This window comes from Phoxinus phoxinus (genome assembly GCF_949152265.1).
Source record: "Phoxinus phoxinus genome assembly, chromosome: 8".
NCBI lineage: Eukaryota > Metazoa > Chordata > Actinopteri > Cypriniformes > Leuciscidae > Phoxinus > Phoxinus phoxinus.
Genome location: NC_136883.1, coordinates 29,661,072 through 29,782,545, shown reverse-complemented (window position 1 = coordinate 29,782,545; position 121,474 = coordinate 29,661,072). Strand labels below are relative to the sequence as shown.

Sequence of the window (121,474 nt, the reverse complement as noted above, 5' to 3'; positions counted from 1 at the left end):
CAATACACTGTAAAAAATATATTGTTGGTTTAATTTAAACGTTAGGAACCTAGCTAGCTTAAAAGTTGGAGTTAATACAATGAAAGAGATTGGTTTAATCAACAGAAAATCAAAATATTATGTAATCTGAACCACATTAATTATATAAGTTGATCTGACAAAGCCTATAATAAATAAGAAACAAATATAATTAAAAATGATTAAAAAAATAAAAGACAAATAAAATAAAAATGTAACTACATCATTCGCCCTTGTTACGCCTAAATAAATATGTTGCTGTAAAAGGTTTTTTAAAAAAAGTAGACTAGATATTATTCAAACGCATGACATTGTCAAAGGGTACTCTCTTGCAATTTCTAACCGTGGTAGTGATATAAATGTGGTCATAGTAATGGAAAGTATGAAACATTTAACGGTATGTGGTTATTTTCTGGGATTTCCACAACCTCAGTGTAAACCAAACCATAGACTGTAAAAAAATAGGAGTAAACCTTTCTCTCACGCACACGCACAAAGGAAGAGAAGGGAGTATGCTGCCCTCACTTCGGAAATGTCCTACTTCCCACTTCTGAAGTCGTGATTACGACCTCATCGCATTCAAATCTTGTCTTGAAAGTTCATGTGTACAATTTTAAACTTGGAGACTAGTATTTACGATTATTCCGATAGCAAGAGAAGAAATATAGGAAGAAACTGGTTCCGGTTTAAGACAATATTGTATTTAAACAGAATTTGTCTTCTTTTTTTTATCAACCCGATGGCTTACCATGGCTGCCTGTTTTTACCAAAATATCATGGTTAGATAATTATGGGAGCTCCTTAGAACAGTTTAAAAAAGCTTTCAGAATTTTTCGGTCACTTTGTTTGTTTTAGACATGGTCAAAACCGGTGACTGCAGAAAAATATGGTTACCATGGTAAATATATGAGATTTCAAAATCCGTGGATGCAAGCTTACAGTTGCTCCACAGTCCGTTTCTGTCTGTGCTCCTTTACTCGATAAATGGGTTGTTTATAAAATATAAAAAATACATTAAATAAAAACAAAATAATAAAATAAAATAACATAAAACTAAGAAATATATAAAAGAGAAATACTGAAGAAATGTTTTTTTAAACGTTTCTACCAAATCTCTTTTTGAGGTCGATCTTTCCTCTCAGGCATGTATTCGGACAACACTTCTATGCGCCACAGAACTAGGAGGCCCTCTGTCGTTTCAGCGCCGTTTGAAATAACGAGCGACCAGGCCAATGAAAAATATAAGTTTATCATCTGATTGAAATCTACAACATCCTGGTTGCTATTTCGGTAAATATGTTTCATACAATTCCCGAATAACCCATATTGCTTAATCGTACTAAAATCTGTGTTCGTAAATTATAGTTATAACCTTTATTTTCACAAAGTTTGTTAGCCGACTGGCTAATGCTGAATGGACTGACTAACGCTTGCAATTTCAAGTGCCGTTAGCAGTAAATTATTATGTGTTACATACATTTAGCTAATTTTTTTTTTTATGCATGTTGTAACTCGACGAACGATCTAAAGTGAAATTCTGAAACGTGCTTTCATAATGCAGTTTTCAGTTTTTTTTTTACATAAATATAATTTGACTTGGTTCTACTAATCTTATAAATGTTTACCCTAAATTTAGTTTGAATGCCGCCATGTACAATTTCCGCACACCAGCATAGTTATATCAAGCAAAAGACCACAACTGGAACGTATTTGTAGTTATACAGTGCTTTGAGCGTGACGTTTCTGTGCGTTTAGATGGGAAACCCCATTTTATTGCTTTGTATTGGAACCAGTCGTTTTGCTGTCCTCACCTTTCATTTCTTTGTTTACTTTGGCACTTATACAATCTCTTTGGGATTTGCTTGCAGGTGCTGGTTTAGCTCTTTGTCCTGAGCCTCAGGTCCAGTGACAGCAGCCATGTTTCTGTACAACCTGACCCTGCAGAGGGCAACTGGCATCTCCCATGCTATCCATGGCAACTTCTCAGGTACATCACTGAACAACAACACTGAGTCATGGGTAATTTCTTAAAGTCCCCCTGTATTCAATCATTTATCCCTTAAAACTCTTTTGATCAACAAAATTACATTTTTCCTTTTCCTTCATGCCTTAAAATAGATTGAATGTAACTCTACACCTTGCCTCATTTAGTATTAGCGGTTCTATGAATATGCAAAGTTGCCACGCCCCCACTCACTCACACCAGCTCAGAGATCCATTCTTTGAACATCACGTTGACGTGATTGGTTACAAGGTAGTTTGTGATGTCAGAAACACCAGAAATTGTGGCCCCGTTTACACATACATGGTTATTTTGAAAAACGGAGACATTTCCCTTTGTTTACATGCAAATGGAGAATTCTCCTCTAAAAACGATTCTTTCTAAAAACTCCGGCCTGAGTGGAGATTTTGGAAAACTTCGTTTGCATGTAAACTGAGAAAAACAGAGTTTGAGGCAGCCGACGTCACAGTATGTGACTATTTTCGGGATTCTAATTTTCTAACAATTTTCTAATCTTGTTACACTGCCACCTACAGGTTTGGCATGCTCTAGATGGCATATACACGGGTTTGTGTAACGAACAATTTTCTGAAAACTGACTAGTGTGCACTGTTATTTTTGAAAACGTAGAGGGGTGAAATGTCCATTTATGAAAAAAGCTGTCCACGTGTAAATGTAGCCTGAGACTGTCTTTGGTTCACTGCAGTTTTAAAGAGAAAATACTCAGCAATGGTGCTGACTTGTGAATTTGCAAATGGTTTGTCTAAAAGCATATTAAAAACACCATGTATATATAAAACATTAAAAGCTTGATTTTCACCACAGGGGGACTTTAAAAGCAATGTGCTTTACTTATATTTTGTTGGAGAAATTGTTATTGTTCTATCAAATTTGAGATTGAAGTGTTTTCTTCTCTATTATGATGTATATCTGAGTAAAACGACTTCTCAAACAAGAAAAAATGTAGGGCGGGGCTTGATTTTGTTAATCGGAAACTGTTTTGGACTGTTGTGAGTGACAGGTTGTGCCGCCCTTGCGCCATTAAACATGTCATTAGAGATGTCATTGCAAGTTGGAGGGGGAAGTTATTTTGATTAAAGATTATGAGGGCACACGAATTTTTAAATAATGATGTGATTGTAGAAATTAGGGGTGTGCCGGTTTCAGAATTGGTGATGACGGTTATGATGTGAGTCAAATGTGACGGTTCGTAACATAACCGTCGTTTTTTTTTTTAAAATCCTTAAAAAAAAAAAGCAATGAACATGCTTTGTTTTAAATAAATCACACACACTAAACAAATCCTTTTAAAAACGTAGGCTGCTTAAATTATATAAGAGCTGCATAAAAATGAATGAGTAGGCCTAAATTACAAATGATAAAATCTACATACCTTTATCAAAGAAAAAAAAAAGTCGAACAACGATTGTTGTGATAGTACCTTAATTAAACTAACTAAATACAGGAAACAAAAAAAGTGCAATGACATTTTAAATTCCTAATCTTTTTCGACTTCAAAGTTCCGTGACAGGAACACCAACATGTTCACTTTACTCGGTTTTAGTGACGATCTGACGTAGCTATGTTACCCGCAGTGCTAAACACTCGCTCTGATGCTGTGCTTGTAGCACAAATACACATGTATTTACGTGCCAATTTTGCTAAGAGCGGATAGCGTGTGTCTCCCCACCATGCTAGTGGATTAGCCGTAGAGTCAATTGGTTCTTCTTGGAGATAGCGGGTTAACTCCGTGTCAGCGCGCGCTCTGATCGGTAAAGGGGCAGATATTTCAGACCTCCGTTTATTAGGGAGATCTCCAAGATTTCTCAAAGCCGCACCCGTCTAGAAAGGATGTAGCAAAGATATTTAATGCTAATGCATGAGGCATAGGCATAGTTTCATTCATTTACGATGAGATGCGCTCTAGTTCACAACGCAATGCAAGTGAACGCGGCGCGCCGGCGCCTCAATGTCACGGTTATTATATTGTCTGCTATATTATTAAATACATGCAATTGGTTGATGAAACATTTATTAAAATTAAGGTACAATTTGTACAAAACGAAATTCGCTTTAAGGAAAGGCTTACAAAGCAAAACTTATATGAAGTGGTAAAAATCATTTCTGACGATTTACAAAACAAAACTTCATTAAGTGGTAAAAACCATGTCTCCCGATGTATTGCGCATATTATGATCCTATCTAAATGATCCTTTTTTTTTTTTTTTTTATGTTTGTAAAAAATATTTTAATAACACGGTTTTGGCGGTTATAGAGTTCTAATGACGGTGTTTAACTATAACCGTCGGTCTCACGGTTATATACTAACCGTCACACCCCTAGTAGAAATCCTTTTATAATAAATACTGCAAATCCCATTTGAAAAACAAGAATTGTCAATTGGTGACTAAGCATGAAATTTAAATCCTAAGTGGTGTTTCTCTTTCACTAGGAACTAAGCAGCAGGAGATTGTTGTTTCCCGTGGGAAAATCCTGGAACTGCTGCGTCCTGATGCCAACACAGGGAAGGTCCACACGCTGCTTACTATGGAGGTGTTTGGTGTCATCCGATCCCTCATGGCCTTCAGGCTTACGGGTGGAACTAAAGGTGAGCAACTTGGTTCTAATTGTTGTTTTGCATAGTTCATATGTAGAAATTTTAATTTACATGAATCTCATTATGTAATTTTAGACTATGTTGTGGTGGGGAGTGACTCTGGCCGTATTGTGATCCTGGAGTACCATCCCTCCAAGAACATGTTTGAAAAGATACACCAGGAGACGTTTGGCAAGAGTGGCTGCAGACGTATCGTGCCAGGGCAGTTCCTCGCTGTGGACCCAAAAGGCAGAGCTGTTATGATAGGTATAACTACAGAGGCTCTGTGTAGTACAGGCTACAAGGTTGTATCAGTTTGAGATGCAGTAGGAAAGCCAATTATCAAAATATTCATTGAATAGCAAATGCAATAAAGCAGAATTTTCATCTGTAACCCATTTTATTAACTCCACTTTTTCCTCTCCCAGGTGCCACAGAAAAGCAGAAGTTGGTATACATCCTGAACAGAGATGCAGCCGCCCGTCTTACCATCTCTTCCCCTCTAGAGGCCCATAAGGCTAATACACTTGTCTACCATGTGGTTGGTGTAGACGTGGGCTTTGAGAACCCCATGTTTGCCTGCCTGGAGATGGACTATGAGGTCAGAGTCCTTCTTGAAAAATCATCTAGTGCAGGGGATCTCAACTCTGGCCCTTGAGATCCACTTTCCTGCAGTTTTCGCTCCAACCTTGACTGACTCACCTGCCTGTATCTATCTAGTAATTATAAAAACATTGATTAGCTTGTTCGGGTGTGTTTGAAAAATCACGCTAAAAATCTGCGTGAAAGTGGACCTTGAGGGCCAGAGTTGAGAACCCATTCTCGTTCATTGGTTCTCGACCAGAGGGCTGGAGCTTGAGCAAACCGCCCATGGGGGACTGCAGGATGACTTTAAAAAAAAAAAAGTTGTTAAAATAATATATTGAAATTATCTGAACTTAATCTAAATTAAAATGTTTATACAGATCAAATCAAGATGATTAACTTCTAGAAGCACAAAATGAATTTTGGTTATTTTAATATATCAGTATTCACAGTTTCTAATAATAAACTTTTTTTTTTTTTAAAGCAGTCTTGTCATAATCACTGCAGAAATATCTTGTAGTCTATATGGGTCCTTCAAATATTGTTGGACAACAGGTCAAAAAGGTGTATTTGCATATAGCCAATGTTAATGCTACTTAATTTGATATTAATCTTTCATGGTTTTTCAAATACCAGTGATGTATGTCTCTAACCCATAGTGGTAAATGGTTTTGCAGGAGGCAGATAATGATCCCACCGGAGAAGCTGCGGCAAACACACAGCAGACTCTGACCTTTTATGAGTTGGACTTGGGCCTCAACCATGTCGTGCGCAAGTACAGCGAGGCACTGGAAGAACACGGCAACTTCCTCATCACAGGTTCGGACCTTTCAGAATGTTAAGATTTACTTGTTGGATAAGAATTCCCAAAATGTGTTGCAATTCCTTTAACAGAACACTTATCTAACACTTGTTTCAAACATGATGCAATAGCTTTATCTAACACTTGTCACAACCTGATTTTAAGTGATTAGTTTCTTTCAAAAACAATTAAGCAATAGTGAAATACTTTTAGAAAAGATGTATTAAATTGATCAAAACAATTTATAATTTTACAAAAGATTTCAAATAAATGCTATTCTTTTGAACTTTCTATCAATCAAAGAATCCTGGAAAACACATTTCCACAGAAATATTAAGCAGTTTATTAAATGCAGTATATTAAGCAAATAAAACGGTTTTCAACCTTATTAATCGGATAATACTAAAATGTTTTAAGCACCAAATCAGCCTTTTTTTATGATTTCTGAATGATGGAAATTATTTGAAATTGTAATATTTCACTATTTGTGTTTTTACTGAATTTGATCAGTTTAAGAGGCTTCTTTCAAAAAATATTTTAATTTTTTACGTTAGTTTAGATTAAAATAGTTCTGTTCTCCAGTGTGTCAGAAATGATGAATATCTTCATGTCTCTTCTCTGACTGTTTGGTGAAGAGATTGTTATGATATCTGATCTTCATGGACTCATGGGAAGTTTTGCTTTCAGAGGAGAAAAATCTAGCCTAGTGTCTGAGTTTGTGTTAATCTGACCATTTCCCCTGTCTGCTGTAGTTCCTGGAGGTTCGGATGGTCCCAGCGGTGTGCTCATTTGCTCTGAGAACTATATCACCTACAAAAACTTTGGTGACCAGCCGGATATCCGTTGCCCAATCCCACGCAGGAGGGTGAGTTTGTGTTGTCTGCCCCTTTGCATCCCTCCGTTTGGGCACAATACACTAAACATCAACTTGAGGTGTCTAAATCGCAGCTTGACAGCTATTCGTATTGAAATGATGAGCTTTCATGTCTCTTCTCTGACTATTGAACTGGAGACTCATAAAGACCTCTGATCATAATTTGTTTTTGGACCTCATATGGTTATTTAGTTCTCAGTCATTGTGTTTGCAGAATAGATTGAACACAGATGTGACCACAGCGCCTTTCTCTTTCTCTGCATCTTTTAGAATGACCTGGATGATCCTGAGAGAGGCATGATCTTTGTCTGTTCTGCCACCCACAAGACCAAATCAATGTTTTTCTTTCTAGCCCAAACAGAACAGGGCGACATCTTTAAGGTTACTCTGGAAACTGATGAGGAGATGGTGAGCACACAGAGCTAATGACCCTGACTGTCATCTGTTTCTTTACTTCATGGACTAGAGATTTTTCAAGCAAGTGAAAATGTAATTGCTCTCAAATACTTGTTGTGTTCCATTCAAAATGGAAAGTCAGAGATTCTAATTTCCTACTTTGAAAAGTGCAATAAAATGCCACTTAAAGGTGGACTTAAAAATGTTCAACCCAGGCTTTGAAGAAATATGGGTATTTGACATCACCTGAACACACAGTTATTGCTAAACATTTACTTTTAAGCAAATATTACTCAGTGAACAGTCAGTGTTCCTACATTATATAGTCATTAAATCCTTTAAACAAATGTTTGCATTGCAGAGAAAGGTGTGTAAACAAAGTAAAAAAGAAAAACCTGCTTAAAATTGCACACCTGCAATACAAATCCTATATCTGACTGAATGAAACTCGCAAGTAACTGGAGTAAAGTGAATTCTTTATGTAATATGCTGTAATTGAGTTTCCACTGAACTTGAGAGAGATCTGGTCTGAGAATACACACACGAGAGGTTGAAATGCTTGAAAGTTATATGCTATGTATTTGGATTACATAGTCTGTTCATATTTTAGGTGACCGAGATCAGGATGAAGTATTTTGATACCATTCCAGTGGCCACAGCCATGTGTGTTTTGAAGACTGGCTTCTTGTTTGTTTCTTCAGAGTTTGGAAACCAGTAAGTCACCTTTATATCTTGCACATTTTATCACTCACCTAACAATAACTAGGACTGCACGATTTAAACAATAAAAATCAAACCGAAATTGCGATTATGAAATCACAAAGGCTGCAATTGTTAATTAAATAAATATATGCACAGCATGATCAATAAATGTTACTCCATCTTTGAACAGGGTTCCTGCGGGGTCTTAAAAAGTCATACCCTCGTTCATTTTCATAAACGCTGGCCGCAGAAAGTTTTTAAAAAGTATCAAGTCGTAGCCTACAAAGCGAAGCTCTAGAGCAGGGGTCTCCAACACGGCGCTCGCAAGCTACTAAAAACTTCTTTACTAAAACTTCTTTGTCGTTGTGGAGAGCGCAGTGCATGGTTGCATAGCAACGACAGACACTATATAGTTATAACATTTGAAAAATCTCTCTCTCTCTTTCTCAGTCTTACCAATTTAAACATTCAACTGATTTTAAACTATTCAGTACTTGCGCGCTCTCTGACAGATGGTTTTCTCTGCACACATTATGTAAGCTTGTGTGTAAAATGGTCAAACTTCTGGTCTTGGCGTATCCTGTTAAACGCAGTCGGTTATGTCTTAAATAAGCATAAGCAGTTGATGTGTGACATCAGCAGTGTCTGTCATTAATGTTGATAAAGGAATCAGGATTAATAGCTTATTCATTTAATTTATACCAGACTAAAAACTGTTATTTTACTTTTGATTACTATTCAGTTTCTGTAGTATTTCTGAATACTAGTGTTAGACCTACCCAAAAACATTCTCTTCATTTCATTTTTATCTTTATTCTGTTATTTATTTGTGCTACTTTTGAAAATGTAATTCAAAGATTGAAATCAAGCTTCCTTGTGTTGTGTAAACTTGAGCAAAAAAATACTCTAGTAAAAACACAAATACAATGAGTGAGCAAACATTTAGGTGAGATGAATGAAATTAAAAATATATATATTATGTAGTCACCCCAAGCTTTTGAACGGAATTGTAGATTAAAATAGTTATGTTCTCCAGTGTGTCAGAAATGATGAATATCTTCATGTCTCTTCTCTGACTGTTTGATGATGAGATTGTTTTGATATCTGATCTGTGCACTAGCTCTTAAAGTGACAGCAACCGTGTCGGTCATTAATGTTGATAAAACAACAAAATATAGCTTTAATTGCAAGGAATCAGTATTAATAGCCTATATACAGTTGTGGTCAAAATTAAATGTGTTTTGGAGAAAAATATTTATTTCATAATGTGATTTTTACCCCCCACTTTTAATTATTTTACTTCAATGAAAGGTTAGAATTTTGCAATTTTTTTGGAATGAAAGATCAAAAGGATAAACAATGCAGATTCATTTTTTTACAGCCATTTTTTTATCATATTTACTAGGGGTGCCATTAATTCGGGCCACAACTGTATATGTGTGTCTGTGTATGTGTATATATATTACACATTTAATTTCAGTTGGGAAAAAAAACACATTTTAAATCACAATTGTAACAAAACATAAAAAACTATTTTTTTTTTCTTCTTCTTTTTTTCAAAATCATGCAGCCCTAATAATAACTGAATACTTCTGATTTGGTGGCATTTTCACCAAGTTTTAGTGCAATAACTAGGTTATAGAAGCTTGTAACAAGAGGGTGGAATGTGTGTGAGCAGTAGTTTTCAGTAACCTGAAACTTATGTGGTTTAAATGTAGCCATACTTCTAATTTTTTTTGTTTAACCTGAAACTTTTCAATGATCTGCACTGTTGGACAGATTGTTCTTTGGATGTCTGAATCTAAAACATTTTGTTTGTTAGCTACCTGTATCAGATTGCCCACTTGGGTGATGACGACGAGGAACCGGAGTTTTCTTCTGCTATGCCTCTGGAGGAAGGAGACACATTCTTTTTCCAACCACGTCCCCTTAAGAACCTTGTGCTAGTGGACGAGCAAGAAAATCTTTCCCCCATCATGTCCTGCCAGGTGTGTGAAAGCGATACATTTGAAATCTGATGTTCATTCTCAAGCTGGGAATTACTGATGGGAAGTGGGATTTTAAGTTGGCAAGAGAACAGATGTTTGGGAATGAATGAGTTCTTGGATGACTGTGCAGTATTGAACTGCTTATTTTCTAGTTACCAAATTGCAAAGTGTTTAGTCATACATCAGTATGGGTAATTGAGCATACCCCTTGTCTTTTATTACATCAGTTCTTGTCATGTAATGATAGAAACTGATGTCGCTGTAGGAAGTGTTGAACCCACTTTTTTTTATTAAATTTTTTTTTTATTAATTAATTTATTGTTCTGCAGATTGCTGATTTGGCTAATGAAGATACCCCGCAGCTGTATGTGGCATGTGGCAGAGGACCCCGATCTACACTGAGAGTTTTGAGACATGGACTGGAGGTTTGTGATAATTTCTGTGGCAGCTTTCACAACATGGTTACAAAATGGAAATTTGACACTGACTGCATCAAAGAAAACCTACGCAATTAATGCGGTTTTAACAGATCAGAATCTAGGTTTTTCCAGAGACTATTAATGTTTCAATGTGTTAAAGCGCATGTTTTTTTTTCTTTAGGTGTCAGAAATGGCTGTTTCTGAACTGCCTGGTAACCCCAATGCTGTGTGGACTGTTAGGAGACATGTAGAAGGTAAAAGATCAGCTCATGTAGAGTATAGGTCGACCGATAGAGGATTTTACCGATATTTAGGTTTGACCGTATGTGCCGATAACCGATGAATCAATTAATTGATATTTTTTTAAATAGATACTGGATATTAAAAAAACATAACGCTCCAAGTAAAACAGTGCCGAACTGAAATGTGCTATATAACATAAATATGAATATATTAAAATGAGAAGTTCTACAGAAAATAATTGAAACATTAAAATATTACAGGTTTCTTTAGTTATAACCTAGAAACATAAGTAAATTTCATAGGTAACAGTTTGCAAGTCCCATTTGTTAACAAGGATGTATTAGCTAACTTTCATGAACTATATGCAATATAAATTATTTTACAGCATGTATTAATATTTGAGCAAGGCAATTGTACCTTGATCATTCATGTTAGTTCATAGTACATTAACTAAGGTTAACAGATAAAATTAAAATGTATTCGTAAATGTTGAAATTAACAAACTAACAATGAACAGCGCTCATACTGTGTAATGACCATTCTCAGCCGCTCCAGCAATAGACGCAACCCAGAAAAATGATCGGTATGGATTTTTGCCGATAACGATTGTTCCACCAATCAACTATAGGTGCCAATATATCGGCAAAACCGATGAATCGGTCGATCTCTAATGTAGAGTGTGTGCTTGTTCATGAACTATGCAAACTTGTTTGAAAATTATTTTCTGCAAATGTTTCTGAGAAAAAAAATGGAATGCATTTAAACCCTTTAACATTTTGACTGTCTACAACAAGAAATGTAGTTGTGCCATATTGGCTTTTCAGAGTCCTGCAGGACCACATAATGATTTCTGGATGCTCAGTTCTTTTTGTAAGATTTAAAGGGCTTACATGCATAGACGATTACATTCTAGATTCTCCCCTTGAAGCATAGTCAATGAAAAGTTCTTACAAGTCAGAGCATGCTGAAAAACTAATCTGTTTTCCACTGGATCAACATACAAGGACATTTGCTTGGCATGCACGTGCAAGTTGGGGCTTCAGGAACTGTCACTTTTCTGCCAGCTATTTCTCTGAAATCATGTGATTTGCTATTAGATTTCTTTGGCTTGTGCGTGCAGCCTGTTCTCTGCAAGGTTTATATTGTGGTCGGTGTGTTTGAGGGAATCAGTTTCATTTTGACTCTGCACTTTTCTTACCTCTTAAGACTAATGTTTTCATTCTCAATAGGGCCTTATTCACTGCGTGTTCATTTACCATTACAAAAAGAGATGGTTCAAATAAAAATGAAAATTGTCATTTGCTCACACATGAATGAATGACTTATGGGTTTGGAGTGACATGTTTTTTTGACATGTTGTAGTATTGGTTTGCATTTATGGTTGCAAATTAGCCCATATGTGGCAAAGTTTCCAACCAAAGAATTGTTTGAACATTGTGGGTTTCCTGTTCACAGATGAGTTTGATGCCTACATCATTGTGTCTTTCGTTAACGCCACCCTGGTGCTTTCCATTGGCGAGACTGTGGAAGAAGTCACAGACTCTGGCTTCTTGGGCACAACACCCACCCTGTCCTGCTCGTTGCTTGGGGAAGATGCACTTGTGCAAGTGAGTGATGTCTCCCTGACCTACATGCCTGAACAATATACCACTGAACCTTTTCTGTTTGCTTGTTAAATTACACTCTGATCTCTGTGTTTTTGCCCAACAAGTAGATAAAACCATTATGCTTATAAAATGTTCCATTATTTTCTCGTTTGATTGGGTTTTGTTTCATTTGCTGGGTAAAGGTCTATCCCGATGGGATCCGTCACATCCGTGCGGATAAGAGAGTGAATGAATGGAAGACTCCAGGGAAGAAGACAATCGTCCGATGTGCTGTCAATCAGAGGCAGGTGGTCATTGCTTTGACCGGAGGAGAACTGGTCTACTTTGAGATGGACCCGGTATGTTGGTGGTCATTTATTGGTCTTGCGTTATCACCTGATTTTTCATCTTGTGTTTGATTGTCTTTACATTATGGTTTCTCTATTCACAGTCTGGGCAGCTAAATGAATACACTGAAAGGAAGGAGATGTCTGCAGATGTGGTGTGCATGAGTTTGGCAAATGTGCCACCTGGTGAACAGCGTTCTCGTTTCCTGGCTGTTGGATTGGTGGACAATACTGTTCGTATCATCTCCTTGGATCCATCTGTAAGTTACTATTTGCTCATCCATTATCAGCTGATATGGGCATCAAACAAGGATTCCAGTCACTGTGCCCACTGAGCACTGGCTGTACAAATACTTTGTGTGATGTGTGTAATCTCTTTGTTGCACAGGACTGTCTGCAGCCATTGAGTATGCAGGCTCTTCCCGCCCAGCCAGAGTCTCTTTGTATTGTGGAGATGGGTGGAGTGGAAAAACAAGATGAACTAGGAGAAAAAGGCACCATTGGCTTCCTATACCTCAACATTGGCCTGCAGGTAAGAAACTCTCTTGCTTGCTCTGGGTTGGTAACATAAAGGTTTCAGGTCCATTCCCAGCTAGTGGCAAACAGGAATTTGATCACTTTTCCATGTATTTGAGGCATGCACCCTTTTGCTTCCCTATCTGCTTTTCTCAACAACAAACAAAATCCTCCTTATGATGCCAAATATAATATGCAGTGCATAAACATACAGTATAGTGCAGTAAACGCATATATTGGACTGTTATACATTTAGAAACTTTTTTTTTTTTTTGACAAACTGGTTATATAACTGTAAAGTTGTTTAAATCAGTTTTTACAGTTATTTTACAGTGTGGAATGTTACAGTAGAGATTGGTATTTCAAAAGAATGCAGCTATCTAAGCGTAGTTCTATTCTAATGTCAGATTTTTTTTTTTCAACTGCTGATTCCAAGAAATATTAAAAAAAACTATTTGCATATGCTACCAGAGAAAAGAAGAAAAAAAATCCAATCTTCCAAAGATCCAAATTTTCCAAATTGGAAAATCCAAAATCCAAACTTCAATCGTTGCTTAAACCCTGCCCCTTTCTTACAATTTACTGCAAGCTCTCATTCAGATCTACTTGCGTCCAATCAACAACTGATGGATAACAACTTTTTCTATAGTCAGATGTGAATTGTAATAGGAAAAAGATTTGTTACTTTGGTTTCATCTTGACTTTAAGGCGAGACACTACAGGTGAATAGGGTAAAAAATTTAAATAATAGATATCACCATGAAACTTCCTCGGTTGATTACTTGCATAAGTACAATCACTTCAGGTGTGCCATTTGGAACAAAGCCTTTGAAAGGCAGCCAAAAGAACTGCAATGTGACTCCCTTTCCTGTTACTTGATGACATGACTTTCCTGGACAATTATTTCCTACTATAATCACCTTATTGTTTTAGAACGGAGTGTTACTGCGTACTGTTTTGGATCCAGTGACCGGGGACCTGTCTGATACTCGAACTCGGTATCTCGGTTCTCGTCCCGTCAAGCTTTTCAGAGTCCGGATGCAGGGCCAAGAAGCTGTGAGTCACGTCTGCATTTTATGTCTGTTGCAGTGTTGCACAACTTGCCAATTTACTGACCATCATGTGACCTTTAACTGCGCAGGTTCTGGCCATGTCCAGTCGTTCCTGGCTGAGTTACTCATACCAGTCTCGTTTCCACCTGACCCCCCTGTCATATGAAACCTTAGAGTATGCATCAGGCTTCGCTTCTGAACAGTGTCCTGAGGGTATTGTTGCCATTTCCACCAACACACTAAGGTAAACACACATACTCCTACTGTGTATGCATTACGTAATCTGAACTTTAAAAAAACTTCACAGATTTGTGAGAACATTGGCAAGCATATTGTGGTTGGTTTCATAGATGTCAGTTCCAGTAGTTTCCTTTAGTAATCCTTTAATGTGTGATATTTATAATTTACCATTTGATCTGATACTCAGATATAGCTTTAAAAGTAAATGTGTGGAAATTAAACAAATGCTGGTTCTAAACTTTCTGTGAAATCAGTGAAACATTTTCTGTTTGTAGGTCTGTACTAGTTGCCTATTTTATCTAGAGACCTCTTTTATATCTACATGGTTTGTGATTTATCACTGCCTAGGTCAGCTGGCATTTTATCAGCACATGCCTGATGCTGCCAAATTTCTTTTTCAAATTTTTAACTCTTCTTTAAAATTGATTGCATTGCGGTCTTACCTTCTCATCCCTCCCTCTCTCCCTCCCTCAGAATTTTAGCTCTTGAGAAACTGGGTGCCGTCTTCAACCAGGTGGCATTCCCACTGCAGTATACACCTCGCAAGTTTGTCATCCACCCAGAAACAAACAACCTGATCCTGATTGAGACTGACCACAATGCCTACACTGAAGCCACCAAAGCCCAGCGCAAGCAGCAGATGGCCGAGGTCAGTGAACCTGGCCTTCACATGGCAACATTTAAGGGATTGTTCACCCAAAAATCAAAATGATCATTTACTCGCCCTCAAGTTGTTTAAAACTTGTATGAATTTTCTCCTCCTGCTGAAAACAAAAATGTATATTTTTAAGAATATGGGTAACTAAACAGTTGATGGGGCCCATTCACTTCTATGGTATGAAAAAAAAAAAATACTATTCAGGGATCAGATTTTTTTTCGACCTGAAAAGTATGACCCACATGAATTGCGTAAATGCGAAGGTGTGCTGGTTACTGTATGATGATTGAAATCGCGAAATAGCCTTAAACAATTAAATAAACCTGTTAAGTTTCTAATACGTTTATTTCATCCATGCAATGCTTCTGACAGCGCCGCACAAGCTCACGGCGCCATCTGCAGGACACTTGGCATAGCCAGGGGAATCACGCAACGGTTTAGATGTTATTCTATTTTGTGTCTATTTTATGTAATTCAAGGTTATAAATAATCTTTGTGCTGCATGTTTCAGAGTGCTGTTACAGCACTGTGTTTTCAGTTTCAATTCACAGTAACGGTACTGGTACAACTCTGTTTTCAGTTTTAATTCACAGTAACAGTACTGCTACAGTACTGTTTTTGAGTCAATTATGATTTGCATTTGGGAACGCAACATTTGTCATGGAGATCGTTTAGAAATCTGTTGTTGTCAACAAAGGGAAGCGATAAGGTCTCCCTGCTGTTTTCTGCCAAAACTTTTGAAAACAAAAATGACCATAAATGTTAGTATTGTTCTGTAACATAAAATAAAAATATGATGATAATTAACTTTATTAATAACAATTCTATTAATACTTTTATTATAACATATATTATATCATGATTCTTTATTAGATTTATTTGTAATTTTTACAGTACATTAGTATGTATTGCATTATATCTTTTGTTAATTATAGTAGAAGAAAGAAATTCATACAGGTTTGGAATAACTTGAGGGTGAGTAAAGGATGACAGAATTTTCTTTTTGGGCAAACTTTCCCTTAAAGAAACAACGCTTGTCTTAATCTCCTCTAAAAAATTTTCCTTATCTCCATCTATTGTTCCTACTTTCTCTTTTGTCTGACTCATACTCTAATTTTCCCAGTCTAATCATTATCTGAGACAGAATTTCATTATTCTCTTGTCGGAAGTTGGCAGTCATGTCTATTTTGCGGCCACCTCATCATGGAGTATGTTTGCAAGGGTAATTCCACGTTGACGAACCGTAAAAGTGAGACATACTGTAAAATGTGCAAGCCGTGGTTATTGTGGTGGTCCCTCAAAGATAAATCATATTGATGTAGTCCTGCCGGTGATTGAGTCTATCTTGTAAGAATAAACAGTCCGCAACTGTGGTGTAAAACGACTGCTTCTGAATGTATTGCTTAACATGAAGTTCTCTTGTTTATCTGCAAATTGTCTCAAAAAGATTCTTATATGCACTTTGTGGACGGCCCTTTATAATTAAGGGGTTTGGTTTGGCCATTTTATTCCAGTGAAGAAGATGAATCTTAATGCTACTACATAGAATGAAATTCTAGAAAATGTTGTGCTTCCAACATTGTGGCAACAGTTCATGGAGGGCACTAGTCTATTTCAGCATGACAATGGCCATGTACGAAATGATTTAGTGGTTCTGGTGTGGTGGAACTTAACTGGCCTTCACAAGCCCAGACCTGAACCCCACATAACTCCTTTGGGATGAATTCAAACTTGGTGACCTACACCAGAGCCTGAGCTCACTTATGTTCGTGTCAGAATGGTAGCAAATTCCCACAGCCATTTTCCAACACAGTGATACTCCTGTTAGTGACTAATTAATGTCAATTGTTTGAAAATTAGGTGCTAAACAAGCACTTAATGGTTTACACTAATTTTTAGCCATATATTGCATCATATAAATAATTTTTTTCTGTTCTACAGGAAATGGTGGAGGCAGCGGGGGAGGATGAAAGAGAGCTGGCTGCAGAAATGGCAGCAGCTTTCTTGAATGAGAACCTGCCAGAAGCCATCTTTGGGGCACCTAAAGCAGGTTCTGGGCAGTGGGCTTCTCTAGTACGCATGATCAACCCCATCCAGGGCAATACACTGGACCTGGTGCAGCTGGAGCAGAACGAGGCAGCTTTCAGGTGAGGAAGCTGAATTATTAAAGGGGACAAACGGTATAACGTGGACTAAGGTATGCAGACTTGCACTTAGGTTTACACTGCAGAACTCCCTTACCGTTAAGCTAGTCTCTTCCATGGCCCACCTATTTATCTGATCTTAGTTCCTCTTTACATGTGTCTTTTGCAGTGTGGCCGTATGTCGCTTTTCCGGTGGAGGCGATGACTGGTATGTGTTAGTGGGCGTTGCCAGAGATATGATACTAAATCCGCGCTCCGTTGCTGGAGGATATATTTATACCTATCGGCTAGCTGGAGGTGGGGACAAGCTGGAGTTTTTGCACAAGGTGAGCGGAACAGGAAATGACTTGGCATGAAACTACTGATTGGTCTCATGTGTTGGCTAGGGGCTCAGGAATGTGGAATTCCCCCGCAAATCATTAAATGTGCCCAAGAAATCCATTTAAGCTTAGCAAATCACAAAATTGGACTTTATGGTGTAAGTGTTTAGTCCACGACCCAAAAATGCTGTTTTGAATGTTTATGGTCCAGTTAAATCTTTAATGATGCTTCAAGCTGCTTATCAAAACCATACATTAAAAGGTACATTTCTGATCAACTTCCTCTAAAACAAGATTTGAACTAAGACATGGGTTCTGATTGACAGACACCCGTGGAGGACGTGCCCCTGGCTATCGCTCCCTTTCAGGGGCGAGTGTTGGTTGGAGTAGGCAAACTCTTGCGCATCTATGACTTGGGAAAGAAGAAACTTCTACGCAAATGTGAAAACAAGGTGAGGAGTCTCAGAATCACTTTTGTAGTCTGAGGAAATGTTTTTTTTCCCTTAAAGCATTGAACAATATGAAAGTCGTGTAAATGACGCACTACTCTTGTACTTGCTGTTGATGCATAACCACATGAAAAACATTGAAACAGAAGTTTAGACCACAAAGTTTGACTGGTTTTATAGGGTAGAGTACTTCACTGATCAGCTTGCTGTCAAGTTTTTCTCTCGCACAGGCATACACTGTGAAGCCTGAATTTATTTGAGAAAACCAAATACAACTAAGTGTAGAATAAAATCTTTATTTGAATCTAGGGCTGTCACGATTTCTAAATTAAATTACAGTACTCGATAAATAAATAAAAAATCCTTGATTGCAATTTATCGGTGTCGAGTAACCGTTAAGCGTAACAATACCAGGCTGTTAGCGCCCTCTGCAGGCATTTACTTGGTGTAACGATACAATATATTGTTATATTGAGAATGCGATATAAATTGCAACGATATGTATCTTTGATGTAAACAATGGTTTGCATTATAGAGTTAGTTTTATTCAAGGCTCAGTTTTACTGTATAAAATATAATTCACCCAAAAATGTAAATTCTTCATCGTTTACCCACTCGCATGTCGTTTCAAACCTATAAGATTTCCGGTCGACTTTCTAACACAAAAGATATTTATGAAACCTGAGCGATTTTTGTCCCTCCATTTAAAGTCCATTCCTCTGACTTTTTTGGGGGGATCTTTTTAAGTTTTAAAGGCATCATAAAATTAATCAATCGAGTGGTCCGATCCAAATATTCCGGCTTAAATTTCGTTTTTTTGGCCTAAAATATCGCGATAGTGTCATATCGTGAGTTCAGTATAGCAATTTGTATCGAATCATGACATGAATGTATTGTTATATCCACTATTTATTATAATACATAATGTACATTAAGTTGATTGTTTAGATTATGTATTTTAACAGTGTTGATCTATAAAACCATATGATAACTTGCTTTTAACACTTTATTTGAACCAAATATTATTGCCTCATTGTTAGTATTTGCTTTGGAAATGTTTTGTGATAATTCAAATAGCGTAATCAGTCGATTATTTTGATGATTAATTGAGAAATAGGTTGTTTACTAAAGTAATTGTTTGTGACAGCTCTATTAGAAACGTTATATTTGTATGTCTTTGACAGAATTTTTTTAAGTGGTTCTTAACTCCTTTTCTTATTCTTGCAGCATGTTCCTAACTTGGTGACGGGCATCCACACTATTGGGCAGCGTGTGATTGTGTCTGATGTTCAGGAGAGTCTATTCTGGGTGCGCTACAGACGCAACGAGAACCAGCTCATCATCTTTGCTGACGATACATATCCTCGCTGGGTCACAACCGCCTGCCTGCTCGATTATGACACCATGGCTGCTGCGGATAAGTTTGGAAATATCTGTGTTGTGAGTTTTGTCACCTGTTTGCTTTTGAGATCAGTATCACATATTTACCAGAAGCTGTTTGACAAGTCGATGTAAACAAACTTTCATTTCAGGCAATATTTTAGTATAGATGAGCTCTTTAACATCTAATATATTGATGTTGTGCATTTTCTCCCTCCATTGCAACTGCTAATAAAATGACATGTAAATTCAGGGAAAAAAGATTGTTTTCATCTGTATATATTTGCAACAGAATACTAATACTAATTTCATACAAAAAAAAATTCAGGTTCGCCTGCCCCCCAATACCAGCGATGATGTTGATGAGGACCCCACAGGGAACAAGGCATTGTGGGACAGAGGCTTGCTTAATGGAGCATCACAAAAGGTAGAAGTTTCTGCTACCCTCATTACTCAATACCTCATGTCTCACTGGTCCCGGAAATTGCTCGCAAGACCTTTGGCACTGAGCTGTCCTAACCACTTGTTTCTCATTGTTTTTGTCTGTCTGGTTGGTTTTGTGGTTGCGGTTCTCCTTGCGCGCACACACACACACACAGACCTGCACCCCAAAACATTTGGCTGGAGTCCATGCCCTGCTCTTGTTCTGAAACCTCAGCAGCAAATTTTGTCCTCTCGCCAGAGATCATTATGTGCAGATTAGTAGCATGGAAATGTTTAGCTGGACACAAGGGAAAGTCCCTATTTGCACACCAATGACTTGCGTCTAGCTTTGACGGACATACCTAAAGCATGTGTAATTAGGACTGGGTGGGTTAGTGCAAACCTTATTGTGGAATTTGACTAGGGATGCACAATATATCATGACCATATCAGTTATCAGCCGGTAGTAATCATTTATTTTTAATATTTCTCACCATGAATATAGACAGGGTATCTGGCATGGCGTTAAACTATAAACAAACTAATTTTGAATAAACTATGCAGTGACTTTTTACATTTGATTATTCAGTTCCTGTTTTTCTTGATTGTTTGTTAAAATATATATATTGTATTTGTTCTACTGTTCGTTATCTGCATATTTCATTATTTCAATTTCAATTTATTAATATAATATTAATAAAATAATTGGAGGAAAGATGCATTGATGCATCGAGAATCACTTTTATGATCTAATTGTCGCTCTCTGAATCGTAATTGTATTGAGGCAAGTGAAGATCCACACCTCTAATATGTTATATGGAAGTGAATTGCTTCACTGTGACACCAAACTTGCTTCTGAAGACCCAATTTAATCCATACCTGTCATTTTTCTTCCCTGTTGATCACAGGCTGAGGTGATTATTAACTATCACATAGGAGAGACTTTGCTGTCCCTCCAGAAAACCACCCTCATCCCTGGAGGATCAGAGTCCCTGGTGTACACCACGCTATCGGGAGGCATTGGCATCCTGGTGCCGTTCACCTCTCATGAGGTACAGTTCCTTAAAGTGTTAACTAGTAATTGCATGAGGAGTGCTAATGTGCAATGGTCTTTCATAATTGCATGAGGAGTATTAATGTGCAATGGTCTTTCATAATTGCATGAGGAGTACTAATGTGCAATGGTCTTTCATAATTGCATGAGGAGTATTAATGTGCAATGGTCTTTCATAATTGCACGAGGAGTATTAATGTGCAATGGTCTTTCATAAGTCTAAAACAACTAAAGCAGAAGAGGCAAAGCCCTCTGATCAGGCCACTTGCATTCAGGCCATAAAAGTAGAGACTTTGACTTGTATGGTGCAACTTTAGTTCTCAAACTCATTACTCATTAAATGTATAATTCAATAAAGGTTGGCCATATTATAATTTTATAATTAAGTAAGGTTTTTTTTTTTTGTTAAAATAAACTGTACGTCTCATCTTTCTTTAGGATCATGACTTCTTCCAGCACTTGGAGATGCACATGCGCTCTGAGTTTCCCCCTCTGTGTGGTCGTGATCACCTCAGCTTCCGCTCATATTATTTCCCAGTGAAGGTAAGGACAAACACGTAGTTAATACATTACACAGCTTTAGTATTAACCAGGGATGGCTCGATACCCCTTTTTTTTTATCCGATACTGCGACTGAGTTTTCTTCCGGGAACGTACACGTCACAATATTCCTTTTCAAAAAATCCCGCCCAAGGCCATGCACAAAAAAGTGGACAAGGCCTGATTGAGTTTGACTTTTCACAACACACTGATCCAGCCGACCAATAAGAGTATGTTGCACTTTTCGGTAGGGGTAGCTTCATAGAGAACTAAACATTGTTAAAGACAGACTGGAAATAGAGGTGCTGCAACAATGTGAAAAAGGTGTTTTTTGAACATTCAAGCATAGAAAACTGTTCTAGTAGACCCCAAAATCAAGACTTAAAAAAAAAAGGGCATAATAAGTGACCTTTAAGGTTGCAGTATAGCAATAAAAATCTTAAATCCAACTATTTTATAAAATGTACAAAATAAATGAATAAAAACTCAAAGCCACCGAATGCCTATTTAAAAGACCTGGAATATAGTGCATAAAATGTTTGTGCTTTTATTTATTTATATATAATATATATATATATTATATATATTATATATATATATATATATATATATATATATATATATAATACATGTCCTCCTTTGAGCTTAATAGTAACAACCATACTGACAGTATAAGATTTGGATTGGTCCTGTCGGACAAATAGTGTCGGACCAACATCGGATCGGTGAAGCCCTAGTATTAACCAGACTTTTTAGTTAGTTCTTAACTATCCACTTATACTTAAATGCAGTATCTTACAATAGATAACCAATATACCATTATTTTGGAAAGACTAAGTCCCTTATTGGTCATTTTTCTCATTGACTTTGCTGGTATGCTTCTAGAATGTGATCGATGGAGACCTGTGTGAGCAGTTTAACTCCATGGACCCCCATAAGCAGAAGAGTGTCTCTGAGGAGTTGGACCGCACACCTCCGGAGGTGTCGAAGAAACTGGAAGACATCAGAACACGCTATGCTTTCTAGTATCTTTACATCTGGCAGGAGCACCATGAGAAAATCAATTGTTTTTCTGGGCTTCCCATGGCTGTGGTCTCAACTTTCCTACCACAAGTATAGTAACATTTTGGTGACAGCTAAAGGAAGTTCCCCCTTTAACTGGAGCCAGCTGGAAGCCATCACAGTCCCAGTGGTCAATGACCTTGTCTTGCATGAAATGACTGTTGGTACTGTGCTCAGTACAAAGCATCTCAGTTTTTAGATCTTACTGAGTCGCTGCATAGAAAAAAATATTTTTGGAGGAATGTTTTCATGCATAAGACTACATCAGTGTGGCTTTTATATGTATAGACTTGAAAAATGTCTATTGCTAATTTTGTAGCTAAATCCACATTTTATTGTATGTATCAGTCTGCATAAAACATTCCATAATTCACATCTTGAGTATTTAAATTGTGTATCTTTTGAAGGTTAAAAATCTGGTCCTACTCTTGTAAAAACGGTGAAATTGTAAAATAGCTTTAGTTTTTGCCTCTGGAAGCAGCAAATCTGTTGTGGCTTTTAACTTTTTTTTTCTTCTTTTTTTGGAAGAGCCATAATCATCCAAACCTACAAAAAGAGATAGTGCTGTTTATGTCATGAAGTGTGAAAGAATTTGTAAATAAACTTTTTTTACTTTCTCATGTGTTTCCGTGTTTGTCACAAGACTTGTCGTTAACAAGCAAAGCAGGTTTTCACTGTTTTTCTAAGCGTTTTTTTTTTTCTTTTCTTTTCTTTTTTTTTCTTTTTTTTCTTCTCTCGTTTAGTAAAGCTTATACATCTCTTCACATGACTGTGAGTCATTTTGTGTTTGCCTTGAAATTATTATTCAGTCCTAGTCACTTAGTGAGTCAGTCTTCATCTCCTTAAATTCACCAAGTATTAAGCAAGCAGAGTCATTTAAATCTTTTGGATACATTTTTCATAGATTACTCTGATTGCAATTGACCTGACACCATACTTAAAAAAAATTGTTGATTTGAAAAAATGTTATGGCATATTAAGATAACTGACTAACACTGGCAGTGTGCGATGTATATCACACCATTCTCTTGAGAACACTTTAGGTTGACTACTGCTATAAATGAAAGTTACAGCTGATTTTACCTATTACCAAATATGTTGATTGTTCTTCTTGAAGTCAAGAATGATGAAAGTTCGCACTGTCATGACTCATAGGGCTATATTTGTTATTTGGAATTGAAGGTCATTATTGTAGATCACTATTTTTGGCAATTTACCATTCTATGATTCAATCTTCATTTTCTTATTTTAATTGCTTTGGTCAGTGGAGCCTGACGAAAGTGAAGGCAGACTGTGATGTGTATTAGTATCAGAGTGAGTCACATCCTGATCACACTAAAGCCCACTATGTTAAAGAACCAGGTTCTTCCACACTCCACCTACAGTCCAGTTCTCACTTTAATTGCCTCCTTAATCAAGAATAATTCATATAGTTTTTTTCTTGATTTACAAAAATGCAAAGTCATGATGTGGAATGAAGGTAGAATTGAGCAATATGAGGAAAGTCACAATGTTTTCAAGCGTCTAACACTTATGTTGTTCTAGTCCAGTGTGTAAAGTCAAATTTTTTTATGGTCTCAGATTAAACATTTTACTATTGCGGTAACCTCAAATAGCTTCTGACTGTGCCATCAGATAGCTCTGATTGTTACCATGATTATTAATTTATAATCCTGGTTCCTGCAAGTCACCAAATGCAGGCTGTATGGTTGGACAACTCTCAAAGTGTTGTGAATGCACCCCAAGTTTGTGGGGGGTCTAGGAATATTCTCTTGGGGTCTGTGATGATGGGGCCCACCTATAAAAACAGTCCCGGGCTCTGACAGCACTGCTAACGAATAAAAAAGTAAGTCATAAAAGTAGGTTGAGATATTGTGGAGGGTGTATAACCTGGTGCTCATTTAGAAGTTTTATTTCACTAATCTTCCTTTGGGGGGTTTCCATATTGATATGATGTAATCTGGGTTGACAGATGGTGTTTTGACCATTTTTTTTAAGGTTTGGGTGGGGGACTCGGAATGTCCCTCGTTGGTTCTTGAGTGGATTTGGCCTTTGTTAGGACAGCAAAGATGGCTCTATCGACAAGGGATTGTGCCCCTAAAGAAAGATTATAGGTACTACAAAACAAGGGGACCATTGTGGCAATTGACAAAGCCATCATACGACAAAGCAAGTGTGTAGTGTGCGTTGGTTGCCCATATGCCCATTGTCCATTGTCTTGCGACATGAGGCGCTTCAGAGTCCGAAAAATATGTTTTGTCATTAAATTCCTAAAAGTGTACAACTGTGCCAAGCCTGTCAGCACAGAACCACCGTAAATGTAGGGAATAAATTAATGTGTGTGGATGAATGAGATTTACAGAGAGATTGGGCAAAGAAGACACTCTTGAACTGATGCTTGATTGCTTGTTTGACGATTGAGCAGTTGCTTCTATGGTTGCCCCAACATTTTACATTTTAATTAGGGGGGTCATACTTCCCCATAGTTCGCACCATGTCTGAATGTTCGAATAAAGGTTTTTTGTTTCGCTCACGAAGTTGAAACATTTTGCTCACATCCAGCCACTGATGAGTTAATAGTTTATGTAGACCTAAAAGTGAAAGTAACAGCCTCATCGACTGTCGCTCTTTACTCAGCGTGTTCTTCTCGTGCTTCTTTCGCGCGGAGAAGTCTGTAGGCGGGTGTGTGCATAGAGACTTAACATAAAGACGTAACATAAAGAAAAGGGAGTTTCCGAGTCATTGGCTGGACGTTGTATTGAAAAAGGAGCGAATTTACTACTTCGTCCAGTATTCTGCACGCCTGGAAGTGTCAGCGGTCATATCTAGAGGGTTAAGCAAACAATTGCTGTTTATTGAAAGTAGGCTACACTGCTGATGGCTTCCTTGTGAGACAGCCTAGGTCTTCGAATCGAAAGGTTTGTGGCTTATTTGTATTCCTTGTGCTGTTGAATTGTGTTGCGTGTTAATCCGTTTATATGGGAATGAAGCGCAACAAGGCGTTTCATAGGATATAAGCCAAGATCCAACGCGGTGACTGACAGATCGATTAGATTACAGGTGAATTTACAAGATGCTCTGACAACAAAATTTGATCGATACATCAACACTTTTATGATGTTACGTTTTATATATAGCCTAGGCTATATATATATTTGTTTATATATTTATACACATTTTATACTGTATTTTTATATAGCCTACAATTTTTATCAAACCTCTAAGTCGTTCATTGCGTCTACACAGGCAGAGGAAAATTCCGATATTAATTAGAATTTAGTCATATATTCATATGTAAGCATCATATAGCCTAAATGTATTAACTTGATTGCCAAAATGTATGCAACTATTCCAGTATGAATGAGGCAGTTGGCACATGAGTGTATTAATCAGGATTTTGAGTCACACAGTTCAGAATTCTATTAGAATTAAACATTAATTTATTTCTGTGCATGTCCAAACTAAGGTAATCCTGGGTGATAGGCACAGGAAAACGGTATGCTGTTGTATAAATACATTTTGGAGCAATGAGACTATACACACACACACACACACAAAAGAAAAACAAAAACATGGGTCACAGCAATTAAAAATGATCTTATGATCTCACATGATCTTGCAATTAAAAATTAATGTGAATTGAGTTAAACATTTATGTAAAACATAAATGGTAAAAATGGCATCTCAAGTATTTCCATAAGTTTATTCTAAAGGCATAACCAGAATATTGGCCTTATTTGGCAAATGGTAATTACAGCACTAGAACAGCTGGCTTAAATAACACTATTTGAAAAAACAGTATGTTTCTGCAATGACTTTTTTTCAAAAGGTTTTGTCAAAATCTACTTTAGAATAGGAGAATCAAATCTTCCAGAGAAAATGGATTGCGAAATAGAAAGTTATGTTAAAATAGTAATTAAAACATTATGTCAGACAAAAGATGTAGTTACATAAAGGATATGATTTGTTCTGGCTTGTGTTCTTTGCCGTTTCTGCTTTACAGATACAATTTTTTATACAAGTAATGATCATTTTGTAATTATTTTGATAATATTTTTGATAATTTGATAATTATTTTGAAAAGTTTATAAATAATATAAAAACTTTAATAATATAAAACTTAATAAATAAATAATATAAAACTTAAACTTAAAATAATATTATAAGTATTATACATTTTTATATTGTTATAAGTAAAGACATTTCTGATAAAACTACAAAAAATGTTCATCACGTGGATATTAGTCAGAAACGTGCTGTCATGTCAAGATGTTGTTAAATTCCCAATAGGACTAAAAGGAATTTGAATTCTTCCTTTCGGGAGAAAAAAGCAAAAAGAGACAACATCTGGATTTGTTTTACACAGCTGCACAGGCTGTGTAGGAGAAAAACAGTGGAACATTATGACAGCGCTCCAGCCCTTCAGATGAGCAGTGAACCCCTTTCCTGTTTCACTTTGATTTTTTACAGCTTTTTTGGCCATTAAAATCAAATATGCCGAATCAGTCTTTTTCGATATTTAAGTATTTTATCATCCAGAAGGAGAGTAAATGAATTCAGATGCGTGATCCCTTGTTCTTTTTGTCCAACATAAAGTCATGTTATGGCAAGTTAAAAAAACTGGCATTCAGTTGATATTTGTTCTGACTGAAATCTGTCCTTTTTTTTTTTTTAGACCAAGTGTGCATAAGAATTTTCTGGAATCCAGACTCATATTACAGTGCAAGCAGAGAATTAGCAGAACCATGATCCAGTTTGAATGCCTGCTCCTCAGGGGGCTGCTGGGTAAGTAAAGTCCAGTAATTATGTGATTTCATTTGTATAATGCTAGGTATTGTGTCAATAGGACATTTAAGGGTCTTCATCTGTGTGGGAAATTTGGATGTGACAGTACTAGACATAAATATTTAAGAAGTGGGACTGCACATTTTTTTAAAAGTGATTAATTACTTCCTCCGCTAAATGGAGAGAGACTCTTGTGCATTTATGCAAAAAGGACAAGCACCTCTGATACGTCCAAACGAGAAGAATTTCTCTGGCTGATTATGTGAGCTATCTTAGGAAACAGTTTGCTGTGTGGTTTCAACATCTGCGTATATTGTCACTTCTTTCTTCTGAAATGAGTGTCAAGCTAAACATAATGAGAAGAGCCACTGCATATGGTGCTGAAGGACGTGACTGTTAATTTCACCACATCCTGTGTTCAGGAGAGAAAAAAGAGAGAGATAGAAAGATTCATAAGGTAAAAGAGAGGGCAAGGAGGGGGATACCAGGATAAAAAAGCCAGAATAGCTTCGATGGGAGGTGGGGGTTGAGTGGTCAGACAACAGTAAATAGCGCAGGTTCTGCGGCATGACAAATTCCTCTGGCCCTCGGAAGTCTGTTTCGTGGCTCGGAGACTTTGCTGACTGTCAGTCTCTGGGTAACTGCCCTGTAGTGCAGCTCAACCACAGAGGCCAGCCGCACTGTGATCCACAGCAAAGTGACAGATGAATGCTGGTGCCCTGCCCAGGGCTAGCCAGTCACAATCACTTATCTTTAACATTAAAAGCTCCAAAATAGATACAGGATCAGCCTCACAGTTCATCTGCTTGAAAAAGCGCCCATCATCTCATGCGCATTATGCTTTTGTGGAATTCAGAAGCTCTTCTGTTGTGGCGCCCTTTTTTGCAGCACCTTTTTCTTTGTAAGTCGGGCTGTGGTTTGTGGTTGTGTGACTTCACAGAACCAACCTTTGGCAAATTATTTATGCAACTTTATGCGTCGTTGCCTTCAAAGAGACATCACGCCAAAAGTCAGCAGAACAAAAAGTAAAAAACTGATGTTAATAGTTATAATCAATAAATTGAAATATACTCCATCTTTATAATGAATAAATTTATCATGAAGATTTGAATTGATACTAGACATAAAGGTAGGCCTTTTAATACAGATAAACTCATGATTATTTTTTGTTCTAAATGAAGCTGAATGTGTTTTAAAGATCAAACTGTGTTATGCTATATTTTGATGTAAAGTTTAAGTACAAAACAGTGATCATTTTCGTGATGTTTTCATGATAGGCAATGGCATTATTTTAAAAGCCATTATTTTCTTCTTCTATCCCTCTAGGTTTTATTTGTCTATTACCAATGTGCACGAGTGCAGCACCAGATATCTGCGTTCCTCTGAAAACAGTACGGGACAGCCTTAACTCAACCCTACGGAGACGTTATATGGTAAACAGATGCACAATACTTCAAGTATTGGCCCGGTTTCACAGACAGGGCTTAGATTGAGCCAGGGTTAGGCCTTAGTTCAATTAAGGGATTTATGTAGCTTTTATAAACGTGCCTTAGAAAAACTCATTACTGGTTTGCATCTTGAGACAAAACAATGGCACTGACATATTTTAAGATACATCAGTGCAAGTTGCTTTCAGTTAAAACAGCTCAAACATGCATTTTAGTCTGGGACTAGCTTAAGCCTGGTCTGTGAAACCAGGGGATAGTGTTATATTCTGAACAATTATGGAAAGATATTGATATTGAGAACAGACATAAAAAAAGAAGAAAATATACAACTTGCATAAAGTGATGGTTAAATGTCTAGCATGAGGCAGGATGAATGGCATGCCAATAAAACGGTTTACATTTATTTATTTTTTTACAGAAAATGAACTTTCCTATTAACTATACTATTCAAGTGCATTATGAGGAGGTGTTCAGACTACGCAACATCAGCAGACTGGTAAGTCTTTATCCCACTGACACTGTCCCCAACTAAACCTCTGACTCACTTTCCATCATGGCTTAAAGCCACACTCTCCACAACTTCCCACACCAATTAGCTCATTTTTCCTGTTTGCCGGCTTTCATCCGAGATTTAACACTTGTGACTTACAAAAAGATTCAGATTGGAGTCACAGTTTTAGGGTTTCTAAGGGCTTTGAAGGCCTATGACTCAGCAATTGCAAATAAACAGGGGTGAATCTCACCGAAAGAATTCATAACACTGTAAATTATTGTATTATATAAAATGATTTTTTTGTACTATAAAATTTTATAGGCATATACTACCACTAAGCATAAATATATTACAACATAAATTAGATAAACATTTTTAACATTACAATCAATAATGATAATTTAATATTTAATTTTACTGAAAATGTAATTAAATTAAGAATTAATTAAGAATAAGTTATGCCAAAATTAAATTTAAAATAACATTAAATTAAGAAAAATTATAGAAAATGATTAAAACCGGAGCCACCTATGGTTGAAGAATGGATAAATAGATTAAACAATATATATATATATATATATATATGTGATGGAAATAATTTTTCTTTACATTTTATGTGAGTGAATGGACTGAATATACATTAAACCCAAACAATGTTAAATGGTCTGCAAGATAGTTTTCTTAAGAATTATAAGTTATATTGTTAAATTGTATATCGTTTCTGTTATAAAAAGGGGGAAATAAAAAAACATTTGGAGAATAAAATAATTTTGTTTCCAGAACTGATAGCTGTCTGGTAATAATTCTGTAATTATATTAATAATAATGTTCCTTTTTTATTGTAGAAATAACCTTGGTAATTGTGTTTTTTCTTGTATGAAGGGGGGGAAAAGAGAAAAATATATCAGAACACAAAATAGTTACATTTATAAAATGATATATATTTTTCAATATTACGAGACTCTCACACTAAAAGAACACATGTCTGTAAATCACAACCATTCTAATATAATTGAACATTTCCCTCATTATAGTTCTTCTTCTCCTCCTTTCTTCATCTCTCGCTCTCTCTGTTCTCTAGAATACGAGTAATGAAGATGAACCAGTGCAGAGGAGAGATCTACAGGATTTGTGGCTTATCGTAAGTCAGCAGGGTATAAAGAGGGTTTTAAGGGTGCTGCCAGAGAGACATCCTACACGGCGTAAATACCTCTCCAATCTGGAGAACCTCTTCAGAGATTTTGAGGCGCTTTTTCACCAGTGGAATCCCATAGATCCAAAGGTTAGAACAATGATGTCATTTCTGCTTTCTCAACAGCATTACGTTATACATCATTCTGGCTGCCACTGCTATACACAGTATCTCAAAATAAACTTCTTTTTCTGCTTTATGAATACAGTTTTAATGGAAAATAAAAAAAAAACATTATTGTTTTTTTTTTTTTGGTAAAACTTGACTCAGTTTGACCTCTTGGATCTGTACTGATGTTTTTTGTAAGCAATTTTTCTAGTATGTAAATTCATCATGTCTAAATGTATGTGTCTTTGTACTTGTTTCAAAAAAGAGAGATCGTCCAGAGAGCATACAAAACATCATGGATCGATTGGAGGACTCATATTACCAGGGATGGAAGTCTGTTAAACCCAAGTCAATACTGGATAACAGTTATCGGACCATGCTTTGCCTATTCAAAGAGTGCTTCTCAAAAGAGGACGACAATTATGATTGTAAGTGAATGGAACTTATTGTTTGTTTTTACATTTGTAGGACCGTAGAGTATTGATCTGCTAAACATTGATTGGTTAAAAGACCCACTGAATTAATTCAACAAACACTGACTACTTTTTTTTTTTTCAATTTTGAATTTTTTTGGGAATGATGGTACGGACTTACTCATTGGTATTTTGAGGGTTTGAGGCAAGACTGTTGAGGTCCATCTAATGATTGCTACCACTTGGAACAGTTTGGGGAATTTTGGAGTCCAACCGCAAGAAGGGTTCTTCCACCAGTCCACCAAATTTTTGTTGATAACCTTACGCAACCCCAAAATGTTTGCACACAGTAGCAAAAAGAAACTTTTGCTGCTTGTTGATGCATGTCTGTGGTCAAAAATCAGCCTTTGTGAATGAGAAAAACGTTTAGGGGATTGAATCAACAATTGTATACCCTCCATGATGAATGAGACGGTGGCATGATTCAGGCTTTGAGGTTGTCTGAAGGATAGTACCTTAAGAAGCCCACATGTTTGTACTAGCCTGAACATGCCCGGCCTATGCTTTCTACCAATTCTTTGGGAAAATTACAAGTATGACCATGTACATTGTTTTTGTTATCTTAACAATTTCATTCAGACAATCTAATGCGCTACTCTAAACATTCTCTTCATTTCTAGATTGTGAAGTCCACAACTGGAGGAAAGATAAGAAAACAACATAGCAGCAGATCTAAGCGGATCTGATCCTGTCTTCATGTCGCTGGTGTTGGTGTAAAAGGGTGTGGTTTATGTAGTGACACACAGCTTGCTTGTGTGCCTCTTGTCCTAGTGAAGTCACTGACTGCCTCCACCGGTGTTACCCATATGGAGAAAACGGCACCAGCCGTCACGCCACTTGGAAGACACTCTACTGACCCTGCAGCTATTGCTCTCCACCATTCAGAAGATTCATACCTCCGTCCACCCGCCCGCAAACTTGCATATTAATGTAGTATTTTGCTAAAACGGTTCATGTATGCACTGTGCGTGTGCTCTATGGAGGAGAGAAGCTTTGACTCTTCGCTGTAGCATTTTCTATTGGGAATTCCAAAAAAGTCTTTGCCACTGTGACTTATATTTCTGAGGAAATTCAATATTTTGTCCTTGGTGAATGCCAAAGCAGCATATTATCAAGCAACGTAGTAAATGTTCTTGGTAAGATTTAGGTAAGATGTATAAGTTACATGGAGCTTCTTTTGTACACATATCATTTGCATGCAAATGTTGTGCTGACTGCTGGCTTAGTCGGCACTGTTGCTTTTACCCGTTGGCTCTTTACTTTGTGCTTTGCTGCTGGTTTAATGTTGAAAGTTTGCACCAAAGTACTCCAATAAAAAGCTTTTTAAGGTGACCAAGAGGGTTTGATATCAGGTTTGCATATGTTTTATACACAGATTTTAATCTAGGTTATTTATTTGGACTCCTGCCACAGAATGTTCTGGTAACTGCTGTAACATGGCTTGGAAATAAATATCCCATTATCACCCCCACGTGTTCACACGTATCATTTGTTATAAGCTATGGGTTTGGTTACTTTACAAACACACTCACCTTTCACATACATACAGTACCTGATGGTTTTACAATATCAGGGATAAATATCACAAGACACATTTTTGTGATGTCATTGGCTAAATTAGGTTACACTTTATAGGCTACAGAGTAATATTAATCAACAATATGTACTTATATAGGATTAGAGTTTGGTTGCATGGCTAAATTAGGTTACACTTTATAGGCTTCGGAGTAATATTAATCAACAATACTTACTGTATAGGATTAGAGTTTGGTTGCGTGTAATTTTATGGATAATTTTAAATACATGTAACATATGTAACAAGCACAGAAAAATAAAGTGTTACCCTAAATTATTTTATATCTAATTATAAACACTGTAGACAAACCCTAAAAGAAAACTTTTGCATTAAAAAAACAAAAACACTATAAATATGGTCTTGGGAACTAACTGAAATAAAATAAGTTGAACTTATCAGGAATAAAATAAAGCTACAAAAAATATTTATATATATATATATATATATATATATATATACAGTGGGGAGAACAAGTATTTGATACACTGCCGATTTTGCAGGTTTTCCCACTTACAAAGCATGTAGAAGTCTGTAATTTGTATCATACTCTTCAACTGTGAGAGACGGAATCTAGAACAAAAATCCAGAAAATCACATTGTATGATTTTTAAGTAATTAATTAGCATTTTATTGCATGGCATAAGTATTTGATACATCAGAAAAGCAGAACTTAATATTTGGTACAGAAACCTTTGTTTGCAATTACAGAGATATACGTTTCCTGTAGTTCTTGACCAGGTTTGCACACACTGCAGCAGGGATTTTGGCCCACTCCTCCATACAGATCTTCCCCAGATCCTTCAGATTTTGGGGCTGTCGCTGGGCAATACAGACTTTCAGCTCCCTCCAAAGATTTTCTATTGTGTTCAGGTCTGGAGACTGGCTAGGCCCCTCCAGGACCTTGAGATGCTTCTTACGGAGCCACTCCTTAGTTGCCCTGGCTGTGTGTTACGAGTCGTTGTCATGCTGGAAGACCCAGCCACGACCCATCTTCAATGCTCTTACTGAGGAAGGAGGTTGTTGGCCAAGATCTCGTGATACATGGCCCCATCAATCCTCCCCTCAATACTTTGCAGTCGTCCTGTCTTCTTTGCAGAAAAGCATCCCCAAAGAATGATGTGTCCACCTCTATGCTTAATGGTTGGGATGGTCTTTTTGGGGTTGTACTCATCCTTCTTCCTCCAAACACGGTAAGTGGAGTTTAGACCAAAAAGCTCTATTTTGTCTCATCAGACCACATGACTTTCTCCCATTCCTCCTCTGGATCATCCAGATGGTCATTGGCAAACTTCAGACGGGCCTGGACATGCGCTGGCTTGAGCAGGGGGACCTTGTGTGCGCTGCAGGATTTTAATCCATGACGGCGTAGTGTGTTACTAATGGTTTTCTTTGAGACTGTGGTCCCAGCTCTCTTCAGGTCATTGACCAGGTCCTGCCGTGTAGTTTTGGGCTGATTCCTCACCTTCCTCATGATCATTGATGCCCCACGAGGTGAGATCTTGCATGGTGCCCCAGACCAAGGGAGATGGACCGTCATCTTGAACTTCTTCCAATTTCTAATAATTGCGCCAACAGTTGTTGCCTTCTTACCAAGCTGCTTGCCTCTTGTCCTGTAGCCCATCCCAGCCTTGTGCAGGTCTACAATTTTATCCCTGATGTCCTTTCACAGCTCTCTGGTCTTGGCCATTGTGGAGAGGTTGGAGTCTGTTTGTTTGATTGAGTGTGTGGACAGGTGTCTTTTATACAGGAAATGAGTCCAAACAGGTTCAGTTAATACAGGTAATGAGTGGAGAACAGGAGGGCATCTTAAAGAAAAACTAACAGGTCTGTGAGAGCCGGAATTCTTACTGGTTGGTAGGTGATCAAATACTTATGTCATGCAATAAAATGCAAATTAATTATTTAAAAACCATACAATGTAATTTTCTGGATTTTTGTTTTAGATTCCGTCACTCACAGTTGAAGTATGATAAAAATCACAGACCTCTACATGCTTTGTAAGAAAACTTGCAAAATTTGCAGTGTATCAAATACTTGTTCTCCCCACTGTATATATATATATATATATATATATATATATATATATATATATATATATATATATATATATATATATATGTGTGTGTGTGTGTGTGTGTGTGTGTGTGTGTGTGTGTGTGTGTGTGTGTGTGCAACACAATTGCTAAAATAAACTCAAATTAAAATGAAAACTGAAAATATAAAAATAAAAGCTAATTGAAAATATTAATGAATAGGTACTATAATAATTTATAAATACTATTAAAATTGCTCTTGTTCTGAGCCATGTGGTCCTCAACCGTTTTGCTCTTGAAAAAGATTCTAAAAAATCTCTTTAAAAATTCTCCTAAAAAAAACTTAAAACAACAACAACAACAACAACAACAACAACAACAACAACAACCACAGTTTTTGAGGAGACAAATTAAAATAAGAAATATGTTTACATATTGTACGTTTTTATTTTAGCCTTTGGGCATTTAGCTTCGATTACTTTAGTATATTTTCAGTAATTTTTAGCCTTTTTAGTAGCCACCTTGGGGGTTTGCTGAGGCCCCCTAATGGACTCGTTTGTCATTGGGGTATCTATAAAGATTCTACCTCTGAATTTTAGCCCTGCTTCAAATGTTCCAATTTTTTCTTCGATTTTGCAAGCTCGTCCCCAAAGTAAACACACTACGAAGATAGAGTACACAGTGTACATTTGGCCGCGTTCCGCGGGGTTTCACAAAAGTAGGCGTTCCCGTTTGCTCTCCAAAGATTGTTCTAGGTTACCTGCCGTAGTTCCAACTTCCTGTTTTCATTTGTCCCAGTCTGTCATACGATGAACGCATTCCTAACACCCCTAGTTCGCTGCGAATACAAGTTTTAAACTTTAAACGTCTATCCAGCCTTTGCACAATGTCATCCAACAGTGGTATTCAAATCCCCAGCCGGCTGCCTCTGCTGTGTACTCATGATGGAGTGCTGTTACCCGGCTCGACCATGAGAATCAGCGTCGACACGGCGAGAAACATGCAGTTAGTGAAGAGCAGACTGCTGAAGGGGACCTCGCTGAAAAGCACCATCATAGGGATTATTCCTAACACTAGAGACCCCGAGCACGACAGCGATGAGCTCCCGTCCTTGCACAGGTGGGTCTGCGCTGTCAAGACTGTCAAACACGCTGCAGGTCCAGTGTGATGCAACTGTCTTTGAGTTTCGTTATGAAACCATAACGTTAGTCATTTATTATGCTTTTATAATACAATACGTTACTTTTATTGTATTATAAACTTTATTGTATAATGTGTAACTTGGATATTTTCCCGAAATTGTTATGGTTACCATACATTTTTGTACTGGCGATGATGACTGACATTGAGACACTATTTTGTATTCACTGAACTTTACCGTCCTTTGGGTGTTTTAGTTGAATAATTTTCAAACATTAACCTACATGCCTGTTTATTTTGTTTTTACATGCTAGAGACCAGCACTTTTGTAACAGTGGTTTGTTTTCTAGAGCAGATGGACTTTAACCTTGCGAGTCTGTCAGCGATCAATGGCTCATAAGTCAGGGTTTAATGCAAAACATGGACATAAAGGAACACAAGCCTGGATGTCATTTTTTAATTTTATATATATAACGTTATATATAATATATAGAATTGCTTTGTTGTTTTAGCAATGTTTCAATTACCTATTAAGGGGGTGGTAAAGTATGATTAAACTTTTCTAACTTTAGTTAGTGTGTAATGTTGCTGTTTGAGCATAAACAACATCTGCAAACTTACAAGGCTCAAAGTTCAAAGCAAAGGAAGATATTTGCTTTTAAAGAAAAGGACTAGGCCTACAACAAATGACTGGTAGGGACTACACGACATTCCTCCTGGGTTAGTGACATCAGCAACCCTAAAATGTACATAAACCCAGACCCCGGGAACACGCAGTCCATGTTGAGAAGAGGAAGAGTTGTAGTCGAGCACATTTGTGAGTCAGCTCAAACTTTAGCATCCATCTTTTCACATGCAATAGAAAGTCACTCTGTGTGCATCTCACAACAGTTCCTCTATACCAGCGATTTATAGATTACCATGACAGAATATGCTAATTGAAGATAGTTAACTCCACATTAGCAACATAAATTCATAAACTAACCATTCAGACGTCCTGTTGCATTCTACATGTTGTCACTTCTTCTTGAGTCTCTCCATCTTTGTCTGACTCAGTTTTAACATTAAAGACAGAACAGTTTCTGTAATTTTAGTGTATCTGCGTGAGTTAATCGCAGCTGCTAACACACACGCTCTTGAAACCCCGCCCTCTGCAGCAGCTCATTTACATTTAAAGAGCCAGGCACAAAACGGTGCGTTTTTGCAAACCCTCAAAAAGTGACAACTTTGACCGGTTACAATCAAAATATCTGTGGGGTATTTTGTGCTAAAACTTCACACACACACTCTGGGGACATCAGTGATTTATTTTACATCTTGTGAAAATGGCATTTTACCACCCCTTTAAGATACAAACAAAAAATACAGGAAATATGTACACAAAAAGTTTTTTTTAAATCAGAACAAAATGGCTTCTTTAAGCAAAAATCATTATTAAGTGTGACCTGGATTTTATCCAGTTTCTCAAAGAAGAAACTCTCAGAAACTTATCAGATTGTGAAAGTTTTCTTGTTCTTCTAGTCCTTTTCCATTCCATTTAGGTATAAGTGAAATACTTGCCACTTAAGCCTAGAGCAGCCACTTTTTCTTATTTTTTATGTTTTTCAATACTGCATACAAATAACCTGTATTTTCTGGTCATATTCCAATAAAGAGACTGTGAAATAATTATATATGGTCATTATACCATTGCTAAAACAACATCTAATGGTGGCCTAAGACTTTTACACAGTACTGTATATATATGTAATTCCTAGGTGTACTTTATTAGGTAGGCCTATACGTCATCCCAAAGCTGCTCTATTGGATTGAGATCTGGTGACTGGAGGCCATTTGAGTATAGTGAACTCATTGTCATGTTCAAGAAACCAGTTTGAAACCCACAAATTAGATTTGGCACAAAGCAAAACTCAGGCCTCAATGCCTTGTACCTCTGTCTTCAAACTTCTGTCTTTTAATCTGTGCTTCTGTCTTCTGTCTCAGTATTGGCACAGCAGGACTGGCAGTACAGGTCGTAGGCAGCAACTGGCCAAAACCGCACTACACACTGCTCATTACGGGCTTGTGTCGCTTTCGTGTGACCCAGCTGCTGAGAGAGAGACCTTTCCCCATGGCAGAGGTGGAACAGCTAGACAAATTGGAGCAGTACACAGAGGGAGATCCGGCTGATGGAGAGCTGGGAGAGCTGGCACAGAGGTTCTATCAGGCCGCTGTACAGGTCAGCAGTGTTTGTGCTGTGATTCTGTTAACAGTCTATAAAAATTACTTTTTCCACAAGTCACAGATATTATTCACTTGATACACCTGTGTATAGTATAAGATAAAGTAAGATTTTTGAAGAAGATCTTAAAAAAAAAAGTAGTCTCTGCTCAGTAAGGCTGCATTTATTTGACCAAAAATAAACAGTAATATTGTGAAAAAAAACTTAATTTAAAAACTTCATCAGGCAAAGCTGAATTTTCAGCATCATTACTCCAGTCTTCAGTGTCACATGATCCTTCAGAAGTCATTCTAATATAGTGCTCAAGAAACTTTCAAAAAGCGTTGATAATTTTTTTGTAAAAACCATGATACTTAAAAAAAAACCATTGAAATAGAAATCTTTTGTAACATTATGTCTTTACTGTCACTTTTGATCAATTTAATATGGAAGCTTGTTTCCACCATGAAATAAAAAAGGAAATTGCAACTTTTTATCTCGCAATTCATACTTTTTTTTCTTAGAATTGCGTGATATAAAGTCGCAATTGTGTGTTATAAAGTCAGAAGTGTGAGATATAAACTCGCAATTCTGAGAAAAAAGTATATTTTATTTCCTTAGAATTGGACTTTATAACACGCAATTTCGAGTTTATATCTCACAATTCTGAGAAAATAAGTCAGAATTCGAATATAAATTCACAATTGTTGTGAGTTCATATCTTGCAATTCTGAATCTCTCACAGTTGTGAGAAAAAAGTCAGAATTGTGAGATAAAAAGTTGCAATTATCTTTAAAAAAAAATGTATTTCTGTGGCAGAAACAAGCTTCCATAATTAAATGCGTCTATGCACAATACATTTATTAATTTCCATCAATTTTTTTTTTTACTTTTTTGAATGGTAGTATATACAGTATCTCACGAAAGTGAGTAAACCCTTCACATTTCAGAAAACATTTTAGTATATCTTCTCAAGGGACAATACTATAGAAATTAAACTTGGATAGATTTTAGAGTAGTCAATGTGCTGCTTGTATAGCAGTATATATATATATATATATATATATATATATACACGTATATATAATAACTCAACATACAGCCATTATTGTCAAAATAGCTGGCAATAAAAGTGAGTACACCCTAAGTGAACATGTCAAAACTGTGTCCAAAGTGTCAATATTTTGTGTGAGCACCATTGTTAAGACATCCTTTTTTCATGACTGAAGAACAGATGAATGGAATTGTGAGTGTTTTTCTCATTTGGCACCAATCATCTATACAATGAGTCATCATTTAAACTGAATGAATATAAAGGCTTCATTCTTTGCCAAATGATACAGAATGATTCATTGCATGTAGTAGGCTTTTCATTCAGTGTATTGACCGTGTTCTCTGGCCTCTCTTTGTCCAGCTGGTTGGGATGTTGGACATGTCTGTGCCTGTGGTGGCTAAACTCCGACGTCTGTTGGACAGTCTGCCTAGAGAAACCCTACCAGATGTCCTGGCCTCCATGATCCGCACTTCCAACAAAGAGAAACTGCAGGTGCGACAGTAATAAGGGTTATTGTGCACGGTTCTAGAGTCAGTATGACCTACCTAGTCCTAGTGTGGTCATGCACCATGTTTAAACCTAAGCAATAAAAAATGAATAAAATGTTTTCTGAATGTGCTGTTTGTCAGGTGCTGGATGCAGTAGACTTGGAGGAACGGTTTAAGAAGGCCCTTCCTCTGCTCACCAGACAAATTGAGGGACTCAAGTTACTGCAAAAGACACGCAAACTCAGACCTGATGATGACAAAAGGGTAGGCCAACGTTTGTTGCTCTTTCTGCACAGTCACCTTCCTCCACAACTTCCTGCTCTACCATAGAGTTCTTCTCCTTTCTCCTAGGTGCTGGCAATCCGTAAAGGTGGTGTGTTCCCAGGTCGTCAGTTCTCGCTGGATGAGGAGGCGGAAGATGAGGATGGTGATGACAATGTTTTGCTGGAAAAGAAGGTGAAGGCAGCAGCTATGCCAGAAGCAGCTCTGCGTGTGTGTCTCAAGGAGCTCAGGCGGTATGTACTGGTAGTTTTAGATGAAACCACATTTCACAGCTACCTACGCACTACAGCAAGGGACTTTTTGCCGGTTAAAATTAAGTCATTATCTTTACAGTTTAATCATTATTTTAGCTAATGGAACATTCATGGCTCCCCCTCCTGAGCTGCATCCTATCTGGATTTCACCCTCATCTACCCAACATCTTAAGAGAAATTTTCTTTTATTTTTTTTGCCACAGATTAAAAAAGATGCCACAGTCCATGCCGGAGTATGCCCTCACCCGGAACTATCTGGAGATGATGGTAGAGCTGCCCTGGAGCAAGACCACTACAGGTAAGAAAGCTTTCTAAAAAAAAAAAAAAAAAAATGTATTTGTATTTTTGTATACATGCATTTTTGTTTTTGGAGTGAAGTTTCCAAACACTGTTAAACACTAATGATTAATTACAACTATTATAAACTAAACCTCAACTAAACCTCAAATTATTATAGTAGTATATTTTATATAATACTAAATCTAATTTAAGTATGTAGTATTATATTATTAAATTAAGTCAAAGTATAGCATTATTTATTGTAGTATTTCTGTATGTTAAAGGTCCCATGATATGGGGTTATTTTATTATTTTATAATGTTTCCTGGGTTGCCCTTATAATGTTAGTATGTTTTTTTCGATCAAAAATAGTCATAATTTAGAAATAAAAGGCATTTTTCCTAGCCTGATTTTAGCCTCTGATTTGAACGCTCTGTTTGAAGGGGCGTGTCTGCTTGAGATTCAGTGTAACCGGCCACTGCTGTGATTGGCTGACATGCTTGCATATGAAATAGCTACGTATTACATGTCAAACTCTCTCGAATACTTTTATTATTACAGCTATTATTATTATTATTATTACAGTTATTATATGGTTTTACTATTACAGCTATCGAGATTAACGAATCGTGAGAAGTTTTTAAAGTATTTAGATCTATTCCCATCCCATAAAATGTTGCCGTGATGAGCATTGAGCAAGCAGATGACAGTCTGTTGTTGATCGCGAGAATGATGATCTTATCATGGCAACACAGTTTCTGCACTCTCTCTGCTTTCACCAATGCAAACACGATGATGTAAATACAGTAAGAGCTTCCTTGTGCATTGTAACGTGCATCATTGATTTCATGAGTTTGGCAAGTGTCCAGATAAACTCGCGCTGTGTGGAAAGATTGTTCTTTGATCGCTTTCTGTATATAAGTTATTCACAATTTAAATAAGATTATTTTCATCCTACTAAAAGAAACGATGGGAAGTTGATATTTTAGTCACTGGCTTGACTAAACTGATGCATACACAGTATTGAACGATTTTGAGAGAAAGATTACCTGTCTGAACTTGAACAGTTACACATCAGAAATTGTTGCTTGGTAGCTCGATCGATTTATTTTCAGACGTTCATTGAGGCCAGCTCTGTATTGACCCAAGTTGAGGAAACAGTCGTCGGTGAAATGTTTACACCATACAAAACTTTGGGAAGTTGTGTCAGCGCATTTCCAGAGAAAATAAAATGAACCCATTGTTTCTTCAGAGGCTCGAACTAAAAAATACTTTTGTGTTCATTTGTACATCCAAACACTGAGAAACTGCCATGCTTCGCTCGTTCGCAAGCCATGATGTCTCTCGAGGAAAAACCAATATCGCGCTTGCGTAGCTCATTTTCTCATGGGCGGGACAAATTCTCTGGGCTGGCAAAGCAGAGAAAGGGGAGGTAACCTTTCCCCTGTATGACGTCATACGGGGAAGATTCAAGATCAGCCCGTCTGAGATCTCATTTTCTCAAAGGCAGAGAAAGACAGCCAAAGCTCGGTTTACACCGATTGAAATTTCTAGCCACTGGGAGACCATATACAGGCTAGGGGAACTCATATTAATGTTAAAAAACCTCAGAAAGGGAAAATTTCATGTCATGGGACCTTTAGTTATTCCATCCATACATAAATGTTTAAATTAAAATTTAGTAACTATTTGTTTGACAATTTGTAATTGTAGATGTATTGTATATTTCTAAATGACCTATGCTAATGTTTTACCAATGTTTTGTACACTACAGTTCAAAAGTTTGGAGTCGGTAAGATTTTTAAATGTTTCTCTCATGCTCATAAAGGCTGCATTTATTTGATCAAAAATATAGTAAAACAGTCATTTTATTACAATTAAGAAAAACTGTTTTCTATTTCACATGATCCTTCAGAGATCATTCTAATATGCTGATTTTGGTGCTTAAGAAACATTTATTATTATTATCAATGTTGAAAACAGTTGTGCTGCTTATTACTTTTTTAAAGGTGATGCATTTTTTCCAGGATGCTTTGATCAATAGACCAGCAAATATTTGAAATAGAAATATTTTGTAACATTATGAATATTACAACTCTTAATTTGTATTTAATTTAATGTCATTTGTGAATAAAATTATTAGTATATTCATTAATATAAAATAAAATGAAATAAATAAAAAACTGACCCCAATTTTTGAACTGTAGCGTAATATATACACTAAATGTTCAATAAACTTTTTGAAAAATAATTTAAAGAAATGTAATAGTTTAATTCAATTTTCAGTTTTAAAAAAAGTTAATTTAATCCAAAAGCTGTTGTCTTGAGATTTCCTCCAAAATATTTTTTAATTGTTGCTAACATCTTTGTAACTTTTAATTAAGCTTTTCATGTAAAATCAATCGGAGAGTTTGCTTAGCCATCAGCAGAGGGAGACTTTTACCACATTTTGTGAATGAATTGCTCTGTCTACTGTAGTGGTGCAGAGGCATTTGAACACGTGTTATTCTTGTCATGTTGTTCATGGCCACACGAGGGACTCCAGTACATTGCATGATCTTGCCAAGCAGAGCTAGAGTGTTGGGCCATATGTTGAGAAGCATTAAACACCTTTCTATTAATTAATTTTCTCTTTTGTTTTCTATTATTATCTCATGTGCATTATTGCAGCTATTTATTTTAGTTTTACCAATTTTACTGGCACACTTAAAGGCGTGTAAAAAAGTGTATGCATTACCTGCTATCCTAAGCTTTATAGCTTGCCTTGAAATAGGATCTCTGACTATCTACGAAGGGCTCAAACAAACATGCACATGTGATTGAATGCTCTCATACACACACCTCTGAATTTCCCTTGCTAGATGTGTTACAGACCTTGGGGCTGGAATACTGCTGGGAAAGTCTCATGTACATGAAGTGCATTTCACAGTCTTTTAAGCTCAGCACTTAAGGGTGGGACAGCATTAGAAGAAAACTGATTTAGTGGTTTAGATCAGCGTCTGAAAGCTGGGAATAGAGAGGTCTGCCCTTACAGGAATGTTCTCCTGTAAATGCAGAATTAGACGATTCATGATTTGTGAGAACCATAAAGAAAATTCTGTGCCCAGTTTAAGTTTGCTTTATGAGACAGCTGCACATATGTCTGTATCTTATTACATGAGGTAGTGGAGATGCATGTGTCTTTGATAAAATACTCGCATTCCTTTCCCAATTTTTACATCATGCGTGGAATCAAGGGCTACAATAACTGTTTAGGGTCTGCCAGATGTTTTTGAAAAAATGTCTTTTATGCTGACCAAGGCTGCATCAATTTGATCAAAAATACAGTAAAAACAGCAATATTGTAAAATATTATTAATATAACTTTTCTATTTTAATATAATTTATTCCTTTGATGGCAAAGCTGCATTTTGAGTGTTCAGTGTCACATGATCCTTCAGAAATCATTCTAATATGCTGATTAGGTGCTCAAGAAACATTTCACATTATTATAAATGCTAAAAACAGTTGTGCTGCTTAATATTTTTGTTGAAACCGGTGATACATTTGTTTTTGATAAAAAGTCCAAAAGAAAATCATTTGAATCTTTTGTTACATTATAATTGTCTTTAGTGTCACTGTTGATTAATGCAATGCATCCTTTCTGAATAAAAGTATTAATTTCTTTAAAAAAAAAAAAATCTTATTATACTCATTATTTTAACTCTATAACATGTTTCATTGTTATCTACTTAGATTGCCTGGACATCCGTGCAGCGCGAGTGCACTTGGATAATGATCACTATGCCATGGAGAAGCTGAAGAGGAGAGTCCTGGAGTATCTGGCTGTGCGGCAGCTCAAGAGTACCCTTAAGGGGCCCATACTGTGTTTTGTAGGACCCCCCGGTGTGGGAAAGACCAGTGTTGGGCGTTCCATCGCTCGCACATTGGGTCGAGAGTTCCACCGCATCGCCTTGGGGGGAGTCTGTGATCAGTCTGACATCCGTGGCCACAGGTAAGAAGAGGTCATCATAGTAGTAGACTCAAAGTCTGATCTTCAAACAGGCATGGTACATGATACATATAGTCTCAGTGTCAGACTGCTTTGAGGAAGAAACTGTAGTTGGTCATTATACATGCAGGTCAAGTCCTTTTGTCAGCTGTTCTTGGCCAGAATAAGCTGTGTGGACCAGACTTCATGCTGCTAGTCAAAAGTCTGACTCCACGAAAAATACACACTGGCGTGAAAAGTTTGAGGTCTGTAAGATTATTTTAAATGTTTTTACGCATTACGCAAATATGTTACGCTCAACAAGGCTGCATTTATTTGATGAAAAAAAATAATACCGAAAAATGTATAATATTTGCGGAAAAAGTATTACATTTTAAAAACAACTGTAGTGGCAAAGCAAAATTTTCAGCATCATTAATAGTCTTATGTGTCACATGATCCTTCGAAAATCATTCTTATATGCTGATTTGGTGCTCATAAAATAGTTGTTGCTTAATATTTTTGTGTAAACGGAGATACATTTTGTCAGGATTCTTTGATGAATAGATGTTCAAAAGAACAGTATTTATTTGACAGACTTTTTGTTTTATAACAATGTAAAAGTCTTCACTGTCACTTTGTCACAATTTAATGCTTCCTTGCTGAATAAATGTATTAATTTCTTTAAAAAAACAAAAAAAACACAATGACCTTAAACTTGTATACTATATAAACAAAAAAGGCTATTTTCCACCGCATTGCTAAAGCCCTGTGACCAAACCCTCATGTTACTGTGATTAACCCGGGTGTTACGTTACTAATCCAAGATCCTTCAGACGTTTAAACCTCAAGCCATTCAAGCTTTGTTTTGCAATCAAACGGTGAGTCATAACCAACATGTGAAGCATGCAGTGATATAGATGTGTCAGAATGAGGTGTCAGACAATGATGAACCCACCAAAGAGACGTGATGTAGTGACCCTTCAATGACGAGAGAAACTTTAAACCTTGACCTGCATTGTGATTTCTTTTGATGTTCCCTTTGATCTCTTGTCACTATAGAAACTAAAAGGTGATAACATCATGACACCCTGCAGGCCAGGATGAGCCTCTGTGTTTTCTGATTGGTTAATGTCGAACTTCACACTCTCCTTTGGAAAATGTGTCCTCTTACGACAGCTTTCCCCATAAACTCTGCATTTGTCTCTTCACAACACATTTCTTTAAAAGAGTCTACATTAGTTTACTACAGTAGAGTGTTTAAAGTTTAATGACAGTCTTACACCCCCTAATGACTGTAATTAGGGCACAACTCCATCCTGTCTGTCTTCGTATCCTCCTATTTGCTAGTTCAGTAGGACGAAATGCTACAGTTTAGTGTTTTCGACCCCATCAGATGCACTCAAGCCCCATCTAGCATAATTGTCAAGACGTTATTCATTTCATTTTTTAAATGTCATTTATGATCTGCTACGCAGCCCACCAATTATGTTCCAGGAGCTGGAACACCTACTGACAAACAATAGTACAGCGACCTGAATAGATCTGCATCAAAACAGTTGCAAGATTGTGATCTTTTTATTTTATTTTGCACACCTCAGTCCTGATACAGATGTTTTTTTACTTCCCTTATCGTGTTCCACTCCATCTTTTACCTCTCCCCCTCGCTACTTTTTTCCCCCCACTCCAACTTTATCTCCATGTGTCTCCGTCCTCAGACGCACGTACGTAGGTAGCATGCCTGGCCGCATTATAAATGGACTGAAGACTGTTGGGGTAAACAATCCTGTCTTTTTATTGGACGAGGTGGACAAACTTGGGAAGAGCCTGCAGGGAGATCCTGCTGCCGCCCTGCTGGAGGTGAGAGAAACTACATGTAGTTTACAGACAGTACTGCCCACTTGCCTTGACCACAGTCTCACACGACACTACAAGAAAATCTTAATAAAAAAAGAAAATCAAACCATAGGGAACTATAAAAATAAAGTTTGCCTGGATGGAAGGTTGGATGGATGAAGGGAAGGATGAAAGGCTGTATGGATAGATGTTTAAGGCTACAAAAAGTTTTAAAAGAAATCTGAGGATAATATTGGCCTTACATAAGTGTATGGATGGATGGATGTACTCTGATATGCTTTCAAATTGAAAAACTGGAGATGGAATAGTGTAAAACCGACAGGGCAGTCGCTCTGTTCCAGTATGGGATTACCCAGACTCACTGCATGACATTATTATATGCCAGGATACTGAAAGAAAATGTTGTTTTAAATGTGTTCCTGTGTGGTCTACAAGATCATTTTGCATGCAAGGTTAGTGCTAGCATACCATACTTTCTGCACACAATATCACATACACATCACCGTTTGCATACACTTGATTGCACATGGGCCGGTTTGTTTCCACTGAGATAAATATCCAAATATTGCCCGTGCATGCTCTGAACATCTGTGTATCTGATAGTAATACTCTTATCTGTTGGCATGACGTACTTATACAATAATTTAGAGCGAGAGAAATGTATCTTACAATTTCACCAGAGATCTGCAGTCTGCATCGTGTAATCAGAAGATCGCCAGTCAAAAAGCATCCAGGGAGTGACGTTCAACTCCTACTGTAAAGCATGTGAGCCCTTTCATTGAGCTTCAGATAGGATCTGGAGATAGGAAAGTTCATCACAGGGCGGACGTGACCTGACAACAAGCTCTGCAGAAAGCTCTGTGATTTAGTTGGTCACAGGCTGAGAGTATACACGCTTTATTTAGGGAAGCATTTCAAAATAAATATTTGAAAGGCGATTGTTTATAGCTATAACGATCTTGTTTTAAACCCTTAACCCTGAGTATGAAGATTCACCACATAACTCATCTCATGTGTCTCATACCTCATGGTGCATCTCGGAGAGGTGTTATTACTTGACTAAAGTTCACAGGAAGGCTCATTCATCAGCTGGAGAAAAAAAAAAAAGGCTCTGAAAGTGATTCCAATGATATCTTTCGACTGTGCCATTATAGTAATAGTTGTGGTGTGGACTGCTTTTCTTTTAAATTAAGAATAATTTTTAAAACGATATCTTTATCATTATAGTTATCGTCCTTGGTGTGAATGAGTCTTAAACAATCAGACGATTTCCTTTTTTTTTTTTTTAGTTTTGTCAAATACCATTGTATAATTTCATTAAATGTGTGTAGATTTAAGGTGCCATCACATTAGTGAAATTTTGTGGGCAAAAAAATCTATTGTCAATAGTTTAGTGATGTATGAAGCACAGCTCACACAGAAGTTACTTTCAAACCAAGCAGCGTTCTGTTGGTTAATGTGATGAATCCAACTTGAACCCGCTGCAAAATCTACTTTGGAAAAACGTTCACCCTCAAACAAAATCCCGGATTCCTGTTGAAATGCTTGTGAGTTAGCAGTTTGAAACACTTAGTCAGTGAATTAATGAAACCAGTTACTGACTCCTTCACTGACCAGTGAGTCATTTGTCCACCAAAGCATTTTTTGGCCAGCTGAAAATTCCAGGCACTCTTTTGAAATATTTTTCATAATAATATTGTGATAGCCTGGAGATATCATATGGTATAGACATGGATACTCAAAAGACCAGCAGAATTAACTTTTCCTTCATTGTTGTTCAGTCGTTGTACAATGTGATTGAACGGCAATCTTACAGACAAATGGTACGTTCTATTTGTCCTTGGAAGTGTGAAATTCCTAGGTCCCAGTAGGAACTTTTAACTGGAATGCCCTCTCAATTCCCATCAATCTTTGCGACTGCAAAACTAGGGGGAACCGCAACAACCCGGACTCCAATATAACTACTCAGTGCATCAACCATAGTGAAACCATTGTAATATATTATTTATTAGCACTTCTGTTTGTCTCAATAAACTCAGTGATGCACACAGTACTATCCAAACTCTAATTGTGGTCATGATACTTTAGCATTATCTGTGCAAAATGCCGCTTTTTTATGTATTCGTATTCCGAAAGAACAAGCATAGCAAAGGTTTGTCTGGATGCGTCCATCTTAGTTTTCCGCCCTATGTCCTGGAACGCGGTCAACTTGGGTGTGTGACGTCATTCCCAGCTCCGACATCCCTCTTCCAAGGTAAATGGAACGCAGAAAAAGTAAAAAAAAGTTCATAAATCAACTCTTGGTGGCTAGAAAAACAAGCCAAGCACAATATTTAGCGTAGACACTCTGCTGGCTCCCATAGCAAACTATTGAAAAAAGCCAGCTTGTGAAGAAATGCTTTGGTGAACACTCACCCTTACCATGATAAAGTATACTTCAGATGCATCAGTCAGTTTACTGACTAAATGTAGATTTGACAACATGTAATTAAAGATTAGTAATGGTGTTGTAAAACATATTATAATATGCTTTTAATTAATTGGTTAATGTTTAGCATTTTAAAACCAGAGTGTAAAGGAAACTTTGTTTGGAATGATATATGAATCCCTAATAAAATAATTAATAAAGACCGTGTTTGTTTTGTCGATGTACTATCCAGTGCTGATTCTAACAGAAGTGGTTTGAGGAGCCTGTTGCTATGGTTACCTCCTCAGGCTAGAGCGGTCAAAATGCTCCATGAGAATCATGATTGAATTATCAACGGTTCATCATGAGATCCATTTGATGTGCACGCTTTAACTTGTATATCTAACTGTTGTGTAAATTCCTAAATTTTTGCAAATGAACTGTTGTCATTTTCAGGTTCTGGACCCGGAGCAGAACCACAGCTTCACCGACCATTACCTCAACGTGCCATTTGACCTCTCGCAGGTCCTCTTCATTGCCACCGCAAACACCACGGCCACCATCCCCCCTGCCTTGCTGGACCGAATGGAGGTTCTCCAGGTGCCAGGTCAGAGTTCAATAATGGACAAAAAAACACAGCAGGATGATGATGTGACATTTTCAGTGATTAATTCCTGACCATTTTAACATGAACTCAATTAAGTCCATCATACAACTGAGCAGATGGTTTTGTAGTTGAATACTTGATTAGTTGATTGTAATTTGTGTTCTGAATATCAGCATGTGTGTCTCATTAGGGTACATCCAGGAGGAGAAGGTGGAAATCGCCCATCGGCACCTGATCCCTCATCAGCTGGAGCAGCATGGGCTGACCCCACAACAGCTCCAGATCCCACAGGACACCACACAGGAGATCATCAGCAAGTATGCACACACACACACACACACACACACACACACACACACACGTTTTGTGTTCTAAAGAGGTTCAGGCTGATAACGGCACTTTTAACCCATGTGGCGGACAGAAGGACAAGATTAAATTGTTCAGACAGGAGCAGTCATTGTCAATTAAGAACTAATCACACACACTAGCAAATGAATCCCTCTCTCCATCCATACACTAGTATTCTGGTGTAAGTTAACATGCCATATGCATTGACTCTGAATGGTGAATATATTGGTGATATATGATCAACAGAATGAGTTTCTTTGAAATCACCAATAAATCCACTGTTACGTAAATTAAAATTAATAAATATATATATATATAATAAATGAATGAATGAATACATTTATAAAAATTATAGTACAACATCTAACATAAAAGTTTGTGTTTACATAATATGTGTGTATTATATAAAAAAATATATATCATATGTCGTTGTCTGTGTATATGTACAGTATATACACACAGACATATAGACTATTATATATATATATATATATATATATATACACACACACACATATGTAAACAAACTTTTATGTTAGATGCGATTAATCGATTTGACAGCCCTAAAAGTAAATGAAAATATAAACAAATAACAAAAATAGATAGCAAACTGAAAAAAAAGGGCTGAAAATTATTTTGCACAGCATTTCGAGTAGAATTAAATTGAGTAAATTTGAATGCATGTGCAATATATTTGAATGTGTACATTAAGGCTAGAAGGGAGCATAACATTTCATAGAATATAGTGTCTCATTGCTAAGAGAGATTATCAGGTGAAGCAGGAACAGTGGGGCAGTTTAGATCACAGCCGGGTCTCCTCCTGTAAACTAGATCCTCTGCTGTCTCAGGCCCCGTTTACACGATGGGAAAACGCAGATATTTCTCTGCGTTTTGGCCTGACATTTACACGAAAATGCAGTTTTTATCCCAGAAAACGATTATTTCTAAAAACTCCGGCCAAAGTGGAGATTTCTGAAAACGCCGGTTATATGTTGTTGTGTCAACTGGGAGAAACGGGGTTTTAGGTTCTCTCTTGTCGATAAATGTGGCCTCACTCTCTCCTTCAAAACCATATCTTAAGACAGGCTGCCAAACTTCTCTTTGAAAAGTCTGTAGTCCACCAGGGATCGTCAATTAGAGACATTTGCACAGCAAACTAATTAATTACCTCAGAGGTTGCTAATTTGGGGATGATTATCTGCTAAAAAGCAATCAATACATGGCCCCGGCCCAGCAGTGCCAGCAGTAAATGACAGAAAGATTTGTGTGTGAATGTGTTTGTAGCTACACACGGGAGGCAGGCGTGCGCTCTTTGGAGAGGAAGATCGGGGCCATCTGTCGAGCGGTGGCTGTGAAGGTCGCTGAAGGTCATAAGGTCTCTAGAGCAGAGTCCCCAACGGAGCAGCTTGCAGGTAAAAGTGGGATTTTTTTTCATCTCACACATCATTGTAGTTTATGGCTGGAATTACAACAGCTCCCCCAGGCTCTGCTTCAGTCGTGGACTCTGGATTGATGGTGGTAGCCTTTGGGCAAAGATAAAACTGTGCGTCCCAGTGTGTTCTTGTCTTTGATGCATCCCGATGGCTATCTCCACCAACAGTGAAGTCTGATTGGATTAAAATACTGCACCACAATAGCTACACATTACATGTTAAGTGTGTTCTGATTGGCTAGGATGACACTTTGTGCAATATTTTGCTTTCTTTGAGAACAGGAAAATGTACATGTTGCTGGAAACTAGGCTGGCTGTGATAGTCGGTGTTACACTGTGGTTCAGCTGTACACAGTCGCCCCCAGCCCCCTACCCCACTCTCGTTTTGATTTTTTTATAGTAATACATTTTTTTTAGTTCAGTTAGAGAACAGACACTACGATTAATTAATAACCGAACACTTCTGCTCAAAGCACTGCACAGATCAGCATCAGGAGTAAGATTTCATTTATCACATGACGAGAGTGAGGCGAGCTGACTGTCGAGACGATGGTGGAAGATTTGGTTTCAAAGTGAAATGTAAAAGCACCTATATGATAGGCGGCATTACCGATGGAAAAATGTCCATCATCATCATCATCATCACATCACAATCCCTACTGGAAACATGTTGCATTACCTAACTATAAAACACTTACTATGAAACACCATTCAAAAACATCCAAATACAAAATTTAATGAGTCAAAAAATTTGCAAGATTTAGCCTTTTTGATCTCGCTTGGCCATTTAACGGTTGTAGTAGTTCCCCTTGTGTCGGCTCCACCCTGCTATTTAGATACATGGATTTTTAAAGACAATACATATGCCAGTAATGTAAGTATGGACCACTAGTCGCGCAGCTGGTAAGACACTTTATAAGGATGTATTTAATTCAAGAAACGTTTCTGGAAATGTATCGTGCTTCGCTCCCCAACAGCAGCAACTCAGGAATAGTTTAGCATTCTGCCACATACAGATTGCTGACTTCTGCACAATCCATAACACATACTTACCCTTGCTGTGCCACACAGACAGAATCAAGTACACACCACCTCTTGATGTGTGTTCAGACTAAAGAGCGCGTGTGGGAAACCCATGCTGAGAAAATATCTAACGTACAGTCAGTAAAACTAGTCCCACACATTATGAGAACCTCAGCACACACATGCACATATTGGTCATCAATCTCTCTAAGCACGGGCCCCCAGAGGGGTGGAGGAGGGTAAAGCGCGCTAACAGACGGCCTTAGAACCCCCCCTTCACCGTCCCGCTGCAGCTGCTCCTCTGTAACAGAAGTAATAGCCAACGCTCTGTTTAGATTCTGATTTACCCCAACTCTGTTTCTCAATCCTCTCCTGCATGGCCCGTGTGTGAGATGAGATTTAGAGAGACGAGGGTCAGGGGTTCTTTTTAGCTTTGCTTTATTTTGTATTCAGTTTCTCAGGCTGTATCTGCCGCTCGCTGTAGCAGGTGTTATCCCCAGTCTTTACATCATGACAGCTGTCGCATGTGCTTCCTGCTGTTATATCCACTCACTCAGTACATTTCGGCCCTCTTATGGTTTGCATTAACCTCCTACAGGGAAATGAAAGAATCGGTTCGTCAGGTAGCAGAAAGTCAGATGCTTTTTAAAGGTGTACTTTTTGTTTGTGAAAAACACTATTCAAAAACGTGATATGGAATATACTGTGGATGCAGCACCAGGCCAAAGTTTTCAGTTACTAATACATAAAGCAAGTAGAATTTGGCTGGTCATGTGACCAACATGCACGTCCTCATGAAGCATCCTGCTCTATTTAATTGATATAAAAATGCAGCGTCATTTTAAAACATTTTTGTAAAAGCACTATTCATTTTCTAATGTGTATAAACTAAATAAAAAACTTAAAATAAATACTTGTAATTAAAATTACCATATATAATATATTATATTATGTTTAAATAAAATAAAAATGAATTAACAATAATAATAAATATAAATAATAAATATAATAATTTGTGCTTTTTACTGAATTTAAAAATTAAAATAGCAAAATTATTTAAAAAAAAAAATGCAGGGACTAATTGTTTACATTAAGACCAGTCGCCTGCAATAATAAAATAAATATGATAAATTCTGTATAATGAAGCATTTCTGAATGAAAAGATTTTTATCCTTTGGAATTTAATTGGATCATGAAAAGTGAGCTATGATATTATTGGTTAATATTTTTTGTCCTGGACTGTCTTGGTTTATGTTAATAGAGAATAAGGTGGAGAAAGTTAATTTAGAATTTTTATGAAAGCAAACTTTTTTTTCCTAGAAGATTGTGCACTGATCAATCATGCACGGTAAAAATTTAAAAGACAATTTCCAACCTTTCCTTCTTTGTTCTTCAGGACATGATTCTCCTCCTTTGCATGTCATTAACAGTCTAGTCACATGACTTGTGGGCAGCAAGGGGCATGTACATAATTGTATGTCTTGCCAAGGGCTAACACACAACACTCGCTTTCAGAAAAATAGACACATAAACATACTCTGTAAGTAAATACACCCTAAAGCTGCTTTCCTTATTACGTATGATATTAAAACGTATAATACCTTTTTGTTTCCTCCCAAAATGAAGATGGCACTGGCTCTCCGTCTTAGCTGGACCCCTGTGGCATTTTTCTACAGCCTAAAATGCTCCATTATTTCAGACAGCTCTCTTTCTCGCATTTTCTTTTCACTTTCCCCCCTCCGGCCTCAATGTCTGTCACCTTCCTTAATGAAAAGCCTCAAATAGACATGATAATGGAAGTGCTAGTGCGATAACATTTTATAGTGCTTTTTTCCCCCTCTTGCAATTCACTTTTCTACATATGCTTTTATCTCTGCTTAAATGGAGTTTACTTTGTTCATGAAATGTCAAACCTCTTTTACATTGACACCAGTTTAAAAGGTTTAAATTGAAGAAAAACCTAGAATTCCACCAAAGTTTTCACCAGTTTCCCACCTTTTCTCTCTGTCTATATCTTTTAGACCAGAATACAGAGAACAAGGTGGAGGATTCTGGGATAGCCGCTCCTCCAGAGATGCCAATCGTTATTGACCACATTGCGCTTAAGGATATTCTTGGACCGCCACTCTTTGAAATGGAGGTTAGTATTAAAAAATGGCAGAAAGCTTCTTAGTTGTGTCCCAAATGAGGCACTATACACTATGTACTCAACTGTGTAGTGTATGAACTTTACAACGGTTATTTTGTCAGTGTTCACACTGAAAATTCCCAAAAGAAAAAGTACACTTTAAAACTATTTATACTACAAAATGGCATAGAATAGTGCATTAGTACGCAAATTGGATGCACCTCTTTTTGTGTCTCTGAAGGATAAAAAAAAAAAAAAAAAAAAGATTCTTCATTTATCCACCAAGCTGTCGGACTGTTCGCGCCTCGGCCCTGTGTGTGTGCTGTTGTGTTTCTCAGAGAAGTGCGCTCTCCTCTTAGTAATGGAGGCTGCATTCCTGCCATGCCTATGGGGACGGGACAGGGGAAGACCAGAGGCAGTCAGAGAGCAGTGAACTATCACACACATCTTCTCCTTCAAACCCTTGTGTTAGCATTCAGCTTTCTGCAGTTAGTTTACCAAGTATACATATATATATATATATATATATCTGTCTGTGGACTTTTTCTTTTTTTTTTATGGGGCAAATTCTCAATCTAAATGAGCTGGACATAAAAATCAGAAGGGCTTGCTGTTGTTTTCTGCATTTAAAGATTTGGTCATAAGTTTACATCAGCTCTGTGGAATTTGTAAGATGTGAAACACTTAAATGTTTATTTAGCGCAGCTCTGAAGAAGCTGCATAACATTTCTGACAAATAGAATTTGTTTAAATGTTTATTAGATATGTAAATGTATAATATATTATTTATATATATATATATATATATATATATATTTTTTTTTTTTTTTTTTTAGCCAACGCAACTTGCAAATTGTTGTCCTATTGTTAGTTTAACTGCTTCTATTGTTCTCATTTGTAAGTCACTTTTTGCTAAAAGCGTCAGCTAAATTAATAATTATATATTAAATATTTATATATATAATTAAACTACCAGTCAAAAGTTTTGGATCTGTAAGATTTTTAATGTTTTTAAAAGTAATGTTTTTTTTCTCTTCTACTCACCAAGGCTGCATTTATTTGATAAAAAAAACATTAATATTGTGAAATATTATGACAATTTAAAACAATAATGTAAATAATGAATTTCTTATTATTATCAATGTTGAAAACAGTTATTTACATTTTTATTCAAGATACTTCAATGAATAGAAAGTTCAAAAGAACAGCATTTATCTGAAATAGAAAGCTTTTGTAACATTAAACACTACCGTTCAAAAGTTTGGGGTCAGTAAGAATTTCTATTTTATTTTTTGGGGGAAATAAATCAATACTTTTATTAATCAAGAACTAATTTAAATTGATCAAAAGTTACAGTAAAGACATTTATAATGTTACAAAATATTATATTTCAAATAAATGCTGTTGATAAATGCAAGATTGATAATAATAATGAATGTTGTTTGAGCATCAAATAATGATATTAAAATAATTTCTGAAGGATCATGTGACACTGAAGACTGGAGTAATGACTTAATGAGTAAAGACTTTTATATATATATATATATATATATATATATAAATATTTATATTTATTTATATTTATATATAAAATATTTTTTTTTCATGTTAAGATAAGCATGTGAAGTATGTAATCAGAGCTGTGTGTGTTTGTAGGTCTCAGAGCGACTGACCCTACCAGGTGTGGCAATCGGGCTGGCCTGGACTCCTATGGGTGGAGAGATCATGTTTGTGGAGGCCAGTCGCATGGAAGGAGAAGGTCAGCTGACCCTGACGGGACAGCTGGGGGATGTGATGAAGGAATCTGCCCGTCTAGCTATCAGCTGGCTCCGCAGCAATGCCAAGACTTACTTCCTCTCCAATGGTAATAGAAACCCCCCAAAAGTTTGGGTTGCATTTATTTGGTAAAAAAGTGAAATATTATTACATTTTAAAACGACTGTTTTCTATTTGAATATATTTTAAAATGTAATTTATTCCTGTGATGGTAAAGCTGAATTTTCAGCATCATTAATCTATTCTTCAGAAATCATTCTAATGTGCTGATTTGCTGCTCGAGAAACATTTCTTATCAAGGTTGAAAACAGTTGTGCTGCTCAATATTTTTGTGGAAACTAAAAATAATGTCAGGACTTTTAAAAGAAACTTTTATACCATTACACTACTGCCACTTTTAATCAGATTAATTCATCCTTGCTGAATGAAATTATTGATTTCTTTCAAAATAAGCGATTACTGACCCCAAACTTTTGAATGGTACTGTACTTACAACAGTCTTAAGTTGTGCTTGACTCAGCTTTTAGTTCAACCACATTTTATGTTCATAGTTGACTGAGCGAGACTGATTTATCACAATGTTTGTGTGAATGATGATGTTGTAGGCAGCGCTGATCCTCTGGAGGGTACCGATATCCACTTGCACTTCCCGGCAGGGGCCGTCACTAAGGACGGACCCTCCGCTGGTGTTACCATAGTAACGTGCCTGGCCTCACTGTTGAGTGGGCGTCTGGTGCGCTCTGATGTGGCCATGACCGGAGAGATCACTCTGAGAGGACTGGTTCTGCCGGTGAGGAACCTTAAACCGTTCATCATCAGAGATGTTGAATGTCTGAGCTGACGTGGTATATCTTGTCTCTCTCCAGGTAGGAGGTATAAAGGATAAAGTCTTGGCAGCTCATCGGGCCAATCTGAAGCGCGTTATCATCCCCAAGCGCAACGAGAAAGATTTGGAGGAGATACCAGCTCATGTGCGAGCTGATCTGGATTTTGTTTTCGCCAGCACTCTGGATGAAGTCCTGAACGCGGCCTTTGATGGCGGCTTTCCCTCAGCTGTCAGTCATCCACAAGTTGTTAGTAAACTCTGAGACTGTAGTTTCTAGATATGAAGACTTTTTTCCTCATAGAGGAAGTTGAACACTCAGCACTTAGTTTGTCATCTTTGCGCACTTATCAGCTTTAGGAGCTTGTACTCGAATTCATTGATTTAATAACCTCTAATTTAATAATAGAGGGCTGAGTATAATTTTGTTCCTGTAGAACTGACAACAAAAGTTGATCTGACAACTTTGAGCTGCTTATACTGTACATAATTATACTAATCCAGCTTTATTTCTTTTTTAAATTTGGGATTTAACCAACATATTTAGTGCATTAAAATGAATTATAATGAATATCAAAGTTCTCAAATATGAAGACTGGAATATTTTAGCTTTGTATGGTGAGAACTATGTACAATTTAAAGGAATACATTTGGTCTTTGAAATTTAGGTTAGCATCAAATAATTGCCTGAAAACTCATTGTGTCTGTCCAGGAAATGTTTCTAGAATTGGTTGCACCTTCAAACCATCATGCTTCCTCTGTGTATGAAATTACAGTCGCCATTGCAGTGATGATCATTTAATGGCATAATAGTCTGAGCATTTATATTTAGTTAGATCAGCATTTTTAAACGCATCAGTGGCTGTATTCACAAAACATTTGACCACTAAGAGTTCTCCTAAATAGTAGTAAGAGAAGTTCTTAGGTAAGAGTTTCCACTGAAAACCTATTCACATTTCACAAAGCTTCTCAGAGCAACTTTTGCTAAGAAACAGAGAGAAATCTTCAGCTTCTCCAGCTGGAGAAAGGGTGGCGCTGACCTCATTGCTATGGATGATGTCAACACGCTTACTATGCCCGCAGTGATTGGCTGATAGGCGAGGGGTCTCTGTCAATGATTTAATCACAGAAATATTGCAGAACGAGGTATAATGTTGCCATATTCAAATATAGATTTTAAAATGTAGGCAAAGTGTCACTAATTCAAAAGTATGTTCAGCTAATTGTCAGCCTCTTACATGTCTGCATCTCAAAAGATTGCAGAATACGCGACAAATGTTTTTTATAGAAAATGTTCTGGGGGAGCGCGTTCAAATGGTCTATCCAATCAGCTCGAGAGGAGGCATGTATGGGGAGTACTCTGGGTTTGGGCTAAATTTCAAGCTCGGAGCCCTCAATACGCTTATTTTACTCTGCTCGATCATTTCTAAGTGTGAACTTGTGAAACTGCCACATGTAATTGGACATTATTTAATTTTTTATTTTCAAAGATTTTATATTGGCTTTTTATGATAGGACAGTGAGTAGACAGGAAGCGAAGGGGGCACAGGATCGGGAGAGATCCAGGAGCCGGAACTCGAACTCGGGTCACCTGAGCTGCCCACAAGGCTATCGGAGCCGACGATAGGACATTTTCAACTTGATATTGTCAAACTATGTTTTATTCTCTGTATCATAACAATGCATTTTGCCTATATAAATGAACGTTTATGGTATGTCATTGCAGATTAAAATCTATAAATAAAAATATTAAAAAAATATTTTGCCTTTATGAAGAAAAGGTTTAGCACCCAAGGCTATCTTTGTAATCTATACAAGAGCTACTTTTAGCCTTAAGAGGTTTTGTGAATACAGCCCAGATTAATAAATATGATTTCATAGTTTTTCATAATTTACAATAAAAACAAAAAATCCACCAGTGTACTATTTGTCTGTTCTACCAGGACAGATGAAATGCTGTAGAAGTGATTCATCTTGACAACTAAACCATGTATTGCTGTATCTGTAGTTGTAACGCACAAGATAATTTGCTATGCTGCAAACAATGATGACATTTTACCTGCGTTTGGGAGTTATAAACAGTTAATGCATTCTTGTTCTCAATGACTGTAATTCCAGCATGACAGCTCTGGCTTAAAAACAGTAGGCATGTTTGGAAATGTCAAAAGATGTAGACTACCTACTTTCACAGAAGTCGGTCGGTTCTACATAAAGGGTAGAGATTTGTGAAAAGCCTTATTTCCCACACACTTTGTTCTTGAAACATAACCTGTTTTTATGCTAAAGCGTGTAGACACAGCTATAGGCTTTTTGTAGGTTGATCTCCCCAAAAATAATAAATGCTGCATCCTGACTAGCATCATTGCCGCAACCAATGGCATAAGTTTGGGGTTGGACCATGTTGTCCACCCAATGGAAGACCGAAATGTTGCACAAAGCTGAGAATCATTTTACAACTCCAAATGATAATATTAGCGACACAGAAATGACACATTTCAGTATTTAACGTTGAGAGAAAATCCTCCCAGGATGTTCATGTCATTACCAAAACATCTAAAGCAAAAACACAATACATGTCATTAATTCTGATCTTAGTAGTACCATAAGAGGAAATATAGAGTACAACTATAACTGCCCACTTTGTCAGCCGTCTTTGTTCTGTAAGTTCATTTTCTCCATTAAGATTTCAAAATACTCCTAGAAGTTCTAAGTAATGAACCACCCAGTGCAGATTAAACACTTTTGAAGCAAAAAAGGTAAAAAAACTATAGGTGCATTCAACCATTTCTGAGAAACGCTTTTGAAAGTAGATCTGGCCAAGCACAACACACTTGTAGCTAATAAACAGTAGGGGGCGTGTCCACTCGTGCATTTTCTGTTTTACCATGTCATTAGTTCGTCAACTTCGCATTAGTTTTTGCAAAGCATTACTTTGCTTCTGCTATGATAGAGACATCGACTCTTGAATTGCGTTGTTTATGCATTTTGGGGGCGGAGCAATGAAGGAAGAGGTGTGTTTGGTTGATTTAAAACGTCAGCAGTTTCACAGAAGTCGCTTACTGCACCATAAACAAATAAAGCCATCATCGCCATCAGCTGTAGCTTAGAATGAGGAGTGAGAAAATGGGTATGAAAAAGATAGATTTATTTACTGGCAAAATAGAACAAAACAAACAATAAAACAAATAAAATTAGAGATCAGGACTAGCAACAGTACAATGTATCCACAGAGATGTTTGGCTTTGCTTCACCCTATCCTTGCAAAAAAAAAAAAAAAAAAAAAAAACAGAAATACAGACATACAAAGAACAACAGCAACAAAAATATTGACTTACAAAAAGAGAAAAAGAAGACTTTGATGTCTTCTGAAGAACAACACTATCTACAAACACTGAAGATTAGCCACAAGGTTACAACAGCCTTTTCATTCCATTTTCTTATAAGTCATTACAAAATGATAATTATGACTATCATTATAATAACCATAATAATTGCCCCTGTTCCTAGCCTGATATTCAGTGCAGTGCTTACTCCACTGTTTGTAATGGAGGGCTCCCATCTCAGGAAACAGAACTTATGATCTCATGCGTACTGCACAACTTCAATCTAGCCGTTAAAGAGTTTTTGATATTATAACAAAAGAAGTGTGGCATTGATAAAAAAAAAAAAACTATTTTTACAACCTGGCTTGATGTGCGTGTGCCAAGTTATGAAACTATCCCTTCAAAAACAAACAGGAGAAACACTGCAATGATAGGCAGAAACAAACAAGACCTCTAAAATGAAATCTGGACTTGTTATAACTAATCCAGTGGTCATGCACCAATTATCAGAACCTTTCTGTATCATACTCAAGGTAGGGGAAATTAGAGGGGGGGAAAGGTGTGGTGGGGGGTGTGAGGGGGGACATAAAACAAAACCTAATATTTGAACATGAACGTTAGTGTTTTATCTGAACTGAAATGTGAAACGTCTTGGGAAACAAAAACAGAATGAAATGCTCTAAGGGTTGCACCTTTTGAGCAAACCCACCGCAAAATTGATCAATATTCCCAACCGCCATCCAGCTCTGCGTGCTGTTCCTCAAACCCTTGTTCCAAATGCCACATCTGCAAATGTCCATTCTACATACGTGGCTTTCCTATGCCTTTGAGGGCAATGAATGTTGCTCTCAAAAATGTAGAATACATTAATTATTTAATTTATATAATATTGTAGCATAAAACTGAGAACCCAGGAGTAAAGTCAGGTTGGATGTGCCAAGCTCCAACCAATTACAGTTTTTTTGATGACTACTTGGAACGTACAACAGCAAAAAGTTCCCTAGGTTAGCTACTCCCCCGTCCCCAAGCACAACTCAAGGTATCCTGCGGTGTTTTGAAATGTCTGGTTTCATGTTTGTATGTGTGTATGTGTTCAAGTATGCACGGCTGTTAGTCCTCAGCACATGGATATGGTGACATTGATGCCCAGGTTGCCATTCTCTGCAAACAGCTGAGCAATGGAGGTGTCAAACACCAGGCAGTCACTGTTCATGATGGCGGTGGCAATGCCCTCATGGATGGAACGTGGCGTCGCCTCCCAGGTGAGCCGCCGCCGGTGGCCGTTCAACTCCAACCGGTAGGCGAAGTTTTCCGCTTGTTTTCGTGTGCCGATCAGCTGCACGATGGCAAAGAACTGCTGGTGGCCGTCATATTTCTCCTGCTTCTCCAGCACGAGCATAAAATGGAAGCCGAAGCATGACTGCATCATGACCCAGTCCACTGCCCCAGGCAAGTTGATGTCTGTGGCCAGGAAGACAATATCCTCACCTTGTAGCGTGGTTATGGACTTGTGCTGGTGTAGCAAGTGAGGCATGACGGCATCGAGAGATCCCTGCCACTTGCAGGAGGCGCCAGGACAAGGGCAAGAGTATGGCCGGAATTCACAAAGCTCCTCGTGTTCAGCCTTGTCTGTATGTGGTAGGGTAACTTCGCAGCCTGATGAGGCGTACTTGCAGGGGAAAAGCACTGAGTTGGCCACTTTCTCCATGGCCAAATTGCGGATTGACCCAAGTGGGCCTCTGCAGGTGGGGCAGCAGGTGAGTTTGGGCCGGCAGTTGCTACAAACCAAATGGCCGCTCTGGCACTGCAGGATGGGCGGCAGCACATAGTCAAAACAGACAGGACACTCAAATAGGCTGGCGAGGTCACTGTTGGATGCGGTGGTGCCCGACAAGGTTGGGACGCGCTGAGAAGGGGGACATTTAGAGGTTCCTGTGGGCAGCGCTGTGGCAGTCTGGCGACTCATTTCTAAAGAAAAGGAAATAAAGAAGAGTTAGCATGGCTAACAGACAACCATAAAGAAATGGAAGTGCACACATTTACAAGGAACATCCACAACCAGCTAAGCAACTGCATTATGCATGACAGCAGAGATCAGCTGGCATCTAATGCACTGATCTGAGCACTTCTGCTTCCGGAAAATAAAGTAGACATTTTAGAATGTAGCCTCAGGGTAAAAATGTACACGTTTCAGCTGATTTAACCAGTATGAACTCCAAAGAGCGATGAAAAAGTCTCAACAGTGCTGCGAGCCAGGCAATGCCTGTTCTCCCTGAGTGGCTCAGAGATATAGCCGTCTAGTGCCACCGATAAGTCAGACAAGGGCCTCTAGGGAAAACTCGGGGCAGCTATTTCTGGCATGAGTAAAATGCACAGATCTTCACGCCTCGCCCTTCTTTTTTTTTAAAGCCAGACATGGAGAGTGGACTCAGAAGACCAGAGCGCATGTCTGCTGCAAGAGTGTTCCTATGGCAACAAGCTGCTGTGAGAAGTGTGAATGTGTATGTGTATGGGACAACCTGTGTAGAGAAGTATAGGACTTGGGATGGATTCTTGCCTAATTCATGAAAAAAGGAATGGTGTGACCCAACTAACACCCTACCGCTATATATATCCTACTTCTACACATCAGTTAATAGGAAGCACAAGAGCAACTGTAAATCAGCACCAGGGAGCAAATGAAAAAGACTGATTGCAGATTTAACACAGACATTTAAGTGAGGAATAAAGAGACTACAGAACAAAGGAGCAGTGTGGCAGGACCAGAGCATAGTAAATCGTCTCACATGGAGGAATAAGGACAGTGCCAGAAAGGAGGGTGGGGGTGTAGATAGACGGCGAGCTGTGCGTGTATGTAGGTGGCTTAGAATCTGCTAGTAAACACATCTGCTCTGATAAAGCCAAGTATTTTCAGCCCCCTCAATGAGCAGCTCTCAGAGTATAACAACTGAGGCCAAAATTAGTCCAAGCACAACAGCTAACACCATGCCCTTAATGTCTTTCTAGGCTTGTAGTCAAAGACTAAGGGATTAGAAATGCCTAGTCCTAATTCTAAGTGTATCATGTGTAAATCATGTTAGGAATCCATATGATTTGCAATGTTCCTGGATCAATATCCATTGGTCATAGAACAACATCCAATCAGAAGTCTCAGATTTTAGAAGGGTTAAACTTATGTTCTTGAATCATTTATTGTTGTTCTAGAACCTGTTTTACAATATCATTTGACAGATGTATGTAACCAAAACAACAGTACAGTTCTTAGCAACCCTCAGTCAGACGTAGCCCCGGGAGGAACCCGTGGCAGTGCATTCAAGATATACATTTTTGTAAGTTCATGAGAATCTAAACCCAAAATATTGGTGTTAATAGTCTAGCACAATACTGCACTGTTTGAACTACAGGAACACTGTCTCACTGGGACAAGTAACAAGTCATGTTGTGCATGTCTGAATGAACCTATGATTTTTGCTTGAGTGCAGGAGGTGTGTGGTCAAATCCCAGACGAGCCCCCAATAACTGTACACATTTTAAAGAAACAATTTACAGGTGACCTGTTAACTTGTTTCAGGTGTGTCCAATCCTGGTCCTGGAGGACCACTCTAAACCAGCTAGTCAAGGTCTTCAGGATTAGTAGAAACTCCGCGCAGGTGTATTGGGGCAGGTTGAAGCTAAACTTTGCAGGATGTTGGCCCTCCAGGAGCACGACTGGACAGACTTGGCTTTTGTTGAGATGCGTGTCCATGTCCAGAGCAGATGTCCGATACAATGAGAGAAGCAATGACAGCCTGTCTGCTTGAAGTTAAGCCAAAGAGACAGTAAGCCAACCTCCCACCACGAAACAGTCGGAGCAGCTGATGGCTGTCGTACACTACTGTTACAACAGTGCTGCTCCATTAAGCTGAGGTTTTAACAACAGCTGAAGTGATGCATGAGTCTCACTAAGAGAAAAAAAAGTGAAAATTAATTGAAAGGGAATAGTTTGAGAGATAGTGCTTGACTTGTGAGAAAGGATTATTTATGGACATTGACTTTTGTAAGTTGTGGTTGGCAGGCAAAGTATCCTGCTTCTGCCAAAGCTAAATATATGGGGGGAGGGGGGACCATTCCAACGCAGCATGTTTAAACATCATGTTCTTCATCTCAAGAATAGTCTTATCCTAAATAACATTCAAAGTAATGAGCAAGAGTATTAGTCAATTCTTCGTTAAATCAATGCAATGTTAAAAAGCCTTTATGTCCAGTATGGTTACCCTTAAGGCAAGCTATAATGAAAATCATGATGGTTAGCAATTTGTTTCTCTTTTTAGTCCACTGTGCCAAGAGTAGATTCCCTACACATTTTTAGTGAGTCTAGAAAGCACTGTCGAAAAAGTATATGGCACATAAATATAGTAGACTTGGGTAAAAAAAAAAAAAAAAAAAAGTCGACTTCACTAAGGATTTGTTTAAAACTCTGAAAGAAAGCAAAGCGTGGTAAGAGCCCTTGTGGCATTGCTGAAGTTTCTATTTGTGAAGTTCTTCGTCTGGGAATCAAAAGAACTGTGGTGTGTCTCTTTTCTCCAGCAGTGCTGAGCTGCTATGTCAGTGGAAAGTTTGCAGTCCATCACATATAACAGGAAATCCTGTAACCCCAGAGGAAGTGGTTAGAGCAGACTCGTTGTCAGGTCTTCTAATGGAGTTAGGAAGAACAAAAGGCAATGCAACTGACCTACGCTGCACAAGCTGGAGTTTAAAAACGGCACAATGTCCCAGACTATTATTTTATGTCTCAGGTAGACAGTTAAGCCAGGTAACTTTAATACATCAGATTAATGGAGCCTCAGCAAAAAAACATCAACATTAATGCTGATGGTAACAACAGCATTACTGCTGTGCTGAGTCCAAACAAGGCAGTTGGACAAGTCCAAGGACCAAAATACACTAAAGCAAGTAAAATACACTGAGCAAAAAGCTCAAAAAGGGCAACACAAAGTTTATAGCTAGCTACTTAAAAACACATTTAATGGCACAGACAATTGAAAGCATTACCACCTAAAAACCAGTATTATGTACAATGGCACTACTTGCAATGCTTTGGCCAAGAATTTGCATTTGCCAAGAATTTGCATACTTGCATCCACTGCGTTTCTGTAACCTTTGACTAAAGAATACTGTGCAGTTTAATCCGACCCAATAATACTAAGACCAACCGAGTAAACAAAGCTTTTGATCACAAGGGCCATCATCTATCTGTGAAGCTGTAAACGCATATTATATAAGTGTGCATCTCACCTTTCAAAGTTTTGCATAGATAGCCTAAAGTGAGTATTCTAAAGAGAGACCTCTAGCCTAAAATAATATCTTAAAATATTTTAATAAAGCTTATAATAATTGTGTAACTTCATACTTCAGTAAAATAAATATTTGAAACAATTAGGACAATATGGAAGAAAAAAAAAAGATTCATATGTAGAAAGAAAAACTATTTTAATCAAAGTTTTGCATCTTAAGATTTCTATTTAAATGTAACCATGAAATTGGTCCAAACATTATCATTTGTAAGCTAAGATATTGTCAGATAGTAACATCAAAGAAAGTCATTGTCAATGGCACTAGCGTAACAAACCTCTGCTACAAACATCTACATTAATTAAACACTTGAATACAGTTTCTTACTATGAATGCAACACTCTGTAAAGCGAGAGGCATACTAATATGCATTTGCAGCTGCATAAATTGATGGCAGTGCTAATTAACAGTGTACTTTAATACATAAAAAGGTTAGCAAGTTTTATTCAACTCGGTCTTGCAGTTTTCTCAGGTACAGTAATGATGTGGTCTGGTGCCAGACTCCATGGCGATGTTTGTGGTCAAGAGCTTTGTTCACTCAGTAGGTGTTACCATTGGATTTAGGTGTGCTGCAGTCTTTGTAATGTGGTTAGTGGTCTGCAACATTCTGTAATAGTAATTCGTTTTGTTCCTGAGATCTGAAGTCAGTTCTCAAAATGGATAATAAAAGCTTTGTGGGCTATTTAAATTTAGGATTAAAGTTTGACTAGCTCTTTCACTTTCTCTACGAGGCTTATATGTGCTATGGAAACAAGCTTGTACAGTACACATGTATGATTGCAGAAGGGGTTTGTGGGATATATTCTGGGAGACGTTCCAATAAAATGAACTGCTTTTTTGGTCTAGTTTCATTTGTAAACAGCGTTCTGGAACACAGTTCTCTGGAAGAAGCCCTTCTAGATTTGATGAAGGCACAGACAAGAGGTTCAGTATTCAGGGCTCTGGTGGATGAAAAGATTAAGGGATCGTTTTGGTAGAGATGGGTCACTCTGCAATGTCTAATGGCTCTGCCTGTGGTAACAGGCTCAGAGGGAATGGGAGTTTGATGGTACAGATCTGACCAGCTATCCAGATGGGGAATGTGAGAATACAGGCACAAACCCTTATCATTTAGCTTTCCTCTGCCACTTCTCCATTCGCTCCACTAAGAAGCCTTTCCATATCCCCATGAACTCAAGCTGAAGTAAACATCAGCTGAACATGAATTGAAGCATCACCGCCAAAAAAATACCCAACCCTGCTGCAAGTTTCAACGAACCTACATTTCCAAAAGCCTGCACATTGGCAGAGGATTCTGCTTGGCTTACCCACACAGTGTGAGTGAGTTCTGTTCACTGTTATTGTATTTTCAGAACATGCACAGTGAGAACATAAAACTGAATACTTGCCTTCGTCCATATGATTCCCAAGTACGTCTTTCTTTTTTCCTTGAAATGTGTGGACCTCTGGAAAGAGAGAGAGAGAGGTTTTGTTAGTTTTGTAAAATGCATAGATATATCTAGACTTTTTTCATTGTCTGTTTTCCAACTGCTTTCCTGATTTATTTTACAACTGGAAAAAAAAAGTGTTTTTCCCAAATAATAAGACAGGTGAAAATCAAGTCTCACCGGTAGTCAGTGCAGCAAAGCAAGTTAACTTATTCATTGTTTTCGTGCCGTTAAAAGTGTCATTAGGTTCCCACGCCAACTCAACTAAAGTGTTCCAAATCCTTCTTATCAACAACGCATCCTTCTTAGACTAGAATGACTTTCTAAACACTAACACCTTTGTTTTTTCTATAGCAACTGTACAATGCAGTATAATAACAGAAGAGTCAATGAATCCGTGAACAATACAAGCACAAAACAAGTAAAACAGATATTTCTTCATACCGTGATGTTGAGAGAAACAGACACACCCGTCTAACCGACCTCCTTTTAGTAGCCCTACAACTAGGACTGGGCGGTATACCGAGTTTGTACGATATATCAATATATTATTTTTATAAACGATACAGAATGAGGCAATACAATTTATATCAATATACGTTAGTTTGGCATTACGATCACATCTGAAAACTAGCAGAGGACACAGAGTGAGCAGCTGCGGGGAAAGTGCATAATCCACATTGTCCTAAACATGAGATAGGGCCTATGCTTTATATTATTCAAAATAACTCGTAAGATATAGTTATCACATGTAGTTCAAAGCAGCTTGCCCTGTCAGATGCTCTGACAGATATTTGTACTGTTTATTTCATTTAAGATGTGGCGTTTTTCCTCGGAGCATAACTTACATTTCCATGTATTCTCCATCTGTAACTGTTGAAGTCATGCAAATATTTCCATTTTGCTGTCAGGAGTGGATGAGCCTTCTGCAAGCAAGTCTCCACTAAACTACATTTTGCAAAAATATTTGCTGTTGTAGAAAATATGTAGGATTTTAAACATACAAAAAAAGTGTATTTTTATTACTATTGTAATGGGGTAATCAAATGTAGGATAATTTAACAATTACCCTGTGCTTTTGTTTTGATATATATATATATATATATAAAACTGCTTGTTTTAACCCTTTTTTCTCACATATAGCATAGCCTACATGGTTACTTGCATTTTAACCATATATTTGTTTGTTTTTTAGTCTTCAACATTAAAGGTACAATATGCAATAATTTTTTACTAAAATATCCAAAAATCACTTGCACAGTGTGATATATTTCCTGCAGTTGTATACTTACAATTTCCCCAAAGATTTTTAATTCCAATTTTAAATAATCCAATTTTAATTTTCTGTCCCGGAATCCCTGTTCACTTGTCGCCTGTCAATGACGTAATAATATCCGCGTTATCCCTGGTTTCTGCTCATAGTACTGCCGTAATAACCATGGCCGACAGATGTGGACAACTGTGTAGTGTGTAACGTCTAGCTGCACGCTGTTGTTGTTTCGTTCAAACATTATGGACCATGGCAAGCAGACTTTGGGAAAAAAGGAGAACTAAAACGCGGATCATTATCAGCATTTTTACATATTGTATCATGAACATTGTAAGACAACATTGGGCAGTATGTGAAAAATTATTTTTTAAATAAAGAGAAAAAAAAGTTTTTTTTAACCCAAATCGAAATTCAGACAAAAAAAAAAAAAAAAAAAAACTGACCATATTGCCCAGCCCTAAATACAACTTTAGCCTATACGTTTTTATCTTTTGTAATGCGAGGCCTGTTAAAGCAGATATCCACGGTGGGCAGGACTAATGCAGAGCACAATACCGGTATGGGCTTCACATTGATTTCTCCACATTAGGCCACACTTCAATATTTCATCAGAAGCCATTCAGAATGGAAGGACGATCAATATGCATTAAAGTATCTGGTGAAATAATTCATCAGATTAGGAGGTATCGAAGTCCAAATCTGGCAGATGGTCAATAGCATGGATCAGCATGACCAAATGCCAACAGGGACTTAAAAGCTGAAAACTCAATTTTGTTTTGATATCAACATTTGTAATTGACTTAGCTAGTTGCTAGAATAAGACCATCATGACAAGTTTAAGAAGCCTTTCACAAGTCTTATAGTGACCGTTCTGAATCTCAGGAGGACCAATTCTATGTCATAAAACTAATGCAGTCATTTAGCCACCAGCGAAAACCTTTGGCATGAAAAAAAAAAATGGAAAAAAAAGTGAGATGAGGTAAAGAAATATAAATGTATTGTGGGTAGTTAAATGGACATTTTTTGAGAAATACAGGTAACATTTATACTTCTTGTAGTGGATTCTAGTAAGCGAAAGTGTAGGCTTTCAGATGCTGTAACTAACTAGTCACTAGTTTTAATCAACATTTCATTTATGGAAATTAATGAAATAAAAATTTTTTTTTGAAGAAATAAAAAATCAAATGGAGAAATAATAAAAATATTTCTCTAAAAATGAAATTTAGAAAAGTGTCATCATTGACATCCAATAAATATATAATTCTGTATTTTTTTCAATCTGATTTTCAAAAAATAAACATTTAATTAATTTAATGAAATTCTAGCTATTCAGTTACTGGAGAGGCTTTCCTTGCGTCAATAAAATTGAAAATTTGAGAATGATAATAAAATGCAATATATTCTTTAGCATTATTTACGTATTCATATTTGAAAAATATTTTAATACTTAGGTAGTCGGCATGATTTCATTGTCTCTTGATATACAAGCCACAGAAACACATGATCCTCCTGTATGTGACTCATAGTTCCCTGAGCAGGCAGACGAGTCACAGCATGCCCTCACTGTACCACACTCCACAGTCCACACCAATTCCAAACACATGCATGCATAATCCTATGCACTACTACACTACTAATAAAGTGAACAGAAAAGCACAGCTGAGTACAAGACGCTGGAACAATGCACACAGTATGTCTGATGACAGCTCTATTGAAGTTTCCCTTGCACGCCATAGACTCAAACTATGACAACAAACACACACATTGACAAAGAAAACAAAATCAAGGATGTGAGGGTTTTCAGCATTTTATAACAGAGAAAAGAGTGTTGTCTCTCAAAACAGACAACTTTTCCTTCGTCTACAGTAGAAACAAGCATAGGAATGTAAGCAGAAGCCCAAAGAAAACAAGGTTTGTGTCAAAATGTCTCAGTGTTTTTTGGTACATATACACAATGAAAGTCAATGGGGCCAAATGTTGTTTTAAACTCCTTTGACTTTCATTGTATGGACAAAACGGTCTTTGAAATGGCCTGCCTCTTACAGGTGAGTTAGTGGTGGTAGTAAACAATGAGAGCATATTTCTGTTACCTTTAGGTTTACTAGCAGTTCGGGCCGCTATGCAAGAGAAGAGCTTGAGCACCCCCTTCCATGAGTACACAGGCTGTAGTCTAACCGTAGCAGACATGGGGAGCAGATTGACTCTTCATCATGCTCTTTACATAAAAACAAAAAGGTCCCATAAGACAGTTCCTCCTTTCCTGTTTCACTCGTTTTCCTATAGTCTTATTCTAATGACACCGCAAGATAGAAGCACAGCTCCAACAGGTCGCCCACTGTAAGGTATCGCCACCACCAACCCCTCCAAAGGAGGAAGGGATGAGTCCCGAACACCAACACACTCGTGCAATTTTGAGCAATTCCAGCAGCCGTTCCTTAAAGTGGAGAGCAGGAGATTTCCTTTTTAAAAGACTTGCTTTTCAGTAAAAAACAGCTCGGGATGAGTACAAAGAAAGTACGGGAAGTGGGGGAGAAAAAAGGATTTGCTGTAATCTAGGAATGTTACACAAGTAGATCCAGTTTCCAGCGTCTGGAAGGAGACTTAAGCAGCAATCCCAGAGAAGAGGGAAAAAACTAAAAACAGGGTTAAGGAGCCGAGTTGATAGGGTTTTCCTCCCTTTAAAAGCACATTCCAGGACTCGTTTGAGAAAGACCACTCCCATGACTTTCAGAGTACCCCGTCAGCTCGGCAAGTGAAGACGGGGAAGGAAGAAACATGCTGTGAACTCTCCGAACGACCGCAGAAAGAAGGAGAGTCCCGTCTGCACCGTCACCACTGTTGCCTGTGGGTTGAGGACTGAGGAGTCAAATGCCAGTCTGAAGTCAGCATGCTCTCTCTCGCTCTCTCTGAGGACGAGGAGTGGGACCGGTTCATGAGCTCAGCCGTGTCAGATTACAACGCTCCTCCTCTTGCTGCTGCCTTTATTCATGTCGACCAGACAAAGAGTCTTTACAGCATGGCACCTCTACGACAGCCGGCAACTTAAACAAAACACTCCACAATTACACACGCTGCTCATAAACGGCACTGACAAAACCATAGAAATGCAGATTTATGGGCACTTTAATGTCTTTGAACATAGAGAGAGGGAGAACGTGGCACATTACAACAAATCCAATATCGCCAGTCTTAACTGCTATAAAGAAGCTCATAGTGTGGAGCCACATCATACACCACTAAGTATCGCCTATCACCACTACCCAAAATACCCCAGCACATGCACACATGCTTAGAATGAGGCTGATTAAAACAATCTGACCTTTCTGCTCTTGAAACTGACATTAAGGCCCAGACGGTGGCCCCATATCAGCGTTTCAGTGTGTGACACTACAAGGCTCTGACCATCTCGGGTGACCTTTGGTCCCTCGCCTTCATCAAAACATGCCCTGTAGATTTAACTAGCGATAACATGACAACCAAAACATTAAATTCCACAATGCTGTGCTCATGAGACCTTATTAAAATCCTTGCCATTATAGCCACAACAAATGGTGTTCATCTTCAGACAGGTCTAACATCTGTTAATCATAGAGCTGTTAAATACAAGGATGGACTTACAAAAGAAACGAAAGCCTTTAAAATTATCAAAGACCATTTGCCTTTTGTTCCAATGTTGCTACATTATCATTTGAAAGGGCAGATGTGACGGGTCACGCATGTAAAAAGGGTTTTGCCTAGTCCTGCCTCACGTACAGTGTGACTGAAGCACCTGCAGGCATCCTGCTCTGTGGTAAAGGTGCTTTCTCATTTCTCACCAATTTGTCTACATGGTACAAGGAAAAACATCTTGCCATGTCTTAGGCAAGAAAAAAACACAAATGAAGTCTTAGCCTACATGATTTCATAGGAAAAATCTGTTAAACATCTTATCACATAACAAAAACCATCGTAGTAGTTTTGTGCTGCTTGAACGTCATGGCAACGTACAACACAAAGTACCTGAAGCGGGAAACACTGAACGTAACACGTAAATGCACATAACTAATGCAAATCCAGCAAGCTAGAATGCATAGGCCACGAAGTGTTGGCGGAATAACACATTAGCGGAACAGAGGGAATATGAAATTTTTCCCAGAAAATTTCTTGCACAAAATAAATTCAAACACTTTCAAGGACCTGTATCTATGCATGTTTATTTTCAAAAACTTTCAGATTCACAAACTTCTAAGGATTTCAAGGACCTGTGGGAAGGAACCCTGTTATAAATGCATCAACTGTTAGTATTAAATCAAGAATTAACATTTGTCATTCAATAAATTGAATAAACTAATCAAATGTTATGGGGTTTTTTTCCCATTACAATATCACAAAGTAGTCTATATTTATTTTAATTAAAAAAATGGAAAACATCACAAAAATTGTGGTCATCTTCTGAATTTAATGACACATTTTAAACTGTCAGAAGTCCGTGACTATGATCTGCATCTTATGCATTGGAGTAAAATAATAGATCCAGGGTGACAAAGTCCAATCATTAAAAAAAAAATGTATGCAAACTGTTAAACAAGACGATTACAGTTCATCTCTGGAAACAAACACACCATGTGCTCCACATTGCCCCCACAGGGCCAGATCATATGCTGACAGCAAGATGTTTTGTAAATGGTACAAATCTGCAATCAACGCAGAACAAGCACTTGTAAACAAAAGAGCTGAGGGCAAGGCAGAGATTCTACCCAGTATTACCATCTAAATGAAGACTCCGACATGATATTTCCATGCAGGTCATTGTGCTCCGGGTAGAGTAAACACCAGAGCTCCTCTCCACTGGAATGCAAAACAAGTTTCCAGTGGAAAATAATATAGTAATTTGAAAAAACACACACACACATTACTAAACCCACAATCATCAATACAGTTATTTTGCATGAGAAATGGCTTTTGCCCTTACTTAGTCTGCCTAAACGAATGGCCTTTACACAGAAGAACATTGTAAAGCGCATGCACTGACAGCAGGTCATCCACAGCCTTATTTCAGTAGGGTTGGTATCGGTTGGGTTTCTTACGACACCGGTGCCAAATCGATACTTTTTAAACAGTACCGGTGCCTCGATACTTATTTATAAAAAAAATGTGTCTCAGAAAGCGTCTCTGAGACAGGACACGCATATACTGTTAGGAGTCCTCTTTCACCGCTTATTGCACTTGAATGGTTTAAAATCACTTGTTTTTAAATCTCAAGGCTTGAAAATGCATTCAAATGATAAGCTTTAATTGACTGCACACACAGCACGGCAACATCACGCTAGCGTAACCACGATAGAGACGATAATCCAAAAATCTCTACCGGTTAATCGTGTCTACCGCTATATCGGCTGACCCTATGTTCATCTCCAAATGGGCCACTCACTTCAAAAGTGAAACAGAAGCTACACCTGAATACAAACAGGGGGAAATGAAGCATAACATGGACACACTTCATTTGTGATTCTATCCCATCCATTATCTCTTGCTCATCTCTAAGATACCTTCTCAATGGACAGAGTCCATTAGAGCTCTATCCTGTAACTCTATATACAGCAAAAGCTCTGGGCAGGGGCTGCTAATGTAACTAGCAGCTATAACCATGTATATTACCACATGTAAGCTGTGGGCACTCTGGCCAAACAATGAGGTATTTTCTGTATTTGTGTTGTCATTTACACTTACGGTTATGAGGGACAATCAAAGACTTTATACAGAAAGACGGTGCACTCGTATTAAATTGGAGAAAGTGCAAAATAGTCCCAAAAAAGTCCCACCATCTAAACAAAAAGAGTCGATTGGTAAAGTCATTGCAGCTGCCGTTACAAGCTCCGGTTCCTATAGAAACAGTCAGTGTTCTGAGACGTGCGCTTAGGACTGCGGGTTAGCTTAGTCCACCCCGAAAAATGCAGTTCTGTTCCATGTCATGAATCGAGGATTTAGAAACAAAATTTCAAATGAAATTTAATCGTAACGTAAGCTTGGTGAACAGTTTTGGAGAATTTGACGTTTCCCCACGCACTTGCGTTCAGATTGTTCACTTGTGTACAGATGCTTTTCATTATACATGCATTTCATTTATTCATTTCATTCAATGCTTTCAGTGAATGTTTAATATACAATAACAATGCAAGGCAAGCACATCACATGTATCTGACCTATTTTATCAGCATTCAGTATAGGATTTGACTTCATAGATTAAGTAGCCTAGTCTATTTCAAATGGATCGCATATACAGACTGTCTCCGGGTGGTGGGTTAGACTAGTCGGTTGCTGAATTTGTTTAAAACATTAATTAGTCATTGCGCACATCTTTAGTTCTGACAAAAAAGTCCTTTTAAAATTGGAAAGAAAAAATAAAGATTTGCCATTTATCGTGATAATTATCAATTGAAATGAAAACAATTATTGTGAGGTTTTTTTGGGGCCATATCGCCCAGCCATAGGCTAGTTAAAATGAATAGAGAATATCTCGTGTTACCACTCTGAAGTGTCGAGGGGTATAGCAAGTATTAGAGGTGGAAGAGCGATGCAATGAGATCGTGTGTGAAATGGTCAGCTATTCTAAAGAGGGTCAGATTACCTCACCATTACCCTGGTCTGAAGCTGTGGAGTCTCTTTAAAAGACAAATGTCTTTTCTTGGTCACATTTCTGTGACCAAGTGATAATCGTGCAGCTGTCCCATAAAGACAGTTTGAAAACAAGTGTCACAAGATAACTCCAGTCATCGAATAACACTAAAGAATAACACCCAACAATGCAGTTTAACAGAAACAAATGTCTTGCTAGTCAACAGATAGCCTAATATTTTATAAGTAAGCATTAGAAATAGCCCAAATAAACAAAAATCATGACCATTTAGATAGAAAAACAACTTTGATTGCGTTCTGAAGATCTCACTAAAGTGCACAAATCTCTACAGAAATAATCAATAACTTTGTGATGAACACTCCATAACATGATCTCTAGTTCACTGCTGAGGTGTGTGAAGAGAATGAAAGAGAAGGATTGCATTTCCAAGCATCTGGGCACACAGCGACAAATCGAATGCGTCCCAAATTCAAGGCAGAAGAGTTTATACATTATTAACCTTATGCCTTCTGCGTTTCTCAAAAGCATTGCGAGCTAAGTTGATATCTATTATTTACCCTGGACAATCAATCCTTCATCAATCCAATAGAGATGTCAATCAGCAAATGAGATATCACAGAAAAATGTAGGTTTATTTACAGCACTTTAAATAAGTAGCCTGAAGGTTCTCTTCAACTATATTCTATGCTGCAAAATATCAAGTCTGTGGCAGGCAACACTTCAGTGTTTATAACAACCTTACATTTCTAAAGACAGTAGAATAAGGTTAGTTACCGAAGGGATTTGACCCTCTCCTATCTAGCTATTGCTTCAACCAACTGCAACTTAACCTCAATTACTGTAATCGATAGGGGAGGTGCTTAAATGGATCTTTAAGGATAAAGAACAACGAAAACAGTACAGCTCAATTCAGTCGCAACAAAGATGCAAGCATAACATCTCCTTGGCAAATCGCAGTCGCTTTGTAAACAAAACGGTGTGGTGATCCAGATGCCAAGTTCAAGGCGTCTGTGAGCGCGGAAGCTTAAAATAAATCCCGTGTGTAGCAGAGACACGGGTTTCGTGCCGTGGACATTAAGCTTCTTTAGGTCTCAAAGCAATCACATGCACTGAAAATGATTTTACTCTAACATCTTGGGTTTGAGAGGGTCATGTCGAGACTCAACACTTTATGCATGTTTTCTTTAGGACTGATTTCTAAATCATAATTAAAGGTTATATTGACCATAACGGTGATAAAATGTCTCCTACATCACATACTAGCCCAGCTAGCCCTGTCTCTTTGTACATGTGTATTTAATGCCAGGATTGTTTTGCAGAGAATAATACAGTATCTGTCAGCCAAGCCATCTCTCTTACGCTTAGAAATAGTCTAGTATGATTCAACGCCAATTAATGAGGCCTCAAGCTTGCAACTAAATATTAAACACAAATAGTATTTCTGCATGCATGCATCCGATTATTAACATTGGAAAGAACTCCGATGGTTAGATTACATTTAATTTCATCACATTATCAGTGCCTCACTTAGCACAAGCATAGAGAGCTAGCAAAGCCGGGCTAATAATGGTTACATGGACCAAATCTCAGCGTTTAAGAGAATAAAAAAAACATTTTAGGACTGGCTACGAACCGCACTGGGAATCTTAATGTGTTAACAGAAAAATGGGTCAAACAAATGGTGTATTGATGAGGAACACAGTACAATGTTTGATAGCTTGGTCGGCTAGCCGCTTTTTAAGCTAGCTAGCTCGCTAAAATCAACAACAGAGCCATTATACTCGACCGAGGGATTTAAACACTGCACTTACCGCTGGAAAAATACCCTTCTGCTGCCAAACGGAACAATTAAAAAAAATAATCCACTACACGTCGGGCCTCGTCCGTTAATCGTTTGGATGTTTGTGTTTCTACATTCGCTAAAAGGAGACGCTGCTGTCGCCCGGCAGTCTCGGTGTCGCGCACTGACTGAAGCAGTTGAAATATATTTTTCACGGGAGCGGCGCTACAAGTCACGCGCTTCAGCCACATGAACGCGGGAAGGAGAACAACGTTGGGTCAACAACTTACAGTCCATTGACTGTGCAACAGACTAGTGATGGTGGGATGTCCGTCTCATTACATTTCTACGAATCGGTTCTTTCGAACAGTTCATATCAAAGAACCGATTCGGAAAACCGTTTCACCAGCAACACGTGGCCCCTGACATCCCATGTTAAGTGTAAAATGTTCTAATAAAACCACTTGCATTCATACCGTATATTGTTTTATTATATGTTTCACTTAAGTTGTATTAATGTATATTAGTGTACGTTATATTGATGTTCTGTTGTTGCGACCATGATTCAGCAAGGTAACGTCACATCTGCTTTTAAATTACAAAATACTAAATTTCATGTGCCTGGATGTTTTGATACAATGTTATTTATTAAAGCCAACCCTGTTTCATAGGCCTATGTTAATATAAAAAAAACGATCACCAATAAAGTTATAAACATATCTCCAGCACGTTTTATAATGTAGCCTATTTCTGTAAAGTGAACCCCATCAGTCGATTAGCTACGATTCGGATTGGTTCGAAAGAGACGATTCTCGGTTCCGGTGAGCTGCTTACATGATCGTTGCGAGCAGGGTTTTATAAGCACCGAGGTCCCAAATTTGAGCTGTCTCGATCCCCTCCGAAAGCTGAGCTAGCCTTTTCATTTCTGTAGCTACCAGTAAGGAAAGTAAACATATATGGTCAACTTTGAATCATTTTCTTTAAAAGTGAATTTACTGAAGGGTGAAGAAGGCTATACCAGGAAAGCTATAAGATTAGGCTAAATTCATTCACAATATGTAGCCTACACATTCATCATTAATCACTTACCCAACATTAGGTCTATTTTCAATTCAAAATGTCGACACATGAAACATTCACTCTTGTTTGTATGTCTATGTAAAAAAAAAAGTTTCTTGCCACGTCACATTCAGGTATGAATGACATCATCATTTAAATGACAGCATAGTTTCAGTTCAAAATGAAGAAATTACATTTAAAACGATTTACAGTCAAACTAAATTGTTTATTTAAAAAGACCCTATTCAAAGGATTATGTAGCTGTATGGTTATGTAGGCTATTAGCCCTCATAATTGTAACAATATGCTCACTTGAGCACTTGTGTTATTAAGGTGTGTCATAGTCTGTGACGTCACATGCTGCAATTAAGCAAATAGTTCCTTTTCCCATGCCTGTCTATTTTTTACTGTCTGTCCTCTTAAAGGTTCTTAAATTATTTATTGATGGAGGACTCCTGAGAGTTCCCCGTCTAGAATGAACAGAGATATACCTTTACCTGTCATTGGGTGCAAGTCAATACTTCAAGGTATCGTATTACTGATTATCACAATATGTTACATGTCTCCTCATGAACAGACAGTGGTTTAGTGCAATTAACAGCTGCTGTTTAGTAGTGTGCCCAGTCTGCCCACCTTTTATACTCCACTGCACAGTGCACAAATAAATATTACTGTAAAGCAATTTCTTTAATAAAACTGCAGTGGTCTTTTTTTTGGTCATTTATATATTGGGTAAATTCAGCTATTAATTGGATCGTAACATTAATGTTAAAAAACTAGCACAATTTATCTGTATTCACCCCATATTATTATTATAATATAATAATATTTATTTAAAATAAACATATTAATTTAATATTCAATATGTACATGTAATAATTCAATTTGAACTTGCATGCAGTTTGTTCCATATTTTTGTTCCATAGTTACAGATGGAAAACAACAATATTTATTCATGCTCTGTCAGACATAGCAGAAACACATGAACAGTCATCAGTGAATTTACCTCAATTGTGTAAAGCAGGTGTTGAAAGGTGAGAGTAAATATACTGGGAATGGAAAAAAACACGCCTGTCTGTCAGTAGAACCAAACTTTATTACAAATGTGCCATCTATGACTGTACTATAGACTAGACACACCTATGGAAATGTGTTGATAAAGATGAACCCACACCTGTAGTTGTATATTAATAATGACTTATTATGAGTCATTTGTTAGAGATACATCACAAGGATATTTTAACATGCTTAGATCTGCTGCAAGCGAAATAATGCACTCTAGATGGGACAGTAGCACTCTCACTCTAAATTAGCCCTGTGCTCTTTTTTAAGTATCCAAAATCGCCAACTCAGCCACTGAGAGGAAATGACATCATTGTTTACAGCTCTGCAGCAGATGGAGGAATAGGAGTGTCTCCTCCCTCAGCCACGGGAGCAACCAGTGTGCCTCTCTGATGATTCAAAACAGTGTGTCACAGTCTATTTTTCTCTCTCCCTTAGTGCAGCCCATGTTGAAATCCCAGAGAACTCTTGCTCTCACTACATCACTGCCTGAAACTGCTTGGTCAGCAAACTCCTGAATGAAGCCACTCCTTCTTCACATTGTATAACCATCATTGCATTTATTGTTGTGTAACATACTGTACCCCCAAATATGATGATATTCAGGCAAGCAACACTAAAACATGTTGTATGTATAAAGATCCATTATTGACATTTATTTTGTCATTTATAAACTTTAACCCCCCATCAGTTTCAAAGACAAGGTTGCTTGTCCCAGACTAATATGCATGTTTGAGCTGTTTTAACTGACATATCTTAAAATATACAAGGTACATTTACAAAAGCTACTTAAATGTCTAATCCTGACTTAATCTAAACCTTGTATGTGAAACCAGGCCTACATCTCTTAATCCAAAATATGGATATATGAATATTATAATAATAAAACTATATTCAATTCAATTTGATGGAAATTTACTTAAAGCAGACTTTTTAGTCATGTTGTTTTCAAAGCGTTACAGTTAGGGAAAAAATAAGCTAAAAAACACAAATTTGCACACTTAAGGACAAATAATAGAATAAAATAATTATGACTAATCTCAAGCAAAATCGTAAAAATGTAAAATTTGACAAATGTTACCTTTTTTTAATTAATAAAAACTAAAAAACATTATTTGTTATACTTGCACAGTTTCTGTTTGCAAATTTTGGATACAGTCCATGACCACAAACTATCTAAACTATGATAGTTTATAGTTTTTTTCTGGAACTAATATTATCCACATTCCTCAACTCGCTTCAGCCTTCCTACTAATGATAATCTGTGTTAACAATGCCTCTATTCAATGAAGTCTATCAGAACCAAATGTTTTCATGCATACTTGTGCTACTTATGAATGACTGTTTCTGATTTTCTGATCTTCTGTTCAGTCAATCTTGCTTCCTTTATTTGCAATAAAGATCTGGCATCTTTGGCATGTTTATGATTAAAGATTAAAGGGCTATATGACATCCTGACTGGTAATCCCAGCAGATGCTGCTCCCATCATTGCTGGTTTAGTTTAAACCAGTGGGTTCAGGACAGTGGGGGAGGGCTGGTAGGGATTACTTTGACAAGTTATGCAAGCACGCTCTCCAACTAAAGAGAGAGAAAAAGAGGGATGGAGATTAATGGAGACGGTGGAAATTTTAGGTTTAGGGAAACAAGCAATATTGGAGAGGACAAATTCTGTGTTCCTGAGAATGCTGAGCTTTTCTGGAATGTTGATGGCATTTAAACCACCCGCCCATGACTGGACAAAGAAGTTTTTTTCCCCTCGCTGTTCAGCAGAAAAGGGGACAGAGTGGGAACAGATGGTATAAAAAGAAAGGTTTAGGTCTGGAAATTGCTGTTGGGGCTTCCACCATTTTCTTCAAAACACGTTTTGAACTGCTTAAAACTGATGACAAAATAATGCTGAAATTAAGAACCTTCCAAAAAGATGCAATAAACAGAAAGAGCGACTGAACAATGATCTTAAACTAATCTTAAACATTGAGAGCTCATGCCATATGCAGACCTTCCTAAACATTTCCCATGCTCTCACAAAAGTCAAGACTTTCCAGTGTTTTTTTTTTAAAGAGAAACATTCTTTCCCAAACATTGTAGTAGTCTGCAATTGACCAATCAAATTCACTTAAAGGCGTGCAGGATTTGCATAATGAGGTAGGTTCAGTTTGCTCATCTTGTGAAACCTTAAAGAACCTGTGAAGCATGTAAGTTCACGAAGGAAGGACAGGGACACCCCTATTGTAATGCTGCCAAAAACTAGTTTCCTGACTTGAAAATAACCGTGTTTGTACTTCAAATGAAATTGGAATTGAGGATGGGGGGATTATATTTGAGTATAATGATGTTGGCTCTAGATAATATACTGATATTATTACTCGTATACAGGCAAAGTAATCCGATAGCGTAATGTCACTGCTCATATGCTCCTTCACATCGACCGACTGCTTTTGTATGAGCTCAGTCTTTAAAGCTGTGATGTCGCCCCCTACCGCCATACACGATATAATGCAGAAACACCTCTATACTGAGTACATTCCCAAAGTAATCAGTGAAATCCAAAAGGGTTTCAAATGCCCATTTGAAATACAACAAAATTGATACTTAATTATGAAAAAATGACAGAATATAGAGATCCTGATAAACACATATTTGGCCTTTATTTACTCTGCCTTCCAGAAAAAGCGAAAGGTTTTCAGCAGCCATACTGTGAGATACCCACAGTACCTGCCGAGTCTGTGACGCTTCCGTGGGTTTCACGTCTATGCATTTTCATTCCCAAAATTGAATACCAATTCACAAAACGCAACGCTAAACATATTTCAGTGATGTCTTAACAACGCGTTAACAATAACGGTGAAAATACTGAACTATGATTTAACTTTAGTGGCAATGATATGCTCAAAAAGAAAACTGTGCATTGCATTTTGTTCGAGCCCTCAGTAATCCATTACATAATGAGGTTGGTAAGAGCTGGCAATCCCACAGCGCCCTCTGATGTTCGTAACTGGGACAAAGGTTTACTTTGATGATGGCTCTGGTTTCATGTTTGCTATATGACAGTGACTTGCACAACAGGCAAAGGAAGAGATGTGTCAGGTCACAGAGTAATCTGGGAACTTTAAGCCATTTAACTGTTTCACAGTCTCCTGGGTCATACAGGGGGTCTCCAAGGATTCCTAGAAACAAAATACCATTTTGTGACCATCACCAAAGTTAACAGGAACTAAAATTAGTGAACAGGAAATGAGCAATTCTATCCTGTAAGCAGATGATAGGGCACTTCAGTAGGGCACTTTGAGTGACTGGAAACTAGTACTCATTTGGCTCAATAATGTCAATATTTACAGAACAGAAGTTACAGAAAGCACAATCATATCAAAAAAACATCAAATCAACATTTGTCCTTGAGCAGTAATTTGAGCAAAACCAGTTCAAAACAACTGTGTAGCTGGAACACCTTTTAGATTAAAGATTTCTGAATAGATAATTACAGGAAAGGAAAATTATTCTTTGTGAATATTTACATCCAAATTATGCCATTCGGACTATACACTCGTATATTTAAAGCTTGCGTTTAAACAATTTATAACTTAGGTTTATTGTGCTTGCAGTCGTATCTTCATCTAAATTTGTTGACCGAACAGAGTCCCTTAAACAAACCTTGAAAAAAAAAAAGCTTGTAGCAGCGCAATTCCATCATGGTATTTCTTAAAAATAATTAAGTGAAAACTGTAAATTTGTGTTAAAGTGTGCGTCAGCCCAACAAGAGGCCAGACAGCGCATTCAGGTCCCTCATGTATGGGTTGTCGCCGAGGATGCGGTCAATACGCTGCTTTTGGTCAGGAAAGATGTCGTACAGCTTCCTTTTGAGCTCTGTGGTTTCTGAGGGCGACCGCTGCGGGGGTGGAGAAGGGGACGGTCGAGGAAGGTGCCAGTCTGGAGGGCCGGAGTGTGGCCAGTTGGAAGGGGAAGAGGGATGTGCTGTGGTCTGTGCTGCCGGGCCGTAAACTGACGGGGTTGCCCGAAGGTCTGTCCTCAGGGGGGGCATTATGGGACTACCTCTGTGAGAGGACAGAACAGTCATGAGGAGTTACAGACAAGACAACTAATGTGTGATAATCACTGGAGTGTTTTTAAACTCACCGACTGTCTTTAAGTAGAAACCGGTCTAGGTGAGGTCCATGCTTTCCGAGTGGGTCATCTGGGATCATAAAGTGATCTTCTACGAAGGTGAACTGCAAGAGTCTGAAAAATCCATAAAAAGAGCTGTAAATCTAAGAAAACAGGAACTCAGCACACTAAAGGTGCATCCATGTACCCTACCGTTCAAAAGTTTTGGGTTTGGGAGATTTTGAATGCTAAGAATGCATAAGTATCTTATGCTCACCAAGGATGCATTTATCAAAAATCCAGTAAAACGTTTATTGTGAAATGTTATTACAATTTAAGATAACTGTTTTCTATTTAATATATTTTAAAATGTAATTTATTCCTGTGATGCAAAGCTGAATTTTCAGCATCATTACTCCAGTCAGTGTCACATGATCTTCCAGAAATCAGTCCAAAATGTTAGAACATTTCTTATTATAAACAATGTTGAAAACAGATTTTTATGGAGACTGATATATATATTTTTAGGATTCTTTGATGGAACAGTATTTATTTGAGAAAAAAACTAACTTTTTGTAACATTTTATGTCTTCAATGGGAGTTTGGATCAATTTAGTACAGGTATCTCCTTTCTGAATAAAAGTATTATTTCTTTATAAAAAAATAATAATTACTGACTCCAAAATGTTGAATGGTAAAGCATGTAACTAACATTAGGAATTGAGTGAAGCACTGATGGCCATCTAGACATTTGCTGTAAAGATGTTGTTCTTACCTCTCCTGAATAATCCTCCTCCACGCATCGGACTGGCTCACAAAGTCCCTCAGGTTGTCATTGGTGACGATGACCCCTCCGGTCTTCTCAGCCAGATGAAGCAGGAACCTGTGAAGACAGTCATAGATCAAGCAGGGCTCAGAGAAAGAACCTGGGGCCAATATAAATTGTGTACAAGGTATGGGTATGCACAAAGGTTTTGATTTTCCAATCCTACCCACTTGCTCATGAAATAACCATAAATGGAGCATACAACACCTGTTTATATTATTCATTTCCTCCACTTCATATTTTTTCCATACTGATATTGGCATCTAGAAATATTGATTGCATTTAACAGTGCTAAAAATAGGCAAATAGATGATATGCACAGTAAATATCTGTCTGTATATATGTGTGGCATATGAGAGACAAAATGTAGTGCATATATTTTTACATTTCTGATGTGTGCAGTGCATAAAACAGTTTATCAGGGTTTTTTGTCCCATCACTATCCACATACATTTCTGTGATTTCCTGTAACATCATTGAAAATCTATATGCAAATGTATCTAATTCATAAGCTAATACTATTTTGTAAGGAGTCTAGATGACTCTAACAGTTTACCTGTCATCATGGGAGGAAATTCTCTGTCCACACACTTCTCTAGACGGGGTAAAAGAAAGGAGGCGCAGGTTCTCCAGCTGGATCAGAAAGTGTTGTTCTGTAATAATAAGGACAAGACATCCTATTTTTAACTGGAGATAAAATCATATGCATGTAAATAAACAAAACCTGTTTTGCTGATCTAATGACAGGAGAAAGCTGAGCTCCTACCAGTGATGTTGGGGTCTTTCTTCTGTCTCCACTGAGGAACAAAGACAGTGATTTCTCTGTGCCCTCTGCGCCAAAAGGCCTCAACAGCGATGGCAATCCCACGACAAGAAAAGATCCGATGGAGTCCATGCCTGGTGAGCGCAAATAGGGAGGTCAACGGTCATGATCAAACTTTGGAATATCATATTTTAGCAGTATGCAGTATCTACACACACGCATGTTGTGCAATGTGTGAACATTTTCTATTTTCATAGAGTATTTGGATGGCCTACTGCTTATGCCAAAATGTAGCCCACAGTGCAACACTTTCCACTTTACTCTTCCCTTATGGGTGTGCAGCCATAAATATCAAACACAACTTGTTTTTTAATCTCATTCTGGACTCATATTTGACAGAATTGTAATTAAAATACAACATTACTAAGATGATAAATGGATGGAAGTTGCTAAACTAAACAAGCTATAATTATTATTAATAATAATAATAATAATGTAGGCTAACTGATGTTTGAAACAGTTATTACATTCTGCAAACTGAATTTTTAAATAGTATGCATGCAGTATATACCCAAATGCAGCAAGAAGTCTACAATCACATTCAAACATGCTAAATTCACCTAGAAGGCTGATTAAATAACCAAAGACCAAATTTCCCTCTTGAATATCAATTTGCTTGATCAGGAAACAGCTCTGCATTCAATTTCACAATGCATCTACCACTGATAGAGAGATAAGTACATATGTAAATGCATTTGAGAACAGTGGTCAACCATTTACTTCCTTTTACCTCGGCAAGTCTCGATTAGATGCAACTGACGCAAAAGGGTGCAAAAATAGACGCACATCTCCATCTATTCGGAACGCTCAGAGAGAATGACACACGTATACAGATGTGCAGCCATGTACACACACACCCACCCATCCACACAAAGACACACATATGAACCACAGAAGGGTCACAGGGAAGTTCCCTCTTCGAGAGAAAGTTATTTTAAACAGGAAGTGTTACTAAATCAGCGATCGTTGACGTAGAGAGTCAGATAACTTTCCCAGTCTGGAAATGTAAATTGCTAAATATGCAAAAATACCTTTCATTTCTCCCTTGTATTTCTGACAAAAAACACCAAATAAAAAACCCATGTGGTTCACCTCGAACTCATCCTTATGAAGATTTTATCCAGTGACTGCAGACTCTGACCCGGTTATCTTAAACTGAAAGGACAGGTAAGAGACCCGTAAAGGTGGTCCTTCGTCCGAAATGACTCTAGATTGTGTCAGTACAGACTGACACCGTGTCTACACTGGCAAAGACCACGGAATATAACAAAAGAAGGGGAGCCCAATCAGTTCAAACCCAATAGCCTATTATAAACAGATATCCTCAAATAAAAGTTAGTTCACATAAGTCAGCAAGTTAAGGTTCTGCTGTCCGTTACCACGGCAACCACTTGGGTGTCCGGGTTTGAACAAGCTTATTGTGTATGAAAAGTATCTGAAGACATGACGGGAGGCAAAAATCACAGGAAAAGCTTGACGTGTACTGACAATGTTGAAATAGCAACTTTTAAAGTGTCAAGTAAGTTTCAATCATAATGTTTCACCTTTAATCCGATTAAAATTTTCATACAGTATTGTCCCTCATAACCGGTAGTATAACAAGCCTATAGTAGTTTGACATGACAGAAGAAAACGGAAAAGTTGTGTGTAGGCTTTCAAAACACTCCCTCACCTTGCTCATCTTCAAGAGGACATTTCTCTGAACCCGGCACGTGTGAAAACCAACGCATGCAAAATCTGAGGTTAAAATAAATTATTTTGATTTCTGGTCCAGATATCTGATATAGCTACACTTTTCAAAATAATATGTTCATTTTAAACTGTAACATTAACATGACTAATTTAAACTCAGCCTTTGTAAAAAATATACAAGCAAAACATTAAATGTGCAAAAGAAAAAAGTAAATAATAACCAGTATTTGCAAGTCAACTAGCAGCAGCAGTATCATTCAATTGGCTAGTCAAATAGTCTTGCACATCCCTAGTCTAGATAGGTGAGAGGAACATTTCCTTCCAAAACAACCATACCACTTGAGAAAACAGAGATATGAGAAATGAAACAATAACAAAATCCTGGATTTGTGCCAAACCACATCAACATCATTACAGCAGGATCAGGAACTGTATATACGTTGCGCCAGTTTCAACCCATGACCTTTGACCTCTCCTTCACAATGACAGGTTATCTTCAACTGCAAGATATTTAAGATCCTTCCTGACCTCCTGTGGCAGCGGTTCTTGGTAACTGCGTATTTGGGCTGCTATGGCAACAAGATTTCACCTGAGGATTCATATCTCAAATATCATGCAAGCATACAAATCAGCCATGAGAAACCCTGTGTGAGCTGTTGTCTTCAAGACTGGCTGAACATGTGACAGTGTGACTGTTCTGTGCTCTGCATGGATAATATGGCGTAATTAGTTACACGTACACCTTTTGTTTCTTGCGATTATTTGAGTGGGAACATTTCTTAAAAACGCAAGAATACTCCATGTTTCAAATCTTTCTAGTACATGCCCACATCTTTTGTTGAAGTAAAGATCTTACGTTATAAAAACTCCCACCTAACACCTTATCCCACGATTTCTATCACCAGTAGGGTCTAAAAAGATATTTTTCCTCTCTTCACCCCTGTATAACACCTCAGTTTCCACACTAGTATTTCTACGAAGCGCAGTCACCTCCGGTAAGCCACTTAAAGGGCAAAAATAAGGGGCTGGCAATGGGAGAGACCCACTGAGAGGTTGCCTTTTAGGTGGGAAGGAGGAAGAGGGTGTGGGTGAGAACGACAGAAAGAAAAGAAGGGGGTTGCACCTGGTTTTAGGTTTTCAAACACAAACAATTTACAGACTACAGTTCAAAAACACTCACAGACCTTACTGGAAGTGACTTACTAGAAGTGACTTAGCCTACTTTAACCTTTATGCATGGGTACTCAACATTTTCACACTCCCTCAAATTGTCTCCAAAAAAAGCATCAATCACATCTGTCCTTTACAATGGTTTCATAAAGTAAGCATTAATTAAATGCCGAACTTAAAATACTGCTGCGTCATTTAGTTGTAGTAAGTTTAGGTCACCTAAAAATCTGTCATTTACCGGTACTCACTCTCATGATGTTCTTTCTCCCAGAGAACACAACAGTAGACATTTTAAAGAATGTTCACACTGTTCCTTTCCAAACAATGAAAGCAGCAGTGACCGGGATCTGTCAAGGACAAAAAGCACCATAAAAGTAGCCCATACAATGCTATATTCCAAGTCTTCAAGCCATACAAGAGCACTGGACACAAAGTTGTTTATAATGACTAAACTTTCAGTCTTTCCCTCACATAAAACATGTGTGCTCTCAGAAGACATGGAATATAGCACATAAATTGCTTAGGGTATATTTATGGTGCTTTTGGGTCATTTTTGGAGGTATAACTAGCTATAGCTTGACAAATGCTGCTTGTTGTGCTGAAACGTTTGTAATAAATGTGGTTAAGAGAGTGCGCAGTAATATGTTTTTTGCATTAAGCAACTAGCTGTCAACCAATTTTCTAACCCTAACTCCTAAGATGGATTTTTCAATAACTGTAACCTACAAAGTTGGGTGGCTGATGCCTAATGTAATGTCAATATAAGAAAAAGAAACACAAAAGAAATTTACACAATTTTCCCTCAAAAATGACCAAAAGAACCGAAAAGAAATGGTTTAGAAATAATGAATAGCTTTAGACAAAGCTGCCATTACAATTGGAACTGACAAAGTGTGAGGATAAGAAAAGGACCATTTTTATATTTTGCACAACATAATAAACTACTAAAAACAAACACTGTACATAATCTAATAATCAAAACTCATGCGCACAAACCAAAATTAACTAGTAATTTCAAACTTTTTTTGTCTAACCTTGCCATCTCTATATCATTTTATAAATTATAACATTATTTATTATGAAATGCTCTAAATATGCTGATATATAATGCTAAATGCATGAAGAAGAAAAAAACATGTAAAGGCACCATGTGTTAACTTGTCACAAACCTGTTTTAGTTAAACAGTCGAAGTCATCTGTATGACAGTAACAAATTATTGTATTTGTAGGATCTTTTTTTCTGCAAGAAGTATATAAATAAAAGTATCTATTTTGCTGCTCAATGTGTTTCTGCTACTGTTGCTAAAATAACTGTCATTGCAGCTCTTAATGTGGCAGTTTAACGGAAGAGAGATGCAACACGCACAGAGCGGAAAGGGCTTGAATGAAGCGCATTTGGCTCTAGATAAAAATATAAGAGAAAGTAGTGCCGAAAGATCATTACTGTAAACCAGCCTGAGCGCTTGTGGTGTGAACCACTCCATTGTTTTAATTTGCGCTGCTCACTTTAAAACGACAACCGCTGACCTACATGAAAGAATCAGAATGGTAAATATCCCCCAAAAAATTATACAAATTGATGGAGACTTACGCCATTGCCACATTGCTGCCATCAATGATGATGTGTCGCAGATCAGGGGAGCCCGGTTCGTTCTGTAGCACTAGCCGGTAGGGGGTTCTCAGGGACTGCTGAAAACGAGACATGCCGGTGAGGGGTGCTGGTTTAGAGGTGCAATGTGCCTCAGAGTGAGGTAAAGGTGCCCTTCCAGGAAGCGTCTGGTAAGAGCAACCTGGTCGTGTGTCGGTGGTCCGAAGAGAAGGGCCTTGAGAGGAGCTGCGGAGATGGGTCATATTCTCCATTCGCATAGGAACCATTGTTTGAGAGCTACCGCGGGGTAGGTAATCGAACCGGGGCTCCGACTTCAAATCAAGTGCCGCCATTCTGGGCTTCCTCTCTATATCTTTCAACTCGTTATCATCGTCGTCAATGATGATCACTTCACATATGTCGTTCTGTGCGCCATTGTTTCTTTTAAGAGTGGCTGAGGCCAGTGGCATGCAGCTTGTCTGGTTCTTCTGACCTATGCCATTAGTACTAGGAGGTCTAATGTTTTCTTTGCACTTGATCTCTGTGAGATCTCGCATCTGCACCCGTTCCTTCTCTTTGAGCCTGTTGGAGGTTAATGTAGACGAGGCGTTTACGCAGGGTGATAGGTCGGGTTTGCAAGAGGTGCTCTGGGCTCCTTGCGTGCTCTGGGTCTTCTGGGTCTCCCCCACAATTCGTTCCAGCAGTAAAAACGTATCCTCCGTCTGCCCCGTCTCCCGTACCACCCGCTCCACCACCTCCTGCTGGTAGCCCATGGTGCGGAAGAAGTTAACAAGACAGCGCAAGTTAGTCTCAGGACTTACAGCCTCATTTTCATTCGTGACTTCACTAGCAGCTAGTGTCCCCTTCGCAGACGTAACAGCCGGAAGCTGCCGTTCTTCCCTTTGCTCTTCTTCTCTCCTCTCCAGCGAATATTGCCGTTTAGTGTCCCTCTGCTCGCTTTCAGAGGACCGTCGCTTGTTGCAACGACCGTTGAAACCGAGCATAATGTCAGAAGTGGTCACAGGACCTGAGGTTTTGTCCTCAAAAGTGGTGTCCAGGATACGGTTGGAGAGGTCAGTTACAGGTGTGCTGGTCTGAGAGCGGTCCTGCTCGAGGTCTATGATAACTATAGGTTGTGTGGGGCTTTGGGCCAAGCCCAAAAGTTCCTCTTTGAGGGCACTGGGCAGCAACAGCAGCTCCATTGCATATTTATCAGCTCGTTCCTCCACGAAAGTCTTAAAAGTGCGCTTAACCAAGGGCTCCCTGTCAGCTGGCAAGCTTCGCTTCTCCTGAAAGAGGGCAACAAACTGCTGAACGCGACTTTGAGCCATGACGACGGCCTCCGTGCACCCGCTTAACCTCAGACGGCCTGGCTCCAGAACTTGTACCTCTGCACTTGTGTCTCTAAGCAGCCGGTCCAAAAAGAGTCCACGAGCACCAGCGAAAATGCAGTGCATGTCCACTGGGTACCATTCTTCTTTTTGAAGTTCTGGGTCACACAGGCCTTTCAGATACTCCTGAAAAACAATCACAGCAGAACAGGTTTACAACACATGAATAGCAAAAGATAGAAAACTTCACTTCTACAAGCAGAAGGGTGACATAACACAAGCATAATGCTCTAAAAATGAAAGGGATTGTTCACCCAAAAATTTAATTTCTGTCATTAATTAGTACTCACCCCCACGCCGTTCCAAACTAGTAAGACCTTTGTTCATCTTCGGAACATAAATGAAGATATTTTTTACTTTATTCAATAACTTTCCTGTAATTCTCCAACGCTGGTTACGTTTTAGACAATGTTTTAGAGTAGGAGAATGACAGGGAAGAGAGAAAATGGTTGAATAAAGTCGTTATTTTTGTTTTGTTTTTGCGCTCAAAAAGTATTCTCGTTGCTTCACAAACTTAAGGTTGAACCACTGCACATGGACAATTCTAACGAAGTCTTTACTACATTTCTGAGCCTTGAAAGTGGTCGTTGCGTTGCTGTTTATGGAGGGGATAAGAAAGCTCTCGGATTTCATCAAAAACATCTTCATTTGTGTTCCAAAGATGAACGAAGGTCTTACGGGTTTAGAACGACATGACAGAGTAATTAATGACAGATTAATTAGTTAATTTTGGGGTGAACTAACCCTTTAATACTCTCACAAGCAAAACAAGTCAAACTGGTTTCTTTACTTTAAACTAGCATGCATATATGATTTGCCTTGAGGGACCAAATGACCAAGAGCTACATCATTATTCTAGGGAGATTCCACATGCTCATTATCATATCGATGAAAGTACATATCCAAGTATGCAAGTATGACACCAAATGTAGACTGTTACTGGCTAAAACACAGAGCTACTCTGTGTTATGCATTTCACAATGAGCCAACACTGAGCAAAAGTTAATGCACCATATGCTAAAATATTAGTATACGTATTAGTAAAGTACTTCTGGCTGAACGCTTAGAGCCATTATCAAAACTCAAAGGCTGGGATTTATATAAATATATGCATGCTGTGTTTCAGAGTGAAGCATGAAACCGCTCATAATAAGTGTCTCAGATCTCAGTAAATGCTGCTTCACGTGGTCTCCATCTCTCAAGTGCTGTGATACTGTATACAATGTGCATTTGAAAACACAATACCTGCCAATTATTTCACGTTTTTAATGAAATGAGCTTATAAGCCTGTTGCATGCCAACACATGTGAAGCTTTAACCCTGTGGTTTTCCACCAATAAAAGCTCAATGGTTTTAACGTTACAAAATTAGAGATTAAGACACAAATAGTATTTTCATTTTACAGTATATTATTTTACAGTGTAATAGTCTTATAGTAATTTTTCATATATTGATTTTATTATTATTATTATTTTTGTAGCCCTACAAACAGAACACAGAAAACCTGGAGCTTGTTAAAAAAAATCATATTTGCATAATCAAATTGTGCACAAATATTCTAAAATGCATTAAAGAAGTTAAAAAGAATGAGTATAACTGGTCTACTTTGGAGTTTCTTAACTTCATAGTTCATAGTCATCATATTGATTGTGTGTGGCTTTGAGGAAGCTATCTTGCCTATGTGGAAAATAACTACCAGTTGAAGATCAGAAGTTGAGAAAAACAACAACACAGGAACCCCTTGGGGTGGACCATTCTGCCACATCTCTGGTGAAGTTTTTGTTTCTTTGATCTGAGCGAGCAAGTTACGGTAAAAGAAATACTCATATACAGTACCAGTAATGACACACTAGGTTAAAAGCCACTACACAGTAGTAACTAAAACCGAAAGTGAAATACACTGGGGGCCTCCCATCTTGTCCTGACTAAGCAAACAGATCTCTGTCAAAGACCCATGAGAAAATTCATGACACAGTTTGGATGAGAAGCAGATACCAGGTTATTGTAATTCAAACGGGAAGAGATATAGAAAAAGAAAAAAAAAAGTCAATGAGATGTGGAGACAAGAGCTTTTTGCATGTGAAATTGAATGTGATTTTAGTTTTGTGGTTGGAGTTATTATATTTACACCTGTGAAAAAGTATACAAATAAATCAAAATGTTTAGACAAAGAGGAAGTGCACATGGTGGCGAAACACATCCAATGAGTGGTTTCCTTTTCATGGCTTAACAATAAGGATATTCCAGGTTTACTGGCAATGGTGGTTATATTTCCTTATTAGATTGGACTAGAATTGCAAACAATGGCATGGCAGAACTAGGTGATGACACAATATGTATTCAGTGAAAAACCACGTCTTTTGTTGCCGTCTTGGAAACTAATTTTTTCGACACCACATTAACGGGAAACATCTGTGTGAAAATGTACAGGGTTGGATCATCTATAAACGTGTGTGAAAGCTTATTAATGTGTTTCTGTCTACTGAGACATTATGAAATACACTTATCCCATTGCATTGGCTATGTTGGATCTGTGTGGTTTGGCAACAGTTATTCCCAAATGACATAATAAAGTTCAACTGTGATCAACTCTTACAATTGTTCTGTTGTACTGAGTATCAGCACAACTGGCCTGGGATTTTGCCAGTGTGATTCACAGGTATGAATCACAGCCTTGCACATGTTCAATCAATGATACATCATGACTGTGAATGTGATTTTACTTTTCTACACCAGATCTTTAGTGAAGTAAATAATGGATTATGGATCCAGTGAAGTCAAAACATCAAGCTTTGCGTCTCACCAAGCAATGTAAAGACTAAAAGGATCGGTCTATGACTAAACAGACTGAAGACTAAATATAAGTCCTCTTTGAACTGTTGTATAACTTTATTTAAATGCCAAGTTGTCTGAAAATGAACATTATTTTAGTAGGTTAAATAAAAGTCTGATCATATCATTTGAACGGGTCACACAAGAGATACTATGGGACACATGGGAAACTGTCAAATAAAGACAAACATGTTGTCAGAGCAGCTGAGCGAGTTCAGTCTGACATCAGCTTCCTCCAGATATTACGTTGCAACTTTCTGACAGTCTTTTTTTTTTATTATTATAAATAAATAAAGACAAGTAGCAATATTGTTTACTATAAACATCTTCAATTAATTTACCTTCGCTTTAATCACATCTTCCTTTTTCCCCTTCAGCTGGAGCCAGATCTGTCTGGAAGCCTTACTTCCGTGAGCTCCAGTGTGATCCAAGAGCCCAATAATCGTGAACGTCACTTGGAAAACCTGTTCGACCTTCGGTTTGCTGCATCTGAGCTCGGTCTGCTTGTCCTCATGCACCGTGAACTCGTCTACGGTGAGCGGCTCTGCCTGCGTTCTGCTGGTGGTCGGGGACTGCCTGCCTCTCGGCGGCTCCGTACAGGTTACCTCGGTGATTCGCTTCATCCCGAGGAGGGGCCGCGTTGTTGACATCGTATTTTTTAGCTATATCAAACTATGTTGACCACGGCGACTTCACTTTCAGAACCACTACTAGTAAAATGAATCGTTTACCCCTTTCATATTAGATTCCCGCCCGCTGTCTCTTGACGTTTGTCAACAGCGCTGTAGTATCTGTGTTTTGACGTTACTCTCGGTTAGCCTACTAGCCTAACATCTCAAGCCGTCGCAACCGGAAAACCCCGCGCACGTCATCAGCAGACGACGACGTTGCTGATATGTCATTGCTCTGATTGCAGATAAGAGTCTGTTGCTAGTAGTAACCATAGTTTACGCCAAAATACAAACAAAATGATATACTCACCCTTACATGAAAGCCCCGAAAAAAAACATTATTTGATAAACGTAATTATTTCATAAAAACATTACATTTATGAGATACTAAATCATAATTATTACTTTTTTTAATCATAAATGGCTTTATGTCATAATTTTGAGTTACTATGTCATAGTCATAATTATGAGAGAAAAATATGAAGCTGTCATAATTTGTCATATTTGTCAATCATATTTATGTATAGAAAGTCGAAATTGAGATACAAAATTATGAGATAAATAAGAATTATGAGATTTTTAAAAATCATCAATATGATATAAAAAGTTACAATTATGAGATAAAATGTCAACATTATATTGAAAAGTTTAATTATTTTGTCTTTTTGTCATAATTATACATTTTGTCATCATTTTGAATTTTTATTATTATAATTTACCAAAGAATTCTTTTGTCTAAACTTGAACACAAAAGAATATTTAAAAAAAAAAAATGTATCCATATAATTAAATATAATTATATAATAAATAATATTATCATATATAATATTGATATCAATATTATATATAAATTATATATTAATATAGCCCCCATATAATAAATATCAATATCAGTGGGGTCCAATGTTGTTTGTGACTTTTTTAAGTTGCAAGAGACTTATAAAATATCTTCTTTCAAAATTGCAATATTTAATTTCTAAATAAAACATTTTAGTGACATATTGAATGTTACTATGTTATCCCTCCTACATTTACATAATCTCTGCATTTACATAAGTGACAGCACTCTTATTCACAGAACTGTCTGGCATAAAACTTGAACACCTGAGTTTCAGGATACAATTAAAACTTGTGCATCAATAGAAGTACTTTTTCCTTTCAAGCTCTCAGGGACCGAGAGTGTGTGGGCACTGCATCTGTGCAGACGAGGGAGGGGCTGAAGAGGAACTAGAACAAAAGTAGACTGTTGTAAAAGAGTGCAAGGCCATGAGGCAGTTTGCTACACAAGCAGAGGCAGCTATACAGCTCATTCACAACAACAGTCTGTTATCCACTGAGGGCCACGAGAGCACTCGCTCTAGACACGAGAGAGAACAAATATTCAGACAGCACAAAAGAGTGCTCGCATTCAGACACATGCAGTTATGCGAGTTCGCGTGAGTACACCCACACACCATACTCCTCCTTATCCTGTCTTTCACTTTTCTTTCCACCTTTTCAATAAGCACATATGATGCATATCTATAAAGGTATATTTCCACTATACAATATTTTTTATCAGTAAAGTAAAATTCTGTATAATTCTTAAAAGCAAATTGAAATGAAACCTGCTAATTAAGCTTATTCAACAGCATTTGTGGCATAATGTTCATTACCATGTATATATACACACTCACTCATGATATAGGCCTACACTCACCATGTATTTATACACACTCACCGGCCACTTTATTAGGTACACCTGTTCGCAAATGCAAACTTCTAATCAGCCAATCACATGGCAGCAACTCACACGTAGGCATGTGGACATGGTCAAGACGATCTGCTGAAGTTCAAGATGAGCATCAGAATGGAAAAGAAATTTTATTTTAGTGACTTTGAACGTGGCATGGTTGTTCGTGGCAGACGGGCTGGTTCAAGTATTTCAAAAACTGCTGATCTACTGGGATTTTCACACAAAATCTCTAGGGTTTACAGAGAATGGGCCGATAAAGTGAAAATATCCAGTGAGTGAAAATGCCTTGTTGATGCCAGAGAGAACAGAGGAGAATGGCCAGACTGGTCGAGCTGATAGAGAAGGAACAGTAACTCAAATAAACACTTGTTACAACCGAGGTCTGTGGAAGAGCATCTCTGAACGCACAACGGTGCGTGATATAAACCAAGGTGATATAACCAGGTTTATATCACCTGGTTTTAGGATTGATTTTAAAATTTTATTGTTTGTTTTTAAAGCTGTAAATGGACTGGCACCAACATATATTGCGGACCTCATTCAAATTTATACACCAGCGAGGTCATTGAGGTCGGAGGGCCAGTTCCAACTTGCGGTTCCCAAGACAAGACTCAAAACTCGGGGGGACAGGGCCTTTTCTGTGGCGGGACCAAAACTTTGGAACGCTCTGCCTCTCCATGTTAGAACTGCTTCGACAGTTGAGAGTTTTAAGTCTCGTCTAAAGACACATTTTTATTCCTTGGCTTTTAACTCCGCGTGAGTCGTGTGGTCCTCTGATTTCTTTTATTGCTTTATTGTTTCATTGTATTTTAGGATTTAGATGTTCTTAATTCGTAAATTTGTTTTTATTGTATGTAAATTGATCTGTATGTTGAACCTTCTGTGAAGCACTTTGGAAACCTTCTGTTTATGAAATGTGCTATAGAAATAAAGTGGATTGGATTGGATTGGACAACACGTCGACCTTTGAAGCAGATAAGAACAGGAAACTGAGGGTACAATCCACACAGGTTCACCAATATTGGTCAATAGAAGACTGGAAAAACATAGCAGGCTTCTGCTGCGAAATTCAGATGGTAGGGACATGAAAGCATGGATCCATCCTGCCTTGTATCAACGGTTCAAGCTTGTGCTGGTGGTGTAATGGTGTGAAGGATATTTTCTTGCCCCACTTTGGGCCCCTTGGTACCAATTGAGCATCATTTAAACTCCACAGCCTACCTGAGTATTGTTTCTGACCATGTCCATCCCTTTATGACCACAGTGTACCCATCTTCTGATGGCTACTTCCAGCAGGATAATATCTATCTATCTATCTATCTATCTATCTATCTATCTATCTATCTATCTATCTATCTATCCTTTCTTATCTTTCATCACGGTCTCCTTTGTCCGGCAAGCTATCATTTGTTATGAGTGTTTGTTTTATAACCACTAGATGGTGCTCTCTCTCTCCCTCTCTCTGTCTCTCCACCTGGATTGGACCACGTCTGGCTTGATTCCCTTCCAGCTGCAGTGTGACTATTGAGCGAGATGCAATTCTCAGATCGATATGTTTCATTATTTGGAGTCCAGACGTACAGATCAGGGGAATACAGTTTTTATTAAAGTTCACAGAGAAGAGATGTAGTGTTAAACAGTACAGGAAAGGAAAGTGTGTCCATCCAATGGGAGATGGGAGAGACTGTAATATCTGCAACCATGCAGTCTGTCCTTCACAGACATATAAGGAGCTGAAATATTGGCAAATTTACTACTCAAGAAGAAGAAGAAGCAGCCATGGATCAGTTTGTGTGCAAATATTACTGTTATGTTTTTGACATTCTGCCAGTCAGTTGATTCCTGAACACAGAAACACACTCATGCTCCACTCACACCCCCTCTTATGCACATTATGAATCACATCTGTGCGTACACAATAACAAAACAGGACTAATCCATTTGCCAAATCTTCTTTCCAAAATTCTCCTCATTTACGTACAGAAAGCAAAACAGTAATTTATAATGAAGAAAAGATTTTTAATTTATAAAAAGATTTGTTCAGCAAGATTACAAATGGACTATTGTAGGCATTACCTGTTATAGAGCATTCATTAAGGCCACAGCGCTCGCTGGCTCTCACGCTGAAGGCAGCTGGTGTCCTCTCAGCTGCTGGGCCCGGTCTGGCTTGACCCTGAACACATGGTCCACTTTAGCTCTGATTGGCTGGGCTCAGGCCACAGCTGTGCACAGCACAGGTCAACGGCTGAATCAGCTGTTAATCACGGGAATCAAGCTCAGGCAAATCTCTGCCTTAACCTGTTAACTGTCAGCGTAATGGTAGCACTTTTGCCTTTTTTCCCTATATGACATTTTAGAAATCATCATAATTTAGGTATCATTCATCCTGTGAAAACCGCTTTGGAGCTGGACATTGCGTTACTACTGAAACTATTTTAAAGGGGACCTGTAATGCAAAACTCACTATGGTGTTTGAACATAAATGTGTCGGCAGTGTGTGTACACAACCATCCTATGATATAAATCCACCCACTCCTTTTTTTAAATCCCCATAAATAATAAGCAGTAACTCAGAATAAGCCGTTTGCAGTTTTTATGCAGTGTAACGTCACACTGCACATGCCCCGCCCACAACTGCTGATGGACTCCGCCTTATTAGCATAGACCCGCCCTGAGTGAGCTGAACACAGTCCGCCATGTTTATCTCCTTGCTCGAGCATTTAACAGCAGCATTTAAGTAAGAAATGTATTCTTATTAAAGCGATCAAAGTTATTCTATAAAATAGCAGATTCTAGGGATGCACCGATATGAAAATTTAGTTCGATACCGACAACCGATAATACTTTGTATTTGAAAACCGATAACCGATATATTGGCCGATAAAATTACAAAAACAAAAGTCTCACCATTAACCCTTTCCCTGAAAGCGTTTTTTGATCATTTTCACAAACATTTCATGACCCCCAGAATATTTTATGTTATGAATATCTGAACATACATGAAATATATCAAAAGAAAGAACAGACCCTCTTCTTTAAAAAAAAAAGGGTTTCATAAAAACAACATTTTGTAAAAATAATTCTGGACTACATCCAGATCCGATTCAGAACGATGATCAAAACGAGTAGATCGAGTTTATCAACACCCCTAATGCTTGCAGAGTCCTTGCAGAGGAGATTCTGATGAATTCAACAACACTAAAAGGGAAAATCTCTGTGACATACTTTGCACTGTTAGACCACCATGATTGGCCTCACTTAAAAATGCCTGGCAAAGAGACCCTGTGTGTAACTTTGATGAAGACCAGTGGGGTACTATATGTAAGAATGCTTTTACCTCATTATCCTGTAAAAAAAATAAAATAAATAATTACAGAACAGAAATACATTTATTCACAGGATGTACTTCACCCCACTACGTCTGAGTAAAATGTATCCTAATGTATAAACGAAGTAAAACGTATACAGGATTAATTATGCACATCTTCTGGGAATGTAGAAAACGTAAATTTTTTTGGAAAGAGGTACATGATTTAAAAATGAAAGTTTTGGAAAATCCGTTGGACATTACGCCTATACAAAAAATGCATCTTAACTGGAATCAGCAAAAGCCTCCAACATTTGATCTGTTTAAACAACTTTTGATGCATTTTGATACATCACGAATGGAAGAGCGCACCTACCATTTGTCTGATGTTAAGCCAATGTCTTCCAGAGAATATGGGTGCTTCTCATAGACCTCTGAAACTTATGCATTAAAAACTGTACGACCATGTTTTTGACCAGTTGGAACTGGATTATTTTTAGCGGGCTCCTTCCCCTAGTAGACAATGTCATGTTTAAGATTTTAAGATAACTACGTTATTTTATAATTAAACCTTTTATGTAACAAAATGCAAATGAAAGGTCCGTGACTCAAGGTTCTTTGGCCCCACATAGCAAACGAACTTGGCCCAAATGTGGCCTCATTATGGCACTGCTGGCGTGTTGCCGGCAATGGCATGCATCATGTCAGCCAACTGTGGGCCGAGTGTGGCAGTAATGGCACTGTATGGATGACGGCAGACCAAATTTGGGCCGATTTTGGATGGGAGGTATGTGGCCCAGATCCATGTCAGCCAACTGTGGGCCGAGTGTGGCAGTGATGGCACTGTATGAATGACGGCAGACCAAATTTGGGCCGATTGTGGATTGAAGGTGTGTGGCCCAGATCAATGTCAGCCAACTGTGGGCCGAGTGTGGCAGTAATGGCACTGTATGGATGACGGCAGACCAAATTTGGGCCGATTGTGGATGGGAGGTATGTGGCCCAGATCCATGTCAGCCAACTGTGGGCCAAGTGTGGCAGTGATGGCACTGTATGAATGACGGCAAACCAAATTTGGGCCGATTGTGGATTGAAGGTGTGTGGCCCAGATCCATGTCAGCCAACTGTGGGCCAAGTGTGGCAGTAATGGCACTGTATGAATAACGGCAAACCAAATTTGGGCCGATTGTGGATTGAAGGTGTGTGGCCCAGATCAATGTCAGCCAACTGTGGGCCAAGTGTGGCAGTGATGGCACTGTATGAATGACGGCAAACCAAATTTGGGCCGATTGTGGATTGAAGGTGTGTGGCCCAGATCAATGTCAGCCATCTGTTAGATGGGCCAGGTGTGGTAATGATGGCACTGCAATGACAGCAGACAAGCTTATTGTGCATGTGTGGCCCAGATTAATGTAGCTATTATGGGCCATATACTTGTGTACTGGATAATTACTGCTACTATATTTTCAAGGCAAGATTATCCTCCCCGTTCTGAATAGATGTAAATATTTGATTAATTAATAATAATTATAATAATAACTAGCTAATAATCGAGTCAGTGTAAAAAAATATGAATAATGAATATAGTATTTTGTTTTCAGCAATGTTCACAAAATGTAATAATCATAAAATTTAACAATAGGCCTATGTACATTTTCCTAACATGATGATTTAGTTTTAAAATAATTATTTTAATTTGTTTTTATAGTAATAAAAATCCACATACAAAAGTCTACGTTTTCCATATTTTTTAGTTTAATCATCATAATCATGTTTTAAACTTACTAAACATCTTCTTTTTCTTTCTAAATAACAGTTTATTTAAAAATATACAGCTTCATTCAGGCGCGATCTCCATGGTAACAGCAGCTTTTCTGATTGGTGAATGAGGTTCACGTGATGCGTCGGTTGAAATTTCTCCCGCTGAAGTTTGAAGAACAGACAACTGCTGTTCAGTGTTCAGGTAAGTGAAGTTCACTCTCTCTCTCTAGGCCTAACGTTAGCAGCTAACGTTATTTGATTTCAAACTCGGATGCCGCTTTGTTCTTTATTGAAGTTAACTTTTGCCTATAGCTGATTCACTGCCCCTGAATGCCAATACAGACGCGAACCGGGTGCAATAGACCGGCCCGCGGAATGTCCGAAGCGGCGCAAAGTGCATATGACCGGTTTTAAAATCGGCATTTGTCAGAGTGATCGGCCGGTCACCGATCACGGCCGATCACGTGAAAACCGGTTGATTCCGATCACCAGCCGATCAATCGGTGCATCTCTACTGTTCATTGTTTGTTCATGTTAGTTCACAGTGTGTTAACTCATGTAAACAAGATTTTAATAAAGTATTAGTAAATGTTGAAATTAACATTAAAAAAGATGAATAAATGCTGTATAAGTAACTTACTGTTCCTTATTAGTTAATGTTAACTAGTGTAGTTAACTAATGTTAACTAATGAACCTTATTGTAAAGTGTTACCTAATAAATATACTTTTTACATGTTAATTTGTGCATACTTTGCAAATAAATAATGCTACTAATACATGCATTTGGTATTTGTAGGAGGTCGTTGTTAGTTTAAAATGACCAATGCAATAAGTAGGCTAAGCAACTGTTTAAGATTATTAAATGCGCTTTTTTTAAGGGAAAATACGATTTTATGCTTTGAATGCGTTACTTTATCAGTACTTGAACAGTTCATTGGTTACTGTTTACACCACAGTTTCCATATACACATTTTTAAGTTTTTGTCTGACAAGCCAGTTAGTCAATCAATAGTGCCACATAAGCAATAATTTTCTGTATAAAATGTAACCAAAGCAACCTTATTTTAATTTGTTACCTAAATTTATGTACAGTAGGTGGATGAATGTTTCTATATGTATTTGTTAATTTTGTATTATTCATTTTGTATTTTGTCTTTTAGCTGCTGTGAGAAAAAACCGCCTGACGCAACACGCCACCGATCAGGAGATTGAAGCAACGATTCAAAGATGGCTTCAGCTTGCTCCTGATCGCGATGGAGGAAGAAGAGAGCGATTGAGGAGGAAAGAGGGGCTGCAGAACTCTACTTTAGTTCCTGAGGACAGTCCTCCTAAATAGGATCACCTTTTCCCACTTATCATAGTATGTAAATAATATAATATAATAATATTAATTATGTAAATTATATTATAATGTTAAAGGGCACCTATTATGACATTTAAAATGTTCCTAATGTTGGTTTGGGAGTCCCCAACAACAGTTTTACATGCATGCAATGACAAAAAACACTTTTGTTGTCGTATAATATGCATTTATTTTTACCTGATTTGCTCACCGACTCCCAAATGATTCGTTCAACGACTCGTTTTCCCAAACCCCTCCTTTGCGCGACGCTAATCTGCGTTGATTGGTCAGATGACCCAGCAGTGTTTACAGAGATATTAGATTATACTTATTGTTTAACACGGAGTACAATGATGCTTTTATCAATTAAATCGTGTTATAATAATGATTATAGTCCACTGCTTTGTAGTTTGTAGTAAAAAACCAAAAATAAGATAAAGAATTTAATGTTATGTTAGCGAGCATAGCCCAGAGTTCATATTGTAAAAGCACAATCAGTCTTTGTTTGCGTTAGCCCGATGCATAAACATAACGTTTTTACAACAACAACAAAATATGCAGTTATATGTTACTACGAGGTATTTCTCTATTCTTTAAGACAACTCCGAAAACAACGACAAACACTTCACATATCTCAATACAATTGTCATTGAAGACCTAGAAGCTAAACGGTGCTTACTCAACAAACAAAATAATTATTAAGCATGCTACATAAAACATAAAAGCAACAATTAATTATTAATAACACTTACAGGTTGTGATACGGAGAAGGAAGCTGATGCAAATACACTTGGAACTGAACCTTCCTTCAATATCAGCCGGCTCGCGAATCCAAGTTTGATTGCATTTAAGTTGGTAAAGCAATCGTCTTGAAAATGGCGCGAACAAAGCACAAGGCTCGGACTATACTTCTGTGGTATAGTTGTATGAACTGTAGCCACTTAGTCTTCAAATGCTCCTCCTTGGGCAGATCGCACTTCAGAACACAGCGTCTCGTCGCCCTGATGTTTTCCCTGCTGGCCTTGGAGCGCAATAAGTGGGCGTATCGTATTCAAATAACTTGACAAGTTGACGTCATCTAGTCAGAGAAAAAGCTTCGGTCTTCTAACGATTTATAAAAATGACTCCGAGTCGACTCTTACTTTTGAAAGACAATAACTTTATATACGGTTCACTTTCATATTTCAAACTTTGCAGGATGTTTTTGTTTACTTAGATCTATGTTACACACTACATGAAAGGTACATTTCAAAATTCCATAATAGGTGCCCTTTAAATATGAGTGCTAGATTCATTTTAGATTCATTTAATTAGCTCAGGCAACACCGTTCAACTTTCTCCCACTTATTATATTATGTAAATAATGTAATGTATAATAATAATAATGGAAATTATACTTTAATGTTAAAATATCAGTGCTAGATCAATTTTTGATTAATTTAGTTAGATAGCTCAGGCAGCACAGTTGCACATTTCTAGCTGTCTTTTTTTTTTTTTTTAGCTTGTGCATTACTACAGTCTTCACACTGTTACACCATTCTACGTGTAATCATTTTTATGTTATTGTTTAATAAAATTTAAATTGAATTGAATTGAATTTTTCTGACTTTTTGTTCACATGGTTTGAGTAAGATTAGGCTGGGATATGGCTCAGTTTTGGGGTTTCTGGTTAAAGGGTGGTGTTGATTTGGTTAACTTGTGGCTGAGAATTGGTACTAATAATAAAACCTGTTTTGGCCCAATTCAGGGCCAGTTAATGGTGATTAACTGGCTGAGATTCGGGCCAGTTATGGCCCATGTGTGACCCTTGTCTTTAATTCAGTTCTGGGCCAGTTCAGGGCCGTCATTCTTTGCGGTACTTGGGCCAAGGGCAAAGTGATTGTCTGGCCCGGAGCTGGGCCAGAAAACATTTGCTATGTTGGCCCAATTCAGGGCCAGTTAAGGGTGATTAATTGGCTGAGTTCCGGGGCAGTTATGGCCCATGTGTGACCCTTGTCTTTAATCCAGTTCTGGGCCAGTTCAGGGCCGTCATTCTTTGCGGTACTTGGGCCAAGGGAAAAGTGATTGTCTGGCCCGGAGCTGGGCCAGAAAACATTTGCTATGTGGGACTTGGCCAGAAGCAGTGTTGTCAAGTCCGCAGTTTTCCCACTGATCCAATCCCCGACGGCGAGAATCGCATAGGGCTATTTCTTATTGGCCATTGGGCTAGTTTAGCTGCACAGACCTGGCAGCCTTGGATGGAAGTGATAGAAGTGAAAAAAATGTCAATGTAGGCAATTTTTAGTATAGGCCCGAAAGAAAATCCCACAGCACAGGAACCTTAATGTCATTTGAGATATCAACTTCTAATTTGGAATACAACTCTTAGACACATGGCTTTAATTTTCAAGAAATTTTGCAGTTCAAATTATTTTGTAAAATATATAGGCTATATTGTATAAAATAAATTTTTTTTACACTTTCAATAATCTGTCTACTTTAAAAGTTTCTATTTAAGTTTCACATCTATGCTCAAAAAGGGGGGTGACAGTTATGACAGCTTACTCCAAGAATAAAGGTGAGTATAAAAAATGAGAGCAGATAAAAATGAGCGGATTTCAATTAGCAGTTTTTACTCTTTTCACTCAGAAACTTTTATTCTGATCTTCCACTTTCTTTCTCAGTAACTTGTCCCAGTGAGTGAGAAAAGGAGGGGGAGGGTGGTGACTTCACAGTCTCTCATATAGGGATGCATGGCAAAGTCACCTGCTGCTTTTGGTTGAATATAAAAGGAAAGCTGGTGGGGAAGTGATGCCATGTCCAACAGGAGCTGTGTGAATCCTTGAAGCGTTTTGAGATCTCGACAACATGAAACAGCAGAAGACAGATTAGATTATTTTAGGAGGTGGCCAAACACACACCCGCACACAGTCATTCTATGGCAGAAAAATCTAATTTGCTTCTCCGACATGCTGTGGTGTACAGAAAACTGGCGTACAAGAGTTAGAGCAACAGATACGCAAGTGACCGGAGAAGTGTGTTGTCCCTAGGTGTGTGACTGTGACAGCCCAGATGTGTGACAGGTGTGATGGACAGCCCACTAAACCCAGCTCAACGTACCCGTCCGGTGGAGAGGGAAATAAATATAACACCACATAAAAGGCAGATCATGAATAATAAAACAGCCATAAATTCCATAATCTGGCCAAATGATTTATGAATTTACAGTGCGAGATGGCCCAGGCCAAACTGTAAATATTCATGTGACAAGCGCTAAGCTCTATTTAATTGTGATTAATGGTAATGCATGGAAGGATGCCTCATAACTGCCAGCCTTTATTACAGGCAGCTGGCTGAATGCAAATGTTATTTCGAGTAAGATTAGGGAGACAAATAGGGCCTTTCGGGCGGTCCACGGCATCTCGTACAAGAACAGGACTCATAAGATTCCAGAGGAAATGTACTAGGTTGGTTCCCCCAGCAGGATGCCTGTTGATAAAAAGTAAATTGTCACACTACCCCTGGTAAACACTTATTGGAGAGAAAATATATGTACCAATTGCAGTGGAGGTTACATGGCATTTGCAATTCATATCGCACTCGGGGTTCAGCTTCAACTACTTTTGCCTCAGTTGGTCTTGCTTCAAACCCAGATTTTACAATGGACATCAAGTGGCGACCCAACACGGTATCAAAATTACATTTAGGCCCAATAGGCCCCCCAATATGGAGATTTATTAACACAACACGCTGAGTAGGAATACTAACAATTTTGGAAATGTATTAACAACAGTAGACATCTGACACCAGCCTGAACAATCTCTATAGGCCATATATTGCATTATTATTACCAAGTGACAGATGAATTGAGCTAAAATAATGTCATAAATAACAAAAGACTTCGAAAATGTTGTGTTCCTTCTTTTAAAAGTTGATAAGGCATGTGTATATAGTTAGATGCATTTTATTATTAGCATTAACAATTAGCATTGTTTTTTTTAGCAACCGTATTTATTGCATTTTCTTGGTTGTACTGCACATTTGTTTTTTTTCAAACGTGCTTTATATAAACTTGAATGTAAAAAGGCAGTTTTCATTTTATGGATTGTGTTGTGAGAAAGAATGCTTGATTCTCAACAAGCTGATACTCAATACTGTCATTGGTAACTAATCTCCCCAATCATATTTCTAATCCTTAACTCCTTTCTTCATACTTTTGGTTGTCATTATGAGATCTTCAGAACACTACAAAATAAGCTGAAACCGTATGTGAGGTTCTGTTAAACTTTGTCAAAGACATTTAAGTGAAAAATGAATTGCAACAGGCTTGTGCAGATCACATAAAGTGACACTGCTACATTGAAGCGGTGAGATGTGGTTCTACATTAGCCTTGAACACAGCACATTTACACTGTTCTAACATGGGACTAAACCAAATATAGCAATAAAATTGAATAAAATAAAAAATAAAATATTACAAAGGAAAAACTGCAAATCCACCATCCACAACATGACTATCTTGATCCAATCGATATTGACGGAGTAGCAAACAGCCTGAGGTGGATGTAAGAGTGACGTGGGAAGGTTAGGCTTTGGGACGGTATCCTCACTCTTGAGGGATTCAGACATCCACCGATGGCGGCCCATGCTCAGGGAGTAAAGGCTCTGCAGGGGCTGAATCAGCAGACATGCCTGTTCTCCTCAGACACAGATTTAGACCTGGCAGCTGGGCTGGAAGGTAATTGGTAGCGTTGCTGGGAATGGCACAGCGCTCGCATGTGAGGGAGGGGAGGGGAGGACGGTGTGTGCCTGCTCGCCACTCACGCCAATTGCAGTGGTTAGAGGAAGCTGGCCACGGCCGGCAGGGGAGGCGACGATGGTGCGCACTTGTCAATGAGCGTGCAGGGGAGTCGCCGGAATGAGAAGTAAAAGTCCTCATGTTACCCATTTCAACACTCCACCCCACCCTCCCCTTTTTATTTTTCACTCCATCCCTCTTCTCTAAACTCCCACTCACTCATTGTATTTCACATTTATCCACTTGTTTTCGCCATCTGATATCATGTATAGCCTACTGTAGCTTTGCATATTGTAGATGCCTTTTTTTTTTTACTGACACTGTGCCAGAGTGACACCCCTCTGTGAACTGCAGGTGGACGGAACAAATGAAAATGAATAACCAAGAGGAAATAAAGCATGTTCATTTATGGATATCATACCACTTCACATGACAGGCTTTGTGTTAAGCACTTAAAGAGCGGTTGCTTACAGTTAAAAACATGAACTGCTGTAAACACAGCGACTACAGATCTAGCGGTTATCAAAACAGTATTTTTTTGTGTCACAAGCTACTTTTTCTCTGAGAGAATAATCACGCAAGTGCATCTTTCTATAGTATTGTCAAGTCCGATAGATTCTGTCATCATTTACTCTCATCAGTTACACCCTCACATTGTTCCAAACCTGTATACAGTTCTTTCTTTTGCGGAATACAAGATATTTTGAAGATTTTAGTTTCAATTATATATAAATATATAGCAAAAATCGAACCTTTCATTGAAGTAAAATAATTGAAAGTGGGGAAAAAAAGAAATTCACACTATCAAATAAATGTTTTTCTCCAAAACACATTAGCCACAATTATTGGCACCCCTAGAATTTTTTACGAGCAATATATCTCTGATTTATATTCCCATTATTATTTACATGTTTTAGCACACCAGGGTGACTAGGAACATGAAATTGTCTAGCTATGACTTCTTGTTTGACAGGAATATAAATATGAGGAAATACAAAGGCCAAGTTCCCTTAATCGTCCATCATAGGAGTAAAACCAAAAAATTTAGTTCTGATGCAGCAAAAGATTGTTGAGCTTCACAAAATAGAAAGTGGCTGTAAAAAAACTAACTAAAGCATTTGAAAGTTCCACCATCAGGGCAATAATTATGAAGTTCAAATCAACTTAAGATGTCACGAATCTAACTGGAAGAGGACGTGTGTCTATATTGTCCCCTAATTTAATAACAAATTATAATTTTGACGGAAGTGAATCAATCAAAACTAACTTTAGGTGGAAAATAACATTATTCAAGAACCGCTGTAAAGCCAAAACAATCTCTGTTACCTTAAATTATACATTTATCTCTGTAAAGCAGCTTTGAAACAATCTATATTGTTAAAAGCGGTATATAAATGAAGATGACTTGACTTGACTAAAGATGTCACGAATCTGCCTGGAAGTGGACGTGTGTCTATATTGTCTTAATGCACGGTGACGAGGAAATCTGAGTGGCTAAAGACTCTCAGAGGGTCATAGATGGAGAATTGCAGAGATTAGTTGAGTCTTGGGGTCAGAAAGCCCCCGAAAATAAAATACACGAAAATTCAGGCAACCCCTACATGACATGTTGTTTGGGAGGGTTTCAAGAAAAATCCTCCTTGCTCATCCAAAAACATACTCCAGCATATTCAGATGTAAAACACGGCTGGAACTTCAAAAGGGATCGGATTCTGGTCAGATGAAACTTAAAAAAAATAGCTTTTTGGGAGCAAACCCACCAGATAGGTTTGGTGCAAACAGGGATAAGAAGTACCCCATGTCCAAGGTTAAATATACTGCTGTATCTTTAAGTTTGAGGACCTATTTTGGTGCTGGAGGTCCTGGACATCTTGTGAAGATAACATGATATTATGGATTCTAGCAAATGCCATAAAAAATCAAAACCTGATGGCCTCTGCTAGAAGTCTTATAATGGGCCGTGGTTGGATCTTCCATCAGGACAATGATCCAAAACAAACATCAAAATCAACACAAAAACGTGTCACTGAGCACAAAATGAAGCTTCTGCCATCCGAGTCTCCTGACCTGAACCCTATAGAAAATGAGTGGGCTGAACTGAAGAGGAGAAGCACCAACATGGAGCTGGGAATCTGACGGATCTGGAGAGAATCTGTATAAAGGAATGGTCACATGATCTCCTCAGGTGTTCTCCAAACTCATCAGGCATTATAGGAGAAAACTTAGAGGCTAGCAATAGCAAGCTAGCTTTGAAATCCTAAAATACCACCACGTCCCTTCTTAGCCACGGCTACTCCAAAACACATGAACGTGCAGAGCCAGAGCAGAGTCTGCCAAACGTCACGAGAGACAGCTTCAGTGAAGTGAGTTTCAACCAGTATAACAAAAAGTGTTTATGAAAAACATTGCCTACTCTACCTTTAAGTGTCATACTCCACAAGCTGATAAGAGCAGTAGAGGGATAGGGAAATGTGCACGTGTATTTGTGTCATGAAGACCGTTCCAGACCACTTGACCTGACCGACCCACTCATCTAAGACCCCTTTCCCAAAACAGACCCTCTTGCCCGTTTTTCCTTCTCCTGCTATTTCCTCCTCTTCTCAGGGTCCAGCTCAGCATGGGAGAGCAGCCACTGGAGCCAATTAGCAGAAGCACTACAGAGGAACTTTACTCAAGGGTTGATGGGCTCATTAAGCATTAAGAATTCATGACATTTAACTCCTCAACATGGCGGGCAGAAAGCGTGGAGGGCTTTGATTGGACGGACAAAGTCTGCTTTTTCCCCCAGCAATCAACAAAAATAGACCTCTTTCTCAGCTTTGAGAGCTCAGGGATAAACATTGGTGCACAGATCATTCTTACCTGGGTGAACGATGTGTGTGTGTGAGAGAGAGATATTTATGGCACACAGGTGCGCAATTCTGTACTGATGGAAATTAATAATCTATGAAAACAAATACGCTTGCACATCCACGCGCAGTTAACTTAACTGACTGATTATTGACCGACTATTAACAGTTAATGGAAGCTTGCAATAATATTAAGGCTATAGAGGTTATATGGTGCCCTGGGGAATTCAACATGGAGAAACAGTTTGAGCATTTTATGAGATGGTAAGGTACTGCAGATTACATGTGGTGAAAGAGACGTCACCCAAAGTTTATAAAAGGCACCTAAACATACAGTGAGGTTCAAACATTTAATTTTTTATACAAAATTCTATATTTATTATACCTTGTTATGTGTTGTAATGTACATAGTTCAAATTCATTTTTTTTTTTTTTTTTAAAGTCCTACTAGCAGCCTTTTTATTTTATTTATTTATTGTTTAAACATAACACTGCTGTACGATCCATAAATCACATTTCTTTATAAAGATGTGGAATAAATAATTGTGTGCATCAAGCAATCAGTAAATAATTAGGAGTAAATAAGTGTATATGTAATATAATATTTCGTATTGACGATGATGTAATTTCCGGCAATGACAGTTCGTTTTTTTGTGATGCAATATTGGAGCGATACAGTTTTTTTTTACCGTGTAACATTTTTCCAGTTCATTTTGTTATTAAACTTTACATAAAAAAAGTTTCTGGACTACGGTATGTTATTCGAGTTCAAATCACGCTCACCCAAATATGAAGAAGCAAGAAAGATGAAAATTTAGACGGATTGCTATCACAACTGCTTCCTGGTAATATGTGGTTCTGATAAAAAACAATAATGCCTCTACGTAACTTATTGTAAGTCATCAGCACTGTTTGTTTGTGGGTAAAATGAGTATATTCAGCATTTATGCATACGTGTGTTGGTTTTGAGGAGGTGGCAGACTATGTGGGGGGTACAGCAATAATCTGACAGAGATTAACCACTTCATTTATCTGTTCCATCAGCTCCTACATTAATTATGTTACCCACAACCAAGCAGGGAGTTTTGGGGGAAGGCATTGCTAGTATATTATGCATATTCACATGCCCCCAAGAGATTGATATATCAAGGATATCCAAAGTTTCCAAAGTAGCTGTATTAATGTGTGTGTGTGTGTGAGTGCTCTAAGACCTCCATTTAAGTAATAACACATATACCAAGGCTTTCTTCAGAAATCAACTATAGAAAGACTGAGATGAGAGAAATATGATAGAGTCGCTTGCAACTGCATCGGGTGGAGGAGGCTGTGGGATGGAGGGATGGCAAATTATGCAGTCTTTTCCAATTAAGTTTTTCAATGAGCAATGAATCTCACTTTATGCTTCCCTCAGACGTCTAGAATGATATGTACAGCTTTAAAATATTAAACATATATTATTGAAACAGATGTCAGCAAACAGGATCAAACTCTCTCAAAAGTGTCCGACTGTTCTCTTTGTTATCCCTCAGAGCAGATCTCATTTAATTTATCTTCCATGTCTTTCTTTTCATTCTCTATCTCTCATACCTCTTTTTCCATCATCCTCATTCAATCCCTCTGTTAGCAGTTACCATGTTTGTTTTAAAGATGTTCCTCGCTGCAGCTCAAATGGTTCGGATTTACTTTGCCGCTGCATGTCATTCCACCTGATTCACTCCATCCAAAACTCTCACAGAAGGTGTAAAGATCCTGTGCTGGTGATAATGAAATAATAACAGCAATGCCTGCAAATCTTTTTCCACGTGAGAAAACACAAGGAAATATTCAATTATCATTTTCCACATGAAGAAAACAAATTACTCAGAGTATATTCAATATTTGGAGAGTGAAGTTTTTACCAGTGAAGAGCATGTGCAAGTAAAATTATTTCCTTTTAAAATATTTTTTTTTATTTGTGATTAATATAACACGTCATGCATGTCAATAATTGCATGTCAACCTTTCTCACTCGTTTTGACAACTAACCTATGTCACTCCCACACCATACACACATCAAAGTAGCCAATGCAACTTTTCTCTACTTACAGATACGACGAGACGCCAGCAATTTCCCCTGAAACCCATCCCGCTATGTCTAAAATATAAACAGGGTTACCATAGTCAGTGAATCAGGGTAAGACAAAAAACACGCTTTACAAGAAAGATCAATTATGTATTTACTCATTATTTAAATTTTGTTAACTTTAAACAAAAAAAGGTTACATAGTGTACATTTACGATTAAATTATTCGCTGATACACTCAAGAAAAGGTTCTAAAGAACCTTAAAGGGTTCTGTCAGGCACATCACATACAGAACCTTTTAGGGGTTCCCAACATGTGATCATTTAGAGACAATTTTAATTTGCTTGATTTTGATTAATTATTTTGGTTACATTGTATGAATGAAACAGCTCGTACACACACTTTATCACAAGGAACATTTTAAATAACTCATTAAATATTAAAGTATGCAATCATTGAAGACATTTCTCTTTATATAGAACCTTTCTGGCATATAGAGTTAATTTAAGACAATAACCCCCGAGTTCTATAAAGAACCAAGTTAAACCTTGTGTGAGGTCACCACCTGAAAATGCACTCATGCACATATAATGTATACACAGTACAGTAGGACTATAGTAATTAAGTAACCAATGCATATATAAACTTGTGTTTTATGGAAAATTAAATTCAGTTTAACAGTGGAAATACTTCCCCTACTAATTCCTCAAAAACATCTACCTTGAATCCTTTCTTCATACTAAATCTCACCATGCAAAGGCGACAGGACCCCGGGGCAGTGTTTATTTCAGAATAGATGGCAAGCAATTAAAGGGATGTTCACCTAAGTGTCTCTGTGACAAGAATAGGTACTTGCTACAGACAAACCAAAGACAAATCAATACTGCTGGGAAGACGAAAACAGCATGAGCCAGAGCAGTAGAAAAACAACAACCTTATAGCACAGCCCTTTGGGTAATTGTGTGAGCGCTTGCATGAACTGAACGAACAGAGAACAGAACATGTGAATGTTATGTGAACTGTGAATGTGTGTTCTGGACAGTTGCAGGCTGGTTAAGCAGTTCCTTTGTTGCTCAGGGTTGTAATTGAGCTGTCAGGAGTAGAGAACCAAATTGAGTTCTGATGAGATCTGAAGGAATACTTTCTTTTACTTTTTTTGCGTGTGTGCGTGTTTTGTCATAATGCAGTATCACAGTGACTTAGTGAGTGATGTATTTAGTTGTGAAATCAGAGACCTCCCTGTTAATTTTTTTTAAAAATTCGTTACAGTGATGCAGGTGCAAAAAGGGTTGTACAAATCAGCTATCTGTTATACTTACAGATCACACACACACACACACACACACACACACACACACACACACACACACACACACACACGTCGACCATTTTGTAACATCAAAAGCGTAAAGACGTTTTAATTGAGAGTTAAATTGGGGGGAGAGGCCGGAGGGAAAAGGCTGTTTTAAACTGAAGGAGCTGTCTGCTCTAGTCTGACCTGTACATGGAGGTGAGTGTATTAATACTTGGCTTGTTAATGCATCTGAGCAGAGCGAGAAAGTGACCTTTTCTCACAGGAACTAAAAGACTCTAATTAGCTGCTGAAAGGGAAGATCAAATCAACAGCTGCTGTACACATGGAAGGAAAATATGAAACCGTGCTCAGAATCCACATACAACATTCTCAGCATGTTCACAACCGTACTCCATTGCCATTTTGAACTTACAATATTTATAGTAGAATATAATAACAGTTTACAACTAGCAGCTATGTTAAAGGCATTAAAGTCGGCATGAAACACAAGTTGCAATATTTTTTTCTTCACTGTTGTGACATATAGCCTACGAGTGAAATGGCTTCTCGGAAAAAGAAAAAATGTAGGATGGGGCTTGATATTGTCCTTCAGAAATTGACTGGATCATTGTATCGTTGTGGTTTGCTATTGGTCGATCTCATGTGAGTGACAGGTTGTCCCACCCTCACACTGGTAAACGCATCATCAGAGAACAGATGCCATTGCAAGATGGAGGGGAAGTTATTTTAATTAAAGATTACAACGGCACATTCTTTCTTTCTTTTTTATAATGATGTGCACAGATAAATCATTTATAATAAATGCTGCAATATTCCACAATAATAATAAAAAATGGCCAATTTTGATTTCATGGTGACAAATAAATAAAAATATACAATCTATTTGACTTTACTGCAAAACATTTTTTTTCTTTTAATTCAGCCATTGAACCAATCTATTGCACAAAAGTTTCTTTATAGTGGGAAAATGTTCTTTAGATTATTAAATTATTTTTTTACACTAAGACAGAAAAGACTTTTAAGTGCTGTTCACTTAAATGGTTTTTCTATGGCATCGCTAATACCTTTTGAGACCTTTTTTTTTCTTCTTCATGAAATGAACAGTTGAATGGGTGAATGATTACTGAAGTATTAAAAAAAAAAAAAGATTAAAAAGTTCAGTCTCATGAGGCAACAGTTCATTTGAACCAAGAGTGACTCACTCAATCTGCGCCATCCGCCAGTTCCCATAATGACTCGCTCCTTCACAGTGCAGTGCCGCAGAATAGCGAGAGATTGGAGGGAGTTTATAAGCTAGCCGCACTAGGACTCCCAGAAGAACGGACAGGAGAGCCTGGAGAGCAGAGAGCGGCTCTGTCAGAAACCGGGAAAGTGCCATGCAGATATAAATTAGCCTATGTTGTTGAAGGAGTCCCCAGCTGGCTCCCTTGCATGCAGAGAATAATTACACCGATTTCCTCGTCCTCTCCCTGCCACTGCCACACATCAGAGTCACCAAGTTGGAAATAAAACCCAGTTATCCTTCTCTCACAGCTGTGCACCTTAGCCTGTTGATTTATTATCGCACACTCAAACACAAGTTACTAATTGTCTGTCGCTCTCGTGAAGTAACGGTTCAGACGAGGCTAAGCCACAGGTGAGGAGAGCTAAAACAAAACTGCTCTCTGAACATTATTTGAAGTTTAGACGGTTTCACATTGTCACCGTCTCGTCGTGCCCACCTGTCAAACATATTCATTATCACATCAGACGACACGATCGTGAGGTAACAGGTATTCTTCAAGTTCAGACACACATGGAAAAGATAGGAGGTGTTGGTTGTTAAGAGTACTTTCACACATTTTAACATAGTTTTTGATAAGAATCTTTCACATTTAGAAACAGACATACCGCTGTTAAACAACAGTCTGATTTCCTTTCACCTGCACCAGCTGTGTGTTAAACCTTGGGAGCCTCCAACCATGTCAGCTCTCTCTCTCTCTCTCTCTCTCTCTCTCTCTCTCTCTCTCTAGTGTAGAAAAGTAGGCCCGATACTACTTTTTGGAGTCAGTAATATTTTTAAAATGTTTTTGTATAAGTATAAGTATCTTATGCTTTTAAAATTGTAAAATGTTTAACTTTTTTTTTTTAAATACCTGTTTTCTCTTTTAATATATTTTAAAATGTAATTTATTCTTGTAATGGCAAAGCTGAATTTTCAGCATCATTACTCCAGTCTTCGGTGTCACATGATCCTTCAGAATTGCTTTGATTAATAGAAAGTTCTATCAATATTTATTAAGTTCAATGTTTAAGTTCAATAAGCAGATGTATTTATAAAATCTATTAAAGCATTTATGAAATAGAAATTTCTTGTAACAATTATAAATGACTTCACTGTCACTTCTAAACAATTTAATGCATCCTCGATGAATAAATGTATTAATTCCTCTCTTTTTTTTATCTTGCCATGTTTGAATATCATTGTTTCAAAAACGGTTTTCAACATTGATAATAATAAATGTTTCCTGAGCAGCAAATCAGCATATTAGAATGATTTCTGAAGGATCATGTGACACTGAAGACAGGAGTAGGCCTAATGATGCTAAAAACATTACATTTTTATATTTATTAAATAGAACATAATTATTTCAAATTGTAATAATATTTTACAATGTTACTGTTTTACTGTATTTTTGATTAAATAAATGCAGCCTTGGTGAGCATAAGAGACTTCTTTCAAAAACATAAATACATTTCTAAGTCACCATTTAAATAAAAATGGACTATTCTTATTTTTTATGGAATATTGTAATATTTATTATATATGGTTTATCTGTGAACAACATTATTATTATTACAAATGAATGTGCCCTCTTGCTGTGGCATCTCTTCTCTGATACGTTTACTGACGTGAGGGCGGGACAACCTGTCAACGTTCCAATCAATTCTCAATGGACAAAATCAAGTCCCGCCCTACATTTTTTCCTGTATGATAAGCCGTTTCGCTACATCACAATAGAAAAGAAAAGACTACCACAACTTCCGTTTCATGCTAAATTTAAGAACAAAAAGTGAAACCAAATTAAGACACTAACTAGTTTAGCTAACTAACTAGCTCATATTGTGAACTTTACATGGCAAGTCAAGAAACACCTCAGATGGTGTAACCAGAGACTATTTATATAAGAGACATGCCACTTCCTCAATCCTCAATCCAACTATAGCCCCTTTCACACAGAGATTCCGGAAAATACACGGATAAAGTGACCCGGGATTTGACCCGGGTTCGTTTGAAAATGGTTCATTCACACTGCCAGTGATTTGCCGGAATCAGAGAGCGCGTTCACACACAACCCGGGTATGTCCCGGATAGACGCGTGACGTTATTATGATGTGACGTATAAGGTACGCGTCGAAAAGCGGAAGTGTTTGCATTGCTTTGAACAACATGGCAGCTGATCAGGCATTAGATGTTGCTGTTCAAACTTTGTTGTTTATGTACAACATGTTTCGTGGTCAAATCACAATTTTATTTTCGATTTTGAGTTCTTTTCAACGTGTTAATTCGATACGGAATACGCTGGAAGTTAAATTGGCGGAGAGTATGAAAGAAAATGAAGCCGCGAGACGTAAAGCACGGAGACGCCATCGGATGCTAAAAGCTACAGTTCTTTGTACACGGCTCATGCAACTGGGTGTTTCGAAGAGAAGACTCGTGCATCATCACTACGACACACCCCTTACGGCATTTGTCCTGGCTTTTGTTCACACAGCGCGCGTTCCGGGTCTGAACACGGCAATGTTACTAGGTCCCCAACCCGGCATCGATCCCGGCATTAAACCCGGGTCGTGTTTGCGTTCACACAGAAGGCGTTCCGGCAATTTGCCGGCAATTTGCCGGGTTCAAAGTGCTGTGTGAATGGGGCTTATATAAGGAAAACCCGTAACGGCAAAGATGGCGGTTGTATGCACATGTCCCGCCCCTCCCGCTGGAAAGCCAATCATCTGCTTTTAACATTCAATCCGGGAAACATTTAAGCCTATCGTCTGGTTCCACTGACACATGCGCACAGTTGAGGTTTTGTGACACACAGTTGGTGTCGTGAACCCTTAGTATAACCTGTGGGGAAAAAGGCGTTTTAAACCTTATTTTGGGGCAAAGTCATCAACCTTTTCAGCAATTTTTATCATATTATACTGCTGTTTCTATACATGCAGTTTTTATGTCCCGGTGACCAGTGAAAGTGCAGTTCGGACTCTCTGCCCATTCATTTAGATAGGAGCCTGGTCTTGTTTGTCCGAAATAGCTGCCCGGAGGAGTGCCAAGATGGCGGCCGAGTGGCACGACTTGCCTAAAAGGACTTTGGTGTAACCCAACCTATGACAACAACACTTTTTTTCACTCATTTTTGAATGTTCAGTCAGTGCCTTGTGGTTCTATGGATGAGTTTGGAGACAAGGAAAGAGGCCGGACAAAGGGACAGGGCTTGCGGTGAGCTGGACAGGGAACAGGGGCCGCCTACCTCATCCCTTTCCTCCCATCTCCGACTCTGTTCTATTAAAGTTATTTATTCCTTCTTTCTATTTTAAGGCTATTTATGCAGCAGGCGACTCCTCATTATCCGTCCACGGCTCTGCAGGGATGACAGGAAAGGATCCCCAAAAAACAGAGCGAGGGATGACCCTGCCCTCCCTCTCATCCCCCTCTTCTCTCCACGCAGTTCTAAATTGCCTATTATTTCTCCATTTCAGCCCGTCCCGTGTCCCCTCTGTCGGCACGTTAATGACAGGCGAGCAGAGCGGCGACACGCTTCTCCTCGCTGTGCAGACGCTCATTAAACAGAAAGGATGCTTAATGCTGTGGAGCTGAGCAGTTTAAGACAACGCAAAGACGATTTCATCTGCCTGGACTCCTCTCCGACTCGCTCAATGACTTCTCAAGAGCAAAGCAGATGCGGGACACCATCCGAGCCTCAGAGGACACCATCTCCCACAATTCCCCGTGAATATGTAGATACAGTTAAAAGCATCGCCGAACTGATGAATAATGAAAAGATTGGTTTGTCTGGCATTCCTCTGTCCGCTTGTGTCCCTGCTGACTCAAATATATAGAATTAAATACATAAGTGGATTGAACGCTCCTCAGGGTACGGGAGGGAGTCTATGAGAGACATACTGTTGGTGACAAATGGCCTCAGTTTATTTCTTATGTCTTAAAGTCTTAATCAGTACCAAAAATAGAGCCCCCACCCCCCACATCAATATACAATCATATACTGAACAAATACACATTAATATATGACTTTATAGGAAGTTATGACAATGGGTTGAATAGTTTTGATTCTAATTGATTCTAATAAGATAGGTTTGGAAAATGACAAATATTATTCATTTAAATATATAATATTACTACTGTAAAAAAATACATATTCATTTATTATTAAATATTAATTATTTTATATCTATATTAATTATTGTTACCGGTATATATTAATATAAAAATAACGTTTTATAATAGAAATTAGAAATGAATATACATGGTTTCACAGTGAATCTTTTTAAGCTATTTGAATTATGAAGACTCATGAAATGTCCTCATAAACCACGTTTAAGTTGTAATACACTTCATTATACAAATTTGTGTCCTCATAAATCACATAAATAAGAGCACACACACACACACACACACACACACACACACACACACACGGTCATTTATATGAAATGGATTATCACAAGTATACCACATACCTCAACAGAGTCAGTTGTCTGTGTAATGAGGTTGCAGGGCATTTCAGTTGAATTGATTTTGTTGTAAACTTCTACAGATATCCCCTGCTCAGGACCCTGTGAAGGAACACAGCTTATGTTCTTCAGCAGAGGGTTGGACAAGAGCATCACAGAGTAAGTAAAAGCATACCTGCTGTGTCAGCCAAGTGCTGCATCAGTTGACCCGCTGTAATGCCACCCTGTGCATCCTGACCTGTGCTGCAGAGACATATCCATCTGTCAGTCACACAATCTGCAGTGACCCCGCTCGCATGACCTCTGACCCCTGCTGGGTAGTGTACTGCAGTCTGCATCATCACTGTCAGCACTGTAACGTGACAGAAGGTCCTTCAGGGTGGCAATGACGCTCATTTCACTGTCAAGTATTTTCATATTAATATTTCTTTCTTTCGTTTTTAATGTTTTCCAAAAAATGTGTATCTAAAGTTCGACTATGATCCTAAAAAACATAAATAAATGCATATTTTCTCGATACATACTCATATGCAGAAAAATATGGGTGTATGGACTAATTTTCAGAAGTGGCAATTGTGCAAATAAGTGCTGGCAACTATGATTAAAAACCACCACTGGGCGAAATTACACAGGAGTCTAATCAGCCAGACCGCTGAATATCGGCTGGGGTCTAGGTGAAGTCTTACGACTTATTTAACCACTAGAAAAACAACTTTTGCTCAGTCCACAAATCATTCTTAATTATTCTGCAGATTCATAACAAAGGGAAAATATTATAACGAGTCACTGCTGTTCTCTATACTTTGCGAGAAGGTGAATACTCATTTTTCAGCCATACATTTGCATAAACTCACATTTCTTTAAGCTTGCATTCCCAAATGTGATAAAGCACTTGCTGCAAAATAAAGAAAACAAAAAAATAAATTTAAGTATAGGAATACAGGTATAGCTATACAAAAATTAAATAATCACATAAAAAGGAGAAAGAAGTGCATATAGAAAAGAAATGAATATGCTAAGGATATTTATGAAGTGGAAGGGGAGCAAATGCACGAGGATAGCAGATTTACGAGGTATCGAGTGGAGGGATCATATGGAGGGATGAAGTGATAAGTGGAAGAACGAGTGAGGCACTCTGTTTTTACAGCGGCAGTCAAACAATGGCGTTCAACAGCGTTTAGAGTCGAGCGGGGACGGCCCAAGGCATTTAACTTTTACAGCACAGATGATGGAAGGGGTGTGTAAGTGTGTGTGCGAGACATCTTACATCCCGTCTTAAAGCACTATGCTTTCGGTCTTAATCTTTCATTCAATACGCACATGCAAATCTTTAGCATCACTGAGATAAATACACATTCAGGAGGTATTCCTACTCGGAGACCTCTGTATCCATTTCTATTACCAAGACAGACACACACACAGAATCCCTGATGAAAGTCTCCCACACTTCAGGGTAGATGTCATGTTCCAGTGTAGCAGAGATATATGGCACATTAAAAATGAATGGAGAAAGGTGGAATGTCTTGGATGGAACGCTGTGTTATACCTTGCAGTGCTTCCTCTTTGGCGTACCTGCTGAATTTTTCACTTCTCTGTGTATCTCTTTTACTTTCATCCTGTATCTTACATTTCAACAGTCTGTTTGTTTTCAGAGGTCACGGTGTGCCATGGCATTATGATCAGCACTAACACAGCGAACTCCCTTTCTGCGTGCTCTCACAACACCAGGTGACCTTTATAAAATCTGTAAAGATCACAACAAATATCTCAAAAGGATTTTCATATATAGAGACCTTCCAGGTCACATATTTCATTATGTAAACTGCAGCAGCAATCATCTACATCATGCCTTTCCCCCATCTTGTTTTCCTTCAGTTCTTTCTCCTATCCGGCTCAGGAAGTGTCTTTCGGAGCCTGCGTGACCCGGACATTTAAGAGAACAGTGGCAGCGGGGGGCAATTTCAAATCTCTTTTCCTTCATCAAACAGTGAGAGAAGACGAGGAAGGTCACAGAAAGATGGGAGAGGGGAAAGAACAGAGGTTGGTCATGATGATTGTTTGATCCAGGAATGAGAAAAGGCAACAAGAAAGTAGGAGCCCATCAGAGGAACGAACAGAAGAAGATGGAACAAGGGATGAGGAGGAAGAAAAAGAAAGAAAGAAGGAAAGAAATGATGGGATACATAGTTAAACTTGCCACATTGCGTTCAATTATGAGACTGTGAGAACTAGTTCTTTGGTGTCACTCAAGCTTTGTTCAGACTGTCAGTCCAAATACGATGCATATCTGATTGAAATCCGATCAGATTTAACATGTTTTCTCTTATGGTCGTGATGAATTGGAAGTAGCGACAGATCATTTATTCAGTACTATGATGTACATTTAAGTGAAATGTATATTTATTTGTTATCAAATTTTTATTATTGTTTTGATATCGTTTAAGCGTACAAAATGACGAAGACAAACAATCAGCCATTACAACAGTAAAAAATAAAATAAATAAATAAAAAGATAAGATAATAGAAAAAAAAGATCAAATGAATTATAACAAGATAACTAGATCAGTAGAATGACAAAGGAAAAAAGAAAATGTATGGAGGGGACTTGGTTCTATGTATTGGTTGTTGATTGGAGGGAGGCAGATCTGAAAGTGAGTGTAACGCTAATATCCACAGAAGGCGAAAATGATAATAATCCAAGGTTTATTAAATAATAACTAATAAGAGAGCCAACATGCGAGACAGTGTGTCGAGCACAAAATGGAGGGGGTTTGGAGGGGGACGTGGATGAGGCGAAGGGATAGTTGCAGAACAGGAGGCAGGATGAGGTAGAGGGGTGGTGATGGCAGGACGATGATCCCCTGGCGGCAATTGTGGAGAAAGTCCGCTAGCACAGGCCCAGAGCTTGCCAGAACCTACAGTCTACGGTGGAGTAGAGGAAGGCAGGAGCCAAGATGGTATGGAGGCTGACGGCAACTGGGGGACGACTGAAGGAGACCAGGCCAATGGATCCACAGGCCCAGGTGGAGAGCCAATGGAGTCGAACGACATCGCTGGCACTG

The 121,474-nt window shown here is 38.0% G+C and overlaps 5 protein-coding genes across 7 annotated transcripts; 3 read left to right on the top strand and 2 right to left on the bottom strand.

Moving 5' to 3' along the window:
* Positions 1 to 1,164: 1,164 nt before the first annotated feature.
* Positions 1,165 to 23,014, top strand: sf3b3 (splicing factor 3b, subunit 3). The gene is made up of 27 exons (XM_079621757.1): positions 1,165 to 1,308; positions 1,887 to 2,005; positions 4,473 to 4,628; positions 4,713 to 4,883; positions 5,045 to 5,217; positions 5,879 to 6,020; positions 6,756 to 6,868; positions 7,148 to 7,285; positions 7,884 to 7,987; positions 9,798 to 9,963; positions 10,293 to 10,388; positions 10,564 to 10,636; positions 12,081 to 12,232; positions 12,415 to 12,570; positions 12,663 to 12,818; positions 12,947 to 13,090; positions 14,008 to 14,130; positions 14,216 to 14,370; positions 14,841 to 15,015; positions 16,966 to 17,171; positions 17,338 to 17,494; positions 17,815 to 17,940; positions 19,165 to 19,377; positions 19,646 to 19,744; positions 20,649 to 20,792; positions 21,233 to 21,337; positions 22,220 to 23,014. Exons 2-27 carry the CDS (start codon positions 1,936 to 1,938, stop codon positions 22,358 to 22,360), a joined length of 3,654 nt encoding a protein of 1,217 aa, XP_079477883.1. The 5' UTR covers positions 1,165 to 1,308; positions 1,887 to 1,935; the 3' UTR covers positions 22,361 to 23,014.
* A 1,996-nt stretch (positions 23,015 to 25,010) lies between these two features.
* Positions 25,011 to 32,363, top strand: il34 (interleukin 34). The gene is made up of 7 exons (XM_079621729.1): positions 25,011 to 25,314; positions 27,072 to 27,181; positions 28,508 to 28,614; positions 29,048 to 29,125; positions 30,204 to 30,404; positions 30,688 to 30,850; positions 31,516 to 32,363. Exons 2-7 carry the CDS (start codon positions 27,142 to 27,144, stop codon positions 31,557 to 31,559), a joined length of 633 nt encoding a protein of 210 aa, XP_079477855.1. The 5' UTR covers positions 25,011 to 25,314; positions 27,072 to 27,141; the 3' UTR covers positions 31,560 to 32,363.
* Positions 32,364 to 35,199: 2,836 nt separating this feature from the next.
* Positions 35,200 to 58,663, top strand: lonp2 (lon peptidase 2, peroxisomal). The gene is made up of 15 exons (XM_079621087.1): positions 35,200 to 35,623; positions 37,628 to 37,862; positions 39,259 to 39,390; positions 39,528 to 39,650; positions 39,738 to 39,901; positions 40,126 to 40,220; positions 43,937 to 44,195; positions 45,890 to 46,031; positions 48,892 to 49,042; positions 49,233 to 49,359; positions 50,675 to 50,802; positions 53,867 to 53,985; positions 55,630 to 55,837; positions 56,355 to 56,539; positions 56,616 to 58,663. The coding sequence occupies exons 1-15, from the start codon at positions 35,391 to 35,393 to the stop codon at positions 56,835 to 56,837; spliced, it is 2,523 nt and encodes an 840-aa protein (XP_079477213.1). The 5' UTR covers positions 35,200 to 35,390; the 3' UTR covers positions 56,838 to 58,663.
* A 1,034-nt stretch (positions 58,664 to 59,697) lies between these two features.
* On the bottom strand, positions 59,698 to 76,669 carry siah1 (siah E3 ubiquitin protein ligase 1). Of its 3 annotated transcripts, none has more exons than XM_079621089.1 (3): positions 76,351 to 76,669; positions 66,615 to 66,671; positions 59,698 to 61,863 (listed from the first exon to the last, which is right to left on the bottom strand). In XM_079621089.1, exons 2-3 carry the CDS (start codon positions 66,622 to 66,624, stop codon positions 61,013 to 61,015), a joined length of 861 nt encoding a protein of 286 aa, XP_079477215.1. In that variant the 5' UTR covers positions 66,625 to 66,671; positions 76,351 to 76,669; the 3' UTR covers positions 59,698 to 61,012. The 3 variants fall into 3 exon arrangements, with proteins under 3 accessions (XP_079477215.1, XP_079477214.1, XP_079477216.1); XM_079621088.1 differs by lacking the exon at positions 76,351 to 76,669 and adding an exon at positions 70,014 to 70,831; XM_079621090.1 differs by lacking the exons at positions 66,615 to 66,671; positions 76,351 to 76,669 and adding an exon at positions 63,450 to 63,838 and having other exon boundaries at positions 59,705 to 61,863.
* Positions 76,670 to 81,064: 4,395 nt separating this feature from the next.
* n4bp1 (nedd4 binding protein 1) lies at positions 81,065 to 93,795 on the bottom strand. Its single transcript, XM_079620783.1, has 7 exons — positions 93,206 to 93,795; positions 88,645 to 90,158; positions 84,135 to 84,265; positions 83,925 to 84,021; positions 83,318 to 83,425; positions 82,576 to 82,677; positions 81,065 to 82,493 (listed from the first exon to the last, which is right to left on the bottom strand). The coding sequence occupies exons 1-7, from the start codon at positions 93,512 to 93,514 to the stop codon at positions 82,187 to 82,189; spliced, it is 2,568 nt and encodes an 855-aa protein (XP_079476909.1). The 5' UTR covers positions 93,515 to 93,795; the 3' UTR covers positions 81,065 to 82,186.
* Between the last annotated feature and the right edge of the window lie 27,679 nt (positions 93,796 to 121,474).

Bases quoted from the DNA above. Each gene is read 5' to 3' on its own strand.
- sf3b3 (XM_079621757.1), top strand. From the start codon at position 1,936: ATGTTTCTGTACAACCTGACCCTGCAGAGGGCAACTGGCATCTCCCAT. The intron at 4,884-5,044 runs GTATAACTACAG...TTCCTCTCCCAG, and splicing joins AGGCAGAGCTGTTATGATAG to GTGCCACAGAAAAGCAGAAG. The intron at 17,941-19,164 runs GTGAGGAGTCTC...TTATTCTTGCAG, and splicing joins TACGCAAATGTGAAAACAAG to CATGTTCCTAACTTGGTGAC.
- il34 (XM_079621729.1), top strand. From the start codon at position 27,142: ATGATCCAGTTTGAATGCCTGCTCCTCAGGGGGCTGCTGG. The intron at 27,182-28,507 runs GTAAGTAAAGTC...CTATCCCTCTAG, and splicing joins GCTCCTCAGGGGGCTGCTGG to GTTTTATTTGTCTATTACCA. The intron at 30,851-31,515 runs GTAAGTGAATGG...CTTCATTTCTAG, and splicing joins AGAGGACGACAATTATGATT to ATTGTGAAGTCCACAACTGG.
- lonp2 (XM_079621087.1), top strand. From the start codon at position 35,391: ATGTCATCCAACAGTGGTATTCAAATCCCCAGCCGGCTGCCTCTGCTG. The intron at 39,651-39,737 runs GTAGGCCAACGT...CCTTTCTCCTAG, and splicing joins GACCTGATGATGACAAAAGG to GTGCTGGCAATCCGTAAAGG. The intron at 55,838-56,354 runs GTAATAGAAACC...ATGATGTTGTAG, and splicing joins GACTTACTTCCTCTCCAATG to GCAGCGCTGATCCTCTGGAG.
- siah1 (XM_079621088.1), bottom strand. From the start codon at position 70,110: ATGTCTGCTACGGTTAGACTACAGCCTGTGTACTCATGGAAGGGGGTG. The intron at 66,672-70,013 runs GTAACAGAAATA...CTCTCTTTCCAG, and splicing joins AACTGCTAGTAAACCTAAAG to AGGTCCACACATTTCAAGGA. The intron at 61,864-66,614 runs GCAAGTATTCAG...CCTTTTCTTTAG, and splicing joins TGGGAATCATATGGACGAAG to AAATGAGTCGCCAGACTGCC.
- n4bp1 (XM_079620783.1), bottom strand. From the start codon at position 93,514: ATGTCAACAACGCGGCCCCTCCTCGGGATGAAGCGAATCACCGAGGTA. The intron at 90,159-93,205 runs GTAAATTAATTG...ATTGTTTTTCAG, and splicing joins AAGATGTGATTAAAGCGAAG to GAGTATCTGAAAGGCCTGTG. The intron at 83,426-83,924 runs GTAAACTGTTAG...CTGTCTTCACAG, and splicing joins ATTTCCTCCCATGATGACAG to GTTCCTGCTTCATCTGGCTG.